The 144,179-nt window shown below is 31.7% G+C and overlaps 5 protein-coding genes across 14 annotated transcripts; 1 reads left to right on the plus strand and 4 right to left on the minus strand.

Annotated features, from left to right (window-relative positions):
• Positions 1-14,466: 14,466 nt before the first annotated feature.
• On the minus strand, positions 14,467-15,243 carry LOC139483032 (homeobox protein zampogna-like). Its single transcript, XM_071267061.1, has one exon. The coding sequence runs from the start codon at positions 15,241-15,243 to the stop codon at positions 14,467-14,469; it is 777 nt and encodes a 258-aa protein (XP_071123162.1).
• A 9,604-nt stretch (positions 15,244-24,847) lies between these two features.
• LOC139481093 (probable 4-coumarate--CoA ligase 1) lies at positions 24,848-63,367 on the minus strand. Of its 3 annotated transcripts, none has more exons than XM_071264186.1 (12): positions 63,294-63,367; positions 57,617-57,915; positions 56,981-57,188; positions 56,428-56,546; positions 55,174-55,379; positions 51,801-51,975; positions 49,361-49,529; positions 34,893-34,990; positions 32,884-33,025; positions 30,612-30,694; positions 28,992-29,160; positions 24,848-26,190 (listed from the first exon to the last, which is right to left on the minus strand). In XM_071264186.1, exons 2-12 carry the CDS (start codon positions 57,890-57,892, stop codon positions 26,084-26,086), a joined length of 1,752 nt encoding a protein of 583 aa, XP_071120287.1. In that variant the 5' UTR covers positions 57,893-57,915; positions 63,294-63,367; the 3' UTR covers positions 24,848-26,083. The 3 variants fall into 3 exon arrangements, with proteins under 3 accessions (XP_071120287.1, XP_071120286.1, XP_071120285.1); XM_071264185.1 differs by lacking the exon at positions 34,893-34,990 and adding an exon at positions 38,543-38,640; XM_071264184.1 differs by lacking the exon at positions 34,893-34,990 and adding an exon at positions 47,906-48,003.
• A 214-nt stretch (positions 63,368-63,581) lies between these two features.
• Positions 63,582-107,913, plus strand: LOC139481094 (mediator of RNA polymerase II transcription subunit 25-like). Of its 8 annotated transcripts, XM_071264187.1 has the most exons (25): positions 63,611-63,773; positions 72,013-72,058; positions 73,494-73,618; positions 77,269-77,373; positions 78,529-78,649; positions 78,860-78,925; positions 79,720-79,810; positions 80,869-80,922; positions 82,162-82,323; positions 83,394-83,737; positions 87,154-87,237; positions 88,299-88,445; positions 90,498-90,522; positions 90,855-91,073; positions 91,562-91,667; positions 92,525-92,696; positions 95,893-96,051; positions 96,541-96,642; positions 97,158-97,223; positions 97,620-97,667; positions 98,187-98,244; positions 99,506-99,544; positions 104,346-104,467; positions 105,270-105,970; positions 106,849-107,913. In XM_071264187.1, the coding sequence occupies exons 1-24, from the start codon at positions 63,655-63,657 to the stop codon at positions 105,468-105,470; spliced, it is 2,781 nt and encodes a 926-aa protein (XP_071120288.1). In that variant the 5' UTR covers positions 63,611-63,654; the 3' UTR covers positions 105,471-105,970; positions 106,849-107,913. The 8 variants fall into 8 exon arrangements, with proteins under 8 accessions (XP_071120295.1, XP_071120293.1, XP_071120292.1 ...); XM_071264191.1 differs by lacking the exon at positions 88,299-88,445 and having other exon boundaries at positions 63,608-63,773; XM_071264188.1 differs by lacking the exon at positions 99,506-99,544.
• Positions 107,914-111,160: 3,247 nt separating this feature from the next.
• Positions 111,161-116,216, minus strand: LOC139482823 (E3 ubiquitin-protein ligase TRIM33-like). Its single transcript, XM_071266869.1, has 3 exons — positions 116,078-116,216; positions 114,979-115,121; positions 111,161-112,246 (listed from the first exon to the last, which is right to left on the minus strand). The coding sequence occupies exons 2-3, from the start codon at positions 115,062-115,064 to the stop codon at positions 111,409-111,411; spliced, it is 924 nt and encodes a 307-aa protein (XP_071122970.1). The 5' UTR covers positions 115,065-115,121; positions 116,078-116,216; the 3' UTR covers positions 111,161-111,408.
• A 12,181-nt stretch (positions 116,217-128,397) lies between these two features.
• On the minus strand, positions 128,398-132,258 carry LOC139482824 (golgin subfamily A member 6-like protein 25). Its single transcript, XM_071266870.1, has 2 exons — positions 132,179-132,258; positions 128,398-130,472 (listed from the first exon to the last, which is right to left on the minus strand). Exons 1-2 carry the CDS (start codon positions 132,247-132,249, stop codon positions 128,834-128,836), a joined length of 1,710 nt encoding a protein of 569 aa, XP_071122971.1. The 5' UTR covers positions 132,250-132,258; the 3' UTR covers positions 128,398-128,833.
• Between the last annotated feature and the right edge of the window lie 11,921 nt (positions 132,259-144,179).

A 144,179-nucleotide genomic window follows, 5' to 3' on the forward strand; every position in this document is an offset into this window, starting at 1 on the left:
CAACAACAACAACAAAGGATGTTAATATGAATGTATAACTTATGTATGGAAAAAATATAAAATAGATTTTTTTTTTATAAGAGTCCACCTTTTATCCCTGGACGTTGGATCATTGTAAGCACAGGGCCCCTTGTGTATTCTTCCCTGGGTTACACAAGGAAAATTGTATTCAGGTGATTTTCAATAAATGTATTTCAAGTCTTAAAAAAAAACAAAAAAACAAAGGAAAACCGAAATCAATTTATAATAGTGCAATTCAAACAATACCTTTCAGGGAACCTTAAACAAATATGTAGGTCTTTGTTTTGACTCCACCGGCAATTGAACCATTGGCATCCCGCACTCGATGAGAGCAGCACACTAACACCAAACCACAGAGAAGGTTAAGAGAAAAGATGCTAAAAGGACAATAGAAAATCGTAAATCCAAGAAAAATGGACGACACAATGAATCAAAAACAAAAATGAAGAGAAGACAAACAGCAATTACAAAAACATCACAGTGAAAACTAAAGATTGAGCAACGTCATCCTTCACAAAACACTGGAGTCGAACTATGTGGGTTCTCCAGAAGGATAACCAGTTCCTGCTCAACATTTAACACTCGTCGTGTTGGTCCTCTGAAAACAAGTCAGCTTATAAGTCGCATTCGGTAGTTTCAAATAGAGAAAACAAGAATAAGATTGTGATTATGAAACATGGAAGATATTCGTGGTCTAATGTGACACAAGTATTCCTCAACCCAGATATCGAAGTCGACAAAGAAAATGATAGCAATGTGTAAAAATTGTTTAGGGGTAAAACAATTTAAAAAAGTTTTGATCATTGTCAATGGGCTTTACGTTCCGTCCTATCAAAATTCAGATACTAGGATTTTAGCACACACGAAAGAAGAAAAAGGAAAGGAAAGGATGTATAGGCAAGGATAATACGGAAATGGAATAACAGAATATTTCAAATGTTCAACCTCACTATATACTATAAAAAGTAAAATCACAAAAATACCGAACTCAGAGGAAAATTCAAAACGGAAAGTCTAAAATCAAATGGCAAAATCAAAAGCTCAAACATATCAAACGAATGGATAACAACTGTCATATTCCTAAATTGGTACCAGCATTTTCTTATGTGGAAAATGGTGGATTGATCCTGGATTTAGAGCTAGCTAAACCTATCACTTTTTTAAACCATGATATTATTCCTGTTCTATAAAATGGCGTTGTGATGTCATTTGAAATATAAATCATCTTCAACATGTTTAGTTCCAATAAATAGACTAACGTAGCTTTGTATTTAATACGTTAAATTAGTATTAATACAAAACGTACTGCCTTTGTTGTCTCTAATGAATAGCCTAGAGTTCAGATTTAAGTTATTTGATTACAGCATGTGTGTTTTAAATCTCCTCATTAAATGAAATGCATGTTCTTCCACTGTTAGAAGGCAGATACAAATTTGCTTCCCTTTTTCGTAATTAGAATATGATATATGTGTCATGCAATAGTTTCTGGAATGACGATTAACGACTTAATTTTGAATTCTAAGAGAATCGCATTTGCTTCAAACAGAGCAAGTCCTGATAAGGCGAATAGGTATAAAAGAAAAATAAGTTGTCTTCCAATTATTATAAAGATAATAAGTCAATAGTCAATGCACGTCAGTTAATCGTTATATATAAAGAAAATAAGTTAAATACTTCGCACTTGCTGTCAGTAGCTGTACGATTTCTTTAATATAGAATAAGTCGTTTTTATTGTATGTTTTTGTCATCTACTGTTGGGGTAAATTCAGTAAATAAATATACGTCATCAGAGACCGCCCATTTGGGGGAGAGCTTTCTGTCTAAAAGTGAAGTCATGTGCTCTTCTGATTGGTAGATAATGTTTGTAATAAATATTTTATGGTAGATGGATCAAAACTAGAGTTGAAAAAAAATAAAAAATAAATGCTGAATGTACTATTTTTTTCCCTACAGGGTTGAAAAGTAATGGGGGTCAGTATAGGAATTCAGTGCGAATCTACATTGTATGTAAACAAGGCCATGTGAATGCCCAAAAATGCCGCATGACCCTATGTTTTTATTGTTGCAAAAGATAGGGCTACATTTGTACTTTCATGAATGATATATGAAAGTTTTTAATTTCTAAAGGTAAATCAGGTATAAATTTATTTCCACACATAGATTAGCATTAAAGTCAATGGGAGATTTTTTACTGAATTTACTACTGTTAGTGTTAAAAGTTAATACTGATTCTGTACTGATATTGTATTGTGTTCTCTTTGGATGAGCAGACATTCTGGCAAAATTATACGAAAATTTACAACAGACATTGAAACAAAATACAGACTTTAAATGCGAAAACAGACATAAAAAAGTACACTAAAATCTTAAAACATAGGTCTTAAACACAAACAGACGTCATGGCCGATCACGCACAACAAATTTTACCAAACGTTTAAAGTCAAATGAAACCTCAAATTAAAAAAAAATGCATATGTTTTTTTCAAACTAAATGGATAGTTTCCATTATACAACTTATGTACATATACTTTTTTCTAAGGAAAATTCTTTAATTTGCCACATTTAGAAGAAGCGTACTTCTTTTTAATTGCTTCCTGCCAGGAAGCAATTCGCCGACATATTCCGTTTGCATAGTGACCTAAGCGTGACCCTCCTCGTAAAAATCCGGTGATAGCAATACGCATGAATCTGTCATTAAAATAAACAATTACCTGATTGTATATGTTAAACACGTGCTAAATACCCATGCTTTTTGTTGATTATTTACTATAAGGTGACAATCGGTAAACTTCGGCTTCAAAACACGGCATTTAATGAGTAGCCATATTTTGTTAAATCATAACAGACAGAGAGAAAAAACGATCGACGATTATACGATATATTTGCTTAAAAAATGATAAAATCGTGCACAGAGGACTAAGTTTAGGGTTCGACGACTTACAGAAAAGAGCGACGATTTACAGAAAAGAACCGAAAAGGACCGAAAAGGACCAAAAAGAACCGAAAAGGACCGAAAAGAACCTAAAAGGAAATCGACCTTTTTTTTGTAATCGAAGGAAATTATCAAATTGCAAATTATAATAAGTCTATAAATGAAAAGATATTTATTTACAAAAGTTTCTTGGGTTTTGAAATATTATACTGCGACAGGACTACCTAACTCAAATTTGGAAATTTACAGGTAGGTCGGATGCCTATCTTATATTAAAGAAAATATAGAATAGACAAAAAAATATAAGAAATATTAATATTTATATGTACTGTCAAACAATCGTTCTACGTGAATTATATTTATAAGTATCATTATTTTGTTCAATCTCGACCGCTAATTTAGTTGGAACATTACAACAGCTCCTTACAAATGTTTGGGAATGTGTATGTACATTCCATTAATCAGTTAATACACACACATATATATAATGACACGAAAAAAAGACCTTTTAATGTTACCATACCCATATACATGTATTATATATCTCTGTTATTAACAAACGAAACATTTTTTAAAATGTTAGGATTAACATTTATAGTACGAGAATATTGCTTTTCATTTCAATGATTTTTACCGCAAAATCTATGAATTATATATTACTATTAAAAAATGTAAAATGCTTATTAAAAGCTGTGTAAACCTGCTGCATTTGTTTGCACCTGTCCTAAGGTGAATGATTTTACACTAGTCATTTTAGGGCACTTTATAGCTTGCTGTTTAATGTGAGCCATGGCTCTATGTTGAAGTCCGTACTTTGACCTATAATGGTTTACTTTTATAAAGTGTTAGTTGGATGGAGAGTTGTCACATCTTCTTATATCTATTATAAACAAATTTTCAAATGATAAGATTAAAATCCTTGATGAAAAATAAATGAAAATTTATCAAACATATCAGTATACTTAAAAACAATATTACTAAAAACTTAGTTATATTGCAAAAGTCTTTCTGTAAGTCTACATGTCCCTATAAATATACAATCTAAATTTGAATGCATTCCTTTGTTTCGAGGTATTGTTAACAACATAAAAAAAATCGTGTATATATATATATATATATTGCTTATATATAATAAATATATGAATGTTCTTTTCGGTTCTTTTCGGTCCTTTTCGGTTCTTTTTGGTCCTTTTCGGTTCTTTTCGGTTCTTTTCTGTAAATCGTCGCTCTTTTCTGTAAATCGTTGGACCGCTAAGTTTATGATATATACATGCATTGGTTCAAAAATTATTATTGGTTCAACATTATTTTTCACCAGTCACTCGTTTCTTATGGCTTTAAATCAGAAAAAGAAATCAAAAATCAAACGTGAAAAAGATTAGAAAATTGACCTCATTAAAGTACAACAGAGGTCAAACACGAAAACAGACAAAATACAAAAACTGATAGGTGTCGCCACTGCCTCTGATGAATACCTTGGCGTAAAACATGATATAGCAAACTCTAAGCACAAACAAATAATAGAATGCAAGAATAGTGGAATATTACAAGTTCACATCGGTTCCTCTCATAATCATAAGATATTGGAAACAAAAAGCATAAGAGGTATAAAAAAGAGATGAAAGCAAAGAACGAATCAAAGTGCTATAGCTGTTAATGTCTGTGTCATTTTGGTCTTTTGTGGGTAGTTGTCTCATTGGCAATCATACCACATCTTCTTTTTTATATTGTAAGCACTGAACGATAGAGATTGCTTCAATTTATCAGTGGGAAGTAAAATTAATTATTGCATTGGTTGCATGTTACTCCAAATTTTTTAAAGATTTTAACAATGACATCATTCTATTTTTAGAACAGATATAGACTCCTGCACCTTGCAAAAGTTATGTAATTTTCTTGACAAGTGTAGCATCATTTTGTGCCTTGAATATGAGCATATATATTACATTGATAAATTTCTGAAAATGTTTTCGGATATGATGTATAGAATTTTATCATCAATGCACTATCTTTTGTGTATCAAAAAAGGTCGTAATTTAAGCCTTGGAACATTTAGATATCAAGTCAGTCCCATAAGGTGTTGATTGCATTTTATGCAATATTTACCTAAAAACTAATGAATACATGCTATTTACTGGTGACGATGAATAGTTTAAGTTAATATCACAATCTTTTCGTTGAGATTTAAAGAAAGATAATGACAAAAATACGTGGTACACATGTAAAATAAGTGGTACACATGTAAAATCATGTCAACAATTTCCCTCATCATAAAATGCGTCTCTAGTATCGCGAATAAACAGTAGTTTCGACTATGTCAAGCATACCATTACATGTATGTGTTAAGATAGGGAACGTTTTATTCTAGGCATTTTAACTCGGCATACACAATGGTATAGCTTTAAATATAAATGGATGTATTTACCAGCATTGCTAATAATCGGAAACACAGTTAAAGACTTATTTCAAAATGGATAGAAAATAATTCTGTAATTGCATGCAAGTAAATTGACGACATACGATGAGGTCCATATAATTGATTGCTGTTAAGGTAACGTGACATTTATTTCAAAAACGAATCTTCTCCGTTTAATTGCGATAAAGAATTATAAAACAGAATGGGAAATAATTTCACCAAAATAAAGGATGGAAACGTTTATTTCTGAACTATGCTGGGGATTATATTTAGGCGAGAGAAAAAACACACGTACAGGCACACTTGATCGTCCAGGACGTTTTACAATTCAAATTATAGAAATATATAAGAAGTAGTTTCATCCTTACAAATAACATGACACACTTATTCGCAGATAATTTTGGTTAACACTACGAAATTGGCATTCAAAGGCTTGGCATCAACATTTACCAAATAGTTAAACCTTATTATAGGATATTTATCACATTCGTAGGTAGATATTTCAAATGGTATGTCCGTACTATGTAATTAGAATTGATTGTAACAATTAACCTCTTGAGAAAGGAACTACTCTAAAAAGCCATGCATTTGTTTAGTTATCTATCAAGTCACGAAAATCATATCAAAGCGGAGTAAAGATGATTTCTATTTTCTTTCCATGTCAGAATTAATCTTTCAAGAACATTGTTCGATTTTTGCTTGATTAATATTTCCGTTATGTGTGATACCGTTGTTTCAGCAGGTGTTCTTTACCTGTTCATTTGTTATTAATTCGTTGCAACTTCTATATTCAACCATGTATCTTTCATTGCCGTGGAGTTTTGTATCTTAGAAAGTATTATCTGAAACAGCAGTGACTTACAGACTTATAATCCAGAAGAAAAATAAGGAGAATTTTGATTGTGGACTTTCTAATTGAAATTATTTTTAAAAAACTGGACATAGGTTAAATTACATATAAGGAATATGATGGCACAAAAATTATTATCAACATTGTTTTAAATTCGACAGCACCAGAAAAAAATCGACAATAGTAAAAGCAACAGAATTTTTAGATGTAAAGCTGAATGGAAATACTGTTTCGAATTTGAAGGAAAATTGGGAAGAAAATGAGCAGTGAAAATGGAATGACCCCTGCCTTAGTGACCATTGTATCAATGCCATTTATTGTACTGATGTTAGCATTCTGTTTCGCCTGCAGGACGTCCTACAGGACAGAGTCCAGGCCCATACAGGACATAGTAGAATCACTAAGAACCATCAAAATTCAGAAGTTTAATGATCAGCAGCAGAATACCTAAAAGAAGGATTATATTTTATATATTTCTATATTGTGTTTTTATTTTTGTTCCTTCTGTTGTGTTATTAGATTTTGGATTTCGAAAAACACAGAACATAGTTTATATAGAATTGTATAGGTAAGATTTTGCTATAAATTTACATCAAAGAAAAAAATTCTGTTTTACAATTTAATAACAATGGGTCCTAAGAGAAATATTCCTTCATTAACGTATGTATTGTTGCAGACTTTGTGCTTTTTTTTTTAAAGTTTTTTAGCTGAAAATCATTATTTCATTTAGTTTGATGAAAAAAAAAATAATGTATGATGCCTCTCAAAAAGTACTAGAACTAATATTTTTTGTAATTTTATAAATCGCCATTTCTGCAAAAATCGAATGGAATTCATTCGACTTTTCGAATAGATATAAATTAAACAAGAAGATGCAAGACATAAAATTAGCATATGGCGACTATCATGTTCTGGTCCTTTGAGAAAAAAAATAAGAAATTCGAAAAGGGATGTTCATTCTTTATTTTTTGTAAGTCAAGTTTGAATTGTTACGACAGTTTCATTGATTTCAATCGAATAAAATTCAGCTTTGTCACCTGTAGATTTTTTTTAACAAATTTAGCGCTTGATTTCAGTTAAAGGTAAATTAGAAATTTGGGAAGATGAGGGATATATCAGAGCCGTTGTTTATTATGAATCTACGTTGACAAGGATAACAATCTACAGATGGTATACTTTACAATTACTCTTCAGAAAAGCCAAAATAGTGTGTCAAAGAACGAAACTGTGGTATCGTTGATGTTATTCGGCGTTTTGCATTTGCGCCGATCTGCATTTCATTTACGGCGATGTTTTCTTTCACTTGCGCCGTTTGTGTTCAGCTAAACTACAGGTCAATGTGGTTTTCTATTTATCATTATAAATTTCTTCCGTTAGCCAGTTGTTCATATGTTGTGAATTGTCATTTATAACATGCATATAACTGTTTTCCCCTGCCCAACACGGGGAGGTGGAAGTAGGATTTCGGGCAGAATAAGTAAATTTAAAAGATAAAAGCAGTGTTCTGTCCACATCCACTAAAACCATGGATATAAAAAAGCACAATATTAAAAAAAATAAAAATAATACTGAATACAATAAATTATAGATCAGTTCTTGCCGAGTATTTATATGCTACAAATACCAATGTATTTCATCTAGTCTATCGATGATCAGAGAAATGACTTCTCGGCTCGTTTCGGTGTGCAATATGTCCATCGTGTAACAACGAAGTTTCCTAACAATATGAACCAAGATTAACTTAAACATAAGTCAACACAGCTTATATCCAGATTTTACCAATATACATTCTAGGTATAGTACATGTACATGTATTTACTTACCCCTGTTAAAATACAAGTGCAGCAAATATAGAATATCACTTGTGTAAAAAAAAATTAGATAGGCGCTAATGAAAGAATTTAAGCGGCGCAAATGAAAGATCGAACATTTTTTTAAATCGGTGCAAATGTCATTCGCCCATGTCAATAAATTCCAAAATGTTAAAACAGGATGACCTACATTTAAAAATTCATGGGTCATCTTTTTGTGTCAGCATACATTTTTTTTTTAACAAAAGGCCTCGCAGACATATCCTCTTGTCTTTCTTCGGATAAAGTTCTACATATGAAGTTCATAATTCTCATAATAAAAATAAAAGTGAATAATCTTTTAGCATTAACATTTTTGATGCTTGCAGAAAATATCTTTTTAATTGTCTTATATTCAGTCATTTAAGCACTGTTTGCACTAAAAGGAATTAGTGAAAAAAACCGCCAGTATATTTATTTGATATATGTTTTGCAGTACAATTATAGATTTCTCTTCCTTATAATATTGTCTTGTCTTCTTTTGTCTTGTCTTATAGCTGAAAATTAGCAGCGATTAAAGATTTATTTTCAGAAACTGAGAAAATTAATTAAACTTTGAAAGGTTCATTAGTTTTTATCACATAGAATACAATTAATCACATTAGATAAAACTGTATTTAATATTGCGATACACGTGTCATAGGAAGTTATGGTTAGAGCTAATTACGTCTCCCGTATCGTGCTAACTCAATGGAACTACAAGAGAAATTTTTCACAACAATGGCGTTTCAACTATTCGTCCGTATAAAATGAAGTAATAGTTTTAGTTTAAAAATCTATTTAAGATATTTTATTAATAATGTATATGCAATATGGTAGTTTGCATATTCCCCTATTGCATGTTCAAATATTTCGCTTGCAGACATTTAAGAGTTATTTTAATAATAATGAGATTTTGTATGATTGGCAATATGACAACTCTCCACAAGAAACAAAACGACACAGTAATTAACAACGGAAGGTCACCCAAAGGCCTTCAACAATGAATAAAACCCATACGACATTCAACAATGAACAAAACTAATATCATAAAGTAAAATGTCTTAAGTTTAGCTCACAACAAAACAACAGCTATTTTATATTCCTTGTAACAAGTACAAGATACATTTCCATCCGGCGATTTGCATTTGCGCAAATCAGCATTTCTGTTCTTTCGATTTGAGACCCAAATATCTCGAAAAGGATCCCAATAACCTATCAACATTTTAAAGTGTTTTTGGTTCCTTAACTTATGATACTTCGACTTATAGCATCAATTTTCATGGCTTACATAAAACGCAAATCAAAAGAAAAACGAATTCTAACCGGCTTTCTCATAAGATGACCGTCGTGTGGCAATGTTACAATGGCACCATTTAAATTATTCACGATCACTTTCAAGAGGAAATATTTGATGACTTGAGCAAAAAAAACACAATGAACACAAAAAGATTTGCTAAATCATTCAGAAGCATCAAACAATGGTCATGTAAACAAAAGAAACGCGTTAAGCTTGAATTCATAGACATATTTGAATTACTTCAGCATTTTAAACAACAAAGCAGAAATGTGCAACAAAATTCAACAAATGAATAACATCGACGAGATTTAAAAAAAAATAAAATCCAACTTCACATGGCAAAATTGACCTTCAAATAATTTGGGTAGTCTTTTTGTGTTCACTTTGGTAATATTGCGCAAGACCCTTTCGTATACAGCACGTAGGTAGTTTTTATCACGTGACATCACGTAATACAGATTAGGGTTTTGTGACCGTGACTGATATCGACATTATCATAGTTACATATGTATGAATTCATCAAAACATATAACTAATAATGTTTTAGGTATAGAAAGCAAAGGAGAGAGGCATTGATGCCGCAGAGAAGAAAAACCCACAAAACAAAAAACAAAACAACAGAAAAGGCAAAACAGCTAACATCGATGATTTTGACTGTCTAATGAAAAAAAGAAAATCAAACATTGTAGAGTTTGTTTCGTCCTACTTTTAGTACATGCATATTTTCCAAACAATAAAGTAATATCAATGTGTATGTTTATATTTATAAAGATCATTGATCAGAGTAATGAATGGTACCTTCAACAGGAGAACCGCAGGAGCATTGGATCACTTACTATACGTGTCTTTTCTAATGCAGCATTTCGGAAAACGCATTGATCCCTTAGCCTTCTTTGCAATACGTTAAGTTTTCTGGACATCTGCGCCATAACTTTTAGAAGTCTGTATGATTCATCCTTATTTCTTCATGTTAAATGGCGAGATAGTTTGACCATTTCTTGTTGATGTATTTAAATAATTCCATATTCCGCATGAACGTAGATGGTACGAAAGACTGTTCAGTTATTCGTATTCTACAGTCCAATCATGGACGGACGATACGGCACGATTCTATTGATCGTACTGTACATACACACAAGTTGTCGGTGTTGTGTTTGTTTTTTTTAACTAAAAACAATTTTAAACTCTTTTTCTTCCTTGTGCTTTTTTTAATTTTTATTTATTTATTATTGGAAATTGTTATCTAAATATAATTGTCAAGTACCTATTCTGTACTTTAAAAGTGTACACCGAGATTTTTATATATATTGGACATGATTTTAGCTTGATTTGACTTACAATTGAAAATCGGTTTATTTCAAAGACAATTTTCCACCTTACGTAACACTGAAACTAAGACTGAACATCATGAACCACAATAAAAGCGGTTTGGAACTCAGGCTTTCAATAAAATGCTAAAAGTAGTATTCCATAATATTAAGTCAAATACAGTGGCGGATCCAGGGTGTATGTGTTCCGGGGGTTGGAACCCCCCTTTTTGTTGGACGATCAATGAATTTGAATGGGGACATATAGATGGAACCCCCTTTTGTCCTGGGTTGGGAACCCCCCCCCCTTTTTAAAATTGCTGGATTCGCCCCTTAATATGTTGTCAGAAAACAGTTATTTCACCATGACTTGTTTTCTATTAGACAAAACAATACAGTATGATGATCCATATATACTATATAGACCTCAAGATCTGTAACACAAATGTTAAGAAATTCCACGATGTCTCCATAAATCTTTTAGAGTGTTGACATCAATTTTATTAATTACTTAGATTCTTTGGTTAACAAAGCTTCCTTCTTTTACAGAGTAAATATTCATGCATTTTTTTTTTTATATCTTAATAATCGTTTTATACCTTCAAATATAATTTGTCTTAGTTGAATATTGCCGCCGTAATGTCATGTGTAAAGGTCTTTAAAAGACATTACGTGCTGTGGTACTCCTATTGTCATGGCAATTGTTTTAACATTTCATTTAAGCTTTTATTTTCTAAAATTCTTTCCTTAAGATTGAAGTGTGATTGTTTTCAGAGAAGAATTCTCATCAATTATGATCAATTATCTGCATGGCTTACAGGTAATAACAATATATTGAATCTCATAACCATATAATGTTGATGAATGTGAGAGAAATATAATACAATGTATTGTATATCTCTGGTAATGTATCTAACCGTGCTGATCATTTTGGTATTAAAAAATAGTTATTCTTTTATGTAGTTAACTGATTAATTTCAAAAGACAATAACAACAGAACATTCAGTAAAATACATTAAGTAACATAGCTAAGAGGAAGAAAGAGCTTCAAAGGAAGCCGCCTTTGATAATGTTTTCTCGGGATAACAATCTACTGTATCACCCTCTAGGCTTTGTGATATTTATATATTTCCATTGCTATAATAGTGATGATGATGGTGATAATAATACTAATGACAATTTTCAAATTGAGGGTTTATATCACGACTTGGTTATAATAATAGCCATTTATGTGAATATAATGCTATATGATTGAAACCTAATTAACCCAAGGGAAATATCATGCTAACTTATTCTCATAAACAATTGATTCAGCGACTGGCATTATTTACAGTATAGTTGACAGACCTCTTTAATGTTGTTTTTATTTTCAAATATAAGTTATTGAAGGTGATATCGAAGAAACAATCATTCGATAGATGCACATCAAAAATGGCGGGAAAAGATAATATAATAAAGGCTCAAATCTATTTGTGCTGTGGTATAAGCAATGCATTTATTTACAGCACTGATTTTCAAATTTGTTATTAAATTGTCTTGTTACGCATCTGTTCTTCGTTAAAAGTAGAATGTTCTCAAACTTGTTAAACATGGTTACCCACATTCTCTTTGTGCGTGTCCAAAGTTAGGAGCCTGCAAATCTGTAAAAGTCGTTGGTAAATTGTAAATGTCTGACATGTTTGCTTTTCGTTTATTGTTAAAATATAAATCAGGCCGTTTTTTTTTGGACTGTTTCTAATTTTGTAATTGCAGAAACATTTTTAACTTGCTCTCCGGTATGATTATAATTGCTCATTGTCAAAAGCCTACAGTGTCCTATTGTTGTTTGTACCCTCGTTACGTGGTAACATTCAATCAAACTACACATCACTTTTCCTATATAGAGGGATCAATAAGGGAAACTGATGTAGAATAATATCTGGGACTTTCATGGCACCGACAACCTCAAAGTCACGAAAATAGTAAAACCTTAGAAACTCGGAAAACATATGCGGAATTTACACTTTAGTTTTCTGTGTAGTATAATGTGGACTGTTGCTTGTCTTGTTTTAGTATTTCTATTTAGCCATAATATTGTCTGTGTTAATACAGCATATGGTTTTGTTTGCTTTTTGGTATCTTCTCTTTCTTTTCAACACAGTCATATTCCTTTTACTATTTCTGAACACTGAACAAGATAGCGACTGGTGTACTGTGTAGGATGTTGCTGTTTATCATTCACACATAACTAATCCAATGCCATAAAGTAATTGGGTACAACGGCATCATTTCAAAAATATATACTTCCATTTTTGTTTTAATTCTAAACTGTTATTATAAAGTTGATTGCTTTCCTTGTAGTTTTTTTTTTTTTATTGTACATTGTTTTATATACCTTTACGGTAGTTAATTTAACTGATCAAAATTGAGCGTGGAGGGTCGAGGCCCCACAAAGTCCAACGGATAAGTCGAAAACAAACTGGTACTACAATCTGTCCGAGGCCCCACAAAGTCCAACGGATAAGTCGAAAAAAAAAACTGGTACTACAATCTGTCGATACCTATGTTTTGGCATTGCACAATGTCTTATATTTCTCTAACTATCAAAGACGTCTTTACACTAAATCGGTTGCATGATGCATGTGTAATTTTAATGATATTTCAGTCTCAGAAGCATGCTTTTCTTTTATTCTTTTATTAGTTGTTATTGGCTTTGAACTAGCTGTCAGTAACTGCGAGTACTCACATATCTGTTTTTTCTGTTTCTGTTGTTGTTGGGGGAGTATAAATGGATTTATATTTTTGTCTGATGTTTTTGTTTTTGAGAATCGTTCTGATGATAGAGTTAAGCCTTTTTCATCTGATTTTTATATGGTGTTATGTTATGCTCTGGTTATGCTGTAACACCACTGTCCCATGTAAGGGGTGGGTTAAATAGCCGATTTTTCAGTATGGTTTATTCTCATTTTTGAATGCCGTACGGTTTCCTGTAATTGCGTAAATGCAATTTAGTTTAACTTTGGTGAATAGATTTCTCATTGGCAATCATACAACATCTCCTTTTCTTCATATTGACAATGTCATGGCAAAAAACGAAAACGGACAAAAAGGACAAAAAAAAGTACACAAAATACAACATAGAAACTTAAAGATTGAGCAATACGAAAACACACAAAAACAACCGGTGACTTTTGAATGCTCAAGAAGAGTAAGCAGATCCTACTCCACATGCGAACCCGTTCTATAAGGCTGACTGACTATGAAAATTTAGAATAGAAACACGTTTTTTTTTCTCAAAACAAAGCCAAATAAGACTGTTTACGAAGAACACCATCCTCGCCTCATGTTCATGTTGCAGTAATAAAACCGTCACCTCGTCATCAGTTGTTTTTTTAATACCATCTTTTTTAAATTATGGCGATTTTGTGTTGTGGTAAGGTATGTAATAGTGTCGCTTGATTATTTTCTTTTCAGACTAGGGTAAGAAGATTTAACGGTGAACATATTGTGAAAATACATATTGTTGAAGATCGTATACTTTCTCAGAGGAAAGCTGGGTGGTTTTTTTTTGTTGCTGTTTCATCGACGTAAAGTAACCTCATCTTATATCTATTAGTTCCCAATCTTGCATTAATAGTGTAGAGAGGTATGACTACTTTTCTCTATCTGATTTCGAAATGTGAAACAAACCATGGAATTTGACTCCAAACACAACAATAAGAAGACATTCAAGTAAGGCAATAAATATGGCATTTTACATTTATTTACATCAAAAACAAAATAAATATAACAAGTAAATACATTTTTAAACAAAGCTAAAGCACATATTGTATCAAAAGTTGGATTTCATGTCATCAAGTCCTAGTATGTTGTATGTCTGTGGAAATACACTGCTGGGAAGATGCTGGCTATAACCAGGATATACAAACGGTGGCATATGACACATAGACGGTGAGAACACAGGAAACGGTGAGTATGACTGCTGACTAATGTTACTATAGGATTCTGTTGTACTAAACCTTCGGGAACCAGGTTTACCAACACCAACGAACTGTGACAACTCTGGTGAACCGTTATAACTGTTACTTCTGATGTGACGCTTTTCTTTCATTCTTCTATTCTGAAACCACCATTTAATTCTATGTTGACCGAGCTTGAGTTTCTTTGCAAGCACTGGACGGTCTTCTATCTGGAGGTATTTGCTGTTACTGTAGTATCGTTCTAATTCAATCAGTTGTGAGTTTGTGAAGGAATTTCTGGCTCTCTTTGGTACCTGTTCTGATTTTGCTGAATCATCAGAGGAGGAAACAGGAGAAGGACATTCTCTTAATGTAGAGTCTGTAGAGCTGAAACTGTTGTCTTCAGAATGTAACGAGTCTTCGAGTCGTTTCCTTTTGTATTGAGTACGTTGATCTGAGTTAGTACAAAATGTAAATGAAATCATCTTAAATGTATCTGCTGTACATATCTGGCTGCTGTTTGGTAAATATATGTCGTGGATATTGTTGACAACTGCGTCAGTACAGCCGGGATATGGAACTCTGCTGCTCTTTGACAGTTCTTCAATGCTGAAGGACATCTTGGTTTGTGAGTTCTGTCTATAAGCCATTTATGTATATTAAAAGTGTGTTACTGTTTGAAGACACTTTGACAATGAGCTACACTTGTCATGTTGCCTGTTTTATACTCTCTCGAGTTGATTACTCATTACGAGTCATAACAGTTCTTATCACAACAATTCATTGACAGGCTTCAGTGCGGAATCAGCTACTACATCGCAAGGCAACCAAAGCCTTACTGATTGAAATCTATTCAATTATAATTAAAAATTTCAGGCGCATTTATTTAATCAGTGACGCTAATTAATTATGTCAAACAATTAAACAATTTTTAAATATTATATTTTATAGGTGATTATGTCACCCAAGCCAAAAATGAAGTTACTGTTTTGGTGATCATATTTGCTGTTTCCTGTTTTTCCTTATTTATTATTATTTAGACGATGTAAAAATGCTTAACAAATAGTAAGAATCGTCATTTAGGACAATAACTCATGTAAGGAGATCAAACGATATTGGTTTTGTAAACACATTTAATTTGTACACCGGCTCTTTCGTCAGTGATAATTTTTTTCTTTTACAAGGTTCTCTCCATGTATTTTTTTTTTAATATTGAAAGAGAATAACTCATACATGGAGTCGACTGAAGATGTTTTAATCAATTATTATAAATGTACTGGTAGATCGGCGTTTTACGTTTCCGCAAATTGGCATTACTTTTCCGGAAAAAAAAGTAACTATTCCGGAAAAAATAAATTATTGCTTTTCCGCAAATAATTGAGGAATACCTGTTGATCGAAAGCAAAGCCATAATATAAAATAAATATTAAGTAAGTCAAAGGTCATCATAACATGCAAGTACAATTCATCATTTAAATCTATGAAAACGTATGTTCAAAAGTCAGCACTAATCAGAAATATCTTGATATGAGTTCAATATATATTCAAATATTTATAATTTACCAGGTAAATTTCCGGAAAAGTAATAAATACAAATTGCGGAAACAAATTTGCGGAAACGTAGCATTGGGACTTTGAAAAATTAGCGGAAATGCAATACGCCTTGGTAGATATTGTCTTGCTAATCCTTTATATTATTTCTGAAATTTTCTCTCTATCTTTAATTATTTTTAAGGTTAAGGATTTTTTTGTTCAAATTGATAGAAATCGTCTTTTAAGAGCAACAACTTCTAAAAGGAGGTTTCTGACAGTTTTTATACGCCCGTCAATATTTTGACGAGACGTAGTATTGTATACAAATGTACGACGTCCGTCTGTCCGTCATAAGCATATCGCACCGTAACTTGAGAACAACTTTTCCGAATTGCATTTAATATAGTTGTTTCTTATGATGGTCAAACGATCTGTATACTTTTTGGTGAAAATAAAATTTAACATTTTGGGTTACAGGACTTTGTAACTAAAACAGCGGGACGTGTTTTTTTCCCACATGTCTTGCCGTATCACAAAAACGATTTATGATTATTGCTTAAAGCTTTACACATTTCTTAGTTATATTAATCTAAGGACCTGTTTACCTTTGGAGATGAATAAAAAAAAATATTTTACAGTTATTGATTATTTTGTAAAAAAAAAAAGGGGGGGGGGTTCAAATTTCGCCCCATATCTCAAAAGCGATTAATGATTATTGCTTAAAACTTTATACACTTCTTATTTATATTGATCTAAAGACCTGTAAACCTTTTAGTGATGAATCAAAATTTTATCTTATAGTTATTAATTTTTTTTTAAATAAAAAAGGGGGGTTCAAATGTCGTGCCGTATCTCAAAAGCGATTTATGATTATTGCTTAAAACTTTACACACTTGTTAGTTGTATTAATCCTAAGATCTGTATACTTTTTTGTGATGATTTCAGATTTTCTTTTAGAGTTATTGAGTTTTTTGCCAAAAAAAGGGGTTTTTCACATGTCGTGCCGTATCTCAGAAACTATTTATGATAATTGCATAAAATTTCACACACAAGATGACAGGGTTATCATGCACTCTTGTCGCAGCTGTTAATTCTGTAAATGAAAGACTAAAGTAAGATCTTGAAATTTTAAATATTTATACCCTGTTATTTTTTCTATAAATCTATTAGCAGTTTTCAAGAAAATACACAAATCAAGCATGCACATATTTATGCCATACCTGCCATGTTGGTATATATATAGACAGGATCATCATTTACAATTTTTATTTTCAGGCCCCAGTGATGGTTGTGGTCAATTTTGATTCATGTTGGTAGTAGTGACAGTAGCTGAAAGATTGATTGATTTTTGGTTGCTTAATTTCCAGTGGCAAATAAAGATGGAAGAAAGACACCAAGTGATAAAATAGCGTACTTGATTCTTTCGGTCAAATGATCTTAAAAAATAATAATCAAAGCACTGTTAGCGCTGTAGGCAGTTAACCAAAAAATCAAGACAACCATAATTATGAAAACTGTGGCAATGTTGCTTCAATTTTTTCTTGCTTGTTTCCAAGTTCTTAAACGAGAGGGGTGGGTGACCACAGGGACTCCCCCTATATTTCATTTGATTTGTTATACAGTCCCATACATGAGTTTATATGGTTAAGGGGTGTGGATCTCAACTGTTTCCAAGTTCTCAAACAGGAGGATGTACAGTGACCCAAGTCTTCCACTATAATTCATTTGATTTGTTATATTGTCTCATACATGAATATATATGGTTTAAGGGTGGGGATCTCGACCGTTTTCAAATTCTCAAACAGGAAGGGATAGAGTGGCCTCACGAACTCCACCTATATTTTATATGATTTGTTATATTGTCCCATACATGAATATATATTGTTTAGGGGTGGGGATCTCTACCTTTTCCAAGTTCTTATACAAGAGGGTGGGGTGACCCCCAGGGACTCCCCCTATATTTCATTTGATTTGTTATATACATGTAGTCCCATACATGAGTATATATGGTTTAGGGGTGGAGATCTCGACCGTTTCCAAGTTCTCAAACAGGAGGGGTGGGGTGACCCCGCGGGACTCCCTCTATATTTCATTTTATTTGTTATATACATGTAGTCCCATACATGAGTATATATGGTTTAGGGGTGGGGATCTCGACCGTTTCCAAGTTCTCAAACACGAGGGGTGGGGTGACCCCGCGGGACTCCCTCTATATTTCATTTGATCTATTATATAGTCCCATACATGAGTATATATGGTTTAGAGGTGGGGATCTCGACCGTTTCCAAGTTCTCAAACAGGAGATTGGGATGACCCCCCAGGGACCCCATACATTTAATTTGATTTATTATATTGACCCATACATGAATATATATGGTTTAGGGGTGGGGATCTCGACTGTTTCCAAGTCCTAAAACAGGAGGGGGTGGGGTGACCCTAGGGATTTCCCCTATATTTCATTTGATTAGTTGTATAGTCCCATACATGAATGTATATGGTTGAGGGGTGGGGGATCTCATTCTTTTCAAAGTTAGCAATCAGGAGAGAGTAGAGTGGACCAAAAGACTCCACCTATATATCATATGATTTGCTTACATTCAGGTATCATATAATCTAGTTGCACTATTTGTGAAAATAAAGTAAGAAACTTCCAGCTATTTTAACTGACCCATCAAAATTGAGAAACAAATACCCATTGAAATTGCAGTAATATTTTTACACTTTAAAAGCATTTAACATGCATTACCAACATTTATCACTGATAAAGAAAATTTATACTGTCAACAGGAACATATATATATTGTTAGATATACTGTTCCCAGCTGTCACATTGTATTGGGTTTTGACATTAAAATTTGTCAAAAAGTAATTCTGAGTTTCTGTACAAAATAGTTTCTGCTTTTCTTTCTTTTACATATTAGTACTTATTTTAAGGGGGCTCGCGGGTCTAAATCAAATTTTTTATTTAATATAGGATTTCTCTATTTTTCTATAAATGAACTTTATCTTATACTTAATAGAAAGATGAAATAAAAAAATGGGGTCACCGTTCATTTACGCTCACAATCTGCCTTCAAAAGAAGCATACATTTTTGTTAATGTCCCTTTTTTCTGATGAACTAATAGGAGAAATTGCGGTAATATTGAAATAAAAAAAGAACTAAATTACAGAAATCGCTAAAATTTTACAATTATTTCGTTTGTGTACAGCTTATTCGAAAACAACCATAAAAAATATAGGTCACCGATGAGTTAAAAAAGATATTTCAATTTTAATGCTAAAAGATTGCATTTTTGCACCAAAGGGAGATAATTTGGAGCTTTTTCAATGATATGTACATTTTAAAAGTCACCTGGGGCTAACACAAATGGAATTTTTGGAATGATTTTTGTACCATAGGATAAAGTAACAACTACTAAAGGTAATAAAAAAAATTTATAATGAAAAATTAATGTTTATTTTTTTTCTGAAAATCTTATACCCGCGGGCCTCATTAATAGACTACTGTGTAGTTGACGACAAACAATATTCCTACGACTTTTGACATTTGGGAAATCTAAACTACTTGTCTTTAGAAATTTTCGGCGATTAAATATTTCATACATTTCTTCTTAAATATCTTAGCCAAAAGCTTGGGGGATAATAAACTACATAAGGATTTCTAATGTGTTCTACTTCTTATGTGCAACTTCAAAACTTTTTGGTGATTCGGCGATCATTGAAGGGTTTTCTGGTCATATATTTTGTAATCCAGAATTAAAAGTATGAAAAAACTGTCCAATTAGTTATAAATAACATAATATCCAGCTAGATAATGACAATGGCACGTATTTCAGCATTTATTGGGTAGAACACAAATCTAGGGTGCTCGCATAAGGCAGCTTAACTGCCTAAAAAAACTAATCAGACAATACCATGGCTAAACAGAACAAGATTGCACATGCTCGCTTTCTTTACTAACCATTGATTTTATGTTGATAGTCCTAATATAAAGCTTTACTACAAGTATCACCTAAACTTAAATGATTAAATAAAATGAGGTCAAGGTCAGATAAACCAACGAGAAATATACATACATGCACCTTACAATCATTCAATACACCAAATATAGTTGACCTATTGCTTATAGTTTCTAAGAAATAGACTCAACCAAGAAAACTTAACATTGACCAACGAACCATGGAAATGAGGTCAAGGTCAGATGAAACATTCAAAACAGACATTTAAACCTTACAATCAATCTTTGCATTAAATACAGTTGACTTATTGCTTATAGTTTCCTAAGAAACAAACTTAATATGGATGGAAAGTTGTCTCATTGGCACTCATACCACATCTTCCTATATCTATTAACCATGAAAACTTCACATTGACAATTGAAAATGAGGTCAATGCCAGATGATACATTTGTACCGGAATGAGATACATGTACATCTCACAATCCTTCCATACAACAAATATAGTTTGACTTATTGCTTATAGTTCAAGGTCAAATAAAACCTGCGAGACTGACATGTATATCATAAAATATTTCCATACATCAAATATAGTTGACCTATTGCATATAGTATTAGAAAAAAAGACCATAACTCAAAAAATGTAACTTTGACCACTGAACCATGAAAATGAATTCAAGGTCAGATAACACCTGCCAGTTGGACATGCCCATCTGACAATCATTCTATACACCAAATATATAAGACCTATTGCTTATGGTATCTGAGATACGGATTTGACAACAAAAACTTAACCTTGTGAACTGATCCATGAAATGAGGTTGAGGTGAAATGAAAACTGTCTAACAGGCATGGAGATTTTGCAAGGTTCACACATACTAAATATAGTTATCCTATTACTCATAATAAGAAAGAATTAACATTACAAAAATTTTAACTTTTTTTTTCAAGTAGTCACTGAACTATGAAAATGAGGTCAAGGACAGTAGACATATGACAGACGAAAACTTGGTAACATAAGGCATCTTTATACAAAGTATGAAACATCTAGGTCTTCCAACTTCTAAAATATAAAGCTTTTGAGAAGTTTGTTAACGTCACAGCCAGATCACTATCCCTATATCGAGCTTCCTGCAACAAAAGTCTCGGGCTCGACAAAAACAGCAGTCTTCATTATACTACTCAGAAAAAGGAACAACAAGACTACCACCAAAATCAGGGGTGAAATCAAATCCAACTTAGAACAGTCGGAGCTATAAACTAGCCTCGTCTTAGCTTTTTGAATGCTGTGAATTCATTATTATTCATCTGATACCAATTTAAGTGGATTTCTTGGGTACAGGTGAACCACAAATTAAAATGTTCAAGGAAAACCAAATTTTCTATAAGTATACAAACTTTTGCAAAAACACAAAATCAAATATTCAGGAAAGCATGTTTTCCTCAGTCCACGAAAATTGATACCCATGAAAATAAATGAATCCACAGTTTTTCAAAATCTATCTGTTAGCAAAATTGCTCTTCAAAATTTTGAGAAACCACTTTTCTTATAGACATCAATAACTTAACAAATTCCTATCATTATATTTATTGATAAAGTTGGATATACTGTATAGATAACAATAAAAAATCATGTATACTATGTAACAATAACAATACATTATAATAAAAAGTGACGATACTTTGTGATTGTATAATTAGCATTCTGAGCAGTGATATTTAGCTTTGGTAACTATTTGAAATGAAATGATTCAATTGCATTCACCCCTTTGCAGATTTATTTAAGATTTGAACTGTCAAACTGTTGAATTTTGTTTTATTTAATCTACATCTCCTTTTTTTCACATGAAGCATCCATATTTGTCTGTAGTATTTGAATTTTGATTATCCAAATAATCATATGGCTGGTTTACACAAAACGTTTCTTTAACAATGGAGAATTGTCTAGACTAATGAACACTTAAAATATTTTTAAAAAAAATCGGAAACGAATCTTTCAACAGTTCCATATAATGGAGGTTGCACTACAGTATGAAACTGCCAACTATCTGTGAAAATACAAAAATCTTGGTTGGAATCAAAATTATAACTGATTTTTTTTATACCTTTTTTAAATAGTAAATGCTATGTTGACAAATTAAAAATTGTAAACTAAATATTAGAAACCTTAAATTTCTTCTAATTAAAAAGTCTTTGATTTCATTTAAGGCACTTGCAATAAACAAAAAAAAATAAAATATTTGAGCAACTCTATGTAACACCTGAGGCTTAACTTGTATTTCAAATGTAAAATTACATAATTTGTTATTTATCTGAAATTTTTGATAATTTTCTTTTAAAAAAATATTCTAATTGGATTTCATATTTTGTATACATAAATTATGCACATGCTAAATTGTCTCGCATGTTTTAGGATTCAATTTATATCCTTTACAATAATTGGTTTTTCTAAAAGATATCATATAAATTTAACATCAACATTTAACATTTATATCCATGAAAATTAGGTCACAGTAAAAAAACAAATATCAGTTGAACATGTTTATCTAATAATCTTTCCATTCATCAAATAAAGTTGGCATATAGTATCTAATAAACAAACATAATAATGAAAAATTTAATATTGACTGAAGTACCATGAGAATGAGGTCAAGGTTAAATAAAGTTTCCAAATGTACATGTACATGTTCAACTTACAATTGTTAATACACATTGATACAGATTTAATACACCAAATATAATTTGACTTTTTGTTAATAGTATTCAAGAATCAGACATAACCACCAATGAACCATGAAAAAGGTCAAAGTTAAAGATTATACAAAATGAAGTATTCATGATCCTTAAATAAATGAAAACATGCTATTTTACTTCACCTCAACCTTGTTTCTCAGATGCTATACAATTGATTTAATTAATCAAACTTGTGCAACTATACATATATTGCTGGTTATAGTTTGAAATGGAAAAAAAAACACATATTAATCAACAATGTATAAAAGTATCATAATAAAATATTAATTCTAAGTTTCATGATAAAATTCATATTTAACGGTAAACAAAAAAAAATATCAAAATATTTATCCATTTAATACTGTAATGCGGAAGAGCATTATTTTGAAAGAAATACTTTCCTTCATTTCAATCTCAATTGAATTTTAATTTCAGAACCTTGAGACAACATCAGCAACACAAAATACCATGCATAAAGCATTCAGAGCTTCCATAAGTCACATGTTGCGACTTACTGTAAAATATATGAACTTTTAATAAGTGACATCTTATCTTGTTTGGTTGTTGCATTGCTGACATAAATTTATAAAATCTCGCTCACAGAGGTGTGTTTTAGCTGGCCCCTAAACGGAAATCTGTACTAGTTTAGTACACTGAAAAATCTGGATAGATTTTGTGACAGATGCATGCCAGTTCAGACAGGTCAACAACCTTATTCATATTTATTACTTATGGATAACATTTAAAAGTTAAATAGTGCTATCATGAATGTGACAGATGCATGCCAGTTCAGACAGGTCAACAACCTTATTCATATTTATTACTTATGGATAGCATTTAAAAGTGAAATAGTGCTATCATGACATTAGAGATAAAATACTGATAAACACCACGAAAGGGTATAAAAAAGCAAAGCAATATATACTGCAAAAACGACCTTTGGTTTAGTGATAATTAGTTTTTCTTAAGTCAATAAATCCGGATTTTAACCTCATTAAAAGAGGTATGTATTATGGTGGTGTGGAAATTCTACTTTTTTTGTGTACCAATAATTAATACATATATTTATCAATTTAAGGTATTTTTGATATAAAAAATACACAATATCAATTTGAAATTCAAATTACAATGTATATCTACCGGTATTCGTTGAATATCACCTATCACCCATTTTTATTTATTGAAACCGTATCATTTAATTCTGTAATTTAGGACATTAAAATATGTACATTGATTCAAACAAAAGTTTAATAAATCATCTTTTCATAATTCATCTATAATACAAACATTACTGTAGAGTTAAACTGTAAATTTAGTTTGTAAATTGAAATGAAAGGGTTCCACCCTCTCTTAAAATTCATTATAAAAAAAACCAAATCAATTGCAGCTTGCATCATTTTTAAACACTTCAATTAATTATATTCTTTATCACTATTTTCTTAAATTTAGCTTTGATCATTATGTTTGTGATTTCCCATATCAAGCTTGACAACTGGGAATGGTTTTTATAGGTCAGGTAGAGGGAGAACCATGATGACGCCCTTTCATGATATTTCAGCCACTAAGATACTCCCTCTTCTTTCTAAAATCTTAAGATAATAAAAAAATCATAATATATAAATACCATATTAGTTGATGATAGGTATTATAGGTCGTCCATTTATTAAATGTAGGTGAGAATAGAAAATAAAGAAACCATAATATATTGACCTCTAGATGTCCTCTGGTTTCTGTGTCATTAGACTGTTGTCTCATTGAATTATATCTTACATTTTCTGTAATAGCAATCATAGGTTTACAAATCCACTATCTAAACATTAAACTTATATTATAGGGTTGTTAACAAGCTTTTTTTTCTTTTTTCAATCCTAAAATACATGAAAAGTTGTAGCTCTTCCAGAGCTGTTCGGTAAATTTCCTATCTAATTGAAAGGTTCATCTTAGAAACATATATAATAACATAGAGGGACTATAATAGTATTCTCAAATGAAATCATCTTTCAGTTTCAGTCTTAATTCATTAAAAAAAAATTCTTTCTATAAATGAACAGAGTTCACTTTACGAAGTGAAGAAATAAGATTTCCTTTTAAACTTCTAACTTACAAATAAACAGTTTATAAGGTATACAAAATGATCAAGTGACAAACTATCTAAAAATGTAAGACTCTCTTGCTTACTTTACTGTACAAACACAGCATCATGACCTGCACATACATTGTGTGAAAATTGCTTATTCAGAAATATATAAAAAATAATTGTAAAATTATAAGTGTTTTCCTTCACACTGCCTTGATGGAATAGATCAGAATACTGCAGTAAACAAAACTGAATATCTAACCTTTTAAGATACAATAAAATAGAAATGAATAGTCACAGTAAAAAATCTAATCTATTTTAAACACAATATTTACCTGTGTTCTTAGTTTTTTCTATTTTTAAATAGTGGTTGGATTTCATAAAGTAACATCTTTCTTTGGTATAATATAAACATTTGGCTTTTTTTTTATTGTCATTTAACTGACAAAGTTTTATATTATGTCTTTTCAAATCAGTGTTTTAGTCTTTTTGTTTTTCATAAAAAATAGCACTGGCCTTAAAATATATGAAAATATGGAAGCAAAGTACATATATTAATTTTCAACTTATTACATATACAGAGAGTTGGTTATATTTATCCTGATATTTGCCACAAGTGTATTGAACTTTTCTGAAAATGGCAAAAAAACAAAACAGTATCAACTACAAAGGTTTTAAGCAATAACAATTTATTTTTTGGAGAGCATTTCCACATGATAAATTGTGTTTCAACAATCTGATGACCAGCATTAAGAAAATATGTAATTTCGTAAAAAAAATCTCCTCTAAATTAAACTGTGATTTTTTTTTTATCAAACTCTGTCAATAATCAATCTTAAAGATTTATTCTATTTTGTTCAATTTATTGAGAAATGCTTAACACTATCTATTTTTTTGTGAATCCAGCATCTGTTTGGAACTTTGGATTACTGTGAAACAACATCATTACTTTAAAATATTATTCTAATGGGCTTTTTAATTTAATCAAAATATTTAAACTATTTTTCAATCTGTTGAGTTTTTGTTTAGTAACAGACAGTTTGCATAAATATTTCCCTTGAAAACCATATACACATTGTGCAGTTCATATTCTATAGGAAACAATATACTTTTTATTTAAAGAACAATCTGTATTTTCCATGCAAATTCACTGGGAGTAAAACATTTAACAACCATCTGTTTCCATTCCATCACATATTTTTGACTTCCCTCCTGAGAATTTTACCACTAGCAGTTTTTGGTATGCTATCAATAAGCTTAACACCTCCTCTTAACTTCTTGTAGGGTGCCACATTTGCTGTAATAAATAAAATATTTTAAATGCATTTTTATATGTACATTTGTCATTTCATTTTTTAAATGAAAATGACCGTAAAAAATGTATTACTGATTTTTATGAGTTCAAAGAGAAAAAAAGAGAAATATGTTCGGAATGCAATTATATATGTCTTAGAATCATGATCTAACACCACTCATTTCAATCCTTAAAAGCATGTTTACAAAGTTGCTGACAAGATCTTTAAGTTTTTCCTATGAAGAATGATCAAAGGGACATAACTTGTAAAAGTTTCAAATTAGCAAATTCTTGAACACATGCATATATATCAACATCATACAACCAGATGCTCCGCAGGGCGCAGCTTTATACGACCGCAGAGGTTGAACCCTGAACGGTTGGGGCAAGTATGGACACAACATTCAAGCTGGATTCAGCTCTAAATTTGGATTGTGATTAAATAGTTGACACAGCATAGGTTTCTGACACAGAATGAATGTGGTCTAATGAACTTAAAAAAAAATGTTTGCCTTTGAGCAATTCACTATGCTGTTGAATATTAATCATCTCAAAAAAATGTTTGAAGAAATTTTCTTTTTATTTATGAAATCTGAAATGAAAAAAATTGACCCTCCAATTTTTTTTTCACATCCCCCTTTCCCTTATTTCAAAACTGATCTCAATTCAAATTTCTAATGAAGTTTGCAACAATAACTACTCATTTAAATACATCATAAAATATTAAAATGTAAAAAAAAGTGCTTGTTATCACTGAATGGTAAAGATTGTTTTAATCTATCAGTTGGTAGTAAAAGTGAATATACATTGTATATTGTATAAAACAATGATTTAAGTTGATTCAACTACTATTCTCGACAAAGAAAGATAACTCCAATTGAAATCCAATTGGAATTTCTTGCTATTGCACAATATTGTGCAATTAGATATTTCTTGCTATTGTGCAATACTGTGCAATTGAAAATATTTGCTATTGCACAATACTGTGCAATTGAAGATTTCTTGCTATTGCACAATACTGTGCAATTGAAGATTTCTTGCTATTGCTGAATACTGTGCAATTGAAAATATCTTGCTATTGCACAATACTTAATATAATAATTTTGGATCCTGATTTGGACCAACTTGAAAACTGGGCCCATAATCAAAAATCTAAGTACATGTTTAGATTCAGCATATCAAAGAGGCCCAAGAATTCAATTTTTGTTAAAATCAAACTTAGTTTAATTTTGGACCCTTTGGACGTTAATGTAAACCAATTTTAAAACGGGACCAAAAATTAAGAATCTTCATACACAGTTAAATTTGGCATATCAAAGAATCCCAATTATTCAATTTTTGATGAAATCAAACAAAGTTTAATTTTGGACCCCGATTTGGACCAACTTGAAAACTGGGCCAATAATAAAAAATCTAAGTACATTTTTAGATTCAGCATATCAAAGAACCCCAAGGATTCAATTTTTGTTAAAATCAAACTAAGTTTAATTTTGGACCCTTTGGACCTTAATGTAGACCAATTTGAAAACGGGACCAAAAATTAAGAATCTACATACACAGTTAGATTCGGCATATCAAAGAACCCCAATTATTCAATTTTTGATAAAATCAAACAAAGTTTAGATCTGGACCCTTTGGGCCCTTTATTCCTAAACTGTTGGGACCAAAACTCCCAAAATCAATACCAACCTTCCTTTTATGGTCATAAACCTTGTGTTTAAATTTCATAGATTTCTTATACTAAAGTTATGGTGCGAAAACCAAGAAAAATGCTTATTTGGGTCCCTTTTTGGCCCCTAATTCCTAAACTGTTGGGACCTTAACTCCCAAAATAAATACCAACCTTCATTTTGTGGTCATAAACATTGTGTTTAAATTTCATTGATTTCTATTGACTTAAACTAAAGTTATTGTGCGAAAACCAAGAATAATGCTTATTTGGGCCCTTTTTTGGCCCCTAATTCCTAAACTGTTGGAACCAAAACTCCCAAAATCAATCCCAACCTTTCTTTTGTGGTCATAAACCTTATGTCAAAATTTCATAGATTTCTATTTACTTAAACTAAAGTTATAGTGCGAAAACCAAGAAAATGCTTATTTGGGCCCTTTTTGGCCCCTAATTCCTAAAATGTTGGGACTAAAACTCCCAAAATCAATCCCAACCTTCCTTTTGTGGTCATAAACCTTGTGTTAAAATTTCATAGATTTCTATTCACTTTTACTAAAGTTAGAGTGCGAAAACTAAAAGTATTCGGACGACGACGACGACGACGACGCCAACGTGATAGCAATATACGACGAAAAATTTTTCAAATTTTGCGGTCGTATAAAAAGTCAACTTTCATGTAATATTTGGAAAACATTATGGAGGAGATCCAGTCAGCTTAAGATTCTGAAAATATTTTTCAAAATTAAAAGTTATGTTATTCAAATAAAAGAAACATAGCATTACTTTTTAAATCATCCCACTTATACTAGGGTCAAAGCTGATATATTGGATTTCTGACAAAGCTGCTGTATAAGGAGACAGAATGGGACAGAAGTGGTTTTTCTTTTACTACTTTACTGTAGGGTTTTTTTCTCATTGTTGAAGTCAGAAATAAGTCAACTATAGTTTCTTAAATCAATGTCACTCGGTTGACAGTTTATGTTTCATTAGCAATCATACCACATTCCTTATCTTATATTAGTCTTAGTCTGGACAGACAAATGAACCTGTATACTGATGCCTTTAACCTTCACAACTTTTTTAGGGGTTTAAAAAATCTAATACAGTAATACTAGTTTTGACATGTGTATCTTACCCTCTACAAAGTGTGTAATATCCTCTTCCGTCAATGTTACCCCAGGTTTAGGTACAACATAGGCCTTAGGTACCTCCCCCACATCTTCTCCAGCCTGGATGCCTATCACTGCTACATCAGCTACAGCAGGGTGGGTACAAATTAAGGCCTCTAGTTCTGCAGGGGCAACCTACAATAAATTTCGATAAAATTAAAAAATATGGAAAGGGAATGATGATGATGGGAGTTTTTTGACAACCTTGACTGGCTATATATACAGCACAGTCGTTAAAGAGGCAAAGAGAGGGGAATTTATCTCTCTTTTTTAAATATTTTCTGTATAGTTTTTTTCTTTTGGATATCTTTAATGAAAATTAATGTTATTAAGCAGGATATTTCTTTTGGTTATATTATGAGGGTCTGGATGGGGTTTACAGTATAGAGAATAATTGTCAAAAAGAACAGAATAAATGGTAAAAAATACAAAGAAGAGAGAAAAATAGGCAAAAAAAAAAAAGAATATAGAAAATTAGACTAAAAAATAAATAAATAGAGGATAATGGGTTGCTGCAAAAAAGAGATTAAAGGATCAAAATAAATAAAATACTGAGAAAAATTGTCTAAAACGTTAAATAATAAATAAATGTAGGACCCACATCAGATCCTCATATTATGATAACTAAAATTCTGGCTTGATAAAAATCTATTGTATCAGTGTTTCAATTTAATAATAACTAAGTTGAAGATGGTAAGGCACTGCTTGTACTTAAATAAACGCGACAATATATGTTTTCTAATAGAAGTACTATTTTTCCTAGGTGCTAATAACAACTAACGTCATAGTTTGAGTATTGATAAACAAGGTGTGAATTTACCAAAGGTTGATCTGTAAATTCAACACACCTGTTTTTCATAAACCTGAAATACTTTATATCTAATTAGTTCCTAAGTTCAAATATTACTTCAGGAAACGAAAAAATAGATTTTAGTAACAAAGAAATTATAAAATTAAAGATTATAAAAATCTTGGTTTATGTCTTTATTTTACGAACTGTGAAAGGGCTGTATAGCCAGTCAAGGTCTTTAAAAATATTTCCATTTGTTATGTCTTTAACTCAGATGATTTCCTATTTAACTCAAAGTGAAAATGTGATTCATAAAATTCTGGAGTAGATTAGTAAATGATGATTTGAAATTTTTAAATCAAATAAAACAATTTAAAAAAAAATTTAAGAATGAGTTCTGTTTTGAGCGTATTTACAGATACTACCTTTTAATGTTTTTAATAAAAATTCAGATATGACTGTCATTGTAAGCACATTGAATCAGATCCATGGCATACAACATATAGAAACAAAAGAAACTGTAATCAGAGTATGTCCCTAAACTGAAAAAGGTGATGAGTACCATTACATTCTAGTTTGTAAATACTGTAAAATACTTGTCAAATGATGATGTTGTAATAGAAAAGTTAAAAGCTTTAATGAAACATGTATTATCGAAAGTTATTCATCCAGGTAACTGGTAGTTCAATTGTGTCAATGCACACAATTAAATTAACTGTTTTTTTTTTTTTTATGAGAAATGACCTGTTTTCATATTTGTTTACACATGCATTATCATTGTCTATCTGTAATTTACCTGAAATCCTTTATATTTAATCAGCTCCTTCAGTCTATCTGTTATCATAAAATATCCTTCTTCATCAAAATGTCCAATGTCACCTAAAAAGTTAATTATACAATTATCAAACTTTTAAAAATCATCCGGAAAGATTAATCATAATATACTTATCAAAACTATCTGATCCATTCTGATCGAAAATGAATTCAGTAAAGGCAGAAGTTTCAACCAGGCAGTACAAAAATAGGGAGTAATCATGTGATTGCTATTGACACAACTATATCTAACAAAGACCCAAGTACGAGGATGTTAATATATATGGGTCACCATACGTCCTTCAACAATGAGCAAACCTATATAGGATATCAGTGACATAAGCCCAGGATTTTCTAACAAAACCAGTATTGAAGCTAAAACAAGTCAAAGTAATTATTGACCAGACTAATAGGATGTTGACAAATGTTATCTTTTTTTTACTAAATGATACATTAAACATATTAGCCCAGTAACTTTATTCAAATGTTTTTTAAAGCAGACTATGATTTCAGAAAAAAAGCGTACATTTATGGGTTAAATGATGATGTGAGATGTAATTATTAGTGTGATACCCAAAATTTGGTGAAGGAAAATCAGTAATTAAGTTTATTTCATTGCAAACCTTACATTGTCACATATTTTTCTCATTAATAACTCACAACAATTTCTGAAATTACAAAAGATCTCAAATACACCTCTGACAAAATACTCTACTAAATCAATGAATAAGAAAGTTTGGCATTAACTTCTTCCCAAAAATTTTAGTTTTTCAATTGGTTGTAATTCAAAAGACAATCACTTATACCTATCTTTATATATTCTATTAATTCATGTATTTGAAATTGAGGCTTTATTTATGAAAGCAATGTTATTCTGAGTTTCACTAGCAAATATCATCAATCATTATGGACTGAAAGATACCCATCCCTTCCAAGATAAAATTGAGAATAAAAATGGGGAATGTGTCGAAGAGAAAACAGCCTAATAAAATTGAGAATGGAAATGGGGAATGTGCCAAAGAGACAACAACCCGACCATAGAAAAAAACAACAGCAGAAGGTCACCAACAGGTCTTCAATGTAGCGAGAAATTCCCGCACCCAGAGGCATCCTTCAACTGGCCCCTAAACAAATATATACTAGTTCAGTGATAATGAACGCCATACTAATTTCCAAATTGTACACAAGAAACTAAAATTAAAATAATACAAGACTAACAAAGGCCAGAGGCTCCTGACTTGGGACAGGCGCAAAAATGCGGCGGGGTTAAACATGTTTGTGAGATCTCAACCCTCTCCCTATACCTCTAGCCAATGTAGAAAAGTAAACGCATAACAATACGCACATTAAAATTCAGTTCAAGAGAAGTCCGAGTCTTATGTCAGAAGATGTAACCAAAGAAAATAAACAAAATGACAATAATACATAAATAACAACAGACTACTAGCAGTTAACTGACATGCCAGCTCCAGACTTCAATTAAACTGACTGAAAGATTATGATTTCATCATATGAACATAAGACAATCAATGGGACTTCAACACAGCAAGAAAATCCAGCGCCCAGAGGTGGTCTATAGCTGACCCCTAAACAAAAATGTGTACTTGTTCGGTGAAAATGGATGTCACACTAAACTCTGAAACATATAAATGAATTAAACTAAAAAAAAATCATACAAGACTAACAAATACCAGAGGCTTCTGACTTGGGACAGGTGCAAACATGTGGTGGGGTTAAACAAGTTGTGTGAGATCTCAAACCCCCCTATACCTTTAGCTAATGTGGAATAAACAAACATGTTGTTGCACTATTATACCACTGTCCCAGGTTAGGGGAGGGTTGGGATCCCACTAACATGTTTAACCCGGCCACATTATTTATGTATGTACCTGTCCCAAGTCAGGAGCCTGTAATTCAGTGGTTGTCGTTTGTTTATGTGTTACACATTTGTTTTTCGTTCATTTTTTTTTTATATAAATAAGGCCATTGGCAATCATACCACATCTTCTTTTTTATATACACATCAATACACACAGTAAATCTCAGTATGAGTCCCATGTAAGAATGGGTGATGGAAGAAAGTAAGCATAATAACTATGATACATAAATTAACTTAAGACTACTAGCAGTTACTCACATGCCAGCTCCAGTCTGGTTTAGTCTAGTGGTTTTGAATTTGCTTTAGCATTCTAAGTCAACAAGATAAATGATGTTTCTATCAATTAGTTGAACCTTATATAAAATATCCAGCTTACCACTATGTAGCCATCCGTCTCTCACCATGTCATCTGTAGCCGACTGGTTCTTCAGGTAACCTAACATCACTTGTGGTCCTGCTAGGAGCACCTCCCCAGTCTCACCTGCTCCCAAAGTCTTACCAGAGTGCACATCTATAACCTATCAGTACATAATGTATACTTGTTAATTAAAAAAAGCTAAATATAGGAATACCAAATTATAAACAACGTATAAGTGAACTAGACAAACCTGAATTAATTTACATAAATTTTCATTTTTGGAATTTGTTCACTTCGAACATTTTTATAAATATTTCATGATGCACAAATTGGAAAGGAAAAAAACCATGACAATAACAAAATTCCTAGTGCTTAAATAAAAAATATACTTTAAACTCTTTAATGACACTTTTATAAAATTTAAAGTTCATTGTTAATACATTTTTTCTTTTCCTTAACTTCTGTGTACAATGCAAAACAAGAAATTAATCTTGACAATAATTTGTTTATTTTTTTCCCTGTGATCAGCTGTATATAATTTGTAAAGTAATTCAATTTGGTCCAGGGGCTTCAGTGGCAGAGTGGTTTAAGTTGTTAATACTGTAATCAATTTGTAAGTCAATTAAACTTGGTCAAGAGGCTTTGGTGGCCAAGGGATCTAAGCTCTTGTGGGTGCACTCAACTCCAATCTTAATTGACTAGGATTTTCTGTTTTCCTATCAAGGGTCAGATTTGTTTTGATGTAAATTAAAAGGCTTATATTATTCTGTCATTAATTTAAAATTCACTAAACATTATATTTCAGTTTTCATAACATATAGCAACAAAACAATGTATATTATTATAATGAAATTTGATATATAAGCGGTGAGATATTAGTAAGGAAATATTAGTAGTGAATAGTGAAATAACAATATTGCATTAATAAGAGAACTTTTAAAAATCCACTACAAAACAAAATGTAAGAGCTACAATTAAAAAATGTAGTTCCAGTTAACAATATTTTAATTTTGATTTAGACACACCACAAAACAGACCTTGTTTGTTGAAAGCACTGTCTAATATATGCTTTAGCTGAAAGGATAAAGTCAAATGCATTGCTTTTTTTCATATTAATGTCATTTGAGTGGGAAAAAATCATATTTATTATATAAGCAACAATATATTTCGTAAAAAAACCTGACAACATTGTTAGATTAATTTGGTGCCAATTTTTACAAATCTTTCATTTGAATACAGGTATTATTGAGGTAAACTGTTGTTGTTGTTGTTTTCTTAAGACTATGTAGTCCTGTACTTTGTCAAAATTCAGTTGCTGTTGTTGTTTTCTTAAGACTATGTAGTCCTGTACTTTGTCAAAATTCAGTTGCACTTTGTTAAAACTTGCCAGCCCTGTTCTGTGTCAAAATTCAGTGGCTATTGGTTAAGAACCTCAAAACAAAAGTTAGCCCTGTACACTCAGATTTTCTTTCATATTTTCATGTCTGTGCTTTCATTTTACAGCTGACTGTATGGTATGGGATATTCTCATTGTTGAAGTCTGTATAATAACCTGTTATTCCTTATATACACAACATTTGTCTATGATTTGAACTATAATGGATAGTTGTCTCATAGGCATTCATACCAGTACATCTCCATATTTCTACACTAAAATATGCTAATATTTCTAGAAAGTTTGCGATATTTAAAACTCATATCTAGCTGTGTATGCCCAGTAACATTGGGATTTTGAATTGTTTGACAATCCTGATTTGGGGATTCGGGTTGAGGCGTGAAAATTGGGATGATACCGCCAAAATCAGGATAGTTGGCAGGTCTGTAATAACATTCATGGTATGCTAAAAAAAGATAAAGGACAACAATGGTAATTTTCATGGAACCAAAAACGAGTATTCACAAATTGATTAAAGCAAGTTGTGAAAGTTATAAATTTTAGATGACAGTGAAGATATTATTGGGATCAAGAAACACAGATATCGCCCAATTAGAAAGAAGAAGAAGCTATGTCCTAACCAATCACAAACCTTTGATTGTGTGTTAGGAAGAGGATGGCCTACAGTCCCAACTTTTGAGGGACAAGTATCATAATGAGAAACTGGGCTGGTTTCAGTTAATCCATATCCTGGAAAAATAAAAGCAATTGGCAATGCTTAAAACCTATTAATTTCTCTTCTTGTTACCTTTGACCACTTTAAATAAGTGCTAGGTCATTTTAATTAGGCTGAAAGTGTTTTACAAAAGCAAGTTACATGTGTATAGCATTATTACATGTACATACATAATGGTCTGAAATGGGTTTACAGAACAGAGACTATAGAGCAAAAAGTGCAGAATAAATTGACAAAAAAAATGAAAGAGATAATTATGCCAAAAAATTAGGCAATATGTAGCTGTAAGAGTATAATGAGGTGCTGAAATATAAAGAATAGAAAATAATGGACAAAATAAATAAATTCATTTTTATTTATTTAATGGTTTATTCTAACAATTGTATTGCTATAAATAGTCTATCTATTTCAAATTTAAGTTCCCCACACTTGCTCCTCCTTATGATTGGTTGTTTATATGTCACGCTCAGATTGCAAGGAGTCAGAACATTATTAATGTCACAGAAAAAAAGTAATTGTTTTGCAGGTATCATTAGATTGGCATAAATATGAGCTTAAAAATTCAGAAACGCTTAAACATAGTTGGTGTATTAAGCATAGATAAACATATTGATAGATAAAATAAAGATATGCTATCAATAAAAGACCTTTGGTCTGATATAGTGCCTGCTTGAGAGGAAAAGGTATTATAAGACCAGTCCTTTGGACCAGATGAAAATGAAAGTAAAAAAAATTATGATAAATTCTTATATAATAATATTTTTCTGATGTCCACAAAACAGAAATCTGTATCATATTAGTACTTTTAAATTTTGACTACCATTGTTCATATCTAACCTTAATCCAAGGCTTATGACAACATGCAATTAGAAATGAGCAAAATATCTTAAACATGATTTTGCTACAAACATTTCTGGCAAATTTTTAAGAATTATACAAAATATGTATGAAAATGTAAAGTCATGTATTAAACATAACAATGAAACTTCGGAGATCTTTTTCTCTGAAATTGGAGTAAGACAGGGAGAAAATTTATCGCCTGTATTATTTTCACTATATTTAAATGATTTGCAATCATATTTAGAAACAAAAGATATTAAAGGTTTAGAATCTATCAGCAAAGATGCTGAAAATGAACTTACAGTGTATTTAAAAATATTTTTGCTTTTATATGCAGATGACACCATTTTATTAGCAGAAGACCTGAGTACAACTTATGCTTGATAATTTTTCACAATATTGTCTCATGTGGAAACTTAAAGTAAATGTAGAGAAAACTAAAGTTTTAGTTTTTTCAAAAGGCAGGATGTCAAAACACACAAAATTTTATCTGAATAATAATGAGCTTGAAATAGTTAAAGATTATAAATATCTTGGTATATTTTTTTGTAAAAGTGGATCATTCTTGTCTATAAGAAAGTATCTAAAGGAACAGGCAACCAAAGCTATGTTTGAATTATTGAAGAAATGTAGAAGAAATAACTTATCTATTGAATGTCAAATTGATTTGTTTAAAAAATTAGTAGAACCTGTAATATTATATGGATCAGAAATTTGGGGTTTTGAAAATTTAGATGTTCTTGAAAGTATACAGTTGCGATTTTGTAAAATTATATTGCACTTGAAGCAATCTACACCCAACTTTATTGTATATGGTGAGCTAGGAATATTTCCTATATCGATACAAATAAAGATACGTATGATAAATTTCTGGTGTAGACTTGTTAGAGGAAATGAAACAAAATTTTCATCTTTATTATATAAATTGTTACATGTTTACTACACAGATTATGGTTATGAACCTAAGTGGTTAAAGTTTATAAAGAATATTTTAGATGATTGTGGTATGTCAAATGTTTGGCAAAACCAAACTGTTTTTTCGTCATTATGGATTTCAAAGTGTATTGAACAGAAACTTAAGGATCAATTTATACAATTTTGGTATTCAGAAATGTTCAAGTCTCCTAAGGCATTGTGCTATAGATTATTTAAAACTAATTTTTGTTTTGAAAAATATATCTCAGAGTTATCACCCTATTATATGTACATCCTTTGTAAATTTAGATGTGGTAGTCATAGATTACCAGTCGAGACCGGGAAATGGCGCAATTTGCCAAGAAGCGAAAGAGTGTGCTCTCTATGTGACTCTATGGATATCGGTGATGAATACCACTATATTATGACATGTAGCTACTTTATCAATGAAAGAATAAATCTGCTTCCCCCTTTTTGTCACGAAAATGTTAACATTTATAAGTTTGAACAGCTATTTGCTTCCTACAATGTAATTGTTTTAGAAAAACTATGTAAATATAAAGAACGTCCAAGAGAAGGTCGTTCCTCCAGGTTAGAACTTCTAAGTATTACTTTATATATGTATATCATGTATATGTAATTCACACATGCTATATAAGTTTGTATATTGTAAATATGTATATGTTCTCTGTAACAATTGTTTTAAGAGAATAAAGTATTCATTCATTCATTCATTCGATATGAAATTGTTAATGTGGATATTATCATTAAGCCTTTCCTTTTTAGTGATATGAAAAATAATATTAATTGGCCATTATCAATTTTGACATTTTTATCACTTTAATAATTGTGACATGAACTGAGTGCAGATTAAAAAACAAAACTTAAACAAAAGATTGGAAAGATTAAGAAATTTTACTACCTATTAAGTATTTTTGCAATTTTAGTGGAAAAATGATTAGGGCTTACCTCATAACTCTGCCTTTACAAGTACAAACTGACAGACTTAACTAGTGTGTCATCAAAATGAAATAAAGCTATTATCAATATAATTTTTTTAACAATCGAACAATATATCTAGGGTTTTACTAACTACTTTAAGAGTGCATGTTTATAAGTAAATACAAAGGCGTGTGTTGACCAACCTTTCCTAGAGTGCTAGGAACTAATTAATAAATGACCAACAGGTGGACTTTGGTCATGGTGAGACACTCCGCCTGTCTCTGTTAAACCATGATAGTCTGGAAAATCAAGCATTATTTCTAAAAGAAAATTTCGTACACTGATGATGATGGTTAATTCTTTTTATAAACTGATCTTTTTCTTCTAAACAAACAAACAAACAACTCGACTCCTTGAAAAACAAAATCTTTTTGTTGCATGGGGTATAATAAAGATATGCTGACAGGGGTTCAATTTCAATTATACCTTGAAATTATTTTACTTTCATTTTATATATAAATTCATAGTGCTTATTAATTGCAAAAAGACATTTGGTCTAATATATTGTCTGCTGGTCCTATTCTAAAGGAGAAGGTATGATAAGACCACCTTTTTGAGCCAGATTGGGTCTTACCATAACTCTGCCTAAATTACCAGTAAAAACTGACAGATTTTGAATTGTGTGTCAGCATGGTCATCAAAATGAATTATCAAATGATTATATAATCTATATAATTTTGTAACAATCAAACAATATATATATCTAGAGTATTAATAACTACTTAAAGAGTGCATGTTTACAAAGGAATTTAAGTACATGTTAATTGGTAATAGGATTTACATATGCATGTTATCACATGTTGACCAACCTTTCCTAGAGTGTTAGGAACTAAATGACCAACAGTTCCTATTTTAGGTGGACTTCGGTCATAGAGAGACACTGGGCTTGTCTCTGTTAAACCATAGGCTGGAAAATTAAACATTATTTCGAAGTTTTTTTCCATCTCAATCTATGAGAACGCCTGGTAGGGATATATTTGAGTTAAAAACAATATATAAACAAAAGTGCACACACTGAAATGTCTCGCCTTCTTTATTTATCATTGATATTATGTTGATAGTCCTAAATATAAAACTTTATTACAACTGTCACATAAACTTAACATTAACCAAGACAACTAAACATCGACCAATGAACCATATGAAAATGAGGTCATGGTCAGATGGACAATGCCAGGCAGACATGTACAGCTAACAATTCTTACATACAACAAATATAGCTGACCTATTGCTTATAGAATGAGAAAAACAGACCAAAACACAAAAACATAACACTGAGCAATGAACTGTAAAAAGGAGGTCAAGGTCAAATAGAACCTATAGGCAACTGAAATATAAATCATAAATATTTCCATGCATCTAAGATAGTTGACCTTTTGCACATAGAATAAGAAAAAAAGACCACAACTCAAAAACTTTGACCTCTGAACTTGAAAATGAAGTCAGGGTCAGATGACACCTGCCAGCTAGACATGTTCACTTTACAATCATTCCATACACCAAATATAGTAGACCTATTGCATACATTATAAGAAAAGCAGACCAAAACACAAAAACTTAACTATACTTAGTAACCACTGAACCATGGAAATAAGGTCAAGGTCAGATGACACCTGCCAGTTGGAAATGTACACCTTACAGTCCTTCCATACACCGAATATACAAGACCTATTGCTTATTGAATCTGAGTTATGGACTTGACCAACAAAACTTAACCTTGTTCACTGATCCATGAAATAAGGTCCAGGTCAAGTGAAAACTGTCCTACGGGGATGAGGACCTTGCAAGGTATGCACATACCAAATATAGTTATCCTATTACTTATAATAAGAGAGAATTTATCATTACAAAAAATCTGAACTTTTTTTTCAAGTACTCACTGAACCATGAAAATGGGGTCAAGGACATTGGACAATGTGACTGACGGAAACTTTGTAACATGAGGCATCTATATACAAAGTATGAAGCATCCAGGTCTTCCACCTTCTAAAATATTAAGCTTTTAAGTGAGCTAACGACGCCGCTGCCACAGTAGCTGCCAGATCACTATCCCTATGTCAAGCTATCTGCAACTTAAGTCGCAGGCACAACAATAAATGAACACTGATGATGATGGTTAATTCTTTTTATAAACTGATCTTTTTCTTCTAAACAAACAAACAAACAACTCGACTCCTTGAAAAACAAACTGTCTGAAATACTTCTTCCCTATTTTTAAACAAATTGATCTCTTTAACTGTTCACAGTTTTCATGCTACAATTTTAAAACCTTGCAATTAAATAAGGTAGGTCTATTTATGTAAGCGATGCAAAACTTGGATGAATAATTTGATTAAAAAGTTAATTCACATACAGACCGTACAGGTATTAAAACATAAACAAAACAAGTTTGATGTTGCATCTTTTTAAAAATCTGATTGAAATACAGATCATGTGTCCAAGATTTGCTTACAAGGATCTGACAACACTTGGTTTGAAATTTCAGTGTTTATATTTTTGAGGGGGGAGGACCTTTTGCTGGACGTCGGGATCTGGTGTTTTTAAGCTTGGGATTTTGGGATGTCAGAATTTATTTTTTTTTAAATTCGGGACCTCAGGATTTCATGTTTTTAACCCTGGGATTTAGGGATCAGGACCCCTCCAACCAACCCTCATTTTTTAAGGTGTGTATCAATTTTCAAAATCAGAGCATGCCTAAAGGACTTAAAAACAGAGAAAGTAGATTGGAGTGTTTTCAGATCCTTGTAAGCAAAACTTGAACACAGGATATATATTTAATCAGATTGCATTTTTATAACAGACAATTTGCTTTTAAAACTAAAAGGATTTCATTGTTAATACCACAACATGGAAATAATGTTGAATTGGGGGTTAAAGATCTAGTTAGCCAATCATAATGTTTTGGTGTAGTCTGTAGACTTTTGAAAATAATACCAAGAATGCATTCAAATCTGAATACTAACTAGACCTTTTTTTGAGATGACAGTAAACCATAATTAGTTTGTTATTGCCCTAATGAGATTGGATATGACATGAAGTATTTTCATGATGTATTAAAAGTTATTCATTTGTTTAAGTACATATGTTATAGTTTCGATGGAAAAAGTAAGGGAAGATTATCACAAACTTAAGAGTAAATCCTGATAAACATAATGGTCTGAAATGGATTTACAGAACACAGGCTATATATAGAGCAAAAAGTGCAGAATAAATTGACCAAAAAAAAGAAAGAGATAATTATGCCAAAAAATTAGGCAATATAAATAAATTAGCTGTAAGAGTATAATGAGGTGCTGAAATATAAAGAATAAAAAAATAATGGACAAAACAAATAAATCAATTTTTGTTTATTTTGTTTCTAGTCTAACATGTGTTGATATAGATATCAAGTACACGAAGTCAGAATAGAACTTATGTCTCCTACAAAAAATTATTGTTTTGCAGAAACAAAAGTGAGCTTAATATCCAGAAACAGTTAATTCTAATGCAACAACGTTTGTAACGTTCATTTTTAGCTCACCTGGCCCGAAGGGCCAAGTGAGCTTTTCCCGTCACTTGGCGTCCGGCGTCGTCCGTCGTCGTTAACTTTTACAAAAATCTTCTCCTCTGAAACTACTGGGCCAAATTAAACCAAACTTGGCCACAATCATTATTGGGGTATCTAGTTTTAAAAATGTGTTGCGTGACCCGGTCAACCAACCAAGATGGCTGCCATGGCTAAAAATAGAACATAGGGGTAAAATGCAGTTTTTGGCTTATAACTCAAAAACCAAAGCATTTAGAGCAAATCTGACATGCGGTAAAATTGTTTATCAGGTCAAGATCTTTCTGCCCTCAAATTTTCAAATGAATCCGACAACCCGTTGTTGGGTTGCTGCCCCTGAATTGGTAATTTTAGGGATTTTTTGCTGTTTTTGGTTATTATCTTGAATGTTATTATAGATAGAGATAAACTGTAAAAAGCAATAATGTTCAGCAAAGTTAGATTTACAAATAAGTCAAATGACCAAAATGGTCAGTTGACCCCTTTAGGAGTTATGGACCTTTATAGTCAATTTTTAACTGTTTTTCATAAATCTTAGAAATCTTTTACAAAAATCTTCTCCTCTGAAACTACTGGGCCAAATTAATCCAAGCTTGGCCACAATCATCTTAAGGGTATCTAGTTTTAAAAATGTGTGGCGTGACCCGGCCAACCAACCAAGATTGCTGCCATGGCTTAAAATAGGACATAGGGGTAAAATGCAGTTTTTGGCTTATAACTCAAAAACCAAAGCATTTAGAGCAAATCTGACATGGGGTAAAATAGTTTATCAGGTCAATTTCTTTCTGCCCTCAAATTTTCAGATGAATCCGACAACCCGTTGTTGGGTTGCTGCCCCTGAATTGGTAATTTTAGGGAATTTTTGCTGTTTTTGGTTATTATCTTGAATACTATTATAGATAGAGATAAACTGTAAACAGCAATAATGTTCAGCAAAGTTAGATTTACAAATAGGTCAAAATGACCAAAATGGTCAGTTGACCCCTTTAGGAGTTATGGACCTTTATAGTCAATTTTTAACTGTTTTTCGTAAATCTTAGAAATCTTTTACAAAAATCTTCTCCTCTGAAACTACTGTGCCAAATTAATCCAAGCTTGGCCACAATCATCTTTAGGGTATCTAGTTTAAAAAATGTGTGGCGTGACCCGGCCAACCAACCAAGATGGCTGCCATGGCTAAAAATAGGACATAGGGGTAAAATGCAGTTTTTGGCTAATAACTCAAAAGCCGAAGCATTTAGAGAAAATCTGACATGGGTTAAATTGACTATCAGGTCAAGATCTTTCTGCCCTGAAATTTTTTAGTTAATTTTTAGCATTTTTCATAAATTTTTGTAAATTTTTAGAAAATATTTTCCACTGTAATTATAACTGGGCCAAGTTCATTATAGATTGAGATAATTGTAGCAACAAGAATGTTCAGTATAGTAAGATCTACAAACACATCACCATCACCAAAACACAGTTATGTCATGAATTTATCTGTGTCCATTGTTTAATATGCACATAGACCAAGGTGAGCGACACAGGCTCTTGAGAGCCTCTAGTTATTGCATAATGTCACTTATTTACATGGCATCAGTTGACCATTGATGCTATGGGACATAAGCGCAATCGCACATGGTATATGACAGATTTTAAATACATGTTTTAATGTTGTTTTCTGTCATTTTCATTAGAATGGAGATAACAATATTGTATTTTAAGCTCGGACTGCATCAATAGTGGATTTGATTGTTGCAAATACCTGTTTACTGTCTCCCCTATCGTGTTGCCAGTAAACTTAATTTGCTACCATCAAATCCCCAATTGATGCCGTCAGACCTTAAAATACAATACAGTTATCTCCTAAACATAGTTGGTGAATAATGCATGCTTTTTTATTGGAAGATAGATAAACATGTTAACAACTGAGTATAAAGTAGATAAAATAAAGATTTGCTGACAGGGGTTCAAGTTTAATTATACCTTGTATTACTAACTTCTAATTAAAGAGTGCATGTGAATTGGTGTAAGGATTTACTAATGCAGGTAATCACATGTTGACCAACCTTTCCTTTAGTGTTAGGAACTAAATGACCAACAGTTCCTATTTTAGGTGGACTTCGGTCATAGTGAGACACTGGGCTTGTCTCCGTTAAACCATAGGCTAGAAAATCAAACATTATTTCTAATTGTTTTTTCATCTCAACCTATGAGGATGCCTGGTAACAGTAAACCAGAACTAGTTTGTTATTGTAGTAATGAGATTGGATATAACAGAAATTATTTCCATGTTATGTGTATAGTTATTTGATTGTTTAAGTAATGATTTTCAACGGAAAAGGTAGAAGAAGATAATAAAGAAGCAAATACCTTCTTTTGTGTCAAATTGTCTTTTATTTGATGATGAAATGTCTTGCCTTCTTTACTTATCATTGATATTATGTTGATAGTCCTAAATATAAAGCTTTATTACAACTGTCACATAAACTTAACATTAACCAAGAAAACTAAACATGAAAATGAGGTCAACGTCAGATGAACCATGCCAGGCAGGTGATAGCTACCAATTCTTCCATACAACAAATATAGTTGACCAATTGCTTAAAGTTTAAGAAAAACAGACCAAAACACCAAACCTTAACACTGAACAATGAACCATGAAAATGAGGTCAAGGTCAAATAAAACCCATGCGACTGACACATAGATCATAAAATATTCCAATACACCAAATATAGTTGACCTATTGCATACATAGTATAAGAAAAAAAGACCAAAACTCAAAAACTTAACTTTGACCACTGAACCATGAAAATGAGGTCAAGGTCAGATGACACCTACCAGCTAGACATGTACACCTTACAATCATTCCATACACCAAATATAGTAGACCTATTGCATACAGTATAAGAAAAACAGACCAAAACACGAAAACTTAACTATAACCACTGCATGAACCATGAAAATGAGGTCATGGTCAGATGACACCTGCCAGTTGGACATTTACACCTTACAGTCCTTTCATACACCAAATATACTAGACCTATTGCTTATAGTATCTGAGATATGGACTTGACGACGAAAACTTAACCTTGTTCATTGATCCATGAAATGAGGTCAAGGTCAAGTGAAAACTGTCTGACGGGCATGAGGACCTTGCAAGGTACGCACATACCAAATATAGTTAACCTATTACTTATAATAAGAGAGAATTTATCATTACAAAAAATCTTAACTTTTTTTTCAAGTAGTCACTGAACCATGAAAATGAGGTCAAGGGCATTGGACATGTCACTGAGGGACACTTTGTAACAAGAGGCATCTCTATACAAAGTATGAAGCATCCAGGTCTTCCACCTTTTAAAATATAAAGCTTTTAAGAAGTTAGCTTACGCGGCCACCACCGGATCACTATACCTATGTCGAGCTTTTTGCGACAAAAGTCTCAGGCTCAACAAAAATAACAGGTTCAACATTTTTGAAAATTTTGAACTTGTACAAAGTTTAAAAAAAAATATTTATAAATTTAATAATATTGAATACAGTATGTTTGCAATAAATCAGGAAAGGGAGACAACTTGAAAACATGAGATAATGTATGTATAACAAACATACTTGTACAAGAAGTTAGGAATTTTATACATGCTAAGTTATATTGAAAATAAAAGGTATGCTTTTCATTGTAAAAATTTCCACCTATAGCTGGCTGAAAATTAGAGATCAACATGTTAAATTTACAAAGCATGAAAAAACAAAGACTATAATAAATATAAAAAAATGCAAACCTACAAGGTAGGATTAGCAGCACATGTACTACAAGACCATATAAATAGTTCTTACAAACAATGATTGTGTACTTATGTTTTCATATTTCCATTTGAATTGTTTAAATTTAGTGCACTAATATGATAGGAAAAATCGTTTTCATGGATATCTGATTATTATGGTATTATCAATTGCTCCAGAATTAACCCCTTTCTTGAAATCTTTACAAAAATAAGCACACAAAAATAATTGTAAATGCACAGTACTTTCTAGCATGAACATCTACTATGGAGTGTTTGGTTGCTTATGCTAACAATAATATTTGTGATGGATTGTAGTCTTATAATTATAGCTTACTTTATGTGGTAAGAAAGAACGAAAAGATAAACAATTCCATTTTTTCCCTTTAATTTCTGACATAGATGACATAATTATCAATCAAATCCTGTGAAGTCCAAATGGTAATGACATAATGAAATCTAATAGTTTATTCATAAAACCATGCATCTTTCTTTATCTAAGATTTCAGCAGGCATGCATATCTCTCAGTCATTCTTAAGGCACTTGCATAAAAAAAATTATTTGTAGTCCCGCTGAGTTCGTCCTTACTAATTATAAGTTTGTTCATTTTCTTAAGTCTATGTAGCTTCACACCTGCCAGGATCTCCCCAGGTGAACATTTTGTAAAGTTTAAAGTAAGTTATAAATAAGTCTTGTGTATAAACTGTGAAAGATAAATACTACCCTTATGTTGAACTTCAACCAAATAAAAAAATATGAACATGTTAATGACATATCTGGCCTGCTCTACTGACCATTGATTGACATATCTCCCCTGCTCTACTGACCATTGATTGACATATCTGGCCTGCTCTACTGACCATTGATTGACATATCTCCCCTGCTCTACTGACCATTGATTGACATATCTCCCCTGCTCTACTGACCATTGATTGACATATCTCCCCTCCTCTACTGACCATTGATTGACATATCTCCCCTGCTCTACTGACATTTGATTGACATATCTCCCCTGCTCTACTGACCATTGATTGACATATCTCCCCTGCTCTACTGACCATTGATTGACATATCTCCCCTCCTCTACTGACCATTGATTGACATATCTCCCCTGCTCTACTGACATTTGATTGACATATCTCCCCTGCTCTACTGACCATTGATTGACATATCTCCCCTGCTCTACTGACCATTGATTGACATATCTCCCCTGCTCTACTGACCATTGATTGACATATCTCCCCTGCTCTACTAACCATTGATTGACATATTTCCCCTGCTCTACTGACCATTGATTGACATATCTCCCCTGCTCTACTGACCATTGATTGACATATTTCCCCTGCTCTACTGACCATTGATTGACATATCTGGCCTGCTCTACTGACCATTGATTGACATATCTCCCCTGCTTACTGACCATTGATTGACATATCTCCCCTGCTTACTGACCATTGATTGACATATCTGGCCTGCTCTACTGACCATTGATTGACATATCTCCCCTGCTTACTGACCATTGATTGACATATCTCCCCTGCTCTACTGACCATTGATTGACATATCTCCCCTGCTTACTGACCATTGATTGACATATCTCGCCTGCTCTACTGACCATTGATTGACATATCTCGCTTGCTCTACTGACCATTGATTGACATATATCTCGCCTGCTCTACTGACCATTGATTGACATATCTCGCCTGCTCTACTGACCATTGATTTTCTGTTGAAAGTCTTATATATAAAAGTTTTACCAAAAGTACCACCTAAACTTAACATTTTTAAAGATCTATAACAATGTGGTCAAGGTCAGATAAATCCTCTCAGCCACACATATGCATCTTATCATTATTCCATACTTTCAAAACACCTCATATAGTTGACCAACTGTTTATAGTATTTGAGAAACGACCTACTAGTATTCACATAATTTTTAACCTAAAATCAATTGTCAATGAAATGAGATAGATTAGGCTAACCTTGTCTGAAGGACATGTAGATTTTACAAGAAACTCATATACAAAATATAGTTTTAAAACTATTACTCATAATGATTGAGTAATTCACAAGACAAAAAAAATCAAAAAATTTAAGCAGTCCTTGAACCAGGAAAATGAGGTCAAGGACAATGAACATATGACAGAAGGAAACTTTGTTTTCTGTGAAGAAAATAATAGTCAAACAAGAGTAATTCCACATTAGTGCAGCAGAAATAACAATATGTATATGTTCATGCTCTTACAATATCATGTCAATACTTATACATGTATTCAAGTAACATTTATTAATCAATCTTCTCTTTCTTTTGTTTTATTTCATACCTTTACATTTAAAGTAAACAATTTCAGTCACATATTAAATTTAGGAAATCTAAAAAACTTAAATCAATGGTGTTTAAGGTCTAAATAATATAATTTTTTCTTATAAATAAATATCCTGAACTTTCTACCCAAAATTTTATCAGTTTTTTCAGTTTTATTCTTAATAAAAACAAAAGTCAATAGCACACATTGGCATTATAAACAATGGTTCCTTCGTCACTTTCAGATCATGCTTAATAATCCAAATGTTAAATCAGGACTTAAACCTTAAATATGGTGAACATTGACCTTAAATTGTTCACATACACATCAGGTGGTCTCTGGTGGATAGTTGTGTCATTAACAATCATACCACTTTTATAAAACATTAATACAGTTGAATATTTCTTTCAAAAAGATTAAATGGACTCAAAAAATATTTTTTAGAAAAAATGAATTTTTTATTCTAGACGTATCGTATCCATCACAAACATTAATGTCAACATAAGGTGTAGTAGCATTGTGTACTGGATTAGTAATAGGAGTCTTAACAAACCTTGCCGAGCGTGTTTGGGACAAGGTTACCAATGGTTCCTAATTTGGGTGGTACACAATCATGGTTTGTAACTGGGCTGGATTCAGTTAACCCATAAACTGAAAGTAAATGTCAACTAAACTTCAAATAAGCTATTAAAAGTGTTATCATTTAACAGAAAAACCAAAATTGCCAGCAACGTATTTCTATAAATAAAATAAGGAGGAGGGAAGTATTAAATTTCTATGGAACAAACTAACAAATTAAACATAGACAAGAAATGAGTAGTCAAATTGACAGCAAGCTTGGTTTTCCAATATATCAAGGTCCATAACTCCTGAATGGCAAAAATGAAAATTTTTAAATATCAAACTTGACCATCATTTTATCATTAGTACTAGCATATTAAATGTTGAAAGACTCATAAATTATTGCATAGACACAACAAGAAGTGCCTTTTTTCAAGTATTCACTAAACCATGGAAATGACGTTCAGGACAATGAACATGTGAAAGATGGAAACTTCATAACATAAGGCATCTATATACAAAGTATGAAGCATCCAGGTCTTCCACCTTCTAAAATATAAAGCTTTTGAGAAGTTAAAGCCACCGCCTGATCACTATCACTTAGTCAAGCTTTCTGCAACAAAAGTCCCAGACACAACAAAATAATTTAAATACCAGCTAAATATAACTACATCCAGCATAATCTGCGTGTTCTGAGTAACAAAATTGTGATATTTTTGTGGAAATTTTGGAAAATTAAGCCTTTTCCAGTAGATGACCACTTATAAGCCTTTTTCTTGGTTCTATCAAAGATTGTCGTACAGTGTAAGGATATTAAAGAACAAGAAATCATGAAAGTCGTAATAAATCATGAAAGTCATAATCAAAACCTAATTATGCCTCAAAAATTGTTTTTTAATATTTGATATTTTTGTCATAATAAGTGTCATAGATGTAGCATTTCCATTTTCATGATACAATTTTGAAAAAATAACCACCAGTCATCTCCATAATTCTTTAATTTCTTAATTTTAATCAGTTAATTATATTCTTTTTTTTTCAATTTCTGGCATGTAAACTGAATCTGTGTGGTTGCTAATCATCATTCACTTCAAAAGTAATCAATAATTCAACACCTGTTTTTATGACAATAATATAGAAAGACACAAATTAATGAAATTATGTCAAAAAATCTAAATGTTAGATTGAGGTCATAATTCTGAAAATATAATATAAATTTCAGAGGGAAACATTGGTAAAAATTAAAACATATGTAAATAAATGTAACTAATAATAGACAATGATAGTCTAGACAATTAATGGTTCTGAACTTAAAACAAATGAACAGAAAATATTGTTTGAGTCTGTAAGCAGTTATTTTAAAAGGCAATTCACAGTAAAATCATAATATCAATAAACCAAGCAAAGTGAAATAACACTGAAGACAACATAAAGAAAAACTATGTACCTTGGATAACATTAGCTCCTATTCTATTCATGAGTTCCTGAGTAAGTCCTGCTCCAAGAGGGGCTGCCCCAAACACCATGTTCTGTACTGTACTGACATCAAAGTTGTCTACTAGAGGACTCTTGGCCATGAACAAGGCTAATGGTGGTACTAAATGCATATACGATATCTAGAATAAAACACAAATTCCTCAATGCTTGAACTATTTACAACATTTGTAATCAACACTAGAGTTTTATGATATTTTTGCTTTCTTAAGTAAAAAACAGTCATCACCATCTAATTCTCTCAGATAACCAATCAAAAAACCTTTCACTTATTTATACTTAGAGTTTAACCCCCAACTATCCTACTGCCTGTCGACACATTGTTTTTGGCTTTTAACTAGCTATCAGTAACTACGAGTACTCTCAAATCGTACTTTCTTGTTAATGGGACCTGTTAATACTATTTGCAATGTCTTATTGTAATTTAATGTTTACTTATTCTTTTTATGTTGTGATTTTACACTATTGTTTCAGATAAGAGTGAAGGTTGGTACCTATTAAAACGTTCAATTGTTTGCACCTGTCCTAAGTCAGGAATCTGATGTTCAGTAATTGTCATTGTTGATGTAGTTCATAAGTGTTTTTCTTCATTTATATAAATTAGACCGTTTAAATGGTTTTACAATTGTCATTTTTGCAGTGCTTTATAGCTTGCTGTTAGATGTGAGCCAAGGCTCCGTGTTGAAAACTGTACTTTAACCTATAATGATAATGCTTTACTTTAACAAGAGTGCACACGCTGAAATGTCTCGCCTTCTATACTAATCATTGATATTATGTTGATAGTCCTTAGTATAAAGCTAATCTTTATAACAACTGTCACATAAACTTAACATTAACCAAGATAACTAAACATAGACCAATGAACCTTGAAAATGAGGTCAAGGTCAGATGAACCATGCCAGGCAGACATGTACAGCTAACAATGCTTCTATACAACATATATAGTTGACCTATTACTTATAGTTTAAGAAAAATAGACCAAAACACAAAAACTTAACACTGTGCAATGAACCGTGAAAATGAGGTCACGGTCAAATAAAAACCTGTGCGACTGACATAAAGATCATAAAATATTTCCATACACCAAATATAGTTGACCTATGGCATATAGTATTAGATAAAAAGACCAAAACTCAAAAATTTAACTTTGACCACTGCACCATGAAAATGAGGTCAAGGTCACATGGCATCTGCTCGCTAGACATGTACACCTTACAATCGTTCCATACAACAAATATAGTAGACCTATTGCATATAGTATGAGAAAAACAGACCAAAACACAAAAATTTAACTTTGACCACTGAACCATGAAAATGAGGTCAAGGTCACATGACATCTGCCCGCTAGACATGTACACCTTACAATCGTTCCATACAACAAATATAGTAGACCTATTGCATATAGTATGAGAAAAACAGATCAAAACACAAAAATTTAACTATAACCACTGAACCATGAAAATGAGGTCAAGGTCAGATGACACCTGCCAGTTTGACATGTACACCTTACAGTCCTTCCATACACTGAATATACTAGCCCTATTGCTTATAGTATCTGAGATATGGACTTGACCACCAAAACTTAACCTTGTTCACCGATCCATGAAATGAGGTCGAGGTCAAGTGAAAACTGTATGACAGACATGAGAACCTTGCAAGGTACGCACATAGCAAATATAGTTATCCTATTACTTATAATAAGAGAGAATTCAACATTACAAAATTTCAAGTGGTCACTGAACCATGAAAATGAGGTCAAGGACATTGGACATGTTACTGACGGAAACTTCGTAACATGAGGCATCTATATACAAAGTATGAAGCATCCAGGTCTTCCACCTTCTAAAATATAAAGCTTTTAAGAAGTTAGCTAACGCCGCCGCTGGATCACTATCCCTATGTCGAGCTTTCTGCAACAAAAGTTGCAGGCTCGACAAAAATTGTAAATTTGAAGGAGAGTTGTCTCATTGGCACTCATACCACATCTTCTTATATCTATGTATGTATGTATGTATGTATGTATGTTTATTTGTTTACTACTAACATTTTCAACTTTCCCATAATATTTGGCAATCTGTCTGACCTTTTCATATAATTAATACATTAACAAATTTTGTTTCTTTACTCTAATTGTTCAAGTCCACTTAAAAACCTTCTTTCCCTTTCTATCATAAATACCAACCTTGGTGACATTGTAATGCATAAATAAGAACTTCCTAATTTCAAACTTACGGGTGATTTTTTGTATTGTCCTGTTTTGTTTTTTATCCTGATGACGTGGTCGAAACATGTCTATTTCATTAAATTGCTGTTGTTATATGATTCTTTACTTATAACTCAAAATAATTTTGTAGTCCGTTTCCTTTTACCAGGATTTAAAAAGTGTATACCTTATTCTGTTGAATTGCACTGAGGAAGGGCTCTGGTTCAAATTTAGGTATAGTAACCAGCTTGGTCCCCAAACATATAGATCCAAACTGGACGACAACCATACCATAGATGTGATAGAAAGGTAAAACTCCTATCAAACTGTCTTTTCCAGCTGTAAGATGGCTCATTGGTCCCCTGTTAAAATGTAGATTTATGAAAAAGGGAGATAATCTAATATTATTTCATGTATAAACAAATTCATACACTTACAGAAGATTTATTCCTAAGGGTAATAATTTTTGTGGATTTTTTTAGTGTACATAATCCATGAATTTCAGTGTTAAAAAATTACAAATTTCCTTCAATACTTAATTGATATCTAGAGGTTTCTGTTACCCCACCATTTTCATAAAATTTTCATTTTAAAAATATATACCTTTTAATATATTGCTTTGGTAAAAATGTAACCTTTTCCCATATTGTTTGGGTTTCATGTTGTGTGTAATGGTATGTAATGTAAGAGTGGAATAATAAAGTGCCAAAAGAGAAAAATTGGTTGATAAAGACACTGAGAAAGATGACAGACAGTTAAGTTAAGGGGACTTTTTTTACCTAATCATATATTTCTGATAGTTTTCCTGTCCTATTCAAGCTTTAAAAGGTGACATATTCCAGCGGAACATCCTATCAATTTGAATATGTAAGGAGTGTCCCCTGGATAAATCTGAATATTAAAACTCTTCCTTGTATTGCATTCAGGTATCTTACTATTTAGTATTCTTGGTAAAATGTATTGGTATACATTTTATGGTGGGAGTTGAAGTAAGTTCATTGTTCAATATAAAATGCTGTATCAATGCCAATGAGACATTGACCCTTCATTCAGAGACCAAATGACTTAGAAATTAACAACTATCTGTCAAAGAGGCATCAATATTTTCCTCCAATTTTAAAATTGCTTCCTGTCAATTAACACATCTCAATCCTTATGTTATGAATGATATCAGCTGCAAGTGTTAATTTTCTCTAAAATTTCAAACAAACAAATAACTTGTTTTAACTCCATCATGAATAAAGTTGATGTTTGGCAAACTTATAAAACAAAACAAAGTAAAGACATGCAGGGGTGTTAAGGTCTTCAATAATAGAGCATCAGTATTTTGCTTTATGCAATCAATATATAGTTCGTGATATTTGGGATATGAATTCTTGTGCATTAACAAAATCTTCCTAGTTAAACCTCATAAATGATGTCATATCTATGCTAGCATTAATCTCCCATTAAATCTAATTTCCACAAATAACTTGTAATAGTGCAAAATATTTTACAACAAAATTTTGCACCATTATAACTCCTGACTGGCAACATCAATTAAAAAAAGAGGCGGAAAATACCAAGGGGACATTCAAACTTATTTTTTGAGAGAAATGTCATGGCAAATTAAAGAAGACAAACTAAAGAAATTAATTCTGTTGAACTTACTTTAAATAAAGCTAATGCTAACAATGACCACTGCCCTTTCCTCGATCTTGATATCTATATCATTAATGGGAAGCTCAATACAAAAATTTATGATAAATGAGATGATTTTTCATTTCCTATCATTAATTATCCATTTTTAGATGGTGACGTTCCCTTGTCACCATCTTATGGTGTTTATATATATATCTCAACATGTACGATTCGCTCGTGTATGTAACAACGTATTAGATTTTAGCGAGAGAAATTTATGTATTACTGAAAAATTATAACACAAGGGTTTTTCGATATCACAAACTAGTCAAAACATTTACTAAATTTTATCATCAGTATAAAGAAATAATTCATAAATATAACTCAACATGCAGACATCTTATACGTTCAGGTATTTCACATCCAATCTTTTATGGTAATATTCTTTACAAAGCACAAAAATGTCAGTATTCACCTCAAAAGCTTACAAAACCTTTAAACAGACTTATTAAGAAGGGATATAGTTACGATATTGTTGTCAGGTCATTAAGATTGCATATTTTGGCTTTAATATTGATTCACTCATAGGATCTTTGCATCAGAACTAAACACATTTATTTAAAAATCAGTTGTTGGCATGACACGTGTTATGTTATTCTCATATATTTTATGATAGTATGATACTAAAACCCAAAGGGAGGGATTATGGCTATGCCTGATGTTCATATGATGAAGACATAATCTTTCAATCAGTTTAATTGAAGTCTGGAGCTGGCGTGTCAGTTAACTGCTAGTAGTCTGTTGTTATTTATGTATCATTGTCATTTTATTCATTTTCTTTTGTTACATCTCCTGACATTGGACTCAGACTTCTCTTAAACTGAATTTTAATGTGCGTATTGTTATGCGTTTACTTTTCTACATTGGCTAGAGGTATACTATAGAGGGAGGGTTGAGATGTCATAAACATGTTTAACCCTGCCGCAATTTTGCGCCTGTCCCAAGTCAGGAGCCTCTGGCCTTTGTTCGTCTTGTATGATTTTTAATTTTAGTTTCTTGTGTATAATTTGGAGTTTAGTATGACGTCCATTATCACTGTACTGGTATACATATTTTTTGAGGGGCCAGCTGAAGGACGCCTACGGGTTCGGGAATTTCTCGCTACATTGAAGACCCATTGGTGGCCTTCGGCTGTTGTCTGCTCTATGGTTGGGTTGCTGTCGCTTTGACCCATTCCCCATTTCCTTTCTCAATTGTAATCAAAAGACAATCACGTTCACAGATGACTACATTAATTGTTTGATTGATTGATTGGTGTTAAACACCATTTTCAGCACTATTGTGCTATTTCGTGGCAGTTAGTTTTTATTGGATGAGGAAGTGGGAGTGCCTGGAGAGAACCACTGACCTTTGGAAGTAAAACTGACAATTCTAGTCAATTAAGATTGGAGTGGATTTGCACCTGCCATATGCATGATTTAAACTCACATCCTAAGTGTTGACAAGCTAGTGATACAGTATTTTGACTCCTTAGACCAATTTGTGATGCTTTCAGCAAAACTTGCAAATTCAAAGATGATTTCAAACTTTACCACTTGGATATCGGCGTTTAAAACTTTCCTTTTTAGAAGAAACTCTCCTCTATTAAGAAAATCTTGATAAAAAACACAATCTCTGGAATATCATACCAACTTAGTTACTGTGGATCCACAGTACTCCATATGCAGATCTTGCTGAAATGTTGCTAAAAAGAAATGGAATATTTGCAATTGGATAGCTGAAATCATCCCTTTGTCATAGTTTTGTCCTGAACAAACCTTCATTGTCAAATTACTGTATCTGATTTAAAGTATGCTTTATTTAAAATTCTATGGGAAAGATGCATTCATCATAGAATTAGTTAGCTAGTGAGAGGACAAGCTTTATTTACCGGTACTCACCTAATAAGCTGTTCAATGTTTGCAATGATATTATAATGTGACAACATGACACCCTTTGGAAGCCCTGTGGTTCCACTGGAGTAAGGCAGGACTAGAATATCTTCTTTTGAATTGATATCTGTGTTCTCAGGAAATGCTTTCCCATCATCCTCCATCAGCAAAGAGAATGGGATTGCTCCATCAGAAGTCCCTATGCTAATTAACAACTAAAACAGAAAACAAATAAAAATAACATGTATTTAGCTTAATCATGTTCTATTAATCACAAAATAACATAATGGACCGCAGAAAAGATAGTATAATTACAAAAATAAGAAGATGTGGTATAATTGCCAATGAGACAATTCTTGCACCATAGACCTAATGACAGAAGTAACATATAGCCATAATAGGACACAGTAAGGCCTAACCAATAACCTTAAAGTAAGAGGATATTGGATAATTGGATAAATTACTCTCTATTTGTTTTACTGGTCTGAACTAAAAACTTCTTATTTCTCAACTGTGAACCCTACAATAACTCAATTAAACAAAATTGTCATTAGTCAACTAAAATAATTAATTGATTTTTTTCATTTATTTTTGGTCCATATGTACTTTAAGATGTTAACTTTTACATCATAAGGTCTCTTGTTGAAAGTTGTCTCAATGACTCAAAAATAGTTATCTTATTGTAATATTAACACTAAAAAACTGCATCTATAAATATCTGATTGATTCATTTTTACATGACATTTAACATGTTTAAAAAGCATGTTAATGTTTTTTTTTCAGTTTCTAACACCTGCGACATTGAAAGACTGTGAATGTCATAGTAAACAGAGGATAAGCATTGTGAATCCTCACAGAGTGGATTGCTTATCCATGTTTTCTATCTGTGAATATATTTTAATGTAGATCAAGTCTCTATTTTTCTAGCATTTCTTTTTGGCAGTATCATTCAATATACAACAGAAATATCTAAATTGAAAATTCAAAGACTGAACTCTTAAAAAATTAAGTGTCTTTGAGTGTATTTCAAATTTTCAAATATTTTTTTTTTCTAAATCAAGGGCAGATAACTTATTGAATTTGATAGGAAATATGTCTTCTCTTGATTTTTCAAGAAAATAGTGCGAATGGCGTCCTTTATTTTATTTGGTATCGCAGAAGTATTCATTAAAAGCAATTCAATTTTTTAAATCGTTTAATGCTTCCTCAATAAGGAAAACTTAAGTATCCCTTATTATTATGTGTTACAATGTAAATTAGTACCTTTACTTGCTGCGCTATTTCTTTGGTTGAATTAACAGCTTTCACAGCTGTTGGCATCAGACCTGGTAATGTTACTATGGCACTAGATTCAGAGTGTAATATCTGTCTTGCTAACTCAGCTGGAACAATAATTTTGGCATATCATATGTTCTATACAAATTACTGATAAAAATATATTTGGAACGTGTGAATTGCAAGACAGTTAAAATAGTTATACTCTATCTTTTTGTAAATGCTAATCCATTTGTCATGAACTAATTTATGATTTTTGAAAACATTGCCTATGACACACTAGAACACTCTTATTTCACAAGAAAACAAGAAAGAGCAGAGTTCATCAATTCATAAACATAGGCCTCACTAGTTAACTAGATATCGCAAAGTTCATTTTCTGATTTATGACCATAATCCTTTTTTGTTTTAGACATGTTCAATGGGGTTTGATTAAAAAAAAAAATATGTATAGTGATTTGTCTTTTATTAAAGTGCATAAATATCTTGGACAATTTTTCACTAATACTTTAAAAAACTTTCTCTTTATAACATTTCTTACCATCCGTATATACAGGGTTGGCAGTGCTAACAATAACTCCTAGTGCACTACAGGCCATAAACATGATAGCATACTCAGGACAATTGCTACAAAATATTAGAAATCTATCTCCTTTCTTGAACCCCATTTTAGTCAATGCACTAGCTACTTTAATGGAATATTCCTTTAGTTGCCTTCCACTGAAATGTCTGCCTGATGTATTATCAACCTGAAAAAAGTATACAAATTATCGATTTATCATACCACAAAAAATGAAACACATCAATATACCACTTTTAAGTTATGTTCTTCACTGGAAAACTTCATCATTTATACGCTCCTTTATTATATGATGTCATTTACGTAATAGAGTGGATCACCTATATTACTGCACTATCAAATTTCATCAAGTGTCTTCATGGTTGTCATTATGCAGGATTTTGATTTGATTAGCAGTTGCATTTAGATTACAGTATAAAAATCAAACACTTCAGTACAATTTAAAAAATAACTGTATGTATAAAAAATAAACAAAAAACTGTGCTATGTACATGTATAATATTTCCAATCCTTAAGTACATTTTTTTTTTTTATCTCAAACCATTAAAACCCCATTCATTTGCCATTGTAAACCTGTGAAGAAAATACTTTACACACCATCAATGCAAAATCAGAAAAGTTATCGAGCTGTTCAAACACATATTCTGCGAAGGAACACTGTGGTATTGAGAGATCTGGATATGGACTCCGTACTATTGTCTCTCCATTGACGTTAGTAATAGGAGGTACACTCCTTTTGTCTGTACTGTAATGTAAACATGTGGACCTTGCTTGTGACAATTTATTTCTGTGATGTGGTTTTGGAAACAACTGTCTTGTTAAATGAGTACATGAAGCAGGAAATATTCTTAAACTTCTCGGTATTGCTGCCATTTTGTTAACTGTATATCATCTAACTGAAAAGAAAACATGGAAAGTATTAATAGTATATGACATGTATAAATCAAACAAGAGGCTCCCAAGAGCCTGAATCGCTAACAAGGTAAAAATATGTAACTTTGATATTCATCTTACTTTTATTGCGATCAGTTTGATTATTTGCCAATCTGATTGCAAGACATTGTTGTACATGTTAATTGTATTAATGAAATTTGCTTCATACTTATCTAGTAATCTTTTGGACCTGATGGGCAAAACTAAAGAAATTATTAAAAAAAAAAAACAATGATTTAAGGGCAATATATCCAGTAAGGAGTGGGATAATTTGGCCCTGTTAAATGTTAACTTGCTGATCTTATCATCTATTTTGCTTTTTAAAATTTTCACCCTAACCACTGTAGCATGTAAAGCCTATGACTATATAAAAATTCAAAATATTGAGTAAATCATTCCTCAGGGGAAATAACTCATATTTCGATTGACTGTTTTGGTCATGATGATTTATTTGAAGGACTCATTTGCTAAACATTTTTGCTGCAAACCATTTCTGTCTATTTCTTATAGTTTCTGCAAAAAAATCCCAGAAAAATGGGTACCAAGAGTGCACACACTATAATCCTAATGTCTCACCTGGTTTTCTTAAAATTGCATTAATGATTTATTTATATTTTTTGTAATGAAAATATTTCATTAATTGAAATCAAGACAACACTGCAAACCTTCATGTATACATACATCATTGTACATGTATTGAACCAAATTTCATTTCATAAGACATGTACATCATGTACATGATGTAAGAGGGAGCAAACCAACCCCTGCGAAATGATTATGAATAATTCATGAATGTTCATGGATGATTCATGAATGATTCATGAACACAATTCATGAATTAAAGATTCATGAACAGTTAATGAACTAGACATGAACTACAAATGGACATCACAAGTATTAAATTATGTAAGAGTCAGTTTAGGTAGATAAATAACATGTATAATTAAAAATGTCATTTGAATATTATATATTTTGCAAAAAACTAAATTGGTTTACACATGGTCATGTGTAGCAACATCTGCCTTCTCACTCATAACACCTGAGAATACCCCCAGTTTTTGAGAGGTTCATGGCTCTATGTCTACATGTCTAATGTCTTTTAAAAGTTTTCTATGTTGTGTTTCGTGTACTCAGGTCTTAGTCCTGTCATGGCTTTTGTTTTTTTCCCAAGGTGTTTTCAGTTTGTTTTCCATTTTTGAGGTTGAATGTCCCTTTCTCCTCTTTTTCACATAAAATACATGAAATATATCGTTTTATATAAATATCTGAATGTATTGACAAAAATACGAAGTTCAGATATGAATTGTGATTCATAACAGTTAAAGGAATAAAGCTGCAGATGCACACACAAATACAAAATAGAATAGAATAATTTTATTCACCAAATTAGGACCCCAGGAGGCCATATATGCATAAAACAATACATAAAAGCTTTGAAATACTGAATTTGCTTTTAATGTATGTCATGTATGTAAATTCATAAATTGCACTGTATTGAGAGGTTTAAATTAATGCTGATAATGCGACAGGGGCAGTATTGCAATGAACAGAACCCAAATTCTAATATCTGATGCATGTGAAATTGTGAATGTTTAAAGCTTTTCCTGAATTCACAATAGTTATTAATAACTCTTGCATTCATCATGTTACTGGCAATTCTATAACAAAAGTAAATGTATGCAATATTTCTGAATATACTGTAATAGACCACTTTCGAGTTTGTCCTTCATCGAAAAAACTCATCAATTATGAGCGCCTTTATGACATTGTTTACCAGATAGAGGGGATCACCTGTATTCCTGCACTATTAACTTTCATCAAGAGTCTAAATAAATGTCATTGTGCAGGATAAAATAGAAATAATATTCGTTCTGTAGGTACTTAATCACAATTCCCTAATGACAGCAGTGCTGATTGTCAATTATGAGAGTTCAGTTTGCCGAATAATTTCAAATTTGTGCAATACTGTATAGCAGGTTATTTTTGTGGGTGTAAATTTTCGAAATTTTTAGCGGATAGAACAAAATCGACAAAATAAATTCCACCAATTTAAAAATGCACATGTAAAAGTATTGACAAAATTTTTGAATTCAACAAAATATTATATGCCAAAATATTTCGTATACCTTATCATGCTTTTTCAACATTTGTTCAATGAAAATCACGAAATTTTACACCCACAAAATTAACACGATAAAAGGTATATTATAATATATAGCATCATACTTTCATAGTCTTCCAACCACTAAATCAACATTGGAACTGAAGTGATGATGACTTAAACACACCAATGTTCACTAAAACAAAAGATTTTGTCGAGAATGCATCAAACTCAAAAGTTGTTTTTTATCGACTCCTATTGAATGATGGACAGTCAGTACGTGAATTTTTCTTGCTACGTGATTGGAAGATATTACGAGACGTGAATAATCAAAGTTTATTGATTGGTTAGGACAATCCAAACCTAGTAAATGTCCTTCAATCCCGTAGAGTATCAAATTTGTCCTCTCTATTTTAGCAATTAGATTTTGCCTGGTCATTAATCATGCATACAGGGGGCGGATTTAGGCGGGGGCGTGGCGGGCGTGCGCCCCCCCTAAAATTTAAAAAGCATGGGTTGTCCTCAGCTAAATAAAGTATCTGAACAGATGACGAATATCAATGTCGTCGCATTGCATCTGTTTTAATATTCAAAGAAGTATATAAAACAATAAGTTTAACAGAATCAACATGATTACTAATAAACTGACTTACGGTTTATTCATAAGTTCTATAAATATATTATGCTTCAAAGAAAGGTATCAAACGCGGTACTGCGTTTGGTGAAAAATTATCATAGGCTTTTAGCAGTTCAAGTAAAACAATTGTGACAGGGTACAGGGATCTCCATGGATGAAAATTGAACCATGGAGGAACTTTCACCATTATAAACCGTGTATACGCTGTACAGTGTAGCACGATCGGAAGTATTTTATCCCTCCATACAAGGAATGGTGAACATGCCAATTCATTGCTTATTGAAATTATATTTATTTGAATTTTCATTATAGAATTAGAAGTGTCAATATGTTCATTTATTGCCGTTTTTAACCATTCCAATACCAAGTCTTCATGGTCCCCCCTTAGTCGAGAATGACTAAAAGCTGTCATGAAGGTCCCCATGTAGATCGCTTGTATTTTTGGTAATTGTTATGGGGGTTAAAAATCATATGATGTGGATCTTATTTTTCATGAACACTGTCAAATTCAGAACCCATTACCGGTATGGCTGATTTGCAGCAACAACAAAACGATTGGTACGGGTTATGTAAAAGGTTAAAGAGATTTGTAAAGCAAATGAAAAGGTTTTTAATGACTTTATCTGACAAATTGATGCTGTGCAACATGCATCTTTCGAGTCTGAATAGAAACCGGAAACGCGGATGTATCAATTTGATTGTAATATACGAAATGAATTCGGAATTACGATACGATATTTCTTGACAGGAAATATTTATAAGTTTTTACTTTTAAACTTTTAAAGTCATTTTAAATTATCGTTACAGCAGTACTCGAGTTATTTGTGATGAAATAATATTTACTGTTTTGCGTCTTATTTTGTACTTCTTAAAAAAGGGGGATGCTGATTGCGCAAGTCAAAATAAAGCACGTGTTTGACTTGTTAAACTGTTTTCTTTGTAACTGGATTATTAATTTATTTATTTAATCTAAATTATCATAATCATTTGCTGAAACTTAGTTGATTAATTCGACAAATGGATCGTCTATCCTCAGATAGTATTCTCCTGTCTGGTTTGTTGATCTACCTGTACAAGCTCAGGTACAAGTGATTAGCGATCTTAATCCGGATATCCCCCAGGCGTTAGAACTGTGTTGGATTATAACATAAAAAGCCTGAGGGTTATGCAATTACATGCATTTGATTATAATTGATAAAAAAATGGCGTCGGGCTACAAAAAAGATGAAGTTTTGAACATGTTGAACGATGGCGGAAGACAATTTAACGATGGCGCAAGATAATTTAACGATGGAGCAAGTCATTTGACGATGGCGCAAGACATTTGAACGATGGCGGGGCGCCATCGTTAAACAGGCCATGGAGATCCCTGGGGTAGTTGCGGATGTTATAAACAATTTCTTGGATAATCGAAGTTCAAAAACAACCCTACCTTACTTTCCCACGAAGTAGGCGAAAGTGCCCTACCCGCGGTTGGGTTGGTTATTTCATCATGGCACTGCCAAGAAAACAGTCCTGTTTAAACTCTTTCTTAATGAAATATAGGAATACTGGTTCAAGCGAAAGTTAGTTTATTAATTTGTATCATTATTTAATATCTCTGTATGATATCAATATATGTTTCTCACTTTCAACCTGTAAAGTTTGCCGAAGCCTACATACACGGTAAAGGCCCTAACCCGTACTACCGTATTACATAGGATCCCACGAAAATAAACATATCTTCGCAAGGACCTCTTTCGGATTTTACTGGTTTGCGGTAAAAATGTATATAAAAAGTTTGACACGACCTCCGGAAAAAAAAGAGAAAAATTAAGAAAAGGCAATTAAAAATCGCTGGCAAAAGTAGAACTTTTTGTTTTCGAAATCTTATATTGGTTGGTGAGCTATTATTGAGTCAATGAATAGAAGCTCGCAGATTTCTTGTTAATTAGGTGATTGCAGATTGTAAGGGGTGGATTTATGCGGGTTTAGCTTGAAACTTTAATTTCTCGCTAATTTTACCACAAAATATTTATTTCTCAATACGCTTGGCGAGATATCTACATTGCACCCTCTCTAAAAGAATATTTCAATAATTTCGAAATTAATACCTCCAAAAATTTTTCGCCTCGCTCCGCTCAGCGAAAATTTAAATTTGCGCCCCCCCTAACCGAAAATCCTGGATCCGTCCCTGGCATATTCATGATATTGGACCACAGGTAACTTTTATCTATAAATAGTCGAATCTCCAGATCTGGAGTTTCGTAGACAACAATGTTAAACGATATGTATACTACTTCATAACGTGTGACCTCACGGTGTGGTAAAATTTGTTGATTGATGCACATGGTTATTCTAGTAAATGTATTAATCTACAAAGCGAGAGCACTTTCATCAGCTAAGAGTCGACTAGCCCTTTTTGAAAGGCTAATGCTTGTTGATATTGTTGTTGATTCACGTCCAGTGGCAAATATTTCATCTATCAACCAGAGACATATAAAAACCCAAAGAACTTATAGTATTAAGGATAAAAATCATTTGCATGATTAAAAATCATAAAACTGTCGCAGATTTTACATTCCTAATTACTTAAAACAACACCAATATCTCTTAAGAGCTACCTATATAACTGTTTAATACCCTCGCTGCAAACTGACAGACTAAGTGCCAACTTTTGACCTTTCGCCTATTCCGTAATTTCACCCGTTTTCGTTTCGAGTTTTATTTTGTAGAAGAAATATATTTTTGCCAAATAATCGTAAAAAACTAATATTTGTCACAAACAAATTTAACTTATGTCCATTATGCTGAAAATTTACGATGTAATATATTAAAAGATGCTTACATATGAACATTTCCCGAAGAAGAATAAGAACTATATTTAACGGTTTCGTAATTCATGCGCATGCGGAATAACGTAAAAGTATCTGTCAATCGCCCTACTTCCGTTTACAATTTCCATATGCTAGAAAGAAACGGACGATGGTAATCTCAGACAGTTTTAAAAACCCGTCAGATGTTGTATTTGTTGTTGAAGGAACTGCAAATCTCGGTGGATATATTGACGTCTTAAAGGAGAATTATATTATCCCCACTTTAGAGTAAGAGAACGTTGATTGTTATTAATGTTTTTAATTTTGTTTGACATTTATTTATTTCTTAGTTCAAACTTTGGGGATTCCCCATTTACTTTTGGGGAATATTATACTTTAAGGAAGTGTTCTTTGGAATAACCTGTGTCTGTAATAAAGATTAAAACTACCATTATCAATTCTAAGAAGCATAGGCACTTGTTTTTATCCATTGGAAGCCCCACTATCAACGTATATTTATGAATAATATACGTTGATAGTGGGACTTTCAATGGATAGAAACAAGTGTCTGTGTTAAGAAGTGTGTTGTTAACAGGTTAACACGAATAACCAAAGAAAGATATATATACATATACTAGAACAAACCCGTGATATCGCGGGTCCGTGACTGAATTAAAGTATATAACTATGCGCAAGCCTTATTTTAGTATTAGTATTGTCATCTGATAAAGTCATGACGATTATAAGATACACAGTTTTCTCTGCTTTCAAATCTTTCTGTTTGAATCCGTCGAACTGGAACTTATCAATTATTGGTAATATTAATTATTTGGAAAACAAAAGGTCCTGGAATGGAGTATTTTTTAATCAACAGCATTGTCTTATATTAGTTATAAATAAAGTTGAATTCTTTGATTCACTGTTTTACTTCACGCTTACAATTTGAAAACTGTACCTATACGCCTTATTTTTAGTCCAGATTTTTGTCGAGCCTGCAACTTTTGTTGCAGAAAGCTCGACATAGGGATAGTGATCCGGCGGCAGCTACGGCAGTGGTGTTAGCTCACTTCTTAAAAGCTTTATATTTCAGAAGGTGGAAGACCTGGATGCTTCATACTTTGTATATAGATGCTTCATGTTACGAAGTGTCCGTCAGTCACACGTCCAATGTCCTTGACCTCATTTTCATGGTTCAGTGACCACTTGAAAAAAAAGTTCAAATTTTTTGTAATATTGAATTCTCTCTTATTATAAGTAATAGGATAACTATATTTGGTATGTGAGTACCTTGCAAGGTCCTCACGTCTGTCAGACAGTTTTCACTTGACCTCGACCTCATTTCATGGATCAGTTTTGGTGGTCAAGTCCATATCTCAGATACTATAAGCAATAGGGCTAGTATATTCGGTGTATGGAATGACTGTAAGGTGTACATGTCCAACTGGCAGGTGTCATCTGACCTTGACCACATTTTCATGGTTCAGTGGTTATAGTTAAATTTTTGTGTTTTGGTCTGTTTTTCTCATACTATATGCAATAGGTATACTATATTTGTTGTATGGAATGATGGTAAGGTGTACATGTCTAGCGGGCAGATGTCATGTGACCTTGACCTCATTTTCATGGTTCAGCGGTCAAAGTTAAGTTTTTGAGTTTTGGTCTTTTTATCTAATACTGTATGCCATAGGTCAACTATATTTGGTGTATGGAAATATTTTATGATCTTTATGTCAGTCGCGCAGGTTTCATTTGACCGTGACATCATTTTCACGGTTCATTGCACAGTGTTAAGTTTTTGTGTTTTGGTCTATTTTTCTTAAACTATAACATGTATAAGTAATGGGTCAACTATATATGTTGTATAGAAGCATTGTTAGCTGTACATGTCTGCCTGGCATGGTTCATCTGACCTTGACCTCATTTTCAAGGTTCATTGGTCTTTGTTTAGTTATCTTGGTTAATGTTAAGTTTATGAGACAGTTGTAATAAAACTAAGCTTTATACTTAGGACTATCAACATAATATCAATGATTAGTATAGAAGGCGAGACATTTCAGCGTGTGCACTCTTGTTAGTATTCGTATTGTTATCTGAGAAAGTCTTACTGATTAAAATACTACAATAGGTAACAATTTGACAATTTAGTAGTGTCAACCCTGTGATTATGACCCGTGTATATGGACCATAATTTGGTATTCGGCCTTTGGTTTCTTGTTGTATCCTTTTTTATAAGTTCTAAAACTTTAACTTTTATTCTGTGGGTTGTGCATGTTGTGTTGGTGTTAGAATAGTATTAATGGAACAATTGAGTTCAAGAAAAAAATAATACATTTTGATTCACCGTTTACGTGACAGGAAACCAATCTTTATTTTCTTTATTTTGCACAATATATTTCAAAAGACATAAATGAACACCATTACTAGTGTTACTTGCTTCATGTTAATATTTAAAATCTATTTTCAATGTTAAATTAAAGGTTTTTTTAAACGCGACAGGAAACCATAAGAAACCGAAAGCATTTTTTTAGTTTTATTTTATTGCAAAATCTGCTTAAAATAATCTGAACAGTATACTTTTTCTTAAAATCCATCTTATATGTAACAGTATTATAAAACTCCTAAATATGTGCTTGTTTTGAAAACAATTAGTACAATTTATTCAGAAATTTCCATATTTTCTTCATTGATACAGGATACCATAATCGTTGTATCTTGATGTTTTAGCCAAAAAAATGTAGTTATATTTGGTTTTGAAATTCCAGTTATATACAATTTATTCCAAATCATGGCAATGTAAAATTCTTTAAATCCAGTAAAGAAAAAAACTTTTAACTTGGAATTAAAATCTTTAAAATAGGCACCATGTGATATTTGTGACCTGTACACCATCTACATGGTTTCCACATTTTAACCTACTTTAGTGGGCTAAAATCAATAAAGTACTTCCTTTCAAGTCATGCATGGTGAAAGTTTACTTCTCCTTTGACAAGTTTATTGTGTTTCTGAAAAGTGTTTGCAGAACATGAATAAAAAAAAATAATTAAAAATTGTGACAAAGACACCAACTTTGTACATTCCAAGTGTAACGGTATATTAACATGTATTTTTTATTAAATTATCTTAATTCACCTTAAATATCCAGTAAAATTTACTGCTGAAGCAAAATCAATCGAACGAGCATCGGCACAATGATAAGAGACATAATTTTGATTGAATTTTCCAAGATCCCTTTACATCGATATCCGGAAATGAAGTGTGTTATAACATTGTCAAATCTGAAATCGATTTTGTCAAGTCATTGGGCATTTATTTTCACACAAGATCGTATGTAACATTATGCACATAGGAAAAATAATAGACCCCCGGCGCAATCTCTTTGAAAATTGTATTTTCCTTTTTTAAACAAGAAGAAACAAGTCTACAGATTATGTTTGCTAACATCCCGTTGGAAACAAAAACAATGTTTAGACCTAGTATTTCGTATATCCGGCCGTAATAGGGTGATCACTTGTTAGTCACATGTTTCACGTATGACCGGAAATGATTAGAACTTAACGACAAAAACAATTTTAATAAAAAAAAGGAAATAACTGGACTTCTGTTTCGTGTGAAATGTAACGCATAACGATAACGTCATTTTCTAACTTAATTATTACGAAGAACAAAACTAGAATGTAAACCATCTCTGATTTACCTGTTTGAACATCTCGCGAGAGTTCATATTTGCATATTGATATAAAGAATTCTGTTACAACAAAGCAGATTACATCATCTAAAATTTGCGTTACGGAATTGGAAACGAAAGTAACGCCAGTGTTCTTACACCTACTACAGAAATACTTATAGTTCTCTGCATTTTCTTCTGACTATTCTTATTGGTCGATGTTCTTTATTATTTGAAAGCAAAAGTTAAGAATTTGCCGGTGACGATTATCTATAAATCAGTCAGCGTTATGCACTTCGGAAGCGAAAAGTATCGCGAGAAACGACACAAAAATAAGGTCGTATAATCTATGAAATTGGTTAATTTCAATTTTTTTTATAGGGAAAAGTAGCATACACTTGTATGTTGATAAAAATAAAGGCATCTTTAAATGTAGTTACAACTTTTCTTACAGAAATACACATTTTTATCACTTTTCTATCGTTATAGGAAACGAGCCCAATAGCAAATTATGGTCCATATTTAATTAATTTTGGTGCCAGTGTTTCATATTTCATGATTTTCATCTGACATGTTCAGGTTAAAAAATATAGATTTTATTAGATGACAATAACTAGGACATGTAGTGTCATTGTTTTTTGTGATAAAACAATTTAACTAGTTTCATTTCTTCTTGTGATAAAAATATTACTAGTACTGCTAGACTTAGTAAGTGGTTATCATACAAAATGAAGCATGCCTCCATGTGCTGGATTTTCTCGCTGTATTGACATGATTGAACCCATTGGTTGGCTTCAGCTGTTTTCTACTCTATAGTCAGGTTTTAGTCTTTTGACACTTATTTCTATTCTCAATTTTATAAACCACCTCTTAAAGTTCCACTTTTTAAATACAGTGTTGTTAAATTACCACAAAATAGTGTGAACAACCCAAGCAGATATAATTAACCATGTCGGTAAAAATTTGATAAATTGAATATATACATGTACATTTATCTTTCAGCAATGTTCAGAAAGGTGTTTTTATTGTCGCCCTAACTTATATTAAAGTGTTGAACTGTCAGAGAATATAACAATGTGACAGCTGGTCAATGGTCATGATGGTCATGCATTGCAGTTGTAAAGCCAATAAAAATTATGTCAGCTATTCTACTAGTAAATTTACATGAAATTGTAAATCAAAATGATTGTCTGCCAGCTGGTTACCCTTTAAATTATACATGTTATAATAAGTTAATATGCATTTTAAAAATTGCAGAGGTACAAAGTTACTGAACTTTGTCATAGTCTTTTAATTCCATTCAATAATTATGATACTCAACCATATAACAAAATGTGCTGCAGTACAAAGCTTCACTTTCGTAGAAATAACTCAACATGTTGGACTGGTTAACTAAAAGATACATGTACAAATGTAAATTACAGCAGGGTTTTTTAAATATGACAAAAGAGGGTGCAAAAAATATCTACTTGTAAAAAGGATGATTGTGTACATTTTACATGTCCATCTGACAGGGTTTAACATGGTTTATTTGAAGTTGACCTCATGTTTATAGTCTATTGTGAACATTCATTTTTCATGCTTTAAAGGTCTGTTTCTCAAATTCTACTAGTCTACTTATAATACATGTAATAGGTCAGCTGTAATACATGTACATGATGTAGGTCAAATACAAGTTTTACAGTGTCAGCTGTAATACATGTACATGAATCATGATGTAGGTCAAATACAAGTTGTATATTGAGTAGAATGATTGTATGATAACCACTAAATGTTGATAAAAGTAGAGAGTTTATAGTAGTGTTCAACAGTTGAACCGATGCTAAATAAATACATACAGATGTGACATGATTGTCAATAAGACAACTATCCAATGAAAACCTGACGAAAAAGATGTTAACAGCTACAGGTGACCGTGAATCATAATGTATGTACAGCCTTCAACAATCAAAAACAAATCCCATACAATTGGATTGGTGCAAAATTTGTTTGTTGTTATCTTGTATACATTTATTATACATTGTATGTACTGTTTTGGCCTCAGTGGCAGAGTAGTCTAAAGTAAATAGTCAATCTACTGTGTCACTAGCCTGAATTCCCAACATGGCAGGTTGTGCTCTTGACTCTAACATGTTTAATGAAAATTGACTAGGATTGTTATTTTTCCTACTGAATGTTGTTGGTTTTCTCCTGGCACTCCAGTTTTCTCCACTTTTGAAAACTGACCACCACAAGTTAGGCTAGCACAATAGTCATGATAGTGTTGAAAGTGGCATCAAACATCAATAAACCAGTATGTACTTTTTACCTGACTAAAAACAGTGTTTGTGGTGTTAAAAAAACTTACTCCTTTCTAGGAAGCCCTTTTAGCATGTTTAGCCAAATACATTTTTAAATAAGACAATATTATATATCAAAACTATATTTATGATATTGGTATCTTTGTAATACATTTATATACATGTAGACTCATCTGATTCATCTGGGACTCACCACTTCCAAAAGTGACGAGTCAAAGCACTCAGCCCCCTTAATCTATCTTAGTGAAAATAACTTAACTAAAATCATGAAAATAAAGATTAGTTGATAAACAATGATAAACAGTAAAACCATTGAGAAAAATAATTTGAATTATGATCATCATGTCATAAAAAAATTCATGACATGATAATGAAAATATAATTTGAGTAAAATTTCAATATACATGATATGTACACATGAAACATGTATATATATAGAGAATAATACATGGCAAAATCCGTATCATATGTCGTATCATCCCGAGACATCATTATCACCCCAAGGGCCTTTAGGCCCGAGGGATGATATTGGTCGAGGGTGATACGGCATGTGATACGGATTTTGCCATGTATTATACGCTTTATCATATATTTCAACAGAAGAGTATTATATTATATGAACTGTTTTCTGATCCATAGCACTGGGTTACCTTCAGTTCTACTTTTGTCTTGTTTCAGAGGCCTTAAAAGAACTGCTCAATTACTTATCCGATGCACCTGGGTTACCTTACAATTTGCGTGCTGTTGTTTTAAAAATATTTTGTTTATTATTGTATTTTAAATTTGTGTGTTTTGTATTTTTCATAGTCATGATAGTTGCATTTAGTGTGCCAAAAAATATGAAAACTTGTCGTTCGTGACGTCACATACAATGTGAAAACTCGACGTTCGTGACGTCACATACCAAACAATGACGTCATTCAAAAAATTTACCTATTTTGAGGGAAATTTTTCTTAAGCAAAAAAAACCAAAACTGACTTTATGTAAAAAAAAAAAAAAAAAAAAAAAAGTAGGGGTGTGATTAAGGGTATGCGATAAAGGGTGCGCATCAAAGTTGCGCGATATGGATTTAACAGCAGACTATTTATCACATATGCAAAACTACTGTATTTACTACTAAACATATGATAAATATGTATACATGATACATGTACATGTATACATGTATTATAAATACACATGATTGATATATATATATACATTTTTATATGAAAATATCAAGTACCACTTTTCTTTAGTTCCTTTTTAACAAGGTTAAGTAATACATTGTTGTAATATTGATATAATTGTATCATGTGTATTTATAAGTCTTGCTAATAATAGTATTGCATGGTCATTTTTGATTGAAGATATCTTGACTGAATTACATGTAGTTAATATAACCACTTTTACATTTTTATCAAGTACATTTGCTCATAAAATTTTATAAAAGGAAACTTTCATATTTACATTTCAATACCACATCTAGTGGAGCAATATTGCTATGACCTTGACCATCTGTTTGTCATGCTTCTACAGCAAATATTTTCATCACTCTTTTCTCAGAAATTACATAACTGAATGACTTAAAAGTGACTGCATTTGAAGTTTAAAATGTGTACCGGTAAGCACTTTTCAAATGTCAAACATGTCAAATATCTACTCCTCGTTTGTTGATGCATTTGATGATTTGAATTTTTATAGACAGGTTGAATTTTTGTTGAATTTTTATAGACGGGTTGAATTTTTGTTGAATTTTTATAGACGGGTTGAATTTTTATAGACGGGTTGAATTTTTATAGACAGGTTGAATTTTTATAGACGGGTTGAATTTTTATAGACAGGTTGAATTTTTATAGACGGGTTGAATTTTTATAGACAGGTTGAATTTTTATAGACGGGTTGAATTTTTTTAGACAGGTTGAATTTTTATAGACAGGTTGAATTTTTATAGACAGGTTGAATTTTAAAAGTATTGAGGTATGCCATAATCAGCACTTTGTATGAAAAGTCAAATTTGTTTTAACAATTATCATGTAAATTTATAACAACAAGTCAACAATGATCATTAGGATTCATGGAAAAAAGCTTTCTACTGATTTTGAAAATTTAAGTTGTGTTTTTCAAGAGATAGGCCTAGGGAAGTTTTATTTTCAAAGTAAGACAATTTATTACATCTATACTGTGACTTGACTCCAGTTTAAATTAAGGAGATGTGGTACAATGTATGTCTTGATTGACTTCCTCAAAACTTTATTCACAAAATGTTTTGAAATACTGTAGAATTTTCTATGTATTACAATTCCTGATGAAATGAGTATAAAGATTTGGAATGAGTCAATGTTATCAAGGTTACAAAATTGTTCTTCATGGTGTTCTTTAGCACATACTTCATGTACTTTGACATGTTTGAATACATGCATGTTTAATAAAAAAATAACTTTGGTTGTTGTCATGTAATTTTGGAGTTCATCCAAAATGTACTAAGTCAAACTTTATCTTGTCCTCAATAAAAATTACTACTTATCTTGAACTTTATAATTTATGTATTATTTTATTTATAACAACTTACTATTTTTCCAGAGTTTTTAATGGAGGTCCAGCTGACCCAACAGATTATGGACGTGATGTATGTATTATTGTATGCCTTAAGAAATATGTTTTTGCTTAGTATTTTATGTATTTATCTTAAATATATAACTATGATACAAGTTTCTTGGTAAAAGACAGTATATATATAAATGTTAAAGCAGGCATGAAAAATATATATACATATATATGGAACGATTCCTGCATATGTTCAGTTCAAGGATCCGGAAATTTTTTCACCTAATTTCGGTCATTTTCATATAACTTAAAAGTTGGTGCCCCTTTTCAAAAAAAGCTTGTGATACGTAGCCAGGTGTGAATTAAAAACACAGGTAAAGAGATAAGCGGTCATTAGTCAATAGCTCCAGAGGCATTAATATAGTTATTAGGTCCCTCAGGATTATAACACTTTACTAGACATGCTAGAGAGGCAGTTTAATTACAGGAAATCTATAACAAAACAAAAATATGTTCAAAATGGCGATTTTGAAACTCGATCTCAACAAAATGACTGAAATTATTTCTGTTGAAAAATAAAATTTGACCTAAAACCTGATTACATGTTAAGGACAAAATACTTACAGTTTAGGACAAGACTGGCAAATATGACCGTGTTGGGACCCTTGGCTTGGTTCAGTTCTCAAATTATCTAAACAGTTGTCTTAAATCACCATTTTCAATAATCTTAGTAAATTTAAGATAAGGGTTCATTGTTCAAAGATATATATATTGTCTTAAAATGAATTCCTCATGTCATGCTATTGCATGTATTGTACATGTTGTAATATCATATGGAAAATGTAATAATGAAAATTTTTGAAACTACATGTACAGCAGTATAAATATAACTCTGGTACTGTGGATTCATTTAGTTTCATGGGTACCAATTTTTGTGGATTGCAGAAACTTTGCATTTTTTTGTGGATATGTGATTTCATGGTTCTGCCCAAGTCTGGATACAACTTTTATCATTGTTTATAGAAATATAATTACATTAGATGTATGTTTCATTATAAGTTATTCTGATTGGCTTACTGCTCACCTTATTCCTTATTCAATTGCATTACACAATAAAATTTATCATTCATGATGACACGAGGTTCCACAATAAAGTGCATAGGTGAATTAAATGAAAACTTGATAAAAATCGTGTTTTCATGATCGTAGCTAAAAAATGTAATAATAAGTATTGAATGCTTCTTTTTGTAACTTCATAGGGTTGTAAAAGCGTTGACTGTGCTCACATTTTTAGAATAAAGCGCTTCCGCGCTACATACAAAATGTACTTCGGTCAACGCTTTTACACCCCAATAAAGTTACAAAAAGAAGCATTCAATTCTTAATTATATTTCGTTGAACATTTAAATTTGTGGTTTTCTTGTTCCCACAAAACCCACAAAACTTGCTATCCAACCAATAATAATGAATCCACAGTATTCTACATTTTTCATGCAATTTATATTTTCTCGTTACAGTACAGCTGTACTCTGTACAACATGGTTACATTCTACAGTGCTGATATCATGCCAGACCCTGCAGCCAGATGTTCTGATGTGACAACAAACATCCATGAATTCTTAACATGGCTTGATAATACACCGTATGTACAATTATATGTGCAGTTACAATATATCTGTTATAATTTATTACACTATAATAATTGTTAAATGATATATTATGAGTAGCATGCACCTTGAGGGTCCATTATATTAAACTGGTCAATAAAAATCTTGTATTGTCGTCTGAGTGGCTTAGATTGACATACTAAAATTATAAAAACATACTTTGTTGGTAGATTTTTTTCGACATGGATGTAAAGTTTACACAAAGAATGAAAGAAAATTATGCAATTCTCTTTAGTTTTAAAATTTTACCCATACATGTATATTGATAAACTATATGCATGCCATAGAACCCATAACAATATATTTCCTCTGTTATAATTAATTTTATTCCACTTTCAGCCAACTAACATACTAAATAAAATTTTTGCTCTAATTATAATTCGTAAGTTTGCACCTAGCTTTTCGTCTACATGGTCATGTTTCTAAAACTCGTAATTTTTTTTTTATATTTTCAGACTATGTACATAAATTGTATATAAACATGTATATGAAGTAATCGATTGTTTTACATTGGACCTTATCCATTTTAACACCAATTACCAGTTAGTTACAAATATGTCTGACATTCACATGAGCAGGTGTTAAAGACGTCAAATAAGAAAATATATCTAAATATATGACTGACTGACATCATTGGTAACATTTTGCATTGTTTTGTTATTGTTCCTTGTAAGATAATGATTTCCAGTGCTATTCTCAAATGATTTTTTGTTTGCTTTTTGGCAAGTTAATAGAAAAAAGTAAAATCACTTAAATACCATGAAATACTGAAATTCAAGGAAAATTTAATATGAAAAGTCCCTAATCAAATGGCAAAATCAAAAGCTCATGCACATCAAATGAATGGATAACAACTGTCATATTCCTGCCTTTGTACAGGCATTTTCTTAAGTAGAAAATGGTGGATTTGTCCTAGTTTTATAGCTAGCTTAACCTCTCACTTGTATGAGGGGTGTAAAAGGGGGGATATCTGCACAGAAGAAGGCGAAGTGAAATTGACATTTCCATGAATTCACGATGAACGAACAATTAAATATTTCTAGCACATTGATCTTAATACCAATTTCATGAAACACAGTGAATAACAAACCTTTTTCATGGCTGCACATGAAATAAAAATGGTAAAATAGTTGCACGAAAATAACCCTTTACCACCCTCTAGTATGACAGTCACATAAAATTCCATTATATTGACAATGTATTATGTTGTGTGAACAAAACAAACAGTCATAGTATGTAAACAAAATTAAAAGAATGTGCTATATTGAAGTTTAATATGTGATGATTCAATTATCATAATTATAGATAAACTTGCTTAAATGTACTTTATTTGAACTGTGGTCTGATTACTGTAGATTGAATAATTATTGCAAGGTATTTATTTCATGTATTTATGTGAATAATGCCAGTGCATGAGTATGGCAATATTATAAGAACTCACATATTGATATCTGAAACATACATTTGTTATGTTTGTATGGAGATTTTCCTGAAATCACAAATATTAATCTCACATTTTTGTCCATTCTTGAAAATCGCAATAATAAAATTAATGCAATAATTTCTGGATTTACAGTAAAGTCAGGGACTATAAATATGATAATTTGACTGACATCAATTTATTATACGACCGCAAAATTTGAAAAAATTTTCGTCGTATATTGCTATCACGTTGGCGTCGTCGTCGTCGTCCGAATACTGTTAGTTTTCGCACTCTAACTTTAGTAAAAGTGAATGGAAATCTATGAAATTTTAACACAAGGTTTATGACCACAAAAGGAAGGTTGGTATTGATTTTGGGAGTTTTGGTCCCAACATTTTAGGAATTAGGGGCCAAAAAGGGCCCAAATAAGCATTTTCTTGGTTTTCGCACAATAACTTAAGTTTAAGTAAATAGAAATCTATGAAATTTTGACACAAGGTTTATGACCACAAAAGGAAGGTTGGGATTGATTTTGGGAGTTTTGGTTCTAACTGTTTAGGAATTAGGGGCCAAAAAAGGGCCCAAATAAGCATTATTCTTGGTTTTCGCACAATAACTTTAGTTTAAGTAAATAGAAATCAATGAAATTTAAACACAATGTTAATGACTACAAAAGGAAGGTTGGTATTGATTTTGGGAGTTTAGGTCCCAACAGTTTAGGAATTAGGGGCCAAAAAGGGACCCAAATAAGCATTTTTCTTGGTTTTCGCACCATAACGTTAGTATAAGTAAATAGAAATCTATGAAATTTAAACACAAGGTTTATGACCATAAAAGGAAGGTTGGTATTGATTTTGGGAGTTTTGGTCCCAACAGAATAAGGGGCCCAAAGGGTCCAAAATTAAACTTTGTTTGATTTCATCAAAATTGAATAATTGGGGTTCTTTGATATGCCGAATCTAACTGTCATGACTGTGTATGTAGATTCTTAACTTTTGGTCCCGTTTTCAAATTGGTCTACATTAAGGTCCAAAGGGTATAAAATTAAACTTAGTTTGATTTTGACAAAAAATGAATCAGTTAGGTTCTTTGATATGCTGAATCTAAAAATGTACTTAGATTCTTGATTATTGGCCCAGTTTTCAAGTTGGTCCAAATCGGGGTCCAAAATTAAACTTTGTTTGACTTCATCAAAAATTGAATAAATGGGGTTCTTTGATATACCAAATCTAACTGTGTATGTAGATTCTTCATTTTTGGTCCTGTTTTCAAATTGGTCTACACTAAAGTCCAAAGGGTCCAAAATTAAACTTAGTCTGATTTTAACAAAAATTGAAATCTTGGGGTTCTTTGATATGCTGAATCCAAAAATGTACTTAGATTTTTTATTATGGGCCCAGTTTTCAAGTTGGTCCAAATCAGGATCTAAAATTATTATATTAAGTATTGTGCAATAGCAAGTCTTTTCAATTGCACAGTATTGCGCAATGGCAAGAAATATCTAATTGCACAATATTGTGAAATAGCAAATTTTTTTTTAATTAGAGTTATCTTTCTTTGTCCAGAATAGTAAGCAAGAAATATCTAATTGCAAAATATTGTGCAATAGCAAGATTTTTTTTTAATTGGAGTTATCTTTCTTTGTCCAGAATCAACTTAAATCTTTGTTATATACAATATACAATGTATATTCACTTTTTACTACCAACTGATAAATTAAAATAATCTTTACCATTCAGTGATAACAAGCAGTTTTTTTTACATCTTAATATTTTATGATGTATTTAAATGAGTAGTTATTGTTGCAAACTCCATTAGAAATTTTAATTGAGATTAGTTTTGGAATAAGGGAAAGGGGGATGTGATTAAAAAAATTGGGTTCAATTTTTCTCATTTGAAATTTCATAAATAAAAAAGAAAATTTCTTCAAACATTTTTTTGAGAGGATTAATATGCAACAGCATAGTGAATTGCTCTAAGAGAAAACAAAAATTTTAAGTTCATTAGAACACATTCATTCTGTGTCAGAAACCTATGCTGTGTCAACTATTTAATCACAATCCAAATTTAGAGCTGAATCCAGCTTGAATGTTGTGTCCATACTTTCCCCAACCGTTCAGGGTTCAACCTCTGCGGTCGTATAAAGCTATGCCCTGCGGAGCATCTGGTTGTGGTTGTACTACAATCATTTTTTTATTGTAGATTTATTGGTGGAGGAGGAGAGACTTGTAGTCACATAGCAGAGGGACTTAGTACAGCTCTCCATGTTTTTGATGACTTAGCAAAACTAAGAAAACAGTCACCTGGGTAAATTCATTGCTGCTATTTTCATGAAAATGAAACAATACAGAATAAAATATATAAATTGTAATGTTATATTACCACATATGGAAATAGCCTACAACTCTCAGGTATAAAGTGTATGAATTTAATAATAGACAGTCAAAAATAGAATCTCAAATAACCCTGTTGTACAGGAATATTAAAAACCATAGCCTACTATTGATAACAGCATTGAATGAATCTGAAGCATTGAAAATGTACGTGAAATAGACCAATATGATTTAATCTGGATCATTGTGAAAAAAATGGTGAAATAGACTTTAAACCCAATACCACATTTATTCATTATTTTTTTGCCCTGGTTTGCATACAAACCTATTGAAAATTAGTATCATGTTGAACAGTTCAATTTATGGTAGACCTATACCTAAAAAATCAACTAAAATTTGGTATCCTACCAATTCATGGAATTATAATGTTTACACAGTATACATGGTATATACTGAATCAAGATTCAAGATCATTACAAAATGGTAGTGAATTAGACCCTTAAACACTATACCAGTTTTGACTGAATCTGTGTAATTGAAACAGTATAGATAAAAATTAACTGTTATTACACAATGTTACAGTGAACTGTTAAACATCTGTGAAATACTAATACTAATTTATAGAGACATGGAACATACAAAACTTTAGATTACTGATTCATATATAGTCTTGCAGAAACATTGAAAATTATCCAATAAGATGCATGTATATATATCTATTTTATGATAATACACTTTACTATATGGTTAAGTGTAGTATTTGTGGTAGTTTGTTTACCTCAAGCATTTTTTGTCAAATGTTGAATGTTGTTGGTATAACCTGTGCAGCCAAAGACTAAAGATTTTATTATGTTGATATTGTTTCTGTTGAGGAAAATAAGCTTAGAGACCGAAAAATTAGTCTCTGTATGGTCATATTTCTTCTTGTAAAATGGTACTTGGTGCCCTACCATGTAAATTTTCCAGCCTCAGCTTATGCATGGTATCTTTATATCATATTAATAAATCATAATCCTAAATGTGTATGTAATATTTGCCATTGGCAGTCATACAGCATTCAGTCAATAACATTTTAACAAATAACCTGTTAATAATATACAAAAAAAATGTATTGATCTTTATATTACAGAAGCCAAGTGTCCAAACATTGCATCTTAGTATGTAATTCCCCACCTTATCAGATGCCCAGTCAAGAAAGCCCAAGGTACTTAGGTTTCACATGTGATCAGCTGGCAAGCATGATGGCTCAGGTAACTACCTTTAATATCAGTTTGTTGAAATCAGATCAGAGACCCAGTACAAGATTATACCTTTTTGTTACATGATGAGTATGTTTTATAAATAGAATAAAATTGATAAAGTTAACATTACAGGATGAAAATCAGAGGCCTTAATAAAAAATGCTATACCAACAAATGTTTAATAATATGACTTAATAAAGATATTTTGTTGTTATTCAGAGGAGAATCAATCTAAGTATTATTTCACCAAGAAAGATAGCAGCATTACAGAAAATGTATGAAGAGGTAAAATATAGTTATATCAAATATAACCATTTTGAAACCGGTTTGGGGTGAAATGTAGTCCATAAATTTATGTTCTTCAACAGACATGCAGCAATTTCTTGAAAGCTAAAGTTATTTATCTTAATTTGTGAATTCTCATGACAAATGGAGTTCAAATTACATGTTTACAATTTTGACTGTTGCCATAAGTAAATATTGGTTATTAATTGATTTAATAATGGTGCTTGATATTGTTTGTAAGAAGATATGATTGTCAGTGATACATATTTCCACCAAGGTTCTACTTAAATATATATGAGAATGATTGGTCAAAGTACAGCCTTTATTCAATCAAATGACAATGACCAATAAAAGAAAAACAGACATCAGTAATACCAAATGTAACGGGTTAAAATATGTTTATATAAAAGATGATGTGGTATAATTGCCAATGCGAACTCTCCACAAGAGACGGAATGACACAGAATTCACAGGTCACTGTATGGCCTTCAACGATGAGCAAAGCCCATACGGCATAGTAAGCTCTAAAAAAACAACTGTCAGACCTCAACCCTTCCCTTATCTGGGACAGTTGTGTAAATGTACAACAACAGAACAACTAAAAATCAGTTTTAAATGTCTAGACATATCAGATCTGCGTGAAGCACAGAAAAAACAAACATAAATTTTCAGAGGAACCAATCTAAGAAAAAATTATCTTGTTTGATCATACATTCTCTTAAGATTCAAAGTTTGCTTTATAAAAAATTAAATAAGTTACTATGTATGTTAATAATTGGTTTATGATTTTATAGTCAAGCAATCAAGAAATGCCCATGATGTCGAGTAATAACTTCACTGTTGATCCACGACATCACATATTATTACATGGCTATCAGCTGGAAGGTAATAAGGTTTATTTCATCAATTAGTTTTATAGATTTGTTTTGCAATCATTTGTTTTTGAAATGATTGTGAATATATATTAGAGAATAAATAAAGAGCTTCTGAACCAATGTCTCCTATGTTTTGTGCTGGTAGAGTTCCCTTATTTATAAGGGAGAAAAAAAAGAATTATGGGTGAATGGGCAAGAGAAAACATACTGTACAATACACTACGAATAAATCTTTATCAAAGGAAAGATCACTGATGTTCTTCATTTTTCATACCGTGCAGAATTTAAAAACTTGTACACTTTACAACAAAATAAAGGTGGTCCGCACTCCGCTGTAATCTAGAAACAAGGAAACAAATATTGCTCATCTTCTCATATCTATACACAATTGCATGTCAAAATCACTTAAGGATGTACTTAGGTGACTAAAGTAAAATTAGATTAATCACGAATTTCTATTTTAAGCTGGAAAAGTATTAGTTAAGAATCAAAATAAGCTAAATATATTGAAAGGTCATGGAGCTACTTTTTGAGATATTTGATTTATAAAATATAACGAGGGAAAAGGCTGACTCAGGCTTTTACCTTATATTTGCATTGGTATTACTGATATTTGGGTCTCAAATCAAAAGAAACAAAATCAAGAATCTGCTTAAATTTTGTCAAATGACCTTTTCTGAGCTATTAAGTCTTATGTTAAAAGATAAATAGGTATTATGGGGCAAAATATATTACCTTGTAATGTATGGAATAACACAAGGAATCCAAACATTTAACACTTATTCTAAAATCTCACCTAAGTACATCCTTAATTCAACTCTCCTGTTAAGATTTGTTAATGATTTTTTTCAGAATACAGTATAAACATGATAAAGAACAAAAAATATTCAAGAAACTGAACCAACTTAAGATAATGATTTAAAAAAAATATATATAATTAAGAGAAAAATAGAATAAGGGAAGAGATATATATATCATCTTATAATTTATACATGTATTTAAATGGATTGTAGTGAAATTTAAGAAAGTTTCTCATTTTATATTAAATGCATTGTTTTATATTTTCAGAGAGATCTTTAAGCCCTTCAGTAGATTCTACCAAAGATATAAAGTTAGACCAAAGTATGTATATTTAACATTGAAAAAGTTAACTATTGAAAAATACAGAGTTGATTTGACTGTGCTTTTGTAGTCTCCAATACATTGATACGTACTGATGAGTATATTTGACTATAAGTAAAGAGTAAACTTCAAAGGAGTAGAGGCAATAAGGCCCTTATTTGGCCCAAAAATTACTGCAAATTTAAAAGTTATCATACATATTTTAAAATTACTCAAAAGTATCTCAGGTAAAAGGTATTCAGAAAAACAAAATAATTTTGGACATTAAACAAGTTACCATGGCAACAAATCATGCCTTAATTTGCATATTTTGTAAAATTTTGTGATTTTCCTTGTTTTTCATCAAATTTTTAAGTATATTTTCGATTGGAAAAGTATGTGCGCACCCAAGAAACAACTTTATATTTGGTGAGATTTTGTCAATAGTAATGTTAAAGCTTCAGTTAAATTATTTTGTTGTTTCTTGGCTGCGCACGATGTTTCCACAACAGAAATAAAGATAAAAAACTGCATAAATTTTGAATTTTCATTGTTTTTGTGAAAACAGTATATATTATGACGTAATTGTGACGTCATCACATAAGAATCTTAATGTTTTTCATTTGTATTTCTTGACCCTATGCATTTCTAAAGATTATGTTCCAATTTGAAAAAGTTATCAAACATTTTATTTTCTTGGGCCAAAACCAGGCCTTAATGCCCCTACTCCTTTCGAAATGATTTCAATGTTTTTATTAAATATGAAAAATATGACAGTATCAGCTTCTCATTAATAAAACCTTGCATTCATAATTTCTGAAGTGATTTTTTCTTTCAAAAAATTGTTGCATTAATTAGATTTTATGTTTTTGTCATTGTTCAAGGATTCACAATAATAAATACACGCATTGATTTCTGAAATTACAGTAGTACATTTGGAAGACTTTGTCTTTAGATTTTACCAGAGCTAATGCTTGCTGACTTGGGATACTATATTAAGTTCCATTAGTTATAGATCAGGATAATATATAGTATGCACTACATAGATAAATATACAAAATAACATGAACACATAAACATGATAAAGAATTTTTTCAAACACAAGAAATGTCTTTTTGAATACTTTACAAATGAACCTACATGTATGTAATGCATGAACACAACAAAAACACACAAAAAACACTATATAATTTTAAGAATAATTATTATAAAGTGGATTGGTTTATAACTGAATAAACATTATATTTATTATTTTTTTAGGATCTGAAGTTTGTCCTTCCCCACCTTTCTCCATTCCTAATGCTCCACTCAGTCGTGCCTATTCACCTTCAAGTACAGTTGTATTTAGTCCAGCAGATGGAAACCAGTCTCAGCCACAGGATCAAACTCTCTTCAAAGTTCCCTCTACAGCACCCTCATCAAGTAAGTGGGCCATGATCCAGGTAGTCTGACTTGGTACATTTTCACTCATAAATGTATATTATGTATCTCTTCAGTCCATTAGAAAATGTTTTTATTTTCTGGTTATTAACAAAAAAATATTAAGTTTTGATTATGAACATTAGCAATTATTTAAAATACTTTGACAAGTTTGACTTTATTATCCGACCCTGCCTCTGACCAAGCATTCATATATTAAAAAGGTCCATAGTGAATTATAGATAGATTGATTTAGAGGATGATGGTCCCAACCGTTTAGGAATTAGGGGCCCAAAACATCCGTTTTTCTACTTTCAGGATAATAACTTGTGTTAAGTATTTCAATTGCTGTGAAATTATGCCACAATGTTAAATACCACAAGTAAAAGGTTTGGATTCATTTTGGGGGTTATGGTGCCAACAGTTTAGGAATTAAGGGCCAAAAACAAACATTTTTGTAGTTTCTGGCCAATAACTTGTGTGTCAGTGTATGGATCAATCTAACATTGTACCACAAGGTTCCATATCACAAAAGGAAGGCTGGGATTATTTTGTGGTAGTTGTCCAATTCATGCAGGAATTAGGGGCCAAAAAGGGCGAAAAACAAGCATTTTTCTAGTTTCCAGACAATAACTTGTGTTAAAGAGTATGGATCTCTCTGAAATTTTACTACAAGGTTCCATACTACAAAGGAAAGACTGAGATTGAGAATGGGAGTAATTGATCAAGGGGGGATTTAAAGGGTTCACATTTTTATTTTAATTTTTCAAATTTCAAATTTTAAAAAATTTCAAGATGAATCTTTAATAGCACAGTATTGTGCAATAGATTTGTAAGATCTTGACATTTATTTTGTGTCAGAAATCTATACTATGTCAAAAATTGTATCACAATCCAAATTCAGACAGTATCAAGCTTGAATATTGTGTCCAAATTGGCCCAGCTGTTCAGGGTTCGAACACTGCGGTCGTATCAGGCTGCGCTCAGCGATGCAATTTATCCTATATTTTGCTGGGTTTATACTGATTTTGTGTCATGAATAAATACCACATGTCCTTTCTTTTTTTATATAGATCCAAACATGCAGTCTAATCTCCAAGGCATGCCATCACCATATTCAGCCAATTCACCAATCAACCAACCTCCAACATCACAATTCCAACAACAGCAACAACAGATTTCAAACTTTGGACAACAGCAAAATCAAACAACACAGTTGACAATTCAAGGTCAGCAAATAGGACAACATCCATCACAACAACAACAACAGCAACAACAACAGTCACAGCAGAGCCAACAATCACAACAGAGCCAACAACCTCAACAGCCCCAAATGTATGGTCAGGGTCAGAATCAACAACAACAACTGCAACAGTTTCCGAATCAGTTTGGCGGTTTGGACAACATCGGACAACAGGTAAGAGCATGTTAATTTGATATTGATTACTTGATTTACAAAGCAGAAATTACATAGATAAACAAATGTCTCAATGAAGTCTCAAAAGCCAGGCTTAGGTACGCTGTTCCTGCTTCAGTGGCATCAACATTTGTATCATGCTATAGAAATTCAATACAGGCGAGGCATATCTTGGTACAGTATGTTTATATTTTTTGTGTGTTTTTAATTCATTCAAACAACTGACCATGCATGTTTTTGTTTTGTAAAACAAGAAATCTTCAGAAGTTTTATTCTTTGTTTACCTTCACATTGTTTTAAAAATACATAAACTTCATTTTCTGTATAAAGTAATTCATTAAGGCCAAACATATTCTTAATCTTTACAGGCTTTTTATTGAAGCAGGAAAAAAAAGTATGAGCAACATTTTCCTCATATTCTCCCTAGGAAGATGAATTTTAAAACTTTAATGAAAATATTTAGAATTTAAAAAGGAGATAGATTTTAGTTTTTAGGGTGGTAAATATTCTACACACAAAAAATTATGTTAACAGTTTTAGACAGTACAGATTTTACCACTTTATTAATATATAATAGCTGATGTAACCATGATAACAGCTATACATTGCAATGCCTGAGAAGTTAGGACATATTTTTGGCCATTTCATATTTTGAATTCATTTTTTCTTCTTAGATGCAAAAAATGATTCTGCTTTATCATGTTTACAGTACTTAATTTTGACAGTTCTATAACTTCAAACAAGAACCAAAAAGTTAAGTTGTAATGCTAACTGATTTTTTTTGGTAAAACTTTGATTTCACAAGTTTTTCAATACATTAAGATCTAGAAATATTAAAATCAGTGAAAAATAGGAAGAAAAATAAGCACATTTGTCAACTTTTCTGCCATTAATACAACTGAAATTTTTATGCCCCACCTACGATAGTAGAGGGGCATTATGTTTTCTGGTCTGTGCGTCCGTTCGTCCGTCTGTTCGTCCGTCTGTTCGTTCGTTCGTTCGTCTGTTCGTTCGTCCGTCTGTCCCGCTTCAGGTTAAAGTTTTTGGTCAAGGTAGTTTTTGATGAAGTTGAAGTCCAATCAACTTGAAACTTAGTACACATGTTCCTTATGATATGATCTTTCTAATTTAAATGCCAAATTAGAGTTTTGACCCCAATTTTACGGTTCACTGAACATAGAAAATGATAGTGCAAATTTCAGGTTAAAGTTTTTGGCTTCAGGTTAAAGTTTTTGGTCAAGGTAGTTTTTGATGAAGTTGAAGTCCAATCAACTTGAAACTTAGTATACATGTGCCCTATGATATGATCTTTCTAATTTAAATGCCAAATTAGAGTTTTGACCCCAATTTTACGGTTCACTGAACATAGAAAATGATAGTGCAAATTTCAGGTTAAAGTTTTTGGTCAAGGTAGTTTTTGATGAAGTTGAAGTCCAATCAACTTGAAACTTAGTATACATGTGCCCTATGATATGATCTTTCTAATTTAAATGCCAAATTAGAGTTTTGACCCCAATTTTACGGTTCACTGAACTTAGAAAATGATAGTGCAAATTTCAGGTTAAAGTTTTTGGCTTCAGGTTAAAGTTTTTGGTCAAGGTAGTTTTTGATGAAGTTGAAGTCCAATCAACTTGAAACTTAGTATACATGTGCCCTATGATATGATCTTTCTAATTTAAATGCCAAATTAGAGTTTTGACCCCAATTTTACAGTTCACTGAACTTAGAAAATGATAGTGCAAATTTCAGGTTAAAGTTTTTGGCTTCAGGTTAAAGTTTTTGGTCAAGGTAGTTTTTGATGAAGTTGAAGTCCAATCAACTTGAAACTTAGTATACATGTGCCCTATGATATGATCTTTCTAATTTAAATGCCAAATTAGAGTTTTGACCCCAATTTTACGGTTCACTTAACATAGAAAATGATAGTGCAAATTTCAGGTTAAAGTTTTTGGTCAAGGTAGTTTTTGATAAAGTAGAAGTCCAATCAACTTGAAACTTAGTATACATGTTCCCTTTGATAAGATCATTCTAATTTTAATGCCAAATTAGAGAATTTATTCCAATTTCACAGTCCTTTAAACATAGAAAATGATAGTGTGAGTGGGGCATCCGTGTACTGTGGACACATTCTTGTTGTTTCATCATTTGGGCAGATTCTTTTGATGATTAGAAAATCATTTTTGTGGATAGAATTATATTTTACACTTAATTTAGATTAATACAATAGAAATATGACTTACCTTCAGAATTTTTTTAAAGAATTTTGGAAAAAACAATTTACTGAAGAAAATGATTTTGAAATTTCAACTCAAATGTGAATATTAAGTATTTTAGAACATAACAGTAGCACTATCTGTGGAACAGTTTTCATTTTTTGTTGAAACACTTTGTGTTACTATATTGAGGATTAATTTAATTTCATGGATACAAGTTATTTGAGTCTTAGATTAACATGTGTTGTTAACAAATAAGGGTTCTTGCTGGTTTTGTTTTCAAATAGCACCATGTATTTCAAATTATACAAATATCACAACTTCCCTCAAATTACAGCACCATATTTATAATATATTCTTTAATAAAATCTATTTAGATAGTACATGTTGCACACTGGTATAGAACAATATTGCACCATGGCACCTAATTTTGAAACAGTAAAATTTTGTACCAGAACAATAAGAAACCTGCAGTTTTTGCATCAGCTCTCTTAATTTTGATATCCACAGATTGAATGAGTCCTCAAACCACTTAGTATAGGTTGTAAATATGTGTAGGATGAAAAACAATTATTACCAGATAGTATTTGAATCATTATTTTTTACCTGATCATCTTTAGAATTAGATTTGCATTTAAATGTATTTATTTGAGTATAGTTCATTTTATTGAGATATCTCTTCTGTGGTGTTAATGAATGTTTGGTAAATATCATTAGAACAGTAACCAAACATCATCATTTAACCAAAAAATACTATGCTGTTTATGTAAGTGTAATAAAAAATAAAGTACAAATAGAGTAACGCTTAATGAAATAGTGGGCATAACATTTTGAAAACAAAATATTTTATTTATACCGAATTGTGTTTTAAAAATAATCATTCCAATTATATTTAAAATACACAGATCAGATTATAAGAGAATAAAGTATACTCAAAGAATTTCTTTTTTTTCATTAACTATTCAGTTACAATAGTTTATAAAGGTAATTTCCTCTCTATGCCATGCTAAAACTTTCATTGTAAAGATATACATCTAGCATGAAATGGACATTTATTTCATAAAAAAGCAATCTTATATCACAACATGAGCAAGGAGAGGGAAATACACAGTGAATTTACCAGTGCATGGTGGTGGTTGATCTTAGTCAGTCAGATGTTTTAATTCAATGATTATCATCCTCTTTATATAAAACATTTAACAGAACCAGTTCCATTCCATGTCTGCATCTGTTACCATGCCAACCAGTATGCATGTGTCTCATCCTGGTATGGCACAGCGTTCCCAGGTATATTTAAATTGACAGATTGGAGTTAGATTAGTAACTGATTTTAATGCATGTTGTAGATTTTGTTAGCTTACACTAAAGTGTGAAATCATGTCACCTAATACAAACTGTATTGGGAATTCTCTATATGCAGTCTATTCTTTTTATGACAAGCACAGATTTAACAAAAAGTTTACAAGTGAAAGCAACAGTTTTATAATAAATAAATATTTTCCAATTACTTTTATGCAGTAACTATTCTCTTGAAAAATTTAAAACATTTGTTACGCTCTGATCCAATTGTATTTGTCATAAAAAGAGTTGACTTTATACACCATATTATCTCCCCTTATGATCCACTGATCTGTGTATGGTAGATTGTTACTATTAAATTAGTTCTTTGAAGGATACATAAAAGTATATAAAGTTTATTTTTCACACATAAACTCATTTACAGCAGATATTGAAACCTCCTCACAAAGCTTGTGAACTAATGCTTGTAATAGTACAACAGTTTCTGTGTAACTTATTTTGTAATAATGCTTTTCTGTGCTTTTCAATTAATCAGCAAATATGAAGAAAAAAAATGGCAAAATAAGTTTTTTTTACAGTGATATAATAAAAAAATACTTAGTTCCTCATGGCAATGATTTTGGATTGTCAAATTTTCCTGTCTGAATTTTTAAGCAATTGCAGTACACCCTCATAACTTGTCATTTGGACATAGTGTTTATTAATTTCATCTAGGCTAGGGAAGCTTTTTGTCTCTTGGTCTTTTTAACTGACTGGTATGTAATGGATTTCTCTAAAAATAAACTTTTAATAATCATTTTGGTCATGCCTTTCATGTCTTCCAATGCCTACAATTTTTTGTACAGATATTAAATCATCTTTTTACACAGTTTAAAAATGTTTTTCTTTTAAAAAATTGTGTACCAATATTGCTGTGGCTTAATAAAATTATATCTATCTTTATCAACCAGGTTAACAGAAGCTTTTGTGTTGCACTAGCTGTGATCAATCCATGATTTATCAACTATTATTGATATTTGTTATGAGATTGCATTATTTTTATTTCAAAGCCTGGTGTAGGTGATAACCCATTTGGTTTTACACAGAACAAAATGAACATGGGACAACCAACGTCCACCGTGGGGTTTGGTAGCCCATCCATGGCAGATATCATGACAACACCTTCATCTAATATGGCAGGCAATAATTTGGTTTCTGTTAGTAGTTTATTATTATATTTGTGGTGATGTCTTGAAAATCATTGGAAAATGAAAATGGTTGGCAAACATTACGTACTGAATTGAATTTATGAAAATCAGCAAATTATATTCAATATTTTACCTTTATTTTTTGCAAAATGTGATTTTACTTAATGAATATAATGTTTCAGTAGACATCCATCTTCACTTTTTATACATTGTTATATGTGTTTGTACTTTTTTGTACTGAAAATAGTTTGTTTTCTCAGTTTCAGTTGAATTAATTATTGTTTGGTATAATTGCTTGTTGAAACCAAATGTTGTTGCCCTCCCCAAAATATCATTTTGATTCATCAATACGACTAACAATTAAATAAACAACTCAAAATGAAAGTAGTTTCTACATTTCATGTTTCAAAAATGCTAAATTTATTTGCTTTTTATCGTATTTAGGAATGAAAATTTGATAACGTAATTAACTATGCAGTCTTCATCATAAAAAAAAATCATCAAAGAAACCAGGCTATAAACATGATAAAAGACTCTTCATCAGTGTAGGTTAAATAAAGTTGAAGAGCATTAATGAGAACCAAAAATTTCCAAAGGACAATTGAAGTTAAAAGATTTTGAATATTACAGAGATAAATTCCTTAACCCTGTTGATTTATTTTATGCAGATGGTTTGTTCAAGTTTTATCAGTTATTGTTATTATAGCCCAGCTTTACAAAAGCTCTGGTATACTGTTTTATCTCTGTCTGTCTGTCAGTATGTCCATCCCATGAATATTTTTCGTCGCATCTCTCTCAGGAATTTCTGAAATTTGGTTTCAGGTTTTATATAAGTCTATACTGTGTGATGCGTTTTCAGATGCATCACTAAACAACTTCTGGTCACCTTATACTTTTAGCAGGCAGGGGTATCATTAGTGATATTTATTGCTATTATGAAAATGTTGTTCAAATTTCTATACATATTGTTATTGTAAAGAATTATTTGAAAGGTGAGAGGCAGTAATTTTTTAATTGCTTAAAAAATGTCCAATCTAAGCTTTCGTACTATTTTTTTTTTGAAAAGTGTTCTATATCCATAAGAATCAGACATGGTTAGAATTACAACTTGTTAATAAGTTACCATGGGAGATTATTTGAAATCATTGATCTCATCTCCCTTTCAATCTTCACAGAAAGTATTAAGCTTTAATAATATTTCAACAAGTAATCTGGATTTTCATTTAAAGAAAGCTTTCTAGTATGCATAGAAAACACTTTTCTAAAAGAAATAATTAAAAAATTTCAGTTTTGACTTTTTTTACGCAGTTGAAAAATTTATACTGGAGCAAGAGTCACTGACTTTTGCTCGAATATATGCATCTGCTCATAGTTGATGAAGAGATAAGTGTTTGTTAATAAAATAGGACTAGAGATTTTGAAATATTTTGATGTTGACATGGTTGATATATTCTAATTATATTTTTATGTAGACAACTCTATATAATCCCACCCACTCATATGCACATTCATTTAATAGCTTATATAATAATAGCAGTAGCATTCACACGCTTCAACACTTTAAGGTGATTTAATAATAAAATCTTTGCAGTTATGCATTTCGGTGAGAAAAATAATTTGAGACATCTTAAATGTCAACATAGGCAAATTTCTTTATTACTCGACAAACAAAAACTTTCAAAATGAAGTCCTTGATTTTCAGATTTTTTATATTTTTTTTTCATCATCTTCAATTGTTATAGCCTTGTATAAAATACATCATTTCCTTTAGTTAGGTTCTTTGATCAGACTTGTTTGTATATCATATGTTTTAATTTGGAAATCAACACAAAATTACCAAGGGAAATAACCCCAATAATTTCAGATTGAAACTATATATACAAAACAGCAATCATACACTGGTATATATGTATTATAGTTTATAAAATCATATTTTCACACCATTTTCATTAATGAGCAAGTGTTATATATCACACCAGATGTACTCAATATTTGTAAATATAGAAAATAACCTTAAAATGTTGTCCTTTATTAAAAAAATGAAATGTTTATATATTTCAGGGGGATTTTAACAGAGGGAATCAAGGTAATTGAAAATAAAATATTTTGAAATGATATATTTTCATATGCTCTTGAGAGGGAGCGGGAATCATAATCAAATAAATTTAGAAATGGTTTGAAGCGAAACATATATCATATTCATTTGGACTTGTGCAAATTTGTATCAAACAGCTTAAATAAAATAAAATGTCCAAAATGAAGTTTCTTAATTACTGATTAAATATTTTAGTAGTTTAATGTTGATCTCAAAGACTAATGATACTATTTTAAATTATAGTTATTATCCATATAGACACATCTGCATTTCCATTGGTCTTTATATCTTTTTAATCACTAATTTGTTGTTATTGCTTTCAGCCATCAGAATGCCAGCAATAAATCCTGCAAACACCATGCAGCAGAGCATGGGATCACAACAAGGCATCATGTCAACATCCATCCAATCACCACAGCAGGGTAACCAGCAATCTGGTTCCCAACAACCAATCCAGGCTGGAATAGACCCTGGTAACCTTCCCATCATTCCAAATCCTCCAATACAAGGACAGAACAAAGACAGGAAAATCATATGGTCAGGTAATGTGGACAAATTGTTAAATAAACATACAGTATTAGATATTCATGTTAATAGAGTTCTTAATTATAGATTGTGTTTAGAATTACAGCACAAATGGTTCCTTTACCACTATTAAATGTTGTAAAAAGGACAAACACATCACTTGTATAGCTGTGGAGTAAATAGTGCTTATAACATAAGTTGCACTATTATTGTAAATTGTATTATCTCTCCATTATAAAAGTTCAAGAAAATATCAACAGCTGTCAGAATAAAAAAAAAACAGTAAAAGAACACACAATACCATGGCAAAATAAAAGTGAAGACACCACACAGAAAACTTTGAAATTTGAACAAACAAGAACAAAACTAAAATCGTTGTGAGAAATTGATAATATGAAAGAAATAGCAATCTGCTCTACTAGTTGTACATAAAATATCCTTTATGAAGTGAAACAGATTTTTTTCTAAAGGATATCTAATTTATTTATTTTTTATTAAACCTTAGGTATGCTTGAATATCAGGAGAAGATTAAATCAAATGGTCCAACACAGCCTAAAATGGCTCGTCAACTACAGTGTCAACTCTCAATAGGGGCTGCAGACCCAGAAATGTAAGTATTGGTCCAACAAAGCCTAAAAAGGCTCGTCAACTAGTGTCAACTCTCAATAGAGCCGGCAGACCCAGAAATGTAAGTATTGGTCCAACACAGCCTAAAATGGCTCGTCAACTACAGTTGCAACTCTCAATAAGGGCTGTAGACCCAGAAATGTAAGTATTGGTCCAACACAGCCTAAAATGGCTCGTCAACTACAGTTGCAACTCTCAATAGGGGCTGCAGACCCAGAAATGTAAGTATTTGACCCTACAGAGCCCAAAACAAGCTTCAATATCTATTCTCAGTAGGGGTCACATACCAAAAAATCTAAGTATTTGGTCCATCACAGCCTTAAATGCTCCAAACTTCCTGTTCAGGCTACGTTTTTTTATTACACACTGATAGTCAGAAAAATTTGCATTTGAAAAAGGAATGAATAGCAAAATTCTCTTACTAACGCAAGTTAAGATTTATTTGATTGGGATCCTTAGCACATAGGGTCTAGTAGCTAAAGTAGAAGTCGTGGAATTCTAGAACTTAAATAAAAAAATGTATCCTTTAGAAAAATATTTCAAAATTCATGCAAAAATTTACTTTTCTACTTTCCTGATAAAGAATATTGAACCAGACTTGTCAAGATTTAACATCTTAATGACTAATCATCTTAAAGTAGGATTTACAACTGAATTTTACAGATTACAAACTATGGAACTAAACGACAGATTTTTAATAAAGACTTAAGAGAACAGATATTTTAAAAAGACTAAGAGACACTGAGACTGTTTAAAAATATATATTAACATCAAAATTCTGGATTAAGTAAGTTTTTTCATGAAAATCCTTTATTCACAGTTTTACTTGATGTATTTCAGCATTACTACAAACTGGCCAAAGGAACTAATAATGCAGTTGATACCACAGTCTTTGCTTAGCTCTCCACAGTTACAGCCATTGTTTAAAAGTTCTCGTCAAGTGGCCTTTCACTTCGGTAACCACAACGTGGACTCTTTAAGGAATCTCCACAGAACAATGGGTTCTGGTTTTGTAAGTAATAAACAACCTAATTGTATGAATGTGATGAAATAATATATAACTGATATAATACCAAAAAATATAACAGCTTCAATTCTATACTTAGTATTTTCAGTTTTGTTGAAATTAAAACAACATTAAGAGTTAACAAAAAAAATATAACTAGATTTTCTTTTTTAACCACAAAATGAATTGTATAAAAATCATATGAAACTTAAGGAAATATATTTTATCATTAATAAAGTTGATGTTATTTTGATTATTTATAGTAAATCAATCAACTTACCACATATTACATATAAGAAGTGTAGATATAAAAAGAAAATACAAAATTACCTCCCTTGTTCTATATTGTGGTGACAGTACATGATGTTGTCAGTCAAACAAATGATACAGGTCAATAGTACAGTGTGTCAATGTCAGAGTTGGGGTAATTGTAATTGTAATCGTTAATCAGCTGTAATTGATTACAATTTTTCAAGTAATCAGTGTAATCATTAATCAGCCTCAAATCTGATTACATGTAATTTAATTTAATCAATTACTTTTTAAAATAGGCTGTAATCCTGATTACTTTTTGATTACATTCTGATTACAATGAAAAAAATCTAAAACTGTTTTTATGTCAATTAATGAACCTTTTTGTTATTCATATTTAATAAATATTTTACATGTTAAATTATTTTTGTTTACTTTAAGCATGCAAATTGATTTGCATACTTCAGCAAAAAGATAAACTGTTTCAGTATTGAAAATTCATCATTAGCCAAAGCAGAGACATATACTACAATTATATGTCTCTGGCCTTTGAAAAAAGATATTGTACATATATTCACAATTTACAGATGTACATATATCATGTATATATATATGTATATTTGATAATAACTGTTACATTCAAGTAATACTTTTCTTTATAAACCCTGAATCGGTTCATTCCCTCTATTCCCACTTTTTATAAATCTGGTAAGAAAAGGTAAAATTTCATGTGGGAATAGAAGGAAAACTTGTGCAAACAAAGGATTATACTGTACAAACATTTTTTAATCAACTGTTAATTGACCAGGTTTTTTTTATTAGAACAGGTAATAAGTTATTTTTGCATCTGTTTAAATTCTGTTTTTTTTTTAAACAAGATAAATAATGAAGTAAAGTTAACAGTTTTCACCCATTATTTTACATCTTTGATTATTGGTCCAAGTAATTATATTTTAAAGTATACTTTTATTCCACATCTTAAGCCAACAGGAATCACCAAAAGCATTAAATTATCGTTTATTTAAAGTTACTTTGGAGTTTGAGAAACATTTATTTTGGATGACCGGCAGATATCCTTATTTCTTAAATTTGGAACTTTGAACATGAAATCTCCAAAAGAAACTGGAAGATGGCAAAACATAGAAAGAGAAAACAGAAAATGTGTATTGTGTAATTCAGATGCCATTGGTGATGAATACCATTACATTTTTAATTGTTCAGCTTTCGATAATTATAGAAAACAATGTATTGCATTTTACAATTATTATTATAGAAATAGAACAAACACATTGAAGTTTTATGACTTAATGATCATGAATTCCCCAAAATGTACAGAACTGAACGAACTTTGTAAACTTATTAAGGAGATCAATAACAAATTGAACTTTTCTGAGTGAACAATTGTGAATGCCTCTATCTACATTCATACATTATTTATTTATGTAATTGTATTGAAATATGTATAATTATCTCTATACCTTTCTGTAATTTGGTTTGTGAGAATAAAGATATATATATATACATATAAGATTATACTTGGTTATAATATTATTTATATCATGATTTATTAGTAAAGCAGACAATTTTTTAAAGTTACAAATTCAAAGATTTAAAAATAAATCTGACTCCAATCTATTTATCATAATTTTTCTTCATTTTTAAGTACAAATTCAAAAGTTTAAAAATAAATCTAACTCCAATCTATTTATCATAATTTTTCTCTATTTTTAAGTATCAATTTGATGAAGAAAGAAACATATTACAAATAAACAAGGTATTATACCCAAACAGTGTACCAAATATGTTATGCTTTAAAACAAAAAATACAGGTAAATCTTAGGTGAAATTCTAATTAACCCTGATTGTTATAAAAACAAATTATTTATCAAAACATCTATTGTTATTTGCAAGTGGGAATAGAAGGAATAGAATTTTTAAAAAGTGGGAATAGGAGGAAGACACCCCTGAATCATATTCTTTTGTTAAATTTGTGATTTTTGTCAACTTTGAATTGACAGGTAGGAGACCAATTAAGGTTTGTTTTTATTGCAATTACCAATTGAGCATAGCTGTAGGGCAATACATTTGATAAAAGATAAAAATTATCTAATTAGCACAAACTAAACATTTTGCTAAATAAAAGTTGGACAAAAAGTGTTGTTGAAAATAAACAAATTTTGGTATGGATTTGGACTGGACATGTAAAATGCAATGATTTTACTACTTATATTTTGTTTACAATTTGATTTAACAATTCTATTAAAATTTCAAATAGTTTTTTAACTGTTAACTTTATTTCATTCATATTTTAACTTCCATAAATTGCACCTTGTAATACATATAAAGTCTGGAAGAGATCAGAAGGCAAGTAACAGCAGATTCTTCATAAAACTTTATTCATTAAAATCAAAACAATTCAGAGATCAATGACGATAAAGTGTGATAAGTCATAACCAGTGACACAATGTGCATGCATATATACATTGAACTTTTGTGGTTTATTAAATGGATGAAGTTTGAAGTTATCATTTTATAATACTTAAAAAAAAATCCTTTTTTAAAAATGTTATTATAGCTATATTAAAAGTTTATTCATTCACATCATTCAAAATGTTATTTTCCTTTTCATAGTAATCAGATGTAATCATGATTACTTTGCTAATGTAATCATTAATTTAATCAGATACTTTCAGAAACGATGTAATCGTTAATTTAATTTAATCGTACAAATGACAAAGTAATTGTAATTTAATCAATTACATTGAAAGTAATCAGACCTATCTCTGGTCAATGTAAATGTGTGTAATATCAACCAGTTTGTAATAGTGGTAGACTATTCAGATGAAAGCTGTATGTTTTGATGTACATGTGTAAGTCTGGATCTTGGACCTGGCTTTTGGATTGCAATGTGTATAATCAAGGGACATAATTTATATTTTTTTACTTTTAGGCTGGTTGTGTTCATTTTCCTCCTGGTACCCAGTGTGATGTACGAGTATTACTCCTCCTGTTTAGTAACAAGAGGAAGGCCTTCATAGGACTGATCCCTAATGATCAGAAAGCATTTGTTGATGGTATAAGAAATGTGATATTTACCCATAAACTGAAGGTAAGTTATCTGCTAGTTAGTTAACATGCACTGCAAATTGAAAAAATAGTGCAACGTTTATATGATTGCAAATAATGCTTCAGAGTGAGTACTGCAATAATAAAAACTTGCATCCAATATCTGATACATATATCTGAATCCATATTTTTCAGAAGTTGGCAATACTAAATGCATGCAATAATTTGTGCATTTACAATATATACATAGACTGAAATGTTTTCTGAATTCTGATACCTCTTTTTGTTAAATAATTATTTTCAATTAAAATCCTAGACTAAAAGCCTATTGCATTGGTTTTGTATCCCTATATAGTGTAGGCAATAATAAAAGACTTAAAATTGATAAAGGCAGAACTTTATACAGTGATTATTTGGGTATACAGCCACAAATTTTAATGGCAAATGCCTATTCTTTCTCACAAGCTGATTTATCAACTGGAATGGTTTAAACTTATTTCCCCCTTGATTATTCTATCACTATGTTTTACAGCAAGCACAGGCCCAGCAGCAGGCTGGAGGAAGTCCACAGCAATTTGTACAGCAGCCTCAAGGTGGTTTACAAATGGGACAAGGCATGGCAAATTCCCCACAGGTAATTATTGTTCAAAGTTTTAGGTGTAATATTTTACCCCTTTAGTTATTTTATGAGAACTGAAGAATATATGTGCCTTTAAATTTCATTTACCAAGAAGATTTTGTGTAAAAAAAGATTATTATAGAAAAAAAAACACTAGAAGGGTTAATTAATTAACAAGAAAAACATTTGGTTAAGGATAAAATTCTGTTACTTTCACTAGTTTTCAGTCAATTATAAAAAACTACAGTGTTCAATGTTTGGAGTGTAACATTTGAATAGTTGGATCCTTATTTTACTATTACTTTTCTTTTCAGGAAATTAGTAGAATTTTATTTGAAAGGCAATAACTCCTGTCAAATTAGGTACAAATCCTGGGTCTAGAATATAGGGAATGTTACTTTATCTTTTAAAACCAAAAAAATAATCTGCGATTTTTTAAAATAATTTTTAAATCTTCATCATGATAAGGGTATAATGTTGCATAGAAACAAAAAATCATCAATTAATAAATTTTTTGACATTTTTTTCAGATGCAGCAGCCTGGACCAACGAATACAATGCCATCTACTGGCATGGTTACACAGACTTCAAATATGGTACTGACATTATTTTAATTTGTTCAGTTTTTGCTTTATATAAAGTAATAACAGCATCACACATACATGTTTTTTTATAAAAATATATAGAGAGATAAAAGACTTGGCATAGACATCTATTAATTAGGGAGTTAAATACCTTATCAAATATAGTGAAGCCTGACTAAACTGCAAACCCTTTTTATCTGTTTCAAATTTGTTATGATTTATAGTATAAAAACAACGGAAGTACTTTATCATACTTTAAAATTCATCAATTTTCTAATTCTTCAATTTTTGTAACTAACATTGAGTCTATGTACAGTTTCTGATCAATACTACATGATATATTAAAATTGGTGTTCTGAGGATAAAATATTATATATATATTATGACAACAATTATTTATTTTGCTAGGTGCCACAGGCTGGGAACATGCAGCAACTTCAGCAACAACAGGCGATGGTAATTATTGAATTAAAATATAGCTTTAATATTTGGGTCTCATTATTGAAAATAAATCATTGTTATGCTGTGAGTTAAACCAATTCTCTTCAACTTTGTTTGGCGTTATAACTGTTTTGATCTGAGAGTCACTGAATAGCCTTATGAAGATAAAACTCGCATCTGGTGTACTAAATTATAAGCCTCGTATCCTTGATTACTAAATAAGCCAAAATAAGTTATTATTTTGTATCAAATTTTATAACCGGATTCATAAATACTCGTATAGAATCATTGTATAGAAAAACATTATGAAGAATCAAAAACTTTTTAAGTTACAGGATTTATGTATAATGCTGTATCCATTTTTATTTTCCCATTTCGACATTCACAAATTATCATAGTTCAATGGTTTATGTTTATATTTCCACATCAAATATATAGCAGATATATGTCAGTCAGAATGATACAATTGAATCCTTTTGAGAAGACAAAAATTATTTCTTTGTTTTAATATGATTTTTTTTGAATTCTTTATAGCAACAAAAGATCCAGCAAGCAAAATTACAAGAACAACAAAAACAACAACAGTTATTAGGTAAGTTGGTGTCTGCTTAAAAAAATGATGTGATGTGTGTTTTATTTTATATTAACATTTTATTGTTTCTGCTTTATTTTAACTTCTGTTTTTAAGATGTTTTAAAAATAAGTTTTGGAATGAGCTTGTGACAATTTTCTATTCATATTTTTTGTCAAAATGTTTATTAGCCCAGCTTGTCTGAAAGGCCATGTGATTTAAAACCAAAATTTGGTAACCATTGTGTAAACATTTAAATATTCCATTTTTGTCGTTAGAGCAAAAACATAAATTGTATGCCTCATTTAGTTCTAAAAACTTCATAAGCCTTCTGGAATGAGTTTTGTAATTTTTTCTGAACATGAAAACTAAATAATTTCAAAGTTGACTTTATGCATGGCCTCTATACTCTATCATGTCATGCTTATTATGTGGAATTCATGGCAGCAATGATAGAACATACAACATTGCATTGAGGTTTTACCATTTAATAGGAGAATCACATTTGATTTCTGACAATACCTTGCCCCATCATACCCAAACTTATAAGGAATAATATATGGATGGGCCTTCATATTAGAGAAATCCACTTTCATTCCGATCGAGAAAAAAAGTATTTTTGATGCAATATTGCATTTTGGTCAAATTGACGCATAACTCCTTTAATATTGAAGTTATATTGCCCTGTAATGAAGATTCCCCCCTTTTTTCTATTGATAGAAGCTTTAGATAGCAGCCTGCCTTTTAATGCTAATTTTTACCATTTTTTTTGCATTTTTGCCTTTTATCTTGATAACTATTTTTCATACAAGTACAGTATATTGATAGAAAGTTTAAAAAATCAAAAATGACCAGCAGGATTATTTACCAATACTTCTCCATAGAGTTGTTGCCCTTCCATAATTTTTTCCGACAAAAAGTGGCCATTGTAGGTAAGCTACACAGGCTTTTCAGATCCTCTAGTATAAATTAGAATTGTTTTAGAACAAACAAAGGTACCTTAATTTTGTTTTTCCTAATTGGTTTGTAAAGTGGTGTATAAATGAAGATCAGATTAGAAATTAAAGATTTGATAGTCAATGTTGAAATATTATCTTATTATTTAATATCTTTAAGTTTTTGATTTCAAATATTAGATACCTTTTTCTTTTCTTCGACCCATAGAGATATTCTATGTTTTATTTTCATCTATAAAACAGTAGTATTTTTGTTACATTACAACTATTTTTAGAATCCATCTTCTTTAACATTATTTCTCTTATTTCCTGCTGTATCCTTTTAGATGAGATATATTTTGGTCCACCGCCAAATATGTATAGTGGTAGGTACATTGTCGCTATGGTGATGGCTATCCCATGATGCATGGCAAGCATCCCATACTATGCTAAATGGATGGTGCATGACATTTTATTTCAGGTCATTCTAAAAATACAATCATATTGGAGATATGGCTTTTGGATGAGGAAATTGTATCTTATAAATTTACTTCCTTTCCCTCTGTTAATTCTAAATATAGGGGACATTGGGTATTTTTTTATTATAGTTAGATGGGTTCTTTTCTATGTATGCTAATGTGAATTAAACATATGATAAAAAGGTTCTTTATTGTGTATGCTGATGTAAATTAAACAATTATAAACAAGGTTTTTAACATATGCTAATGTGAATTACTGTAAATTCAGAAATTAATTCACACATTTATTATTGTAATTTTTGAAAAGTGAACCAAAAAGGAAATTTAATTACTGAGATTTTAGATAAAGCTACATACAGATATTTGCACACGATATCAGAATGTCAATTTGTATGATTGCGATACTTAAAGGGGCACTAGCTACGATATATATAAAAAAATAAAGTATGATTTTTTTTTTAGATCAATCATTAATCAAATTGGAATAATGAAATAATAATTTGCTTTTAGCAATCAATTTCCTTTAATTTTGTTGAAATAAGCGATTAAACATAATTTTTGACTGATTCACTTGCAAGTGAAAACGTCATCATCATTCTAACCGGTATTCATGTGAACTTCAAGTTAACCCCTAGCTAGAGATTGACAACGCATGCATTGTACGTGTACTGGTTATTTAAAGAAAAAGAATGTCAACAATGAAAGTGAAACTACGGTAAATCATGTGATTACTAATTCGATGCACATAAAATCATTTTTATACGGTTAAAAACAATGAGAAACATCTATTTTTAATCTATAAAATAAAATCAAACAGACCTATAAAAATGCAATTGCACGTGTTGGTTTAATCTATTCGTATCTTTATTTTTGTTTACATCGCTTATATGGTCATCTGAGGTCAAATCGATAGTTAATTAGATGGCGTCTGGACTAAAATACACACGAAACGAACCTATATATTATCTACCCCATGCTCTGTAAACTGTTTATTTTAGACTTTTGATAGTTTGGATAAATGTTTTACATTGTTATAAACCAAATATGAGAATTTGAGTCAAATCGGTTACAATGAATTTGACAGCTAGTGCCCCTTTAAGCAATTTCATTATTCACATTAGTGAAAATCTCACGATTATTTCTGAATTTACTGTACAAAACTGATAAACTATCGTCAACAAACTGTTGTTCTGTTACTGATAAATTTTCTTCCTTATATGATTGTCATATTTAAAATAATTGGTGAATAAAACCCATTAGAACCCTAAAGTGAGAACAATTGAGATTCATTCCTTTTGGACAGTTCTTTCGCATCCGATCTTTTAAAAAAAAGTGACTATGATGTCAGAACAGTCAAAATAAAAAGCTAAAAAAGTATATATGATGTTAATGTAAGGAAGGTATCAATAACTCTATTAATGGGATCTAATAATGAAGTCAGTATGTTAAAATACAAAGGCAAGCAATATTAGATGACAGGGATACCATATTCTTCTACATAAATATGTCTAAGTTAAATCTCATACTATTTGCTTACCCTCCCATATATACAAGATGCTGTGGATCAAATTTCATTTGGTACCAATTTTCGTGGCTACAGGAAAAATAGTGTTGTAATATGGATATTTTATTTCATGGATTTACCACTGTGCTTAAACGGCTGTGGGTAACTGGAGCCACCTGGCGTCGGTAAGAAAGTTCGCTCTTATATAATAACAATACCATAAGTACAACATAAATGTTCAGCAATTAAAAAGTTATATCAATATTTTAGGGAAAGTTTGCAATGTAATGATGTAAAACATGATTAAATACTTTGAAATAAACTATTACAGCACGATTTTCCAAAACACTTAAGATGTCTGTAACTTGAAAACAACTTGTCCGTAACTTTTTTCATTATATCAAGTGATGTCCGTAACTTTAGCATGATATCTGTTATTCTCAAAGAATCGATATTCATGGATGTAAATGTTTTAAAGAAATGATAAATAACAAAAATACCGAACTCAAATAGATATTAAAAGCTGCAAGTCCTTTATCAAATTACAAAGCCAAAAGCTCAAATTAACACACCAAATGAATGGAAAACAACGGTCATATTCATGACTTAGTACAGGCATTACAAATTTAAATCACAAAATACTGATGGTCCTTCCTTTTAATACCTGCTCACGATCTATTGTATTGGCGGAAGATGAAAATCGGGAAAAATTAACGGTAAATCTGTGACACTCTTTTTAATAGCTGTGTTCTTTTTGTCTCTTTGTTAGTTTGTAGCATATCATAATTGTATAAATCTAGGTAATAATTAAGGGGTTTAATAGTGTTTAATGTCCTTAATATTGTTGAAATTGTCAATCTAATAATTTTGAAAAAAAAGTTATCCACATTCGAGAATTAAGTTACGGACAGTCTGATTATTTTTTACTAATAAGTTACAGACATCTTATGCATATTTTAAAAGTTGTCCTTGCGCAAATGTGAACTAAAAACTAACAAATTTATGTTGATGATAAGTAATTTCTTTATTCTATAATCCTATCAATATTTACATAGAGCATGAAAAACGTCACAAAACGTAGATTTTGTATCAATTTTATATCAACGAGTTTAGAGTCTGCCATCTTCGACTGTGAATTACCCATAGCCGTTTAAGCACAGTGAAAGTTTGCTTACAAGCCAGAGCAACCTTTACCCACTAAATCAAAGAAAATGGAAATCCCTCAAATAATTATGAATCCCAGTATTATGATTTTGTAATACACACAGGGGAATTAAATTTTCAATCTTACTTGAACTTTTTTGCAGGATTGAAATAAGAAACTATTCCACAATGGTTGGAAGATTTTGTTGACATTTTATAGTTGTGAGGACTTTTCTGTCATTTAAATATTTAATCGGTTCAAATCTAAAATAAATTGTCACGAACACTATTTATACCATGAATTACAATTTCATAAGCAGAATAATTTACTAACAATGTTTGAAAATAAGACTTAAAGATCCCTCAATTTTATACTACAGTAAGCCGCAGTCAGTAATTTATTTAATTTATCTTTGTTTGCACAGCTCTCTGTCTCATAGGCATGAATCATATATGGTTTCTTTCTGTACTTAGATCAATACAGAATTACTTAGACTTGCATATATATAATATATATGTTGTATTTGAATCAGCTTTAGGTCATCTGCAAACGTGTTGTAAACTATAGCACTCGTGTGTTGAGTTTGTAGACTTTTTGCATTTCTTTTAAAATTAAAACTATCATGTCAAAAAGGTAAACATTTAAAATGTATCATAAAAAAGCAAAACTTTCGTATGAAATGATTGTTTTAATACCGTATCTTAAAAGCTCACTATAATCATAATATTCAAGGTATTTTTTATTTTCAACAGAAGACTGTAAAAAAAACTATATACATTTATATAAATAATACATGTCATATGTCTTAATCAATTTTTATAAGGATTTAAAAATGTGGAGTGGTTTAATATCACTGGATTGTAATCACCTTGTCCAATTATTTTCATCGCCCTTTTCTTAGAAAATAACTGAAAAGCATGACTTCATATTGGAACCACATCTTGACAGTAATAAGAAATAAGTATTAATTGTGAGTGGTTTTCAGATACATGAGGTTATCACATCCTCTTTGCTGATACTTTGAATTTTTCAACATATTGCATAAAAACAATTTTTTCGCCACAGAACTTTCGGAAATTAATTAACAGATTGTGACTTTATATTTGATTATTAGTTTAAGAGTGATGAGTTGTACATGTAAACACTTTTATGAATGAATGATTTTATTCTCATAAACTAGTACATAGCTACAGAGATAATAACAGTTCATATATAATACATATCTTTGTTTCGCAAGTGTGAAAATAATAACATTATAATAATATTACAGTTCCTCTAACCAGGAGGACAGACTTTCAATGATATATATCGTATAAATCTACACAATTTTTCTAGTTCTACAACATTTTCAGATGAGAATACATTTTTAAATTTAATAATGTTTGCATTTTTGTTACAATAGTGTGGTAAATATTTTTCTCTTTCTATGTTAAAACAATTGCATGACATAATGTAGTGAAATTCATCGCCAATATCTTTAGAGCTACAGAGATTACAAGACCTTTCGGATCTCGGAATAGTTTGCCACCTTCCTGTCTCCACTGGCAAACGATGATTTCCGCATCTAAATTTACACAAAGTATATAAAAAATTAAAAGGCAAGGTCGACAAATACTTTTCAAATTTAAATTCAGTCTTGAAAATTCTATAACATAAACCTTTTGAAGATTGGTGTAAAGATCTGTCAAACACAAAATAATTTCTGTTTGGAGATGAAAAATTATATTTTCTTTGAAGTAATCCCACCATAGCTCTTAGTATACTCAAGTTCAATAGCTGTATTCCAAAATTGAGCATTTGATGTATATCAATGATATCCATGCATCAAAATGATTTCCAATCAAAATTCAGGTTTTAATTTAATTTTTATAAGAGTAAAAAAAGTTCTATACTTATATCTGGAATGTTTTTTATTATTGCCTGTTTTTTCCCCAGCATAAATCAGTTTTAAAAAGACAACAACTAAGGTTTAATACAGATCTTAAATTTTGTGTAAAACCATATCCAATTTCCATAATTTTGTTTAATGAGTTCATCAAACCACCTTCATTATTTTCCAGCTCAACAAAGGCTTCATCAACACAGATTACAGCTTCAGCAGCAACAACAACAACAACAACAACAGGCTAGTCAACAACAAGTCAGTAATCATCAACTTCAACAACTTTTGCTCAGTCAACAGGTAAATACCTACATAAGCCAATTAATAAAGGTACTGATTAGACAACTGGTAGGTAAAATCAAGGGTCAATCAACATGTCAGTAATCATCAACTGAAACAAATAATCCTAAGGCAAAAGTCAGTGAAGTAAGTAACAGCAACATGTGTCAATCCATATCAGTAATCATCACTTACAACAACTTACACTGAGTCGACAGGAATTTGGGTAAGTATCAACAACAAAGATTTATCAACAAATCTATGATTATCAATTACAACAACTAATGCTTAGTCAAGAGGTAAGTTACAACAACATGAGCTTATGAACAAGTCAGTAGTCATCAACTACCTTGGAGTCAGCAGGTGAGTTAAAAGAATCTTAGCCAATCAATGATTCAGTATACTTCAACGACAAAATCTATTGTTTACGCCAAAAATAATAAACAACAAAAAGAGTCAATCATTAAGGCGGTTATAAACAACTACAACAAACCCTATCTAGTCAATAGGCATTACAGTAAGCTACAACAATAATCAATAACAAGTCACTAATCAATAACTCCAACAACTATTTCCAATTAAAAAAACACTCGAGTTAGTAATAATAAGAAACAATGAAGAAGTCAGTAATCATAAATTACAACAACTATTTCTTTGTCAAATGTATTCAGGTTAGTAGCAACAAGAGTTGATCAACAAGTGAGTTTTCTTCTAAGTCAAAATGCAAGTAAAAGCTGTTTTTTGTGCAGATTATTTAGTTATACTCTTGCTAGGAGTTGATATGAGTCATTAAGATTATTAATTTTCAAATTGATTATTACAGCAACAAGGCCAGCAGATTAGACAGCCACCAATGATGATGCAGCAACAGCTCCGAGGACCCAATCCACAGGGACAACAGAACGTGATGGGAGGGGCACAACAGATGATGCCTAATTCAATGCAGATGGGTCAGCAAGGTCAGGTCATGGGTCAAGGCCAATCAAACTTATTAGACAATTTCGACTTCAATGATTTAATTTAAAAACTTGTTTTCTGTTATTATGGAGGAAGAAAATATCCAGAATGAGATTACATATCTTGTGAGGTAGAAGTGCAATTTGACATTTTTCATAAAAAGATTTTATAATGACCAAGAAAATAAATGTTTTGTCATTTTATAGATTTGTGCAAGTATTTAATATTTATTTGTATGAAATTTTTATCAAATATCATTAATTGCCTTAGAACAACAATGCTTTCTTATTTAGGTATATTGTTATAGGTGAGTGTAAGATTATCTGGTTTCTGAGTTGTACCAGACCAAATGATAAGTTGTAATACAATATTAAGCCAAAGAAAAGTCATCAGTCATTTATAGTTTTGCCTAACAACGAAGCTGTAACCATACAAAGGAATCACTTCTTTTGTCAGGTATTATTGTCTTGTTCCACACTTTATTTCAATCATCAACTCCTTAAAATTACATAACAAAATTCATCTACAGGACATGACATGATGATGTGTACCATCTTTTTTAAGGAGGCTCGCACGTACAAAAATTTCAGAAATTTTTTAAAGATTTTTGTTTTCATTACAAATTTTATTTATTACACATTTAGTTGTTACTTTATGATATGGTACAAAAATCAATGGGAAAAACAATTCGTTTTGGCCACAGATGACTTTTAAAATGTTATATCATTGAAAAAGCTCCAAACTATCTCCCTTTGATGCAAAAATGACATGTTTTTGCATTAAAATTGAAATATCTTTTTTTACTCATCGGTGACCTATATTTTTATATTATATTTTTCAAATAAGCTGTACTTAAACTACGTAACTGTAAAATTTACATGATTTCTGTAATTACGTTCTTTTTTTTATTTCTATATTACCTCTATTTCTCTTATTAGTTCAACAGAAAAAAGGTACCTTAACAAAAATGCATGCTTCTTTTGAAGGCAGATTGTGAGCTGAAATGAATGGTGACCCCATTTTTTTAATTTTATTTTGCTATTAAGTATATCATAAAGTTCATTTATAGAAAACAAGAATGTGTCCATAGTACATGGATGCCCCACTCGCACTATAATTTTTTATGTTCAGTGGACCATGAAGATGGGGTCAAAACCTAAATTTGATATTAAAATTAGAAAGATCATATCATAGGGAACATGTTTACTAAGTTTCAAGTTGATTAGACTTAAACTTCATCAAAAACTACCTAGACCACAAACTTTAACCTGAAGTGGGACAGACAAAAAAACAGATGGACAAACAAATGAACAGACGGACGGATGAATGGACGCACAGACCAGAAAACATAATACCCCTCTATCGTAGGTGGGGCATAAAAATAGTGAAATCCTATATTAAAAAAAAAACTTGATTTATACCCGCGAGTCCCCTTAATTTTGGAGGTTTCCCATTGACGACCATTTTTACCAACATTATATGGAACACATGCATTCTTTGATAGAACTGCACACTTTATTGCCAATTTTTTAAATGAAAATGTTTGACCCTACCATTCCTGTGATATAGTCTTGATGTTATCACACAATGGACATGACATGTTTGTTTAAGGATGAAATTAAAGGACATTATAATATCTAGAAAAATCAAAAATTTAACATTGTCTCTATTATAATTCATACCCCACTCCTTATTTTATCATTCATAGATTGTTATTTATCTTGTATTGTATTTGCTGAAAGTACTGAAACTGTTACATAAGTTCTGTTAAAATATGCTGACTATTTATTATTTATTTATTATTTTTGTAAAATGAAATGCCTTTCATTAGAATTACATATTTTTATTCTAGCCCATTACAGAAAAAAAAATCATTGTCGTATCTATCATATTAATTTGATTTTGATCATTATTACCAGGAATTGTGAATGTTAAACAGTTCCTTCATAGTTTATCTTGCCACAGTTACTAACATTTATTTTGTAGACCCACCTTGTTTTTGAAAAATAACACAGTATTTGTTTACAAGAGTTATGATGCACATAAAGTAATAAAAGGATATAGTTGTCTTTTCAGATAATTATATGATCAATGATGTTTTTACGCTGTATATTGTCAGTTTACATTGTCAACTCTCTAATATGTTGGTTTACATTGTGAACTCTGTAAATAAACTAATCATAGATAATATGTTGGTTTACATTGTCAATTACTGAATTTTGTCAGATTACATTGTGAACTTTGTATTTTTTAAGCTGAAATTGTTAACATTATATTTTGTCAGAACATTGTCAACACTGTATTTTGTCAGTTCAAATTGTCAACACTGTATTTTTGACATTGTTACAGTATTTTTTTGTTGACAGTAGACGCATTACATTTTGTATACATTTGTACATGCTATTTATGTCATCTCATGAAGTTGTTTTATATTGTTGATTGCTATATTTGTTAAAGTGCTTTAAAATAAACTTGTTGTACATTTGAACAATTAAATTTGTTAGCTTTTATTTTTGAATCAGTGTTTTATTTTTTTAGTGCATAAAACACAAAGAGGCAAGATTTTTCCTGTTTATATATAGATATAAGAAAATTTGATATGATTGCTAATGATACCACTCTCTATCCAAGTTGCAATTAGTAAAAAGTAAGCCATTATAGGTCTACCTATAGCCTTCAAAACAGTGCCTTGGCTTACACCGAAAAGCAAGCAATAAAGGGCTTCAAAAATGACTGATGTAAAACCAACGGTCTATATATATTTATAAAAAAAACAAAAAAAAACGAAAAACACTTTTGAACCACACCAACAAACGACAACAGGTGCAAACAAATGCAGGGGGTTTAAATGTTTTAACAGGCGCCAACCTTAATCCTAACCTGAGGTAGTGGTGTAACATTACAATATAGAAAGACACTATAAATATCTATAAGATGGCTTAACACAATCAAAAACATATGTCACCAAAAGCATGTGAACATACCCTGAACCAATAAATATAGGTTTATTTGAGATACTTTCTTCTTAAGAAGATCTTTAAAAACAGTTACTGAATACGTTGAACATTTTTAAATATATTATATATATGATGTACCAAATTGTGATACGGAATCACCATCAGATGGACTATTAATCTTCAACAAGGTCAACGAAACAACCAAGTGGATTCCTGTTGTGTGCTACAACATTGCTCGATTCACAAAAATTACAAACTATCTAAAATACCATCCTCTGAAAATAGATTTACAGATTTACATGCTCTTTCATCAGATTGTAAATATTTGTGTAAACAAAAGAATCTGATAAACAAGAGTGCACATAGTGAAATATGTTAGATTTCGTGTTGAAAGTCTTGCAGATAAAGGTTACTAGTTACTACAAGGAGAGAGACATTTACATCTTTTTAATTAACTTAAATTTTGAGGTCAGCTTATTGAAACCAAATTGGATTCCTACTCTTTCATCATATAATTTTGTTTTAGTTTTTTCTTAGGGTATCAACCTCATTTACAAGGAAACAATTAACACTGATATGTACTTCCAAATACTTCTGATGTTCTCACTACAAAGATATGCACCTTGCTCAAAACCTGCTCAAACTGTTTTAATATTTCAATCAGAGAGAGAACGACTGAAATCAATACTTCTTAAGTTTTACGGCCAACATCATCAATTGGTTGTTCAGTACGATGTGTCTGTGTCCCATCTCATTACTAACCTAATTTAGCGGTATTTTATAGTTAGATACCGGTAAAGTTGTCTGATCTGTAATTTTACAGATTGTGTCCTATTCCCGACAGCAACTATATACATGTTATATGTCCATTTGTGTGTATACAAGAAATCTAGCATCGGGATTTTCTACCAGGACTATTTTATCATTTGAAAGAAATCTTGCACTAATATATAATGTGGCCCTTAATAACAACTATTCATGTAGGTTATAACGTCACAGTACCCAAATTGCACCCATTTAAGCAAAAATGGAAGTCGAAAGTTTTCTAAATGATAAAAAGATTTGTATTTTTATGATTTGACATGATGTAAGTGTTTCAACATAGCTAAATATATTTAGATATAAACAAAAAGTCATTGCAAAAGTAAAATCAACTTTTAAAAATGAGCAACTAGAATATATTCGTCTTGTGTGACGTTTACATTTTGACGTCAAACACGAGACTTAGCACTAGAGTTGATGTGAATGTAGTCATAGGACTTCAAATATTTCAATCCCTTATTGCTTGAATTAAAATACATATGTAAGTAAGCAATGAATGTAAAATTGAGAATGGAAATGGGGATGTGCCAAAGAGACAACAACCGACCATAGAAAAAAAAAACAACAGCAGAAGGTCACCAACAGGTCTTCAATGTAGCGAGAAATTCCCGCACCCGGAGGCGTCCTTCAACTGGCCCCTAAACAAATATATATTAGTTCAGTGATAATGAACGTCATACTAATTTCCAAATTGTACACAAGAAACTAAAATTAAAATAATAAAAGACTAACAAAGGCCAGAGGCTCCTGACTTGGGACAGGCACAAGAATGCGGCGGGATTAAACATGTTTGTGAGATCTCAACCCTCCCCCTATACCTCTAGCCAATGTAGAAAAGTAAACGCATAACAATACGCACATTAAAATTCAGTTCAAGAGAAGTCCGAGTCTGATGTCAGAAGATGTAACCAAAGAAAATAAACAAAATGACAATAATACATAAATAACAACAGACTACTAGCAGTTAAATAACATGCCAGCTCCAGACTTCAATTAAACTGACTGAAAGATTATGATTTCATCATATGAACATCAGGCACAATCCTTCCCGTTAGGGGTTTAGTATATTAATGAATGTGGTTGTTAAATTTGATAGATGCTTTTTGAGCTTCTTTGTTAAATATTTGTTTGTTTTTTGTTCTAATTGAGATTGTGATACAGTGAGGACTGCTGTGCCCCTATTTTGACTTCTACCTATCATGTCTATTTTGTTCACGCATCGTTGTAAATATAATGCAATGCGATGCGAATGTCATACAAGTGAGAGGTTAAGCGCTATAAAACCAGGTTTAATCCACCATTTTCTACATTTGAAAACGCCTGTACCAAGTCAGTAATATGACGTGTTTTATCATTTGATTTTGCCATATGATTAGGGACTTTCCGTTTTGAATTTTCCTAGCAGTTTTAAGTATTTTTGCGATTTTTCTTTTTACATGCATCCATGGATATTTCTTACAAAAACTAATAGTGAGCATGGTCTATTGTCACATTGTACTTAGTATTTGATAACAGTTATCAAATGTACTAGAAATATAATTTAATACGCCAGATGCACGTTTAGTCTACATATGACTCACCAGTGACGCTCAGATCAAAATAGTTATAAAGCCAAAAACAAGTACAAAGTTAAAGAGCATTGATGACTCAAAATTCAAAAAAAGTTGTGCCAAATACGGCGGAGGTAATCTATTCCTGGGATAAGAAAAGCCTAAGTTTTTCGAAAAATTCAATGTTATGTAACAGGAAATTTATAAAAATGACCAAATAATTAATATTCATGTCAACACCGAAGTGCTGACTACTGGGCTGGTGATACCCTCGGGGACGAAACGTCCACCAGCAGTGGCATCGACCCAGTGGTGTAAACAGTTATCAAAGGTACCAGGATTATAATTTAATACGCCAGACGCGCGTTTCGTCTACATAAGACTCATAAGTGACGCTCAGATTATAGTTATAAAGCCAAACAAGTACAAAACAAAACATCTTTTATTCGTTTTTTACGGATGTGAATTTAACATGTTTAAGCATGAATGCAATATGGATATTACTCATTACATAATCATGGATCATTTAGAGGTTGGTTCAAAACCATTTTTCTATGATTCAATATGGATTAAAAATTAAATGGGTGGAATTATACAGTAAACACTGTATGTATTTTTTTACCCTCCCGTTAGACATCGCCTAAAGTACGTTAAGCATCGTCTAGTAAAATGTTTTTCATTGTCGATCTGCCTCTGCCTCTATTGTCGATGAGCTTGACTCTATTTCATCAATCTCTGGGTGATTATTAATACCCTCGGAATGGTAAACTTGAAATCCGTTGCCGACGGTTATTTGTTTTGCCTCTACATTAACGGTAAAAACGGGATTTGCAACAATAGAAACATTTTTCATTCCATTAATGAGATTTTCAATTTGCATTTTGTCTTCCATATTGTCTTGTTGAAATTTCTTGTTGATAAGATTAATCTGTGATTCAGAAAAATCGAATTCTTTAATGTTTTCTGCTGTTTTTGTTCTCTTCTGTAAAACATTTAGTTTGTATTCTATCTTTGACATATTCTCCTGAACGATTTGTTTGGAAGTTGTAAATGCTATTTCATATTTTTGTCTTACGTCATTTTCTATCTCATTTAGGAAATGTTCTACTCGTTGTCGACCAATTATCATTTCATAATGAAAGAGAGTTCTATTTTTTTCCAAGACTGAGCTATCCAACTGGTTATTGTGTAAATCTGTTCTAACTTTTTCAATCGTTGTCGTCATTGTTTTAATCGTCGAACTCAAATCTTGTCTGATATCTTTTTTCTTCAAACGGTCCTCTTTTAATTGGACATTACGCCCTGAACCACGAGCCTCTTTTTGGGATATGGATTCTGCTATACTTGAGCCTATCATGTGGTAATCGTCTATACTAAGTAGTTTGTGATCTTGGGTTGCCTTGAGAACTCTATGATGAACATAACAAGTCTGACATAGTAATTCTGGACAGCTGGTACACCAGTAAGCTGCATGGTTTTTATTTTCTTGCTTGTTGCACGGCCGGCAGAACTCTCTGTAAATACGAATAATAGTGAATATATAAATACGAAATTCGCCTATATATATACTGTCTCCATAGAAAAGATAATTGCGGAGCAAATTTTTGTTTTTTCCTGGCCGGGATTCAAACTCATGCTACTGAGATATCCTGAAACAAAATCACCTAGCACTATGCTCGGCACACTAGACCACTTGACCACATAGGCTCAACAAAATCAAGCTTTCGGTAACATGCAGTCACATAATTTAATTATCATATAAGTACGTCTGAACCAGTCACAACTCTACACCATAGTTTATCAATCAGATCACTAGTGATGGTGATACAAGGTTGAAAACACATTCTGTATATATGTTGTGTACAAGATGTAAGTTTGTACAAATTATAACTTGTACAGGGTTTTTGTACAAGTTATAAGTTTTTTGACAAAGACCTTTTTGCACTAGTAGATACTATAAGTTATCTACGTATATATCCGTAGATATGGATATTTTAACACCCTGAAGTACCCAAGTACACCATGAGGCGTACGGATATGAACGTAGATAACGAATTTATCCCCGGTCTTAGTCCGAATCGGGTGAGTTTTATGGAAATTCGGGTACAACATGTAACGTGAAAACAACGTTTTTTTCATTATCTAAAAAAGTTTTATTGAAATTTGGAAATTTTACATAGTTTCTACGGGGTGTAGGGTACTACCTTTGGTAGACTGTCCCTTTGGTAAATGTAAATGATCGGCATAATAGGACAAAATCGTTAATGAATTAAATATTTAATTACAAACATCATGGATAACCTACAAAATTCAATATTTCACATGGAGCAATCACGGAACTAAGGAAAACTCGGGATAATAGTTAGCAACGTCCGGGGATATGGGTTAGCAACACCCAGGGGCTATGGGTTTTGTAATGACGTGCGTTAACCAATCAAAATCCTAGATATATACTAAGCCGGGGATAAAAGTTTATCTTCTAAGATTTATTAGCTTAACGTCTTAAATTCAAATCTATATACTTCAACCTAACTTTTAATGCTTTTCTCGTTGTTCTAAAACTGTAAATTAGGATACCTGTATGGTTTAAATTCTATTTTTATTTTTCTCATGATACAAAAGTATATCCATAAAAAGTCGTTTTGTGCTCTTTAAATATTTTTTGTATGAATGTTCAATATAAGACTGTATCATGAAGTCACAGAAAGATAACAGAAATATGCAAAAGAAAAGACTGTGTGCTTGTATAATCCATTTGTGTTCAGCGGTTCATGAAACACTTACAACTTGTACTAAATGTACAAATTATAATTTGTTATAATTTGTACAACATTACAATTTGTACACAACATATATAATTCGTCTATAACAGCCAAACAATTTTAGATCGGTAACTTGGCGGAAGCAAACTTTTGTTCCTTTCCTTCCTTTCACATAGGTCTTAACAATAATCAGGCTTTCGATGGCTGGGTGTTATTATTCCTCGTCATTTTTATCTAGCGTCATAACACTGTACTTAATATATAAGGCATGAAGATAGAATATTACAGATCAGCTGAATTATTTATCGTAGAGGATCTTACAAATTAATGTAGAATGCAGTCGCAGCAATAATTGTATGATAAGTACCATGAGTTCGAATCCCGGCCAGTGAAAAACAAAATTTGCTTCCACAAACGAGTAAGTTCAGTAAGACCCCTTTTTGCCCCTAAAATATAGCAGTTTCACAAAATTTTGAATGCAATCTTTTAGCTATTTATTGGAAAGTAGAATGCTTCTGCTACACAAATATGGGCTGTTTTTGACAATACAATGTACATATATCGGATACTAACATCATTAAGTCATGCCAAATAACTGAAATATTCACAATTTTAGCATTCTTGTTAAATTTTAGACGGTTTCCGTCTTATATGAAAGTGGCCGCATTCGTGTTCATTCATAATATTGAAATGGAAGTTGTATATGATGATAATACATAACATATATAAAGGTTGAGGATGAACACGGATGCGGCCTCTTTCATTTTTGACAAAAACCATCTCAAAAGTGACTATTTTTTGCATATTTGATAGATTTTTCATATTTAAGCTTGAATCGGAGCGTTTTTAATGACTTAATCAGTTAAAATCTGTCACATAAACTAATTGAATCAATTGAAATAGACACTTAAGTGTTTAAAAAGTGTCCAAAATATTTCGTTAGATGAACCTGAAATTTGAGGCCAAAATCGGCCCTTACCGGACCTACCCCTTTACAGGTCTAAACATGGTTGGGCTGTTATTGAGACGAATATATACAGAATGTGTTTTGCAGCCTTGTATCACCATCAATGGTGATCCGATGGATAACATATATCGTAGAGTTGTCACCTTTTCTTTTTCATTATTATGAATGGATTGATGTATGGGCTAAATCAAACAAAAACAGTCGCATATCAATGACAAAACTATTAAAGAAAACATGACGGACCTCAACCAAAATAAAGCAACGAATAACAGACGTCTGCCCTGTTGACCATCATAATTAAAAAAATATTTTTTTTAATAGAATTTTTACTGAGCATAATCCTAATAATAGTAATATTGTAAAGCACCTGAATTATTTAATACGAAAATCACAAGTGGTTCATACTCAAGTTTCAAAAAGACAGAACCGATAGACCATAGCTGAAAAGATAAGTGATGATTGGTAAATTACTACAAAATATCACACAACGAGCAATAAATCAATGTCTAAAACTTACACATTATTTGAAGAATCAAACGGATCAGCTTCAACATTACTACAATTACTGGTATCCGCTTCCACAACAGTATTATTATTACCCATGTCAGCTGTTGCAACAAAACACTCGTTTAACAACCAGACCAAAGTTGGAAAAAGAATCTGAAATGTAACATTAATAGAAGTTTGAAGGTTGTATTTGTAATTTGTTTTGGTTACTTAGATATATACCTAATTAAACTCGTCATTCGGTTATATAACATGGAGTTCTATATCTCACCGAAGAGAAGTAACGACGTAGATGAATTCGCTGAGAGTAATTTGTAAAGGAAATTGGTTGTTTTTTACACCCATCACAGACTTAAAAAAAAATATCCAGTAGAACGTGGTAGATTTATCCGTTGATTACAAGAGGAATAAATTTAAATCAATAACAATTTTGCAACTCAAGAACCACATCTCACACAAACTCATTGCTTCTAACAAGTCTCCCTCATTCAACTGTCTAATATAGACAGTACTTAGTGAGAATATTGTCAAAATGTGGGAGTTCTAACCGCAACAAAAATGTGAATTTTAATGTCTTCTGATAAGATTTTTATCATTTCCTCTTTTATGTCATGTGTGTGGCAATACTCTTGCCTAAATACAATCCTCATATTTACATGAATTAATTAGGAAACCGGTCCACTTACATACAATAATATGTATAGTAACACGGAATTACGTATCATTAAAAAACACAAGTGGTAACAATTTTACCGTACCAGATCCGCATTTTGACAATTAATTTATTTTAGTTTAATGGTCGTGGCAAAATGATTAAAAATCTAAAACTAAATACAAAAATTGAAAAACTGATTTAATTGTTGTACTGAGTGAGAATATATGGTCAAAATATTCATAAGACCATCTAATTGAAAAAAAAATGTTGCATGTACAACAAAATCTGGCTGTTTTGACAGAAAAACATTCACCTCTGTCCTACCTTTAATAATATGGTGTTACATATTACCGGTTATCATTTAATAAGTGTTGCGTTAGATCGATAATATTCTGACCTTTTTTTGTAAACCTATATACACAATAGATGTCAGTAAAGTATGCGAGTAACTTACTATTTGATATTGAGCTTCCCGAATATCTGTCTGTTGTGTAGCTGGTCTATTGTGCTGTTGATTTCCGAAACACGAAAACAAAACTTGACTACTTTCCCAGTTGTGATTACGTACAGTCAATAGTCTATTTAGGTCGTGTGCAGGTGATAACCTATCTGTACATAAAACTAGATATGTAAAAAGTGATTTTCTAAATGTGTATTTACGAAAAATTATTATGTGGCATCACATAATTATAATACTATTATGAAATAAGTAATATTCCGATTAATTTGTCCAACATTTCTCTTCTTGACTGTTTCGTTTGTTTTAAATCCTTGGCGTTTTACTATTCAGCTTTTACTGTTCCTAGTGAAGAAAAATCAAGAAAAGTGCTTCGAATGCATGAAATTTATAAACTTGTTTTCATGTCTTACGGTGCTAGGTCTTCAGTATTTTAACACTGATATGATATATAGCAATAAAATTAACGGTATCAATTTTCTTGCACCAGATGCGCATTTCGACAATACATGTCTCTTCAGTGATGCTCGTAGCAAACCTTTCATAAATTGATTGTTTATAAAGTAAACAGTTATAAGAAACTAAAGTTTCAACTCCTTCAGGCAAAGTTGACTTTTGATGGATTTTTTTTTATCTGTTTGGCTATTATTTCAAGGTCATTGTTGGTCATGACGTTCGTCAACGTTATTAGTTTTTATACATTCTTGACTTTCAAAAATTAGTCTTTGAGCGGTTCTAATAAATCTGAATCTAGGAAAGCAATACGGATGCATGATAGTTTTAAAGTGTTCTTTTCATATGTTTGTTTTCTTCAAGTTATACCATCCACAGAATTATATAATTATCATCCAGGACAACGATAGATAAAACGACATTTTATGGGTAAAATATTCAAATTTTGAGCTCTATACAATTCTTTGTTTTAAAATGACAGCTTTATTCCTCTTATATCCCTTCTACTATTCAGAACATACGAGGAACTTTACCATTACATTTGTTTAGGGACTTTTCATTTTGAATTTTCCTTGGATTTTTTGTAACATTACTTTTTACCAGAGGATTACACAAAGGTACACTGGTCCGTTGATCGTAAATAAAAATATACGAAATAAAGCATATACTTAACGTCACGGTACCCAAATTGCAACGAGTACTCAAATTGAACCTATTTAGCAAAAATAGCAGCGGAAATTTCCTAGAGACTTAACAATTTGTATTTTTAGGATTTGATACTATGCATTTCATTCAACATAGTTAAACATATTTCGACATACACAAAACGTTCACAGTATTTATCAACCGATAAAGTGTTTACTGAAAAAGCAAACTATACGGAAACGTCGCCATGCGACGTCATCAAAACGTCATCTTTTTAAATTTAGCAAAATTCAATATGTTACAAGAATCAATTTATTAAAAAATGAAGAGTAAGCATGGACTAATCCAATTGTTCAAAATATTTGAAGAAATTAAACAAAAACTCTGTTAGTCGACTTTTGACGATGCGAATATAAGCATGGATGAAATTTGGGTACTCCTCATTACAGAATCATTGAAGGTTTGGAGGAAATTAGAATTGGTGAAACCATATAGCAAATAATGATACATCAACAAAATAATCACATAATTAAAAATTTTGTCTGAAGCATAAATAAACTTAAACAATAATAGGTTAAACAACTGCCAAAATAGGTGCAATTTAGATACCCCCACGTTAGACATTTACAACGATTACGAGATTAATTAACCCTCAAATTTGAAAATCAAAACATTTTCTTTAAAAACAGCCTATATTATACGATTGATACGATATTCCCGTGCTTGCATTTCCTATCGTGATTTTCTTGATAGAGGGTTGCTGCTCACAAGGAAGCTATTAAACCAAGAGTTCCAAATGGTGAAGTTGAAATCATCCCTTCGTAAATTTTACGGACGCCATCACGAGTTGGTTGACCGTTATGGAATAACCGTTTCACAAATGATATCGGGTATGTTCCTTTCGTCGTAACTACAATCCCCTTCCCTTTCCTGAATGTGACCTACCGAATTAGACTATTTACCGGATTTGTTATCACATAAGCAACACGACGGGTGCCGCATGTGGAGCAGGATCTGCTTACCCTTCCGTAGCACCTGAGATCACCCCTAGTTTTTGGTGGGGTTCGTGTTGCTTATTCTTTAGTTTTCTATGTTGTGTCTGTGTGCTGTTGTTTGTTTGTCTTTTTCATTTTTAGCCATGGCGTTGTCAGTTTGTTTTAGATTTATGAGTTTGACTGTCCCTTTGGTATCTTTCGTCCCTCTTTTATAGTTGAACCCGGGAAAACTGGATTTGTTAGAAGAAAAACCAACGCACTGAAGAACGGTATATCCAACATCCAATAATTTTTCCGACACATGACCAAATCACAAAAATACTTATGATTGATAGACACAAGAAAATTTTACACACAGGAGTAAGTAGCATATTTAATTTATTGCAACAATCTAACTGCAAGGATACCACAAATCCGTCCAACATCAGAACGTCTTTGCGTTAATGTATAATAGTGACCGGACATTATTACCGTACTCCAGATGCACTACCTTTACCAAAAAAACAAATGCGTGAAGCGTTTTCTTTAAATGTAACCGGTGTAAATTTTACAGGACAGGTGTGTTAAAAGTTAGGGATAAGAATGAAATAGACATTAAGGCATACATACGTCTTTTTACTTGCGCAAGCATCGAAGCAGAAAAATTACAACTAGTTACAGTTTCAATAGAGAAAAAGTTTATTTAAGCTTTCGTAGATTCTCAAGTAGGATATAAATATCAAAACTTATGGGTATCCGATAATGCGACACGAAACGCCAAATCAGCAAAAGAAATCGAAAAGCACTTTTGTATGGCATTTTTTGAGAGAGACCCATCGAACTTACAAATTATTGTGTCAAACAAGATTATGATTATCTTATAGGAGCTTATTATAGGTAATTTTGAATACTACAATAATTAGAGTAGAGGTGATCCGAAATTGCAATCGGTAGACATACGCATTTACAGATCCGATATTCGAGGACCCACTGACATCATCCAACTGACGTCATCTCAGTATCATAAACGTAACATAGCAACTTATACGTCGATGACAACCTTAAACAAGAATTTCCACGTCCTCTCGATAACAAACTGTATAGTCAGTACAATATGCCAGATAACTTAGCATATCTGATGCTGATGGTATAAGTAATATTTAACCGCCTTATGTGAATTTCATCGCATCAATAGTAATTATAAACAGTAACTAAAGTGGTTATATTATTCAAATATACGATGAAACTCGGAGAATTAATTGGCAACTGGCTATTATAAAAGAACGTGAAATTGGATAATATGAACTAATAAGTTCAGTCGTGTTGAAGACATTTTTTTTTAAAGCGGAATAATATCAAGGCAATTACAGATGATTAACTTTTTAAAAATAAGTACGCATGAAATTTATTCATATTACACAAATGAACACAGTAATGATTTTGCGTTTATAAAAAGTCCGAGTCCAATGTCAAAATAGGTAACAAAAAAAACTAAGCAAAATGACAATGATAAAATTGAGAATGGAAATGGGGAATGTGCCAAAGAGACTACAACCCGACCATAGAGCAGACAACAGCAGAAGGTCACCAACAGGTCTTCAATGCAACGAGCAATTCCCGCACCCGGAGGCGTCCTTCAGCTGGCCCCTAAACATATATATACTAGTTCAGTGATAATGAATGACAATGATACATACATAACTACTAGTAGTTCCTGACATGTCAGCTCCAGACCTAAATACAACTGATTGAAAGATTATCTCTTCATCATATGAAAATCAAGAACAATCCCTTTCGTTAGTGGTTTGGTATATCATACCATCATAAATTGTACGAGAAGAACATAACCAGTATCATGCCAACAACTAGTTTTAGAATGGCCGTATCTACACCACAATTGCAATTTAAAGACCTGTCCACCGGGTGAAGTTTTGGAGCATGACTGGACCATAGATATATAAAATTTAAATGGATTTTCAGTTTTAGAATTATTAAAAACGTTACTGGATTTTGCAATTTTTTCCATTCCTGCAGAAGGTGCCAAAATAAATTATTTTGACAGAGATTTTTGTGAAGATCCCATCATATAAGAAATGTTGTGCAAACAATAGGTGATCTTAACTGTGTAACTGAGTGGACCGTATCAACTGAAATCCCTGTTATACTTTATTTTCTTGTCTTTTGAAAACTGGACAAACATGCACAACAGTATCAAGGTATCTTTTCCTTTGTCTGAAACATAAACTTCATCTAACTTTCATACATCTAGGTCCAGCCATGCTTTACCATTTTCCTAGAAACATCGGTTTGACTTTACTCAGAGTAGATTTAGTGGTGAAAACACTGCCATATTTAACAATTCTTTTTTATCAACTTTTGGATTTTGTTTGTACATGTTTTTTCGAACTTTCTTTTATCGTTATGCAGTGGAGATTAACATTTATTAGATTTCAGCTGCATTTGTGATGGCGTCCGTGAAATTTAAGAAGCGATTATTTCCGTTTCACCACTTGGAACTCTTGCTTTATCATTTCCGTGTAAGCAGCATCTCTCTATCAAGGAAATCGTGATAGGAAAATCCAGCCCTTGAATATCAACTGGGAGATATATACTCTGTATGCATGCGATACTTGAATGTTGCTTCATAGAAATGGAAGGTTCACAATAGAAAAGCTGAAATCTTCTCTTTTGTCATTTTGTTTTCAATCGACCCTCGCAGTCAATTTCTGGATTCGGTAGGTCATATTCAATAAAAGAGGACGGGACTGAAGTTGCGACAATTGGAACATATCTTCTATCATCTGTGAAACGGATATTTCATAATGGTCCACTAACTAGTGATAGCTAAAATATATGACACAATACAGAAAGACAAATTAATAAGAAATAATCCAAACAAGAAAATCAAATGCCTACATTAATAAAAAATCAATAACGAAAACCCAAGATGACAGACAACAACCAAAATCAATAAATAACAGTCTTCTGTCCTGTTGTCTGAACATAATTATAATGACAGTAATTTTGAATTACACAGAGAATAATTAATAAAATCCGAAGTGGTGTGTACTTAATCTCTAATATGACAGTCATCCAATAGACCATGTGTGAAATTATTAGGGATGATTGGTAGAATACTACAATAATTTCAAGCAACGAACATCAAATCAATGTATTATAAAACTTTTTTTCTAAACTTACATATTATTGAAAGAATCAAAGGGGTCCACTTCTACAGCAGTATTGCTATTACCCATATCAACTTCTGAAACAATATATCCGCTTCAAAACCAGTTCTCACAATTTGTAGAAAATCTAAAATAAACATTGATAAAAGTTTGTATATGTGATGTATTTTGCAAGCTAGATGCTATATTCCTAGTTTTCCCTCGTCCTTCGGTTTATATAGCATTGAATATGTTGTTTAATCGACGAGAAGTAACATATATAGGGGATAGATCGTCTGAGAGCTATTCGGTCGAGCATATTTTCCTTTAAATTGTTAATTAAACCCATACACAAGTTATCTAGAAAAGTGTGGTAGCTACATCCATTCATGAAAAAATAGACATCTGAACAAAATTCCTCTTAGAAACCAGACTTATATGAGCACTGCTACATGTAATGAAATGCTGTTACAATCGTAGAAGAAGAACGTTCACCAGCTGAATACAAGAGGAATAAACTGTTTGGCAATTTCTGAATCACATAATAAAATTTAATAATTCTCTTTTTGCAAGTCTTCCTAGTTCAATAAATATAATACATAATCCCATGTTTAACTTTCTAGTACTTCATTGTATCTTTTTTAATTGGCCGGTTTTATTTCGGGTTGATGTAAATTTAATAAGCATAAGTTTTGACAGGAATGCTACCACAGACATGAAGTAAATAATATAATGACATAACTAAGTACAAACATTTTTATGAATACTTTGCGGTCACAATTCCTACAGCTTAATTGAACCTTTTCATTATATAAATAAACTCATCATAAATACCAGGATTAAAATTTAATATTTGCACCAAACGCGCGTTTCGTATACAAAATACTCACCAGTGACGCTCGAAAAATGCTAACAATGGCAAATAAAGTCCAAAGTTGAGCATTGAGGACAAAAATTCCCTAAAAAATTTTGCCAAAGGTAGATAAGGTTATAATGAATTAGATAAGCCTTAGTAATTAAAAAATTCAATGTTTTGTAAACAGTTTATTTATAATTCTGACCATATCAATTTATCTCAACACATAAATGCTGACTACTTGGCTGGAGATACTCACGGAAATACTTGGAATACTGTGTCCAAAAGTTGACCCCTCCAACCCCTTTTAAGCTTTTAAAATGTACAGCTGAACCTCTTGTTGTAATAAAACACACATGCACAATAAATTCTGGGATATTTGACAGATAAAAAAAGGTTGTTTTGCATTTCAACATGGATTAGGTTTCGATTGATATCTAACAATGATTAACCTTTGCAAATCTGTGTGTGAGAATGATTTTTTTTTTTTCATTCTGATCGAAATTTAATCCACTAAGTCCGAACCAGTTTCATATTGAAAACAATGATAACTTGTAATGTCCAGTTCAAAATAAACAAGAATTTTACATTCTCGTGTTTAAATCTGAAAACTTTTAAAATACTAGTTTTATGATAAAATCGGCGATCTACCATCGGATAGTTAATGTCAGTAGTACTATAAGTTTTGCGGTTTGCTAGGAGTAAGGCTTTGAATTTCCACTTTGAATTTTATTAACCCTCTATTGCTGTGTAAGTGTCAGTAGCAAAAACGAATCGTATAACGAATTTATCGGACTTTTGGTTTGAAAATGAAATACGATAACAATAATTGTAGACATGAAGTCATGATACCCCTATGAATCCACTAGCTTTATGGATTTGACCCCGCTATGACTACATACAGGGTCACCTCGAAACCAGCATCATCGTCATTAATTTACACATGGTGCGATAATGTTTCATCTCTAGAAACCACTGTCATAAATTAAATGACATATGAAGATACGTATTACCGGTTATCAGCCATACAATGTCTAGTTATAAATCATTCCATATCTTTAAGTACAATTTCAAGATTTCATACATGTAAAGTTAAAAAAGATATGTACACGTATCAGTAACCTACTATGCTATTTTTGTGTCGTTGTAAAAATCTAATCCTTAAAGTTTGTAATATTCATGATAATGCATGTACCTGATCCAGAAGTCAGAAGTCATGAAGAAATGGCAGAGTGGTGTTGATCTATTCTGATTACACACTGACACGTATTTTTTTAAATCTATAAATATCACTATTGGTTTCACATTATCAGCTAGATTCAAATATAAATAAGAACACACATAATGGATTTAAGCAATTCATATTTTCAGGATGCAATAAACGAGGCTCGAAACGAAATATTTGTATTTGCTCGGTCGCTTACAATGTAGAGGTTTATTAAATAAGAATGGCGATGTAAAATAACAAAAGAAATATGAAAAAATGAATAAGACACAAATCCTTGCTATGGATATAATATAGTGACAGCCGGAAACATGGAAATGAAATCACTGGTGGATTCAGGGATCGATGTACATTAAGAGTGTATACCTGTATTTTGATTGGAAAGTATATAATATTTAGAACATAATAGATTAATGTGACAATAATACGGACCCAATAGATAAAATCGTTTGAAAATACTTCACCGACATACAACACAACTAACTAAAAAAAATATAAGTAAAATACGGAAAAACTAGATTTTTTTTTAATTTACTTCTAGACATATATCTTATGATTATAAATAAGCTTCTGTCCAAAATTAATAGAAAACCAGGTTAGTTTAAAACAGTTATTAAAATTTCAAAAACTTTAACCACAGAGTGAATATTTGTGGACACCGCCGACGACGACTACGACGCCGACGGAATGTAGGATTGCTATGTCTCGCTTTTCGACAAAAGTCGAAGGTTTTGTAGACAGTTAATTATAATTCACAAATCTGACCATTCATGTTAACACAGAAATGCTGATTACCTGTCTGTGATGATACCCACAGAAATACTAGGAATAATGTGTCTATTAATGACCCCATACCCCTTTTAAGATTTTCAAAATGTACACCTGAACCTCTTGTAGTTATAAATCACATATGCGCAATAAATTCTGGGATACTTGACAAAAAAAGTTTTGCATTTCCACATTGTTATGTTTCGATTGATTTCTAACAATGCTTGACCTTTGCAAATCTGTGTGTGAGAATCATTTTTTTGCAATTTGTCATTCTGATCGAAATTCAATTCACTTAGTTCCCAATCTTTAACCCCAGAGTAAAAATTTGTGGACGACGCCGACGCCGAAGGAATGTAGGATCGCTATGTCTCACCTTTTCGACAAAAGTCGAAGGTTAGAAAAAAATCAAACAAATAAACAAATGAATAGTAGCCAACAACAAATAAGTTAAGATTTTTACAATTAAGTTTACCAAATGTGTTTTATCGTTGATATTTCACTTGTTTCCGAATGTTTTATTTAGCGGGATGCTGGTAATAAAATGAACTGGATGGTAGTACTTTTTTGAAAGAGAACAAAATTGAATGGGGCATTATAAAATAAATTAAGTAAGGGAAATGCAATGCCTCAACACTGGGTATCGACAATACTCAAGCCAGACTATCAAACTTTACAAACAAGAACGTGCAAGTAAAATCCTTTTTTTTGGAAATGTCATGTACCGGTTTGTGGTCCATTCCTCTTCCTTCCGTTATTACCATCTGTACATGCGTACTACTTTTAATGATTCATTTGATTGTTTCATAAAAAAGCAAATAAAATTTCATAACAATATTTATAACTTAAGTCTACATTTGTATTTTAAATAAAATTAGGCAGATTTTCATTTGACTTGTTCTCTGTTATGTAGTGCAGTCTTTCTATAGTATCTGGCAAATTCTTAAATTTAAAAAAACACGACATATTTGTAAAATTTTGCGTACAAGTGTACGTGTCAGATGAAAAAACCCAAAATTTCACCCCTAAGATGTATAAATTTTACACCCCTCAGAAAGGACCATCCATCCCCCTTTATCAGATATTAACTGGAATGGCCCAATATTAGTCTAATGCACGAAAAATAATAATTTAAGTCAAATCTGAGACATATATGCTTTGGTCAGTGCCTGATTCTGAGACAGACTGACACTTAAGGATACTATATCAATGCTATTAAATCAATGCAAGTTGAAATCCGAAAATGAATACATTATTGTTATTTTCAAGTGCGGATGAAAGAGGGACGAAAGAGTCAAACTCATAAATTCAAAATAAACTGACAACGCCATGGCTAAAAATGAAGAAGTCAAACAGACACACAATAGTACACATGACACAACATAGAAAAATAAAGAATAAGCAACACGAACCCCACCAAAAACTAGGGGTGATCTCAGGTGTCCGGAAGGGTAAGCAGCTCCTGCTCCACATATGGCACCCGTCGTGTTGCTCATATTTTAACAAATCCGGTAAATAGCCTTATTCGGTAGGTCACATTCATGAAAGTGAAGGGGGTTGTAATTACGACGTAAGGAACATATCCGATATCATTTGTGAAACGGTTATTCCATAACGGTCAACCAACTCGTGATGGCGTCCGTAAAATTTACGAAGGGATGATTTCAACTTCACCATTTGGAACTCTTGGTTTAATAGCTTCCTTGTGAGAAGCAACCCTCGGACTAACTAAGGAAATCATGATAGGAAATGCAAGCATTGGAATATCTTATCAATTTATAGATATATACCCCGTGTGCATGTGCTCCTGGAATGTTGCTACTTAGAAATGGAAAGTTCTGTTTTCAAACGACCCTCATTGTCAATTTCTAGATGTAAGTCAAGATATGAGGCCGACTTAACTGTATCTGTTCAATATAGTCACCAAATTTTTAATTATTTAGTGAAAGAACATCATCTATATAGCGGAAAGCAGAGTTAAAGGATATTGCTTACTTCTTATCTTTCTTCCTAAGATGTTCCTGTATGAAGTCAGCCTCATAATAATAAAGAAACAAGTCGACAAGAAGAGGAATACAATTGTTTCCCTTTGGAATACCGACAGTCTGTTGAAAAACACGTCCTCCGAACGTAACAACTATGTTGTAAATCAAGAAATCAAGCATCTTGATAATGTCAGTTTCAGAGAAATTTTTGTTAGAATCAGAGTGATCCTTTACAAAGTAGGATTAATCTCTCCCTAAGACTAGATACTTGTATCTATGTTGGCCATTCTTTTTTATGAAACAAAGCAATGCCAACTCTTTCAATTTGTCTTTAAGTTTAGAATGTGGAATACTTGTGTTAATTGTAGAAAAGTCAAATGTTTTAATACTATTGCAAGATAAAAGAGAGTTAGATTGAATGTACTCTAAAAGATCTTTGGAATTTTTAAGTATCCACATCTGATTCACGCCACTGTGAATAGACAGTCTCACAATAAGTTTGAAGCCCGTCTTTGATTGCTGATAAAATAGATGTTAAAATAATTTAGAAAGCGGTTTGGTTGAGCACTTGGAAGACCCAGCAATATACCGTTGTTTGTTAGGACACTTATGTAGTTTAGATATCCGTTACAGTGATGGAAGATCTAGATCATCATCTTTGGTTGAAATTTTTGGTTCTTTGGTTCTTTATAGCGTGTCTATCTATGATGGTTGAAAACAAAACTTCATAATAAAAGAGATGATTTCAGCTTTCCAATAGTGAACTTTTCATTTCTTTAAAGCCACATTCCAGCAGCGCCTGCAAACGGAATATATATATCCCAATCGATACAATATTCACGGGCTTGTATTTCCTATCATGAGCTCATTGATAGAGGGTTGCTGCTCATAAAGAAGCTATTAAAGCAAGAGTTCGAAACAGTGAAATTAAAATCATCCCCTCGTTGATTTCACGGAAGCATCATGAGTTGTTTGACCGTTATGTAAATCGATGATATCGGATATGTTCCCTCGGTCGTAACAACAATCCGTTTCCCTGTCATGAGTGTGACCTATCGAACAAGACTACTTACTGGGTTTGTAATAACATGAGCAACACAACGGGTGCTACATGTGGAGCAGGATCTGCTTACCCTTCCAGAGCGCTTGAGATCACCCCAAGTATTTGATTTGGTTTGTGTTGCTTAGTCTTTAGTTTTCTATGTTGTGTCTTGTGAACTATTATTCGTCTGTTTGTCTTTTTCTTCATAACCATGTCGTTGTCAGTTTATTTTCGATCTATGAGTTTGAATGTCCCTCTGATATTCTTAGCCCATATTTTGTAATGGTACACTATTGTTTTAGGTTGGGTGAATGTTGGTGCTTATTAAAAATGTTTAAACCCACTGCATTTGTTTCATAAGTATTTTCGTTATCTATATAGAGTAAACCTTTTGTTTTCCTGTTTGAATTGTTTACTCTAGATAGTTTTGGGTCCTTTTTTAGCTTGTTGTTCGATGTGAGCAAATGCTCATTGTTGAAGGCCTTACTTTGACCTATAATTGTGTACATTTACAAATTGTAACTTGGATGAAGAGTTGTCTCATCGGAACTCATACCGCATCTTTTTATATTCAAATTACTTTAATAATTCGGTGAATAATTTTCTTTCACATCAATTGTCCATTTTACAGGAAATATTAACAATTCGAATATGACGTTCTTTTTTGCTTTGGAAACACAGCCATATTCTTATTCCAATAAAATATGGACTGCACGTGGTTGACGACACAACTCAAATTACAATGTCAGCTGTGTTTTGAACAACATGGGAATCAAAATAGCCATTAGTTTTGGTGATGCTTGCTAGGGTTGAAAAAAAATCATTCTAAATAAACTCATCATAGATACCTGGATTAAATTTTGTATTTACGCAAGACGTGCGTTTCGTCTACATAAGACTCATCAGTGACGCTCGAATCCAAAAAAGTTATAAAGGCCAAATAAATTACGAAGTTGCTGTCATTGGACCAAAATTCCTTAAAGTTTTGCAAAATACGGCTAAGGTAATTTATTCCTGAAGTAGAATAGCCTTAGTCTTTATCAAATTTAAACAGTTAATTTATAACTATGACCATATCAATGATAAATCATGTCAGCAGGGAAGTGCTGACCACTGGGCTGTTGATACCCTCGGGGAATAAAAACTCCACCAGCAGTGGCATCGACCCAGTGGTTGTAAATAAACTCATCATAGACTAAATATGATTAAATTTTGTTTTCACGCCAGACTCTCGTTTCGTCTACATAAGACTCATCAGTGACGTTCGAATTCAAAAATAGTTTGACGATTTAATTCGAAAGTTGAAATTATTATTTCAACACTTTACGATTTGCACATTTAACTGTTCGTTCGTTTGAAAATCTTCACTTCTCTTCCATTATCGATGGTTGAAAGTCTATCTCCATTATCATAACAATCAATACTATAAGGACTATCTAGACCATCATGCTCCGTTAAAAGGGTCACAAACGCGTTGGTTCTAACATCAAATTTAAATATTTCGTTATCAGCAATGGCAATATATATGTTCCCATCTTCGTCGCAATTTAGTCCATTAACATAACACGAACATTCAAAATCGTAACTTGTTTCCTTGTTGCTGTTCATATCATAACGTTGCAATGTGTTTGAAATTCCTCAAATGTACAATTGTCCTTTGATAAATGGAAAAGTTCGATAAACTTCTCCAGAGATTCCCATTATAAGAACGCCTCTATGTTTTAAACATGCAAATAATTTGTCATTTGCATACGAAAGATCGCTAATATAATCACGGAGATTTTTCTCTTTTTCTATCCTCATGTCACCAATATCTACAAAGACGACTTTTTTCTTCACAGACACTGCAATCTGCTTTTCGTCAATGACAGCAATTTCGTCTGGACTCTCGTCAAGTTTTACTTGACCTACTTTAAATCCATTTGTATTATATACCAGAACCCTAAAATTAGAATCTTCTGTCATGACTATTTCATCCCATGATAGAAATCTGATACATTTTACACAAATATCTTTATTACGGCGCTCAATAAAGAAATGTTCATCTGACCAATATGTATCGTCGTCCTCAAACAAATCTTCTTCCTCATATATATCTTCGTCCTCATATATATCTTCTTCCTCATGTATATCTTCATGTTCATGTTTATCTTCTTGCTCATGTATATCTTCTTGCTCATGTATATCTTCTTGTTCATGTTTATCTTCTTCCTCATGTATATCTTCTTGTTCATGTATATCTTCTTGTTCATGTTTATCTTCTTGTTCATGCATATCTTCTTTCTCGGTAATTATGTTTCCGGAGGTGCGTTGGGAATTTTCTCGTAGAATATCTCTTTCTAAATGGACAGTTTCGTCCTTCATACATTCTTCAGCTTCTACTGTTGATGAACTTAACTCAATATCATCCACCTCTGGCTGCATTTTACCAATATGACTTTGGCCATCACTTCCCATTTTAAATCCATTTCCGAGAGTTATTTGCTTTGCCTTGTGATTTAAATCATAAATTGGTTCGACAACAAACGGAAAATCTTTCAGTTCTTTAACCAGATTTTCAACTTGAAGTTTTTCCTCCATATAATCCGCATGAAATTTATAACTGATTAGAAACATTGTGAACTTCGAGAATTCGGAATTTTTAATTCTTTCTGCAGTCTCCGTTCTTTTCTGTACAACATTTAGTTTGTGCTCTATATTTCTTTTATTGTCCTGAAATACTTCTTTGGCAACAGAGAGGGCTATTTCAAACTTTTCCCTTGCATCATTTTCAAACTCGTCGAGAAAGTGTTGTACTTGTTGTCGACCACTTTTCATTTTATCATTAAATATTTGTTTTTGCTTTTCCAAACTTGATTCATTCCAGCAATCATTGGGCAATTCTGATCTCATATTTTCAACCATCTCCTTCATTGTTTCAATCGTCGAGTCAATGTAATCCTTGATATCTGTGTTTTTCAAAATGTCTTCTTTTACCTGGACGTTGCACTCAGTTTTATGTGTCTCTTCTTTGCATGTATTACAGCAAGGCGTATTGTGAGTAACACAGAAAAACTTAATTTCATTTGTTTGATGTATGTGGCACCCGTATTCGGATTCCGCTATACTTTTCCCTATCATATGATAGTCGTCTATGCTAAGCATTTTATGACATCGAGTTGCTTTTAGAACTTTATGATGACCATAGCAATTCTCACATAATAATTCAAGACAGCTGGTACACCAAAACGCTGCTTGTTTCTCATTGTCTTGCTCTTTACACGGTTGGCAGAACTCTCTATTAATATAATTAAAGATTATTTGTAAATATGAAGATTACCTATAGCTTACTTATTAATAATATAGCTAACAGATTGATGCACCTTTATACAATACTGGTTAACACATCACTAGTTTGTTTACGAAGGAAACAGCACTGATTAAAAGTTAATTCTGAAACACAGATACTTTTTAATGAATAATGGATTAAACTTGTTTTTTTTTAAGATTTACATTCAAATCTTATTTTTGTTTTATATCGTTATAATTATAAAAGAAGCTTGTTTGACAGAAAGTCTTTGGTAGACGAAACGCGCGTCTGACGAATATACTAAATTTAGTCCTGGTATCTATGATGAGTTTATTTAATATATATTTTATATATAACGACCCCATATTAAGTTACGGATGTGTATGATTCAATTAGGGTAACTTCGTAAAATATTCTGATACCAAAAAAAAAAAACGGGTGTGAAATAATTCGGACACAAAGGTTTTTTAATTGTTATTTTTATGTTGTTCTCCTTGTATTTAAATTGGCTTACATTTTGCCTTATTGAGAACATGTATATATGTATACTTTTCCCTTTGTTTGTCAGTTTTATTTTATTTCACATTTTTAATTTGCCTTGAAGTTAGGTTTATGTGTTCATCTACGGAGAAGAAGCGGATACAAAGTCGATGTTGTACCACAGTAAACCTCCAAATTCATCGGAAAGATGCACAGTACATCAGGTAAATACGCTTCAATGAAAGTTTCAATACATCCATCAAATGGTTCAGGAGCAGTTGCGGAACGAAGAATGAAACGGAAGGAAAAAAAAGACAACAGTAGTATACCGGTGTTCAAAAGTCTATAATCGATTGAGAGAAAACATAACCAGGGGGAACACATCAACTATAAATGGAAAACAAAAGAACAACAGTAACACTGAAGTGCAACACAATCAAACCCAAATTATTTAGAAAAGGACTATATGATAACAACTGCTATATTCCTGACTAGGTACATGCCATTTAAAAAAATGTTGGCTTGAACCTGGTTTAATTGCTATCCAAACCTCCCGATTTATGAAAATTTTAATAAGCATATCGTTAAAATGACAATACTACGTGAGAGAAACATAGCGCAAGCACAGATAACAGAGAACGCACATACAAATAACATAATAGTCGACACAATATGATAACTGCAAAACAACAACGAACATCTTCCATCAACGACACAGGATATTAAAAACAGTGCCGCACTTACACAAATAACATGCATTCTCGAATTTATATACAATTATTTTCAGAAAACTCGTCCAAACAATTTTTTCAAGACAACAATTTTGTAATTAAGAAAACATGACAAACAAATTAACAGACAGACATCACAACTGAAAACTGCCCGCTTCAGAAAGCTGAGATTAACTTTGTTTCATTCCAACATATGTACTGACCAGCATTTGATGGTAGTATGTGCAAAGTAGGCCACAACAGTAAAACATATTATACTATGTATACACAAATGAATGATTGTGCCAAGAGGGGATTTAGTGAATTTGCCCTCGAGGCAGTAATCACAAAAGTCCTCAGTAAATTACCAGTAATCATTTGCAGACGACCACACGGTATTCAACAACAAGCAAAATCCCATTTACTAGTTAAGACATCCTTTAAAGCACATTTAGACTTGTCAGCGTAATACAAATACATACCATAACCTCTGATAAAACTTACATAAAATTTAATACACCAGGAGTTTCGACCATTTTAGGAATGTCAACGTCCGCTTCCGAAGCAGCCTCCATAATTTGAAGAATATCTGTAACATAACAATGACGAGGTGTATATTTTGTGAATGTTTATGATAAGCTAGTTGTGTTTTAATATTGTATTGTTTTAATACTAGCAAAACAGAGAATAAATGCAACTTGAAACTACAATATGTATATAGGTTGGTATCATTAATACGAATCTTCTTTGGATTGTTTTTTTTTTACATAAGATGCCAGAATAAGAAAGGGAAATGTTTAGATAATTGAGTTACAAATATTGAAGTTGAAATCATCTCTTCGTAAATTTTACGGACAGGTTATTCTAAATTGTAAATTATTCTGTAGACAGTACACTATATTCTCACTTCCTTGTGATGGACCTTAACCTTTCAGCAAATATATTTACCATTTGTTTGCATACATGTATACATAGATCTACCGAGATACATACGAGATGGAAGTAACTTAAAAAAGTATTCAACTTTACTTACTTTTTACTTTTGATCACTATAATTTGCATCGACTCCCATATTTGAAAAGTGCAATCGTAAAAGCTTACAAAAAATGGTGGAGTGTTGTTTGTTTTTACAGACAACTGACACGTCATTGGTATTTACTAACAATAAATTAGTTTTAGATAACAAAGTTAAAGTGTATTGACACGCTTTTTCGTATTGAAAAGATTGATAAATGTTATAAATAAACTCATCATAGATACCAGGATTGAAGTTTAGTATTGCGCCAGACGCGCTTTTTGTCTAATAAAACGACTCATCAGTGACGCTTTATTAAAAAAAAGTTAAAAAGGACAAATGAAGTACAAAGTTCAAGAGATTTAATGACCAATAAATTCCAAATGTTTTGACAAATACAGCTAAGATAATCAATTTCTGAGTTAGAAAAAGTATAAAATTAACCCGAACTCGTATTTATAGTGCTCATGGAAAGCACATAAACATGATAAAGGAACAAAAAAAGAAGTATGAAAAAGATAGAATTGTATAGTAAATTTGAGGGGTTACACCGGGAGAATCAAGTTTAAATTCAAACAGATAACAATGATTAAACAGATACAAGTTAAATTTAATCTCAGGACAAACAGATATTAAACAGATTTTTAATTAATATATATTTGTATTCAAAATAGTTGTCATATAAGTTTTAGATTAGCGCACCATAAATAAACTCATCATAGATACCAGGACTAAATTTAGTATATACGCCAGACGCGCGTTTCGTCTACAAAAGACTCATCAGTGACGCTCAAATCCAAAAAAGTTAAAACGATCAAATAAAGTACGAGGTTGAAGAGCATTGTAATACACTGTAGCTGTTGCAACCCACAACCTTCATTTGCAAAATGCCTATACCAAGAACGGAATATGAAAGAAAATAATTCACTGTTATTATCTTGACCTGTCTTGTAAAAATTTTGAACGGAACACCTAATCAACAATATATAGGATAAAACTGATAGGACTTTGTTTGTTCATGTTTGGCTTTCAGCACAATATTGATCTTTAATGCACACCACAAAAGCTATAGAGGGGCATATTTTACTATCTTTACTAAACGATTTAAATTGAAAATATTACATTAATAGATTTCAAAATGCTAAATTTTACTATATTTATTTTCCTACAGGTTTTTTAATCAAGTCTTTACCTGGGTACTGTAAGGAATATATTTTTTTTACCTCAGTCGAGACAATACGAACAATAAATATTTTTTATACGCGTAAAAGGTTTGAGAAATTAACATAGTCAGAAGTTGGAATATTTGCTCGAAATTAAATAAATGTAGCTTAATATTTTACAAAATTGAAAAACTCGTTCTACTTACAGCGTAATTCACTCAGTCGTTTAGGATACAAAATAAACACTTACAGAACAATTTCTTTCCCAGAGCATTGGAAGTTTGCTGTCATTTGAGTTTCCCCTTTAATATCTTTCGTCTCTCTAACTAGCAATGTTTTTAACGCCAATTACACAGAGAAAGAACATATTTATTCTGAAGCAAAATTTCACCAGCCCAGTAGTCAGCACTTAGGTGTTGACATGAATATCGATTATATGATCATTTTTATAAATTTACTGTTCGCAAAAGTATAAATTATTTGAAAAACTGTGGATTTTCTCATTCCAGTCACAAATTACCTTAGCCGTATTTTGCACAACTTTTTTGTAATTTTGGGTCCTCAATGCTATTCAACTTTATAATAGTTTGGCTTTCTAACTATTTTGATCTGAACGTCACTGATGAGTATTATGTAGACGAAACGCGCGTTGGCGTATCAAATTGTAAGCCTGGTACCTTTGAAAACTAAAATAAATCAAAATAGAATTTTAGAGGGATAATATAGGATTGTTTTTATTTTCTATGGTTTCCCCGGATATAATGAACTCAGTTTCTTCGACGTACAGACGTTTATTTTAAAACCACACATATAAAGCTATCTGTCGACAAAAAAAACCCTTACTAGAATAGATATGGGGAACCAAATTGGTGCCAGTTCTGAGACTTATTTGTTTAAACTTATTTTTAGATTAATCAGAGGATGATCTGTAAGTACAAGCACACAAAAACATGAGCTAGTCAGTAGACATATATTTTTGCTTGAGATATAGGTTTTCTTATATGGCAAATTTGCAAATGGCATTTAAAACAAACGGAGACATACAGTTTTTTCTTAAAATGTCCTGTACCTAGTCAGAAATATGCATCTTATGGTATCTTATACTTCGTTTCTGTGTAAGTTGCATTGTCGATTGTGTTTTGTTGTACTTTAATGTTTCTGTTGTTTTGTTGTTTTTCTCTTATAATTGACGTGTTTTCCACAGTTTAGTTTGTAACCCGGATTTGTTTTCTCTCAATCGATTTATGACTTTTAAACAACAGTATTCTACTGTTACCTTTACTTAAATAAGGTAAAAATGTCATCACTTAAAAAATCAGCTTTAAAACCATTTATTAATTTTCTGAAAATCGTCTAGTTAAGTGATATTCATTCAATGTTTTAGTTTTGAGATCATTCATTAAAAAAAACAGGACTTTACCACAAATCCACAGTTATGCCGTCAACAAGGAGCAAAACTTCTCAGATCACAGCTCACTGAAGACGGCCCAAAACACCATTTGGGTGTAATTCTTTGTAAACTGGTTATCTCACCACAACTGTAAATTTATGAACAAAGCAATGGAGTTATATCAGTTGAATAAATCTGGCAAATAAATCCAACCTTTACAATCACACTGAAGGTCGATGAATTTCTCAGTGCACTCATACTTTCTCCCACCAATAAGAAGTGGCTACCAGTGATAAGTCGTTCGGATTATAGGACTTTGATACAATACATAGAGATTAATACATGGCCTTTTCCATATCAGCCTGGGTATCATCCCGAGACCCCCATATCAGCCCGAGACGGAGTCGAGGTGCTGATATGGGTCGAGGGATGATACCCAGGCTGATATGGAAAAGGCCATGTATTAATCGCTTTATCATATACTTCCGACAATAGTTTTATGTAAGGCAAATGAATAAATGCAATAACTAAAACAGTCAAAAACTTTATAAAGAAGTTAAATTATGAATGAAATATACTATAATTGTTCAACAACAGCAGCACTACCTCCTTATATAATAATAGTAACATTTCCTATAGAGGCATTTTGAAACATTGAAATTTTGGAAGAGTTTTATGATCATTACTACTCGGAGTCTCCATGTTTGTTGTACTATAAAATGATTCATAATTGTCATTGGCATTTTTTAGCAAGTACTAAACTACCCACAAAAGTTCCCGTAAATTTTGACGTCGTCATAAAAAATATCTGACGTCACAATGGAAAAGTAAACAACCGATACCGGAAACACCGGAAGTAACTTGCACGAGAGGCACTGATATGGGTTTTGTGCACGAGATGCACCTGATATGGGTTATCAGCCCGGGTGGGAAGATATGGCTTGTGCACTTTCGCTCATTACACATATGCAAAAGCTATCATATCAATGCTAAGTATATGATAATTATAGATTATTACATGGCATTTTTCATATTGCCCTGGTATCAGCCCTAGACTCCCATATCAAGCCAGAGGGCTTTAGCCCGAGGGCTTGATATGGGTCGTGGGCTGATACCAGGGACCATATTAAAAATGACATGTAATAATCTATTTATCACATATTTTTAAGCAAGAGAAAACAAATAGCTTACACCAAATTATGTTTGATATTTCATCAAAAATCAAAAAGATATATAACGAAAATAAAATAAAAAATGTATCACTGTGAGTTTAAAAAAGTTCGTATCACAGTAGGTAAACAACGTTTTGTGAAAAGTTTCAGAAATGATTAACAATAAATATATAAATTCTAAGAATTGCAAATATTAAACGACTTTAAAATGTTACATTACAAATGTTAAAAATGCTTAAGAAGAATCCTATATCGCTACTCATTCCAGTGTGGCGTCATATATTTTATAAATTCTTTATGACGTCAAAATTTTACGGGAACTTTTGTGATTTTCACTGTTAATTTCTACTTTTTTCTTCTACAGCAGATTCGTAACTTTCTAAATTTCTTTTCATTGTGTTCAACTTGTTTACAAATAGTCTTTGATTGACAGTTTACCGGAAATTAAACTCGGGGGCTTGATATGGATTTCGAGGGCTGATATCGATATCGGCCCCGAGGGCTGATAACCAACCTTGACTTCCGGCTATTATTGGCCATGCAAAAACGTACATATCAGTACAAAATATGTGATAAAATGTATTATGGTTTTGCTTATATTTATACATGTATTTTTTGTTGTTGTTGTCTTTCCTCACAGTATTATATTATAGTAATGTGCTTTAAGCAAACATAATTTTATCTCACCTTCCCATATTATTCTATAAGGAAATAAGTTAAAATTCTAAAGACTTGATTAACTAAGTCAAACGCTCACCTGCGTTTCCCAATTCAAGAACCTCCTAAATGTTTGTATTTAGTTACATTATGATATTGTGCTTTAAGTATGAAATGTTGTGTTCATGACAATTTACTTTGGATTAACAATTAGCTAGTTCAGTCGTATAAACGTGTCTTAGTTTCGGCCTGTTTTGATTCTTGGGCTATCACTTTAAAAATCTGATACACACATTTTTTAAATTATCTGAACATGATTGGATATTTGAACATAAATTATCGTTAAATGGAGACGGATAATAACCAGCATTAAATATATCAACATTTCACATTCTCTAGACGCTGGCATAAAATTGTTAGATGCATTCGTCCAAATATTTTAAATTTGCTTAATGTTACATTTTCATGATTTTGCAATTTTTTAATGTGTACATGTAATTGGTCAACTATATGTTATTTATATGGATTGACTTTATCGTTTGTTTATGTGTTACATATTTGTTTTTCGTTCATTTCTACATAAATAAGGCCGTTAGTTTTCTCGTTTGAATTGTTTTACATTGTCATTTCGGGGCCTTTTATAGCGGACTGTGCGATATGGGCTTTACTAATTGTTGAAGGCCGTACGGTGACCTATAGTTGTTAATTTCTGTGTCATTTTGGTCTCTTGTGGAGAGTTGTCTAATTGGCAATCATACCACATCTTCTTTCTTTTTTTATTTAAGTGGTGTATTGCATTCATGGCATGCTTATTACATCTTGACCTTAGTTTTATAGATTAGTTGTTGTGCTGCCTGCATGAAGGCCGTTAAATAAAGGCAACAGTAGTATACCCGGCGCTGTTCGAAATTCATAAATCGATTGAGAAAAAAATAAATAGTCCGGGTTACAAACTAAAACTGAGGTAAACACATCAAATATAAGAGGAGAATAATGACACAACATTAAATTGCAACACACACAGCTTAAAATTTATCATAAAATTGGGTCATCTATACTATTAAACGAGAAGACCTCAATTTGTGTGTCGCTTCTCTTCCTTCCACAATAAATTAATCATCATGCCTCTGTGTCCTATAGGTAACATGCATAGTCGCATTTGTCATCCATTCTTATGATAATTCAGATTGAGTTATTTTGGGAGAAAAACGACAAAAAGGGTGTCCGGATATGATTCCGTCACCAGACTGACTTTTGGTCAACGATAGGTTTTCCGGTTTTAAACATACACAACTAGTACCACCCCGTATAACCCCGATACAAATGAAACCGGACGTTGACGCGTTCGAAGCGATAATCAGGACAATATTTAGGATGACAACAATTTGGAATGCCTCTCTTGAACTTATTTCAGTATATATAAATATGTCAATGTGCATGCTAGTTTATTTATTCAATTATACAATTGTTGTTAGTTTTAGATATTGCATAGAACGTTTGATAAAACTGCTAGATGCAAAACGCACAGACATGGTGCAATTTCATACGTTTTATGAGATAAACAATGCTGAATATCTTTTCGTGCATACACCTTTGCGTATTAATACATTAAGCAATATCAAATAACTATACTTTGAATTACTACGTGCCTTCAAATGTTCCCTAGAACTAAGAATAAACGCAATATCATTGTAAATAAGTTTTCCCTTACTGTATTGTTTGTTCCACTAAATGTGTCGCGTTCGTTGTGCGTTTTAAAAAAAATACTGTACAGTTCGTTGACAAAAACCGTCACAAATCACTTTCTTGTCAAGGTATTCGAGATGATGTCGGCGACACTTTTTTCTGTATTGTATTGTAAATGCTTATCCGTTGAATTAGTCAAAATAGTTGAACTTAAATCACCAGTCACCCAAAGCCAAAATTGCAGTGTTTAACCAGCGTACATCTGATAGGAATGTTTCTATTGAAAATTGGGACTTTCAACGTTATACCAGATAAAAGTATAAAACAGTCATTAAAACATTAATGACTTCCTTTTCACAATATCTTCAATATGCTGATGTTGGTCCAAATTCGCATAGACGAAAGCAGACATAGGAACTCGTTGAACTTAGGTTGTCGAACGCCTTAGATGGCATTCCAACTGCTTTATCTATGTTTTTTTTTTTTTTTTTTTTTTTTTTTTATACATATAAAGCTTTTTAGATGTGGTGTGATTGCCAGTGATACAACTTTCCACCAAAATTTAAATGAAGTGGGTGAAAAAAGCAATTATTATAGTCCAATGTACAACATTTAACAGTGAGGAAAACATATACCATATAGTCGGCTATAAAAGACACCAATATAAATAATGTGAAAAAATAAAAACGAGAAAACTAACGGTTATTTATTTTTAACTTATGGATTATTTATCAAAGAAAAAAAATATGACAGATCTATATAGGCCCATGACGTAGGACAGACACGAAAAAAATGCGGCGGGATTAAACATGTGAGCCCCAAACCCTCTCCTTAACCTGGGACATTGGTGTAACAGCACAACTTATAAAAAAAAACATTAAAAAAAACCTGTACAGTTGCAATTGGCTCAACTCAAAATGTCGGTACAAGACACAAAAAACATATACATAAAATATCGACAAAGGAGTAATTGTGGTAACTGATAGTTATTTCAAAGCGAATTAAAACTAAAAGTTAAATCATGTGTATCTAAAGTACTAGTCAGTGATTATGTTCCAGACCGTATGAGTATTTGGACCGTACGCGTACGGTCTTGGCCGTATGCGTACTTTTTCAAAATACTCGTACGGTCGGACCGTACGCGTACGGACTGACTAATATTAAGAAGTATACATAAAATATCGACAAAGGACGAATGGGAATATACGATCCAATGTCTCGTGTACTTTACGAACCCTTGAAAAACTTTTTGAGAGGTCCATAAATGGCCTGTTGAAAGGTAACATTTGTGTCCTTATTTAATATACCTCATTTTATCCAGTGTCAGTCCAAACTTCCCTGACATAATTCCGGAGGGCCTCCTTCCAAGACCTACATGTAGTATGTGTTGCTACTTTGTGCTTATCTTGAACGTTAAGCAGCCAACAATCAGCTATTACGTACGCGTGTTATTAACAAATAAAGGGGTCCAGAAATTGTTCCGTGTCAACTGTGAAACGTTTCAATTTTTTTATTGAGAACTAATAAGACATGATAAAAGAAACAAAGCAAATGTCTAAGGTTAGGTTGATGGTTGATGATTGATGCTTTGCTCAATTGCATAATTTACAGATGACGCCAAAATAAATGGGTATATAAACATGATAAATATGGTCCTTTTGGTCTTCTCTGAAATAAGTCAAAATTTGAATGAAATGCATATGGGTGGGTATAGACTTCAAGGTGCTTAAAGTACCAGAATTACCAATCATGTAGATTTTGGCATCACAGTAAAGACTGTAATGTTCGAGGAAACTAAGCATAATCTTTATACCTTAAAAATTAAACAAACAAAAAAAACATAATTGAAGAAAGCAATTCAGTTTATATTAAGAAGTATCTCTTCATCTTTATATCTTTACATTAAGGAAACTGTATTACTTTTGACGGCTATAAAATAGATGTTCATTGTATACACGTATTCTCTAGCCTTAATGTAACTCTATTGTAATTTATGACCCACTTGGACCCGCCTCTGAGATTCAGGCCAAAAACCTATAATCCATTAATTGTTTTTGATTGCCGTCTACATCAAAAAGAAGAGGTGGTATTGAAACAACTCTTCGCAAGAGACCAGACGACACAAAAATGAACAACTATAGGTCCCCGTACGGCCTTCAACAATGAACAAAGCCCATACCACATAGTAGCTAAAAAATCACACAGAAATGACAAATGTAAAACAATTCATAAGAGAAAACTAACAGCCTAATTTTTGCAAAAAATAGTGAACACAAAATATATATAACCACTGATTACAAGCTCCTGGCTTTAGACAGGCACATACAGAATATGGCGGGATTAAACATGTTAGCGGGTACCTAGCCCACCCCTAACCGTACATTGACTGTCGTATGGTAAACATTTTCTAAAATGCTATCAAATTAGATATTCGGACGTGTGTATCTGTATGCTTATTTGCATCTGTCGAGTTAATGTATTTCTACCAATTCAACTTTCGTATATACATAAGGATTTTTTTTTACATGTACAAAATACTTCCAAGAGTGTTTCGACTATACAACGGATATTATGGGTGGCTGTCTGCATGTTATGGTGGTTAATTACACCTTATGTAAGAATCCTGGGTTTTGATTGGTTGATAGCCAGTGTATTTTTCACCAATTCACTGTTCTCAAACGAATATCGTTCATTTTTTAACTCCGCCGGGGTATTTGCCAAAAAGGATTTGCCTTTTTTACCCTCTCTGCCGTGGTATTTGCCAAAAAAATACTCTATCCGACTGGACGCTTGTCGGATAAATACCAGTCTTGAGAATAAATACCAGTCTTGAGAATGAATTTCCCTCGCCTTACGGCTCGTGAAATTTAACATTCTCTCGACTGGTATTTTTCGCAAATACCCCTCCTTAACATGATATATCTGTTTAAAATTATTTATTTTTTAAACATGCATATTGGTTATAATCATATCAAAGCATTATTTCATACACGCAAAATTCATTGACAAACGCAATATTGTGTCAACGAAGCGTACAGTATAAAAAGGTGTAATGACAACGAAGCGTACACACCATGAAAATAAAGACACTTTAAAACGTGTATTTTTTTGTTTCTAGACACAACACAAACATACGACCTTTATAAGTTTGTTAATTTTAACTATGAAATTTTCAAAAATGTATGTTATAAAAACTATGAGGTACAAGAAACATTAAGTTTTGAATATTTAAAAATACCAAGCACGTTTTATCATTGATATCGTCGTGCGTTATTTGATGTTTGTATATAAAAATTCCACATATTTGAAAAACCTCTTAGTAACTAAGGAGTATTATGGCAAAGAATATATTGGAGCAAAATATCCGAAGAATAGATATTGGATTTTCTTTAAAAGTATTAATTTCTTACTGTCTGAACTCCGTGTTACACGATGTGTTCGATTCGAACGCGTCAACGTCCGGTTTCATCTGTATCGGGGTTATACAGGGTGAGTTCAACTACAACCAATAGTATGATGGATAACAAAAATGAAAAATAAATCAGCCAATCAGAGCGTTCTCCATATTATGGTTTATGGATCAATCGTACGATGGATAACAAAAATGAAAAATAAATAAGCCAATCAGAGTGTTCTCCATATGGTTTTTGGATCGCAAGAACCACAACTATTATACCTCCTTAGAGAGGACAATATTATTATTATTCGCGTTTATCTACATTTAAGCTACGATTATAATACTTTGATATATAGAGACTTCTTTCTGTATAATTCTGACTACTGTTTTCTTTAAAATTACTATTTAAGGGGTCATACCAGTTGCATATATATTGAAATAAGTATAACATGTGGAAAAAAGAATGTGTCCATAGCACACGGATGCCACATCGGCACTATCATTTTCTATGTTCAGTGGACCGTGAAATTGAGTAAATCTCTAATTTGGCATTCACAATTAGAAAGATTGTATCATAGGGAACATAATTATTTACTAAGTTTCGAGTTGATTGAACTTCAACTTCATCAAAAACTACCTCGACCAAAAAGTTAAACCCGAAGCCGGACAGACGGACCGGGACAGACGGACGGACGGACGGTACGACGGACGGACGAACGAACAGTCGCACAGACTAGGAAACATAATGCCCTTAAATGGAGCATACAAATTTATTGTTGAAAGTGAAAATAGTGATTTGGCCAAAATGAAAGTAGGGTGGAGACGTGAGGGAGGCAGGACTTTTTCGGGACGTCAGGATCGGTGTTTTTAAGCTCGGGATTTCGGGATTGATCCTTTCGTGATCCGGGAAATTTTTTTCGAATTTCGGAATGTGTGGAAATGGATGTCTTTAAATTCGGCACTTCGGGATTTCATGTTTTTAAGCCCGGGATTTCGGGATGAGGACCCCTCCGACCCGTGACCCCTCAAATTAGCCTTCGTCAATTATACAAGATTCAAATCCAAAAGCAGTTACAATTATTTTATGTTTGAAGCGGTGCAAATGTTTAATTTGATAATTTGATTTGACTTTTACAAAGAAATGCATTGTAGCAAAGGGGTAGAATAATTGTGGTTTGAGGCCAGAGACATGAACATAATTAAATTTAACAGAAAGGAAACAGATAGCGGACTTAGGAACAAAAGTGAGAGGGCATTTGATACCTTTTATGAAATTCTCCAGACATAATATCTTTTACAAAAATTCACCCTACAACAGTTTACAACTGGGTAAGCCCGCGATTTCGCGGGTGTGATCTAGTTATCTTAAAAGTAGGAGAGAAACATCAAATATTAAATGGATTGAAGTCATTGGAATTGTGGACCTGTATGAAATGTGTGTTAATTTGGGGACATGGTTTCTATGTTTCACAGCTTTATGCAAATTGAAGCCTGCTTGGACGCCCAACGTATTGGAGGTCACAGATAGATCACAAGAAATGTTTGTTGGACACATAAAATTGGGAATGGAAATTGGGAATGAATCAAAGAGACTACAACCGACCAAAGAGCAGAAAAAAGACAAAAAAAAAAACAATGGGTCTTCAACACAGCAAAAAAAAAACGCATCCGAAGGCGGTCCGCAGCTGGCCCCTTAGCAAAAATGAGTACTAGTTCAGTGAAAATGGACGTCATACTCAACTCAGACCATATAAAGGAACATAAATCAAAATATCATACAAGACTAACAAAGGCCAGAGGTTCCTCAATTAGTATAGACGCAACCAGGTGCTCCGCAGGGCGCAGCTTTATACGACCGCAGAGGTCGAACCCTGAACAGTTGGGGTAAGTATGGACACATCATTCAAGCTTGATACAGCTCTGAATTTGGATCAAGATCAAATTTTTGACATAATATAGGTTTCTGACACAAAACAATTGTAAATATCTTACAAATCTATTGCGCAATACTGTGCAATAAAATAT

Source organism: Mytilus edulis, chromosome 7 (assembly GCF_963676685.1).
Source record: "Mytilus edulis chromosome 7, xbMytEdul2.2, whole genome shotgun sequence".
Taxonomy (NCBI): Eukaryota; Metazoa; Mollusca; class Bivalvia; order Mytilida; family Mytilidae; genus Mytilus; species Mytilus edulis.

Bases quoted from the DNA above. Each gene is read 5' to 3' on its own strand.
- LOC139482824 (XM_071266870.1), bottom strand. From the start codon at position 132,249: ATGGAGGCTGCTTCGGAAGCGGACGTTGACATTCCTAAAATGGTCGAA. The intron at 130,473-132,178 runs GTAAGTTTTATC...TTATATTAATAG, and splicing joins CCTGGTGTATTAAATTTTAT to AGAGTTCTGCCAACCGTGTA.
- LOC139482823 (XM_071266869.1), bottom strand. From the start codon at position 115,064: ATGGGTAATAATAATACTGTTGTGGAAGCGGATACCAGTAATTGTAGT. The intron at 112,247-114,978 runs GTAAGTTTTAGA...TCGTATTTACAG, and splicing joins TTTGATTCTTCAAATAATGT to AGAGTTCTGCCGGCCGTGCA.
- LOC139483032 (XM_071267061.1), bottom strand. From the start codon at position 15,243: ATGGCTTATAGACAGAACTCACAAACCAAGATGTCCTTCAGCATTGAA.
- LOC139481093 (XM_071264186.1), bottom strand. From the start codon at position 57,892: ATGGCAGCAATACCGAGAAGTTTAAGAATATTTCCTGCTTCATGTACT. The intron at 49,530-51,800 runs GTATACACTTTT...GTTTTATTCTAG, and splicing joins GTGCAATTCAACAGAATAAG to ATATCGTATATGCATTTAGT. The intron at 34,991-49,360 runs GTACATAGTTTT...TTATTTTTCCAG, and splicing joins AGGAGCTAATGTTATCCAAG to GATATGGATTAACTGAAACC.
- LOC139481094 (XM_071264187.1), top strand. From the start codon at position 63,655: ATGGTAATCTCAGACAGTTTTAAAAACCCGTCAGATGTTGTATTTGTT. The intron at 78,926-79,719 runs GTAAAATATAGT...ATGATTTTATAG, and splicing joins TACAGAAAATGTATGAAGAG to TCAAGCAATCAAGAAATGCC. The intron at 79,811-80,868 runs GTAATAAGGTTT...TTATATTTTCAG, and splicing joins ACATGGCTATCAGCTGGAAG to AGAGATCTTTAAGCCCTTCA.